Here is a 144,179-nt window from a genome sequence, read left to right on the forward strand (position 1 = left end):
CAAACGTGAATCAGTCTTAGCCATCTTTTGCTCTTCTTTTCTCTGTTTTTGTATTTCATTGCCTCGCCTCCAGGTCTTTTTATTACTTATAAACACCTTCTGAAGGGAAGTGAAATGCACATTTGACCTCCTTGGTTTGCAACTGCAGGTGGCCTATGGGAATAGTACAGTCAGCTGACGGACCATGCTGGCAGGATGCGAGCTGTCTCTTTCTTGAAACTAATATTTGTTCTATCAGAGATGTTAATCTTAAGGACAGCTAAATCACTGTGTTCCTTCCATGAATAAGTCTAGATAAAATACACAAATTCAAAATGATATATACTTATAATAATTGCTGTAGCGAAAGCCTTTTATAATAACAGCTTCAAGTGTAGTGGCTCCTAGAAAACTTCCTTTAAAAACAGAGACTTCATAAGAGCTTATTTTTAAAATACAGACTTTATTTATTGCATAAATAAGACTGTAGCAATAACATTTTTACAATAAAAAAAACAAACAAGCTCCCAACAAACCAAATGTTTTGACCTGTTGATGAATTCAAGACAAATACATGTATGTATATGCGTGGAGAGATACATAGATACATATACATATATAAAAACTTTTAAAAAGTTTTTATGGAGGTATAATATACATATACATATTTAGAAAAGTATACAAAATTTATAATAGTACAGCTTAATGAATTTTCACAAGACATATATCCCATGTAATTACCACATCAATCAAAAAATGTATTATTAACAGTGTCCAGGAAGCATCAGCCGTATCTCCCTGCGGTCATTCTATTCTCTCCTTCCCCCCAAAACCCAGTACGTGTTATCTAAAATAGCAGCTGAGTTTGGCCAGTTTGGGAATGTATTTCAGTAGAAGCATAAGGCTTTTCTTTTTAAAAAAACTATGTGTGTGATTTTTATCCATCACTCTTCATGTAGCAGACGGTACACTTTCATTCCTGGGTGGTATTTCACGGTGTAGCTATACCAAAAATGTACCTTTTCTTTGGGCAGGCAGTTAGTCTCAAAGTAGATCACCTTAATATAATCAGGGACTGAGCTGATCAGAAACTAGTTTTTAATTTGTAAAGGCTTGAGTATTTATTGTTTGCTTTTACTAATAGAGTGCAGTCTTTCATAGATCCCAACTCACCCCTGGGAGTTCATTAGTCTCCTTCCTTCTTGGGGGACCCTTAATTCCAAGTTTGTGTTTGTAGCAGTGTGAGGCTACTGAGGACTCTGCTCAGCTTCTTAACCTCTCAGCTGGAACCTAAGCATTGCTAAATGCCTGAAGGGAAGTGTTGGGGGGGAATGTGAAGCTCACCTCTGCGTACGTCCTTCCTTTTTGAAATCTTGGACATTCCTGTCCTTATTGCCTTAGCTATTCTAAATGCCTTCTAATAGATGGTATATACATACTTCTTTCCCCTCTAGCTCCTTAAAACATCACTAGTGCAGGACTGCTCTGAGATAAGCTAGTCCACCATTGCTGGAGGTATTCCGCTGTTGATACCCGAAATATCTCCCTCTTACCCAACTCTATGTTCCCTTTTACCTTATGCATTGCTCCACTTACTGTTCAGTGTGATTTTCTTCACAATTCTAGTATTTAATCTCACATCCCAAAACCCTTACACAAAGCCTAGAAAATAAGAACACAAACAATTCTAAATATTTACTGAATAAATTGGCTCATCCTTCTGAACCCTCTTCTCACTCCTTTTACTGAAATACTTAGCGACCTTTATTCACCTGCAAACAAATTTATCTTTCACCTCCTCAACAAATATCAATCATCATGTTTGCCATTTGTATAAATTATATCTGTTTGTAGATTTATCTCAGTCTCTTCAACATCTATACCATTTATCGTATGTGAAATCTCACTCTCCATGCATGACCTTGTTACCTTGCACCCATTTCAAGGGTATTTCTTGGAAGTTATTGTAATTTTTGTCCATGTTGCTGTTTGATTTTCATTTTTAGTTAGATAATAAATATCTGCCATGAATCATGAAATATACTTTATTAGGAAACATTCCAGAATGTTAAGTTGCAAGTTTTATGGGAATAGAATTCTCTGTGGTCAGGATGTTGGCCATGATTTCTTAGTTTCATGATCATAAATTAAGTCATATGTTTATTCAGCCCTTGGATATTATACTTATAAGGGTGCACCTATACATCATTCCTCAACCCCTCCAGATGCATCAAGTAAATAATCTTCTCACTGTTATTTTCACAGTTTTTATTTATACACTGATATTCAACTGTCTAATAAACAGCATCAGTATTCCAGGAAGAAAGTGTAGTTTGCAAATGCTTTTCAAGTACAAATGCTTGATGAACATTTTAGAACATATATTATCTTCAAGGTACTGTGCTCCTGAAGGGTAAACCAGGAGCTATATCTCCTGCCTTTAAGAGTTATAACTAAAGTGCACCTCTTATCAACTGACCAAGTTGGAAGGTGTCATATAGTTGCTCAAGCTGTACCTTAGAATTGATTCCAGATTTCTCTTCCTCCCTCAGGTGTCATGCAATCATTAGCAAGTCAAACAATTTCATGAGCTAAATGTTTCTCAGATGTGTGCCCCCTTCTTTAAGGCCTTTAGCATTTTCCTCTCCATCACTTGGCTCCTGTATATCTCACAAGCTTTATGTCAGATACCTACTACTTTTTATGTTATATTCAAGTTATGTAAGATACACTGCAGTTCTTCAAACATACCCAGGGCTTTGCTCATAGAGTTTTCTCTCTCTTGTTTCTTTTCCAGCTAATATTGCCTGACTCTTTCTACCTACCAAATGTTATGCTTCTAAAATCTACCTGAATACAATGTACAAGTATCAATCATAATGTTTGCCATTTGTATAAACTAAATCTGTTTGTAGATTTATCTCCATTACTGTACTTTATTGCAGGAACATCTCAATGGTAAGGATAGTATAAGGGTCATCTTGGCATGCTTAGAAATGATATTAATTTAATATAAACCACTATTAATTTAACATTAACTCAAATTTAAAATGATCTCAATAAATATTTAACTTATACTGCAATACTGGTTGTATATTTAATAAGCAAAATTAATATCCATTTAATAGACTAAAAATAGAATTTCTGACAGCAGCAGCAATAGTTGTCCAAGATAGTAAAATAGCTCCCAAATCCTGAGAGACATTAGTTGTAACCCTAAAACTGTATTCCCAGCCAAACTACCATTAAAGAATAGGGTGAGGTAATTATACTCTCTGAAAAATTTTTTTTAAAAGCACAGAAGTCTTACTCCAACAGAACTTTAATAAATGATTTATCAAAGAATTTGTTTCACAAAGAAAAAAATTATAAAAGGACTGATATTAAAAGGACCTGTGAACAAAGAAGGTGGTATGCATGAGAGTAATTTCAAATAAGCCATATGCATAAAACACAAAAATAATGATCATGACTAACTTGTGGGTGAAAATTATGGTAGAACTAAAATACTTGACAACAATATGTAAGGTGGCAAAGGTAGGATGCTGATAAGTTAAACCATTTCAGGGTCTTGTATTATTTGATGGTAGAGTTGTTCATCAAGATCACATTTTGTTAAAATTTAATGGTAACTACCATAGAATATATGTAGAATGTTGATCTTCTGGATTAGCAAAAGTAATATAAAATAATAGTGAAAACTTAACTGACTCAAAAGAAACATAGACATAGAGGTAACTGTAAAACTTGCAATCAGATGCTAGCCAACTTCCAACTGTATCAGTAAAAATAAGCTCAGCAGTTAAAGACAGATTTTTAGACTGGGAAAACTCTATAAATGGAAATGTAATTTGGTGCTAATTCTCGAAGTACTGGGTTAATGTACACCAAGAACCTCAAACTGATTTACCTTTTTAATCTAAATAATACTGCCCTAGCCGGTTTGGCTCAGTGGTTAGAGCTTTGGCCTGGGGACTGAAGGGTCTTGGGTTCAATTCTGGTCAAGGGCACATATCTCAGTTGTAGACTCGATCCCCAACACCGGTTGTGGCGCATGTGGGAGGCAACCGATCAATGTGTCTCTCTCACACCAATGTTTCTCTCTCTCTCTCTCCCCCTTCTACTCTCTCTGAAAAGCAATGGAAAAAATATATTCAAGTGAGAATTAAAAAATAAACTAAATGATACTATTTCTAGTAACTTATCCAAAAGAAATAATCAGAATGTAATCAAAGAAATATACACATACAAAGACATACATAACATACACACACAAGGCAATTTTCTAGTCATTAAAATAACATCTTAATATCCAACATCATGTCATAATGCTATGCAAAAAAATACAGGTTCTCAAAACTCTTTATACAATAAGCACTAAAGTCTAAAAATTTTAATTTAATTGTATGTTTTTCCTTTTATTACTGCATAGAAAAGAGATGTAAATAAATTATCAAAATATTAACAGAAGTCATTTCTTGTTGTTGGGCCATTGGGTGATCAACTTTTTCCCCTCAGTATACTCTTTTGATATTTATGACCATAGAAAATGTTTTTAAATTACAAAAATATTGTTATTTTCCTGCAGTAGAACTCATGCTGCACTTCAAACATACTTCATATGCAGTATAATATGTTTGAGGCTAACACTGTCAAGAGAACTACATGTGCACATATCTTTGCAGTTTTATGTGCATATGTGCATGCATGTGTATGTCTTACCTTGGGTGAAATTTTTTTAATCCTCACTTGAGGATATGTTTTTATTGATTTTTAGAGAGAGAGAAAGGGAGAAAGAGAGAGAGTGAAACATTGATGTGAGAGCGAAACATTGATTGGTTGACTCCTACATGTGCCCCAATGGCATATCAAACCGGAAACCCAGGTGTGTCCTGGGCTGGAATCTAAGCCTCAATTTTTGGGTGCTACCCAGCCAGGAAACCTTGCATGAATTTTATAAGAAGCTTGAGGTAAGTATTGTTATCATCATCCCATTTTCACAGAAAAGAAGACTGAGGGGCAGAGAGATTGCAATATGCTAGCTTGTTAAGACTTTGCCTGGTACTTGTTTTATCGATTTTGTGTTTTCTGTACCAGTTTCTCAAAATACGTAGAAGCTACTGATATATTTTCTAAATTTCTAACCCTACACTTTCTGTAGAGTTACTGAGGAGCAAGGGTGATGGTTCAGTTTGATGAGTATACAAATATGTATGTGGACATCAGCGTCTCAGTTGGTACTTTTCCACAGTTACAGGAGCACTAGGACCAGCAGCTGTTGGGAAGTGATTCTTAACAGGCTGTAACCACAGACATAAACACATCTCATCAATGAAGAACATTCTCATGACCTCGACACTGCAATTTCTCTGCAAACCTCAACACTATTAGGAAACATATCCCACTCTTACAAATAAAGTTTGAGATTTATATTATTTTTCAATTTGTAATAAGTAGGAGAAGATAAATAGCTGGGGAGACCACATCTTCATGCTGTGTGGGACTTCTGCAGTTGCCAACATGTCTTTGGTCCTGCTTTCTGTCCTCTGGCTCATTGTACAAACTGAAGGTAAGCCCTAATATATTGACATTTTATACCAAAGTCAAATTATTTAATGCATTTTTAAAATACCCTTAAGAAAATGACATGCTCAGATGACGCAAATGTCACTACTGTTTGTATTTTGGTATACTTACTCAGTTTACGTAAACTGTGTTCATTGTCACGGTGTTGTGATTGGCATAATAATTTAATCAGGATGTCTCTAAACTTTTCTAGTTCAATAATCCTACAAGTTCTATATTTTGTTTTCTAAAACACACAGCCCCAAATTACAGCAGAGAATTAACTTCCAGACCAAAATTCTAGAATTTTCTAACTATCTTCAATGTTATCTTGAGTAACATTAATATTTCTACTACATAAAAAGACAATCATTTATCTAAAGACACAATTTGTCCAAATGCTGCATTAGGGTAGATGACAAGGAAAGCTCTTAAGTAAAATTAGAATTGCATTATTAGGCAAAACTAAAAATTAATTGACCAGTTGACCAATTAGCACTAGAGTTGGGACTACATATTACTTAAATTCACTCTAATTTCAATCTCACAACTCTTTCCACTAATGGGATTAATATTCTCTTTTGATAAAGACTTTTAGTAATATATTTATAAACTTCCTTTTCTTCATATGTAATGAATTATTCTTAGGAGAGCATCACAGCAGAACTTTGGGGTTTGACTAGAAGAGACTTTATGATTTACTCCTTCCCTTCAGGTTGTCCACATTAGCCAGGTATAGAATTGCTTGGTGTCCCTAAGTTCACACTGAATGTCACACTGAGTGAGAAGCTGTCTCTAAGCATAGACACTTGTCTGTGAAAATGGGGACATTTAAAACTAAAAGAGACCTTATATTGATGATTGAACAAGTAAAGAAAAAAATGGATAAAAGTGTGCCTGCCAACTTCCTAGACTGGCATTAAATAATTTTATATACTTTATGCTATTTAATTCTTATACCAACCTCTACTTTAGGTAAGTAAACTGATAGAAATTGAAGTGACTTTTACAGGGGTCACTTGCAATGTCATTTAGCTAGGACTTAGGACCACATGTTTTAGCTCCAATATGAGTTATTTTCCTACTATAGGCAAGCAAAACAAGAAATAGTCTATATAATGTAATTCCAGGTGAATCTGGAACATTTTTAGGCTATGTAATATTTTTCTTCTGGCTCTCTGATCCTTTAAAATTGTTCCAGTAGAGAGTAACAAAAACATTATTTCCTGTGAAATCTAAAGTCCTGAAAGTAATCATAGTTTATTGTTGCACTGAGAAGTAAAATAACTGTTAGTAGAACCTTTCCTAAAAATGAAGAATTGTCTGTCTATGAAATACTTGATTTTTTTTAGGGGAGGTTAGTCAGGGGTTGCACCATAGAGAGCAAAGTACATAAAAAGGAATACAGTGATCTCTGAGAACATTAAAAGAAAAATTCACAATTTTATAGAGGACAATAGAGGAAGAAGAAACTGGACTACCCACAGGCAGAATTGCTGGCTCCCCTAAGCTGTGTTCTAATCCAAAACCTGCCCTTTCTGGGCTTGGTGGCCCAGAGTTTACCTGTATTGAGAGATATCCAAAGCATTGTTCCATCCTCATTATGTTTTTCCAGAATCAAGGGTCAGGGGAGTGGAGAGCAAAAAGAAAAACCCTTGTTATCAAAGTTCATAGAAGGAGGAACTTGTTTTTCATGTTTATTTTCTCAATAAGAATCCAGTCTTCCAGGCCATTTTAACAAACCAATCAAAACTAAATGCTTTCAATATTTTGTATCACTATTATCTCTCTTTCTCTAGCAATAGCCATAAGACAAACACCTGAATTAGAACTCTACAAAGTAGTTCGTCCTAAAAAACTACAGATCAACCAGACAGAGACGCTTGGTAAAGAGGTAAGTAATGCGAGTGACTGTGGGATTTTACAATCAGCTGAAGAGACAATAAAGAGCCTTTTTACTAATAGAAGTGATGTCACAGTCAACATCTAATGGTTTAATCTTTATCCAGCAAAGAACATAGGATTTCTCAGAATGCTTTTACAATTAAGCAGCAGAAAGGGAGTTAACTGCTTTACTTGATTAGAAAGAATAAAGCTGCTTAGGCATTTCTCCAAGGTTCTGGGGGGAGAAAAGAAAGGAGCTCAGAAAAGCAGGCATCATTTAAGATTCTTCTTGCCAAGCTCCCCAAACCCTTTTTCCTACCCCTATCCCCTTCCCCAACTGAATTGCATTTTCCTTGACTATTTTGTCTATAACAGAGAAGTCAACATTACCTCATTAATTAACAAGATTTTTAAAATTTATTAAGGACATTAACTTTTTGACTATTATATTATTGCAAATATTTCCCTCATTTTATAGTTTTTACTTAATTTAATTATTCATAGATTTGGGGTTGATTTTCTTTAGTGTATTTGGTTTAGTTTTATCATAATATATGCCTTATTATTATTAACTCATTAGTGATCCGTTAGGATATAGAGGGCTGTATACTGTGCCCAGGGCCAATGATTAGCTCCTATCTCACATATTAGAGTTAGTTTAATCTGTAAGTATTATTACCGTGTTATTGTACTTTATGGAAATCCATCTGAATACACAATTTATGTTTAATTTTACACATTATGAAGACATAGGAGAGCTGCTTTTGTCTTACATGGACTTGCAATTACCCTTCTACATAATATATGCCATTATATTATGTTTATGTTAGCTGGACTCAGAAATATAAATTGATATCCTTATATCATTACATTTTTAAGGAAAGATATGAACCTGAACTTCAGTATCAGATTATATTAAATGGAGAAGTCATTCTCTACCTACAAAAACGCAAGTAAGTTGTGTTTTCTGAAAGTTTAATCACTGGATTATATTAAGAGAATGTGGAAAAATAAGTCTCGAGACTTTATTTAGTGTGATTTGAGATAAAGGTCAAGTATATTGGGTTTTAGGTGTTTGAGATACATTCATGCTAATGATATCTCAGAAATATTGAAGCTTTTCTAGGAAGTAACATGCAAGGTGTAAAACGAAGAGAGCTGCTCCTACAAGTGTCTCTCTTCCTTGATGCTTCTTGGAATTTACTGAAATTCTTTTCTACCCAGATAAACTTAAACCTTTGACGTGACTTTCCATTACTTTTATAAGAATGTATGTCCAAGGTTCATTCAGGGCACACAGCCTTGAGATAGATCCCAGGAATGGGGCTCCACTGAGTTCCAAAAACTCAGTAAAATTCTCTCGGAATGCAATGGTCCTTTATGCATATTTGTGACCCTGCATCCTTCAGAGACCCTATGAAGGATGTGTCCCTTGTGCAAAGAATCCCCAAATAACCCATTCTGAAGGTAAAAAATCTTCAGTTAAAAGGCAGCTGAGGGCATGCCTTCCCTCGGATCCAGCAGGACTAGCTAGCTAATGCTTTGATTTGCATCAGCAGCAGAGTTCCAATGTTGGAAAAAGATCAGTGAGTGAGAATGCCGGCTCCTGCTCAGTGTAGACATTATTACTCCTTTAGTCCTGGAGAGCATTACAGGAATTTTAGCCTCGATTACCACGGCGAGTGTATTATGCAGCTCTCTGCTCTCTGCAGGCATCTCCTGGGGCCAGACTACACTGAAACTTACTACTCACCCGGAGGAAAGGAAATCACCACACGCCCTCAGAACGTGGTAGGTTCTGGATGCTTTCTAGGACTCTTTCTGGATCTGCCACTTATAAGATTCATAAATCCAAGAACAACTTTAAAATTTTGAAGAACTTGAAAGCAAGGTGCTTACCTATCCAACGAGATGACAGATTTAAAAAATCATAGTCAGCATTTTTAAAAGGCAGGAGTCCTAGGAGGCGTCGCAGTGTTGCATTTTTTGAAGCAATCTTAAGTCTGCTTTACTCCTAGGCCACCTTATCGATAGGTGAGACATATTCTCGCCTGTAGGTCTTGAAATGTCCTGACACTATTTAGTATTTTCTGATGATACATGCACTTCTCCTGAGGTCAGCAATGGAATACCAATTATTATTGAATTAATATAATTTTCTATCTGGTTAAGCCACCACCCTACAAATAGTGCCAAGGCCTAGATGTCAGTCATAGACAATCAAGGCCAAAGGAGGAACAGGAAAAATTACTAAAAGGCTTAATCATGGCGTTCTACCAAGCTAAGCAAGTTTCTCAGAGCCATCCTGTAGCACCCCGAGCATGTATACCTCTTAAAAAAACACACAGTTAAGACTTCTGCCACAAAATGGTTCTTTCATTGCTACTCACATGAAAGCTCTCACCTCATGGATATCTGTCTGGATTTTTGCTAACATGGACCTCCAAAGAAAGTATCAGGTAAATTAATTCATGCTCAAGTGCTGTGGCTGATACTTTAATGTGATGCCTTTTTTAAGTTAGGATAACAGGGTTTCTTCCAAAGGAAAGAAAAACACAGATGGATTGTCAGACCCTGAGACAAGTCAATGTATTTTTTTTTAATATACCTTTATTGATTTCAGAGAGAGGAAAAGAGAGGAAGAGAGAGAGACAGAAACATCAATGATGAGAGAGTCATTGATCGGCTGCCTCCTGCACGCCCCCGACTGGGGATCGAGCCCACAACCCAGGCATGTGCCCTGACCAGGAATCGAACCCCGATCTCCTGGATCCTAGGTCGACGCTCAACTGTTGAGCCACGCCCGGCTGGGCAAGCCAGTGTATTTTGAACAAGAGATTATTCATCAGCTTTCTTAGATTATGCTACACAAGTGACCCCTATTTTGTTTAGATGGATCACCAACCATGTCTGAATCTTTAGTTTTAGACAAATTCTCAGGGGTTTTGATGACGGTAAAGAAGTTCCACTAACGCACCAATTAATGTAGTAAGTGGGATCAATACTAAGAGGGCTCAGGAGTGATAGTGTGGCATCTTGAGGACAGAATCTAGAAAAATGTGTACCCGGTTTTATTGACATGGTGCGCACATTGTCAGGGACTCAGCAAAGGGGAGTCAAATTCTCCCAAGCTGTCCCGCACCTTGAGTGTTCTCTGGGAGCACTGTAGATCCCAGGCAAGCTGGCTGCCTCTCAGATGTAGCGTCCGCTTTCACCATGAGCCCACTTAGTTCCACTTCCCTGGACTTTTCTTTAGTGACAATTAATACCAGAAAGACAGCTCAGTCATTCAATAGGAGTTTCCAAGGTCGGCAGGGGAGCAGTTCATAAACCTCTAAGGTTTCTACTGTTTTTGTTTCTGGGAACTGGTCTGGCCACAGTCACTATTCGAAGACCTTTCCTACATATTCAAGATAATAGCTTCCACCAAAATGGTGATACCTTTATTCTTGTAGTTAATTTTTTTCTTTTGTTTCCAACCTTAGGAGCACTGCTACTACAAAGGCTACATCCTGAATGAAAAGAATTCCGTTGCCAGCATTAGTACTTGTAATGGGCTGAGGTGAGAACTACTCCCTAAGATATTCAACATCAAGCAGCATTTCACTACACAGAATGGGCCTTCCTGGACCTCGTGTCCTTCACCACCTTGGAGAAAGGTTCTCCATCCACAACACGCTGAGCATGTGGTTAAAGTGAAGAATAAAACAACGCCCTTTCAGTCACTTCGTAACCTGCTGGTCTAGCAAAAGTTAGTCCTGGCAGCAATTCAACAAGGTGTTGCGAGCTGGGCCTTCGTGGCATCTGATCCACTTTGATGTGTACCCATCCCACTGCCTGGAAGCATTCGGTTTGATTCTCTCAAAGGGTCCACCCTGCAATTGTGGTGAAACACTCTTTTTAACAAAGTGTGTGTGTGTGTGTGTTATTTCCCCTTACTCAAAAGGTAATTCTTAGCAGTTATGGACATTTTGGAAAGTAAGAAAAAACAGAGAAGAAAATAACCACCGTGAAATTGTACCTCTGTGCGATCACTGCTATTAATGTTTCGTCTTGTTTGCAGCCTTTTATGCATATAGACAAATACGCCTTCTATGTGGTTGGAATATGAAATAAAATACACATAATTGTTCTTCCAACATAGTTCATGCCACATGGTGCCAAGAGGCTTTTCCCTTAGCATAAGATGCCTCCATAGACGGCATTTTGAGTGGTCATGTAAGATGTGTAATGTTCCACCGAATGGATTCAACTTTCTATTTCTGAGTGAATTTCATCACTGTAAAGTGGAACTCTTTAACCACTGTTCCTCCGGCTGATCTGTTCATCATTCTTTCTCTTCTCCAGGGCTCCTGGTATCTACACGTTCCTTTACTCCATTCTCCATTATTTTCCTAAGACCTGTCGAGAAATATTTGCTAAATGTATCAATAAACTATGGGCACATTTTCCTGAGCTCGTGATATAAATTCTTCATCTTAGTAATTCTTGTTCACAATTCTCTGGGTAAATAGTACAGGCTCTATTTTAGCATTGACAAATACTGATTATCCCTTAAATTAGCCAAAAGCTGATGAATAAGAACTGTATGTATGAGCTTGGGGTGGAGGGAGAGGTGTTAATCCATTCTGGCCAGGGCATGTGACTCTGTGGCAGAGAGTCCTCAAATATGAGTCTCCGTGTCTCACAGGGGATACTTTACACATCGCGACCAAAGATATATGATAAAGCCTCTGAAAAGCACAGACCAAGAGGAACACGCTGTCCTCATGTATAAGCAGGAGGAGCCAGACTCGGCCAACCACACCTGTGGTGGAAGAGCTGTTGGCAGGAAACGCCGCCCCATTCGAACCTCTAGGTCACTCGATGCCCGAGAGGTAAGTGTAGCTTTCCTATGTCATCATTTACTTCAGGTGTCTCAGCAATGACTGGTATAGGGAAAGCCTATAATTTATTTATCTATTCAGCAATTTAATTTTCCTCTGAAGAAAAAATAAATCCCTTTGTAAGCTCTTTAAACTTTCAGGATGAACATACTGATTAACAATGTTCTTTTATTCTTTGTAAAGCAAGAACGCTTTCTTCGGGCGGAGAAATACATTGACCTCTTCCTGGTGCTGGATAATGCCTTTGTGAGTATGAATATGTGCTTCTTGTCAAGTTAAGTCAACTTTTAAGTTTTCTTATCAGCAGACACAGCAATAGACTATTCTGGGTGAAGATACAGAGCTTGTCCTCCTGATTGTCTTATCTGTTCTGCCTGCTGCCAACAACAGTTTTTGCTCCCCCTCCCCCTTTAATACCCATCTGCTGCCAAAACAGTCAGATATTAGAAATATGCTTAATACCAGGTAGCTATGGGAGATCAACCACAATAATGAAAAAGAAAATGAATGGGCTATTAAAATATTTTTAAATGCTTACTATATTATGTAAATATAAAGTAGACACAAAACTACATCTACTTTACAAGTTCTATTTCTATATTTAAAATTACTAGAATCAGTGCTTCTAACAAATTTGCTTTATAATCAAATTTTTTTTAAAAAAATATATCTTTATTGATTTCAGAGAGAGGAGAGGAGAAGGAGAGAGAGAGACAGAAACATCAATGATGAGAGAATCATTGATCAAGCCCACAACCCGGGCATGTGCCCTGACTGGGAATCGAACCCCGATCGCCTGGATCCTAGGTCGATGCTCAACCGCTGAGCCACGCCCGGCCGGGCTCAAATTTTAATAATATTGAATTGGTTTAAAGCATTTAAATCATTAATTTGATTTATTTAATGTAAAAATGAAAAAACTAAAATTTTATATCAATGCCTAATTTGTATCTTACCAACGAAATCTTACATTTGAAATACAATTTGTTGAAACTCAGAATCTTATATAAGGTAGACATGGAATAAAGGGACATTTGTTACATTAAAATATGTATTTTTTCTTAAAATGTTAACTGCTATACTCCATTAACTTTTTCACTATAGTTTGAGATTTTAATTATACTTTGCATTTTTATTTTACAGTATAACTCCTCTAAGGGAAATCTAACTTTAATAAGAAGCTTTCTGTTTGATGTGATGAACCTACTCAATGTGGTAAGATATTTGTCCTGTAAACATGTGTGTTTCCACATTGGACCTGGGGCTTCCCTACAGTTTCACCAGATAAGGAGTTGGGAGGGCCACAGTGGTTTAAGTTCAGCAGTTTTGAGAAACTTGGCAGACAAGGAAAACATCAAGGTAAAATCATATATACTATAGCAAAGGCAACTTCTAGAATTTCTATTTTCAAAATGGGATACATTTATCCATTATTTGTGGTTGGCAAAGGATCTAAAACACTAAAGAAATCTCAAAAATTTTAATGAAGGAAAATGGTCTTCCCACAGATTTATAACACCATAGATGTTCAAGTGGCCTTGGTAGGTATGGAAATCTGGTCTGATGGTGATAAGATAAAGGTGGAACCCAACACAGGCATCACCTTTAACAACTTTCTGAATTGGCATCGTTCTAACCTGGGGAAAATGAAGCCCCATGACCATGCTCAGCTACTCAGGTGAGCGAACACTGGCCAGGGCCAGGCATATGTAGGCAGAGTGGATAATTATCCCAAAGGTCCCTTGGCAGATATTACTGTTCAGTTATATATTCCCAATCACTTACCAGAGAGCTTGGAGTTCTACCCTTAGCAATTCACTTGTGAGATTACTGGAAATTTGTGTCAGATCACTAAAATGGATTCTTGGATGTGGGACAAGCATCTACAGTCATTATAATTCTATGGAATAGCATAAGTTTTTCTGGGGCCTAGTGAATATAAAAAGGGTAGGGCAACAAGGGAAATCTAAAACATAATTGAATGGTTCCAAAGACTCAGATTGTGACAATGTACCTGTATCTTTCACACAGTGGAATTACCTTCAACAGTCACCGTATAGGACTGGCAGCTTTGAATTCCTTGTGTTCCCCAACTTCGGTGGCTGTTATTGAGGTTTGTAAACCTATAGTAAAGCTCCCTGTGGTTTTATATCTTCTGTGAGGACCAGCATAATGCCTTACGTAGAATAGAGTTAGTACAATGGGCATTTGCTGAGCCAATAAAGAAAAGTAGAAATAAAACTACTGGTAGACCATTACACTGGCAGTTCCTTGGATTACAGCACAGAATATTTCCTTTCATTGACTCTCCCAGAAGTCTTAACTCTTCAGTTGGTATTGGGGAGTAAAAGCAAGAAGATTGGGAGAGAAAGGAAATTCAGGTGTTCTCTGTGACCTGAGCCAACTTCAAATTAACATCCCCAGGACTGATGGCCAGAGAGGTCAGACAAGGTGCACGTTGGTGTGATGTGGCCAAGCACTACCAACGTCAATAGTCTTCGGAGGCCTTTGAGTACATAGTATGGCATCTTTTAATACTTCCTTTGAAGAATGTAGTTACCTTAATATAACTGGTTTGCTAAGAAATTATCATTAGTTCAGCAAATTTTTATTAAGAACTGACTCAATGATTGATTTACAGGAGCCACTCATTTCAAATGTTTACTCAACTCTTTACAATAACCAATGGCAGGAAAAGGAACCTAATGACTAATTAATTTTTATTTGTCAAACTATCAACTATCGTTTTACTACTGAACATTGGTAACAATTAAGAATAAACTGAATCAAAAATGAAGTAACAGATGTTTTTATTTTTCCCAAGGCTAGGAAAAAGAATAGTGTGGCTCTTGTAGGAATGATGTCACATGAGTTGGGCCATGTCCTTGGTATGCCTGATGTCCCATATAACACCAAGTGTCCCTCTGGGAGTTGTGTGATGAATCAGTATCTGAGGTGAGACCTTGTCACCCTACAGGAACAAATATGTATTTCTTAAATCATAAAGAATTCAGATGTAGTCTCTATAATTGGATGTGCATTTTGTGTGTGTGTGTATGTGTGTGTGTGTGTTTACCAAGGGCTGTTTATCCCATTAATTCACCCTCCATCATCTTGATGCACAGGTTTTACCAGCTATTAGGCTCATTATTTAAGATTTCCAAAATTATACCAAGATAGAGCATAAGTATGGTGACCGTGTTATTTTAAGTTAAAATAATATTAACTTCAAATAATATATTTTCAAAAATATGCATCTAATGAAGATGATGACAACTATCCTTACCATCAATCAATCAATCCACCCACTTTTCTGTTATTAATTACCTTCTGATGCCAGACACTTTGCAAGGACTTGGGATAAAATAAATGAATAAAACTAGCTCTTGAAGTGCTCATAGGACCAGAAATACACCCATAGAACCCCTAAGTCTGCAATTACTTCCTTTTACTAAGTTATTGTTATCACTTACTTCTCAACACTCGATGGCTAAATAAGCCAATGATAACAGCTGAGGGAGCTCCTGCCAATTAGGACAGCACTGAGTCCAGGCTGGAGTTTCAGTTCCTCCAGCCCTACCACTGGGTGGCTAGGAAAACAGTTTTCCAACCAGCAGAGTGTGCACGCTCTGTCGCCTTCCACATATAACACAGTGCAGGCCTAAACAGGCACTAAATTGGGAATTTCCATTGAGCCAGGTAATATTTTTAAACAGGTCAGATTTTCAAGTTAATTTATCACAGTGTATAGTGATATTGCTGATCTTCTTTTCTGGTTACAGTTCAAAATTCCCCAAGGATTTCAGTAAATCCTGCCGCTCACATTTTGAAAGATACATGCTATCTCAAAAACCAAAGTGCCTGCTGCAAGCACCAGATCCCAAAAGTATAATCACAAAGCCAGTGTGTGGGAACCGACTTCTGGAAGTAGGGGAAGAATGCGACTGTGGCCTTCCTGAGGTATGACAATACCCACCGTTTAAAAAACTTATTATTAAGTGATTGTGGCATACCTGTGTTCTTCCCTTTTCCTTTTCTAAAAAAAAAGTTTTTTGGGGGGAAATTTTCTTCTAAAGACAAGCTTGGAATCATAGTGAAAAGAAGACTTGCACTTATGTTCTTAGTGCTGATTTTAGGCATCTTTCGAAAGGCATTTCAAAAGCCAGGATACTACTATGACCTGATTGTATGAAGTTCAATATAAAGAGGTAAGTCATGAACTAGAGTGTGTCACTTAGGAGCTTTCCTAGATACATTAGTGAGCAATCCTATGCCACAGGAAGTCACAGTTGGTCATCTATGGAGCAATCACCATTACAGATCTAGATGGAAGTCCTCTCCATAGAGAGAGCTGTCTTTCTCTCATCCAGCCAATCTGTATACCAGGCAGTAAATAAAACAGAGAAAGCGAAAATAGAATAAGGGCATAAACTTGTAAAAAGTGGGTTATTAGCAGTGAATATCTAAGATAATTACTGTCAGTCTGCTGGTGTCTGAAACCTGACGCCTTCGAGGCATCAGTGCGCTCTACAGACTGTCTCCGATGGAATGTTCCATAGCGATCCCGCACGAAGTTTCTACAAGAGAGCATTCTGCTGTTGTTTGTTTGTTTTAGCAATCTTTCACTTTTAAGACTAAAAATTGAGTTAATATTTGAAGCAATTTTCTGTGTCAGTCTACAAAATGCTTTTATATATATCAACTCCTTTATGACTCACAACAAACCTATGAAATAGGTTTTGCTATGATCCCAAATTAGAGGAGAAGCAGTGAGGCTCAGAAAAGCTGAGTAACTCCTTTCCAGGATACAAAACTAGTAATTAGTGAGCCCATTGCAGCCCAAGATTTATCCATTACTTTAAGAGGTTCTGTTAAAAAGGGGAAGGCATGAACTATCTCTGTGCTTCACTTTATTTATTCAGAACTTTTAACCTGTTGAATTGTATTAGAAGATTACATGGTGCAACTTAATGATTCATAAAGCATTTTGCAAATGTTTTATTAATGGTAATGAGATATGGAATTTTAATATGATTTACTATTTTATAAATTAGTTAGACTTGAGTTTCACATTCTTATTTGCTTACACTCCCATACGTTTCTCAGGTGAAAGGCAACTGAAGTTGTTCATGATCCTAGGTACTTCTACTTTCAGCAGGCAAATGGCATACATCGTACATACACTTTATATAGTATCCTTTAGTGACTAATCCAGTTTCCCATGATCTGATGTGCCATTTGGGTATGTGTGTTTTTATGTACATATTTAAGTTTTTTCTAGGTCTTAAAACTAATCATTCTATCTGCCTAAATATCATAATACAAGCATCATGTTATTTTAATGATTGTAATATACAATGCATTTTAATATCTTTAATGGTCTCTTCATATCTATCTATCATCTATCTATCTATCTATCCAGAATTTGCATAGCAATTCTTTAATGTTTATTTTTCCATATAACTCTTGCTTTTTTTTTTTGTCAGTTTGTCTACAAATACAATTGAGATTCAGATTGAAATGCATTAAATCCACATTTCACTCTGAAGGCCACTAGCATTTTCACATTGTATTTCTTAAAAGACAATTAGCCTTGAAAGTGCCCCAGAAAAGTTATATATAAAGTTCTTCCTGTAATTCTGGAACATTTTGAATTCTAAAGTATGTTCTTTTTTTTGTTATTAGTATGTGTAATGTTATTTTTATTTTAGGTTCTAATTTATTATCACTTTTTATGTTATTTGATTATCTTAAACAGCTGTCTTAGTGACTTGCCCAATATTTTTAGAGTTGATCCTATGTTTTTTTCTAGGTTGAGAACCTTATCACATACAGATAATGAAAATGTGATTTATACTACCCAATTATTACACTTTCCTATCTTTTTCTCGTCTCATAGCATTTATCAGGCTTCCCATATAAATATAAACTATAAATAATCCTTGTCTTATTCTTTATTTTATTGGATATGTTTTTGTTATTTATCAGACAGATTTTCTTCATCATGGTGATACATAGTTCTGTTCACAGTTTACTTACATATGTCTAAGTAATGCAATAATGGCTACTGAATTTTTACCAACTAATTTTTGGCATCTATCACAATGAAAGTTGTTTTCTTTCTGAGTCTCTTCATGTGATGAATTATGTTACTCTGTTCTGTGCAGGTGAGACACCCTCACGCTTGGTGAGAAAAACACTGCATAGTTGTAATAGAGAGTTATTATATTAATAAAATGATGCTTTACTAATAGTTTATTCAAGCTTTTGCATTTAAATTCATAAACAAGAAGTGTGTGTGTGTGTGTGTGTGTGTGTGTTCATTAGCAGTTCTCATTATCAGAATTATGCAATCTTGGTAAAATAAATTGAAGATTTAAAATATTTTTTTCCTCTCTCTTCAGTTTGTATAGTATAGAAATAGTCTCTTGAAGTTTTAAATTACATGATATCCTAAGACAAATTTATTTGGAGTGATTCTTGGATAATTCTGGTTTTTGTCCTTTTAAGAGGTAGTTTTTATTACTCTTAATTTTTATTATTATTAATATTCCTTGGTCATTTCCACTATAACTTGTATAGCAGAGTAATTTAGTTTAAAAAGGGAAGGTTTATTGCCTCCTCGCACCAGAATTCTCTGGGGAAAACTGCTGAACCCACTTTCCCGTTGTGTGTGTGCTTTAAAGGACTGTCCCAATCCTTGCTGTGAGGCCACGACCTGCAGGATAAAACCTGGCGCTGGCTGTGGAGAAGAGACTCTGAACCATACGAAGTAAGACCTTTATTTTCTTTCTTTGTTCTCAAATATTTTCTCACTTCTATTTCATATTTGAGAAAGATGTGACACTGAGTTCTATAATACATTAAGCCACAATTTATTTCACATTTAAAAAATGACTCAGTTTCAGAAAGGAACAATAAGCTATCATTATGAACATAAATAACATACGAATGAGCAAATGGCTACTTTGTCATCTGTGAGATTAGGACTGCTGAAATATGTGCTAAAAATTGGATACATTTCTGTTAGGTAGTGATGAGTTTAATGACAGCTCAGATAAGCGAAGAAAAGTTCATTTTATTTTATGTTAATTAAATGTATTGGGGTGACATTGGTTAATAAGATCATATAGGTTTCAAGTGTACATGCCTATGATACATGATCCATATATTGCATTGTGCACCCACCACCCAAAGTCAAATCATCTTCCATCACCATATATTTGGCTCCCTTTTAAACCCCATCACCCACCACCTACCACTCCCTTCCCTCTGGCAACCACCAGACTGTTGTCTGTGTCTTTGAGCTTCGGTTTTATATCCCACATGAATGAAATCATATGGTTCTTAGCTTTTTCTGACTGACTTATTTCGCTTAGCATAATATCCTCAAGGTCCACCCATGTTGTCGCAAATGGCAGCATTTCCTCCTTTCTTATGGCTGAGTAATATTCGGTAGTATATATGCATCACATCTTCTCTATCGAGTCCTCAATCACAGGACACTTTGGTTATCTCCATGTCTTGGCCACCGTGAATGGTGTTGCAATGAACATAGGGGTGCAGATATCTCTGCGAATAAATGTTTTTGAGTTTTTTGGGTAGATACCCAGGAGAGGGATAGCTGGCTCATGTTGTAACTCTATTGATAAGTTCATTTCAAAAAAAGCCCTGATTGATGAACAAATTTTACGCTTGGTTAAGAGCTGGTAGTTGTAATTCGTGAGGTAGTCAGGAAATCAGTAAGATTTGATGATTTTCTTTCTTAAAAATGTATTTTATTTTTTTATTTTTCATTAAACTATAGTTGACCTACATATTTTATGAGTTTCAGGTGCATAACTTAGTGATTCAGCATATATATCTCACAGTGTGATCACCACGATAAGTCGTGTGCTGTCCTGCAAAGTTATTATGATATTATTGACTCTAGTCCCTGTGCTGTACATTACATCCTGTGGCTTATTTATTTTATAACTGGAAGTTTGTACCTTTTATTCTCCTTCCACCAAACAAAACAAAACAGAAACAGACTCATAGATACAGATACACACTGGTGGTTGCCAGAGAGGTAGGCAAATGGGTGGAAAAGACTATTCCTTTTAAAGTGTCTCATGAAAGGACAATCCACATAGTATTTTTGTGTTTTATATAATCTTACATGAGCTAGACGAGGGAATCCAAGTGCTCTGAATATGGTACTTTTTTCAGTGAAAAAATAGTCTCTGAATCTAAAAATAATAACAACAAAAAATCATACCTAGGGGAAAGACTTGGGAAAAATCGTGGGGGGAGACGTCATTCCTTCCCCTCTCTCATGAATCTCTTCTGGGCTGAAATGGGAGAGAGATTATGGAAATAATCAACTCAGTCGCTGCAGGCTGTGGCTTCCTCAGGAAAGAACCGGCAAGGTCAAGGACAAGGAGCTCCACTCCCTTATTTACAAGGTGCCCGTTGCTCGCTGGAACTCTTTTGTGGGCCACTCTGCAGGGAATTCTGGAAACTGTGCCTGTCTTCGAATTCTGTCACAGAGGCTGGAGGGTAGCATTTCAAAAAATATCCATCTAATGCTTTCAGGGCTTGGAATGATAGGTGGGCATGTCCCACGGCTGGGCCAGATCGACAGTTTAGTAACAGGCGAAGAGAACTGAACTTGGACTCAGGAGAAAGCTTCAGTTCTTTTCTTAGTTCCACCCAAAATGAGCTGTGGCACTTTAAGCCAAGTCTTGTAATTAATTTTCTCAACTATAAAATGGATCGAATGATATTGTCTCTCAGTAGGGTTGCTAGTATTATTTAAATTCTATAAATGTTCATTATAATGATTACATAATATTTTATAATTTATGCTAACCATGGCTTCCAAACTTTTTCTCTTTTAATCAGTGATTGAATCAAAAAATCTCCTTCATTGAGACGCTTCTTGCCAGGACAAGCATCAAGATTTCAGAACATACCAGGATTCTTGTGCATGTTCGCCTTCACACTTAGATATATTTTGCTTTTTATTTGTCATTACCCTTCCTATAGTTTCGCCAATCCAGGTCACAGGTAAATAGATGTACTTAAAGAAGTTGCCTGTTTTCTAAGACCTGATCTTGAACACATTTTTAAGGATCATGAGGCTGTTGTTTGGCTCTGCTCTTTGGAAAAACCAAAGAAATTAGCCCTTGACCAAAACACCTTAAAATGCACTGTAGGATTATTCAGAGTGAGTCCAGAATTGTAAAAGTACAGGGGACTTGTATTTCAACTCCACTTTCATTTGATTAGTTATAATCCATGAAAAACAAACACTGTGATTTGATGAGTGAAGCCTGTGATTCATGGGGCATTTACAACTCCTCTGTCTTCCACTTGCCTTGCTCTTAGAACTGTGGTATTTTTCTATATCATGTCAAGATTAATTAAATATAAACATTTTTAATTGTATCATGCATAATCTTTTCACTAACACTGACAAAGTTAATTTTGAGAGGTCTGCATTACTTACATTTTAATTCAGCCATCAAGGAATACTTTATTCATCTATGGATTTAATGAACCACAATGCCAATGAATAAAACCACCTTTTGAAGCTTTCTCTGTGGTCATTTTCTAAAATGAATATTTCCAAGCTTTGTTGTAGGTTTGTGTTAGGTGTTAAAGCCTACATAATTAGACAGTGTTCCCTCTGGGCATTCTCTCTGTGTCCCATTGTCTTTTTTTTTTTTACTTTACTATATCTTTATTGATTTCAGAGAGAGGAAGAGAGAGGGAGAGAGAGAGATAGAAACATCAATGATGGGAGAGTCATTGATGGGCTGCCTCCTGCACACCCCCGACTGGAGATGGAGCCCGCAACCCCGGCATGTGCCCTGACTGGGAATCGAACCGTGACCTCCCGGATCCTAGATCTATGCTCAACCGCTGAGCGACACCCGGCTGGGGCCCCATTGTCTTTTAATGCTCAAAATGAAATGACTTGAGGCCAGTCACACGAGAGGACTAGCCTTCTCTCTGAGGTTTCTCTCTCTAAATACTTTTAGACAATTATTATTTTTTTTAAATTACTAAAATGTCCATTGATGCCTGTGCTAGAAGAACAGGGATTTAGACATGCTTCTGAAGATTGGGCTCTGAAAGGAACAGCTTTTCAGGAGGCCCTGACTGCTGTCTCCCCCCTTCAGGGCCTCACTGTTATTGGTGGGTTTGGCACTACCAGGGTCACAGTGGAGTGGGCACTGGGGTCAGAGTCGCCAATAGCCAAGCTCCAGCCCCTGGGCCTGGCTTATCTCCTCTGTCCACTGGTCTGATATAAACTTCCAGCCAATTCCTCCAGGGAAAAGGTTTCTTTAGGCATATGTGCTGTCCCCCCCCCCCCCCCCCCCGGGTTAGCTAGAGGCTTCCTATAGTAAAACTGCCTGAGTGGCAAGGATTGCAGCCAGTGGTGCACTGGAGACAGCTTGTACTGGCTGATTAGTGCCAACTGTTAACTTCTCAGGAATATCATGAGCTGGAAGCACAGACATTCCTGAAAACCAACCTGCATAAATTTATAATTAAATACATTATAGTAAAACCTTTATCAGTCAGATGTAGACGGAGAAACAGAAAATACGTATTTCTGGATTTAGATGATATACATGAGAGATACATTGATTATGACAAATTAGCTCACGTGTTTATAAAGATCGAGGAGTTCCACAATCTGACATTTGCAAACTGGAGACTCAGAAAGCTGATGGTGTAATTCAGTCGAAAGGCAGAAGATGAGATGAGATATTTTAATTCAAGCAGGCAGGAAAAACAAAAGGGTGAATGCCTCTTTCCTCTGTCTTTTGTTCTCTTTAGGCTTCAACCTTCACCTGGCCTAGAGTGGGAGTGCCTCAGGGCAGAGTGGGGGCTTATGTGAGTGATAGGGTGTATTTAGGATCCATTAAATGAGGAAGGACGTTTAGTCTAATAGCTATTAGACACCGTCCTAGGTCCTTGCCATATATCATCTTATTTAATTTTCATACACTCACGTTAGTCATTTTTCCATTTCGAAGATGATAATATTAACATTCAGAAAGAGCTAACCAGTGTCACACAGCATATAAATGAATGCTTGGAGTTTACCTCAGATATGACATTCTTTTTCCAGGGCAGTATACTGGAGTTTTAGCACTTGAAAATTATATTCATTCTTTGTATATTTTAGAAACTAATAAGAAAAACTAACAGCTAAAAATCATAATAAGAAAATTGTCCACATATTTAAATAGTTATAACACCAAATCATCTTTTCAGTGTTTTGTATAAATTTAAAAAGATAAAATAACAGCATGTAAAAACATTTCAGTGCAGAGGATGGTGACTAATTATACTTTCTTTCCGGTGAAGAGGTAAACAAGGAAGCATATGAAAGGGAGCTAGATATACCTGGACACTTGGTGTTTTCTAGAATCTCATCACTTCGCATCCCCATCAGTCATATGTGAGAACTTGAGTTGTCCTAAATCTTCACCAACAGTTAGGATTGTCACTTCCTTTTACATTTTAGCCATTCTCTTGTGTATTGGAAAATAAAACTAGAGTTCTCTTCCCTTGCCTTTCTCCTCTACGTTCACACAGAACACTTCACTTCTGACACTGCTGGTCACCAAATGTGTGGGAGGTTTTCCCACATCAGCAATTCTGTGACACCAGCAGTATGTCCTACAGTTCAACTCAATTCTGACATATCTACCTGGAGGTAGCATCAGATCTCACAGGTTAAGGGCTCAGTCCCACAAGATTGTCCCACTTCAAATGCCAATTTCAAAGAGTAGGTTCCCCAGGTTACCCACAACTTCTGTCCAGCTTGGCTAAGAATCAGAAGTTCCCATGGCCTCCTTCCCCTTGGATCTGATTATCTTCTGGAACAGCTCACAGAACCAGAGAAACACATTTACTATTTTGGTAAAGAATGTGGTACAGGATGCAGACAAACAGTCAGATGGAGAGAGACATCGGACGAGGTCTGGGAGGGTCCAGAGTTCAGGAGCTTCTGTCACTGTGGAGTTGGGGTGCTGATGTGCCCTAGTGGTACATAGATGTGCTCTCCAATCTGGAAGCTCTCTGAAACCCTTATCATTGGGGTTTTATGGAGGCTTCTTCATGTAGACATGATCAATTATCCACTCCACTTGCACCCCTCCTCCACTCTCTGTGGTTGCGAGTCCACAGATGTGGAGGGCTAGCTGTATACATTGATCTTTGCCATTTTATATAGGAGACTTGAGCATCCTCAAATTTTTGTATCCCTAGAACCAATGCCCCTACCGATACCTAGGGACAACTGATGTAGTTAAGTTTTGGAAGAGTCAAAAGTATAACTACCATATATTATTAAAAATTAATGAGCAATCACCTGATAGTGTGATTGCTCAGGGTATATGTCTTATTTCATCATGAGGTAGTAGGGTTAATTTCAAGTCTGATTTAAAATTGTGCATTCTGAGTTCAGGAATATATGAAGGCCAATATCCCATCCTTAACTTTGTCTTTGTGAGGAGACAGCCTTGGCTGTGGGGATTTTCTGGCACAAGTTTGAGAGCCATGCCCAGCCTTTGCCCATGATTAATGGAGTGCCGCTAGTACAGGCACACAGAGACCCAGCTGTGCCGGAAGGTACGACTGTAGGAGAAAGCAATGGGCAGACTGTAGAGATGCTATCACAGTCATTCTTATTTTCAGAAGGAAGGCATGATGAACATCCAAACTATTAGAAATAATTATACGATCTTGGCTCTTAGTATTTGATGGTCTTGCCTAGCTCCCGATCATAGGTGACTCAGGCTTTTAAGCAGCCTTGTGTTAGCTATACAAAGACCCAGAAAACTTGAGTTTTCAGAAAAATTAGAGTGGTAGAGGAATTTTTTTCAGTCACAATAAATTTATAAGGTTTATCATCTATTCTGTAAACTGAGTGCAGCAATTTTTATGATAAATTAATCTCCTTAATCTACTTATTGAGTCCCAACAGTGTACAAGGCTTGGAGTTGTTAGACCCTGCAGGAGGCATGTGAATATTAGCCAGGGCCTCTGTCTTCAAAGGGCTTGCACATATTTCAGAAGATAAGATGAAAATTTTACTAATACTTCCTGCCATTGCAAGTGTTTGAGAGAAGTAATAGACGGAGGGCATGGGACTTCAGATATATCACTTAACTGAGATCTAAACAAACTTAGCAAGTATCTTAGACTTCACTACATCTGGTCTAAAAACAACACGCAGATAAAAGAGAGAAAACTTGTTCAAAGTTTCTCACACACCAACATACACATTGTAGGGCAGAGGTAGGCAGAGTGTTAAGAGTCAGGGAAAGGAAAGAACAGCTGTTCAATGGTGGGTAACAGAAGTATGGTGAAAAACTTGGCATGAGGTGTGTGGTTTCAGGAAAGGTTGGCAGGAGATGGCCCCTCGCCCCAGAGAGTGATTTATTGTATTTGTCAAATTGGAGGAGAAGGGTGGCATGAAATGAAGAATATGATTAAGCCACAAAAGACTGACTAGTATACTCTAAGTTCTGTTCAATCAACCCTGAAAAAGGTGTTCAGCTGAATCTGGAGGAAGATGAAAGGCGAGCCAGCTACGTGGGAGAACTCACACAGGGTGCTGATAAAAGGGCAAGAACACCAAGAACTGAGCAGCCAACCAAGCAAATGATCAGGCCCTACTTTTTTTTTTTTGCTAACCTTTAAATATTTTACAAAAAATGTCTGGACATAATAAGTTATTTCTCCTTACATTTGGCCACCCATGCTTCTAGGATATCCTCTTCAGGAAGAAAAGAGGGAAGAGTCTCAGACATTCATTGATAATACTCAGTTTCTTAAATAAAAAATATTAACTGTAAAGACAATATCCTTAAAAAAATGTTTAATTTCCACTAAAAGCATTTATCAAGAGTCTATTTTGTGTGAGGTACTATTCTAGACATTGCGGACATAATGATGGCGTGTGATAGCCTGAATATTATGATTTATAGTTTGATTGTATAACTAGTTGTGCTTATTTCATAGTATGATGTATGATATACTGTTACAAGTTTGTCCTTTCCAGACCTTTTGTGTTCCCTTTGAATTCAGCAGACTGGTCTATGTTTGGGCGCAAACCCACAGGGCAATAAGAACAAAATCATAAACCTAGAGGCACAGAACATGTGCTGACCATAAGACTCAGCACCATTTTGTTCGTGCATCGCCAGATTAGTCAAGAACAATTGCTGACATCTGCGGGCCTCTGGGGCTGTACGTAGCTGCTTTCTGTTCCCAGCCTCAGCTTACCCCATTCCCCTTTATAATCTTGTCCCTTGCACCATGCTCTAAGACAGGTTTTGGATGGTTGTAAGCCCCCTGTCTTCTTGGTTGGCTGGCCTTCTCAATAAATGCCTTATATGATTCAACCCTACCTTCATTGAATTGGACACAGTGATGGGCAGCCTGAACTCAACTGGAGTTTCCCAGTAACAATAACACTGAACAACAGGCAACATTATCTACATTGCATTCTAGTGCAGGTAGATAGATGAAAAACAAGCGCAAAAATAAAAGCCTTCACTGACCAGGTGCTTAGTCTTCATTGGCCAAGTGGGAAGAGGGATATGGAGAGCTTAGATGTATTTGTATGAAGGGTTGTGCAATCTAAAACAAAGTGTGCAGAGATCTTAATGAAAGCATGATATTTGAGGAAAGAACATAAAAAAGGTGAGGATGGAGACCGGAAGCGGAAGACAGCATGCTGGTATATTTGCTCTGGACTGAGTAGCTGGAGAGAGCTGAAGGAAAGAGTGAGGGATGGTGTTCAATAGGAACAGGGCACCAGAGAGCGTGGGACTTATAAATCATTACAAGGAATTTAGCTTCTATTCAGTTACATGGTAAGCCATTGGGATATTTTAAAGAGAGGGATGACATGGCGTTGCTTCCATTTTAAAAGCATGACTTATTACTTTTGGGGAACAGACTATGGAGGAGAAGCAAAGATGGAAAGAGTAAAACCACTAATCAGGAAGTTGTAGTAATCCAGGCGAGAGATGAGTGTGGATTGTTCTCAGAATGGAAGCAGTGGGGGAGATGAAAGGAGGTTAGATTCCTAGTTTGTTCTAAAGGAAGAGCCAACAATATTTCCTCACAACGCAACTTGTGTATGGAGTGTGAGAGAAAGAGCGAGCCCAGGATAGCACCACGGTTTCTGTCTTGAGTAGCCCCATTGATTGACAGCATTGTCATTTCCTGAGGTGAGCAAGATATTTGTAGGGACAGTTTTGAGGGTGCAGATCAGGAGTTTTGCTTTTGTATATATTAAAGTGGTGATGCCCACCAGACATCAAAATGGAAACGCCAAATAGACAACCGAAGAGGAAAACCCATATTTCCGGGACCTATGCATTTGGCAGTCAACAGCATAACAGGAATTCTTAAGTCATATGATTTGGTAAGATCTCCAAGGGAATACGTATAGACAGAAAGGAGGATAAGTTCAGAAGGTGAGACGGGGGCCCTTGATGTTTAGAGGTCAGTGGTACTAGGAGAAATGAGGGAAGAACTTCAAGTGAGATGGAGCAGCTAGCGAGGGAGAAGCAGCTGGGCTGGAAGCCAAGTAAGAAAAACGTATCCAAAAAGAGAGGGTCAAATAACAAGTCAAACTGACCGAGAAATAAAATCAGGACTGAGAACTGACCGTTGAATTGAAAATCTGGAGATCACTGGTGACCGTGATGAGTGATTTCAGTCAAGTATTGGGGACAAAAGAGAGTGTCTCTTGTCCCTGACTGGAGTGGATTAAAGAGAGAAGGAAATACTAGAGACAGTGACTACAGATAATTCTGTGAGAGGGCCTTGGTATAAAGGAATCAGAAATACTGTGGTGGCTGAAAGGGCATGTGAGGTCGAGAGAGTTACTATAATTTGTTAATAGATGAAGAAAATGACAGCTTGTTGAGGAGGAGGCGTGACATAGTTTTATAGGAATAAGGGATTTAGGAATAGAATAGCCAGTGCTGTCACTTTGGGCCTGCTTATCCAACATAAGAAAATCTTATTATATTGCATTTCATTTTATATTCTGACACCATTTGCCTCTAAGTCTATCTTGTTTAAACCATTTTGACCTTACTAAATTTAGTGTATTTCATGAGGCTCTTATGAAACAGAGTTAAATCGAAGGTGGAAAATAATGTCAATCCTTCAACAAAACTGAGAGTTATTTATGTGTTATGCATTTTTCATTATCATACTTAACCTATACAGTGACCCTATGTAGGAAGTACTATGAGCCCTAGTTTTCCATGAGGAAATGAAAACTCTAGGAATATTAAGTAATTTGCTCAAGGTCATTAGCTAGGTAATGGGTTAATCAGAATTCAGAGGTGAGATTACTATACATTCTATCTACTTTGGGTCTGCCACTCCCCAGGAATAACTTTGTCCCTTTGGGTGGCAGAGTGAGTTGATCCTTTATGACTCTTGTTGTAGTTATTCCATGACATTTACTATGCTCATTGATAAATCTATGGTTAGACATAAAAAAGTATGATAGTGATAAAAGCCCCAAATCAATGAAGAGGTCTTAGAAAAAGGGAAGGAAATCAGCAAAAGCATGGAAACATAGCATCCTGCTGTTAAAAAAAATGTCTTAAGACATCAGACAGGTTAACAGTCCCAATTTATAAATAAAGACTCTGGGACCCAGAAAATAAGTAATTGGCCCGAGGGAGCAGAATTAGTCACAGGAGAACAGAGAGCTCCTGACTCTGAATCTAATGTTCTTTTCAATGCACTTAAACACAATTCACAGGTAGAAATTGGCTTCTGCAGGGAGAATTACGAGTTCCAGTCAATTAATGTGTTTTCAGAATACTTTATAATGACATTTCTTTTAAGATCGGACAGACAATGCTGATTTTTTGTTCCTTTGTGAAGCTTGGCCATTACTATTGCAGTTTGAATACAATATTTTAATCTTCTTCATTTACTTGGATTTACTTCCCCTTTTCTTCATGTTTCTCTTACAAAGGTGGGACAAGAATAAGCATTTTGGGTCTGCAGAGTGGGCTGCTTCTTATTTCTGACTTAAAACATAAACTCTATCATCTGTCACCTTCCTATGCTTTCACCACCATGGGGCTGTTGGCCACGCTGCTGGCTAGAGGAAGAGAGAGAGCAGAGGCGAGGAAAAGAGGGAGAGAGGGAGAGAGGGAGGCCGAGCCTCAAGGGTATCTGGGTGGTGAGGGAGCCAAAAGGAGCTGGCAGCAAGCTCTGCTTAGAGCTGGGAGGCCTCCAAGAAAAATACTCCTGGTTAACTATTCTGGAAAGGACTGATCCTGCTGGCACTAAGCAATGAGCAGAATCTACAACCTCAAACCCTTGGTCATGGAAACCAAGGTGGGAGCAGATTAGAGAACCTTTTACGAGAGGTCACTTCACTGATTTGCAGCAGAGAAATAAGAAGGGAACAGAACATCCCCATACTTGTCTAATCTTTAAAATCTGAGGTAGTGAACACACAAAGCAGTGTGTAGATGGTGTATTATAGAATTGCACACCTGGAACCTATATAAATTTATTAACCAATACCACCCAAATAAATTCAATAAAAATATAAAATTTAAAATTTTTTGTAAAAACCTACTTTTGTCTGGCATTTGGACTCACAGTGCCCCTTTGATATTGAAATCTGTTTCAGGGTTCACTGATTTTTTTTTTTTTAACCCTGAAACAGATTTCAGTATCAAAGGGGCACTGTGAGTCCAAACATTAGTTTAGACACAGAAAGCTGTGACCTGAGAGTGAGAATAAATTATAGGCTATTTATATTCTAATATTACACTGACCTACACTAGTCACTTGGTAGAGTTTGAAATTGAGGTGTAGTATTTGCCACTTGAAAGACTAATTATAGAGCAATGATGAGAAAAAATAATGTTTGCTTCCCTTCAAAAAAGAGGCACCAGTGTATGATTTGTTTAACAACGCATGCAGAGGTGGGCAGAAATTTTCTTTTAATCTCTGCTTTCCACTTACTGATTGTGTGGTTTGAGTAAATTATAAATGTTTTTCTTCTTTGAAAGCTCTTGGTTGTTTCACTCGGGTTAACCACAGATAATGCTGAATCTTTATATTTTAGATATGCTAGAAATTAAGCTTAGCCATAACTTGCTCAAAGACATCAGACAAATGCCTTAAAGCCTTGTCATTTTACCTGACACCATAAATAATAGTGATTCCAGAGAATCTGAAACTGAGAGAAAGAAAGAAAAATGAAAAGCGAATGAAACTGGTAAATAAAAAGTAATAAAAACCAAATCAACATTAATATACTTCTTAAAATTTTACACTTATCAGCCCTGGCCAGGTAGTGTAGTTGGTTAGAGCATTGTTCTGCTGTGCCAAGGTTGTGGGTTCGATCCCCAGTCAGGGCACATACAAGAATCGACCAATGAGTGCACAAATAAGTGGAACGACAAGTCAGTGTTTTTCCCTTTCTCTCCCCCCCCCTCAATTCAATAAATAAAAACTTTAAAAAATTAACACTTACCTAGCTTTTAATATGCATCAGGCACTGCTTTCAATGATTTAGATAAATTACCTCATTTAATCTTCACTATGAGTTAGCTTTTATTATTATGCTCATTTTTGGAGGCTGAGAAAACTGAGGCAGAGAGAGATCAGATATTGTGCCAGGTCCACAGGTGGGAACTGTCAGTGCTGGGAACTGAACCCAGGAGGTCTGCCTCTGAATGTGTACTCCTATTTACTGTGCTGGCTGACCTCCTCATAATTAAAAGTTACATTAATTATAGTTTACTTTTATTGGATGCTATTACTGGTTATCTCTCCAAGTTCTTAAATGCACTGTATTAATATATTAATCTACTAAAAATCACTTAACCTATCGTTCCAGACATTGAAGACATAGCAGTGGACAAGACTGACAAAAATCCCTGCCTTTATGGAGCTACATTTTTAAGAGGAGAGGCAGGCAATTAAAAATATCAATAAATAAGTAAACAAGTAAATATATAGAATTCCAGATGGCATCTAGTGCAAGGCAACAAAGGGCTCAGAGATACCAGGATGGAAGTGAGAATGCCCACTTTGAGCGGAGTTTTTGGAGAAGACCTCGCTGACATGATGACATTTGAGTAGAGATCTGAAGGCAGGGAGACAAGCAAGACATGTGGCTGGAAGGAGAATGTTGCAGGCAGAAGAAACAACGAGCAAAGACACTAGAAACAGGATGTGCTTGACCTGTTCAATAAATAGCAAGGATGCGCGGTGACAGGATCAGAGTGAGCGAGGAGAGTCATAAGACACAAAGCCAGAGAACACGGGGCTGTTTCATGTAGATCCTATGCACTATTTCAGGTCTTCAGCTGCTCCTCTGAGATGGGAAGCCACTGAAGATGTTTAAGAAGCAGAATCACATAATGTGGTGCATATTAATGAGATCAGTCTAGATGATATGTAAATAATACACTGAAGGACTAAGAGAAAAACAGTAAGGTCAATCAAAAGGCTGTTTTAATAAAATAGGCCAGAGATGATGATGTCTTGGGTCAGCACAGCAGCAGTAAATGCAGTGAGAGATGGTCAGATTCTCAATGTCTTTTGAGGATAGAGACAACTGGATTTGCTGATGGACGAGATGCAGATGGTGCAGGCAAGAGGAATCGAAGATGACTCCTGAGTAGCTGAAAGGATGGAGTTTCAATGCCCGAAGATGGAAAAGGCTGTGGAAATATCAGGAAATTCCAGGCTATCAGGAATCCAGCATTGCACTTGTGTTTGAGATGTCTATTAGATATTCAGGTAAAGATGTTGACAAGATAGTTGCATCTGTGAATTTGAAATTCAGAGAAGTTTGGGTTAAATACGTAAATTTGGCAGCCATCATGTATAATGATATTTAAAGCCATGAGATTAGATGAAAACCACATCATTCATGACTGTATTTAAAGAAGAGAGGAGTTTCAAGGACTGAGCCCTGGGAATCTGAAATATTTAGGCACTGGGGCGAGAAGGAAGATCCAATAAAATAGACTCAGAAGAAGTGACAGTAAGCATGGAGGAGATCCATGGTAAACCATGAGCTAAACTCTTTAAAGGCTGGAAGTGGCAAACCATGTCTCATGCTGCTAAAAGGTTGAGTTAGGTGGCATTGAGAATCGACCACTGGATGTAACAAGGTGCAGGTCATCGGTAATACTGACGAGTGTTTTGTTGAGTTAAAAATGAAAGTCTAATTGGAGTAATGTCAAGAGAAATGGGGATAGAAGAACTGGAGACAAATGTACACTTACCTTTCAAGAAGTGGCATTATTAAAGAATTTAAGACTAGGATAGCAGGGCAGAAAAAGGAGTAATGTAAAAGAAATACATGTTTAGAAAGAAGAAGAAATGGTAGAAGGTTCTCAATATTTCTATCTAGCTTGTTATATCGAGCCTTCCTTTACAGTTTCTACACGTGGCATTTTGAATAGAAAGACCTTCTTTTACCAAAGTGTATATAACATTCTTCAATCGTTTTTTTCTAAGGCATACGTGATTTTTTTGTTTTGTTTTTGAATTTTCAGTACACCAGGAATCATTTTTAGTAGGCGTGAAGTAGGGATCTCTGCCCAGCCTACGTGCACCAGCACCACAGTGGTTGCCTTTAATTAGTACATGATGTTCGCCCTTCAGGTCTTCGCCTCCAGCACCTCACAAATTGTATAGTGTGGTCAAGGAACACTTCCTTGAACTGGATCAAAACTGCCTCTGCCTGTTTGACCCTTCATCCTTGCTACCGAAGCAAAGACCAAGAACTGTGCACATTTTTTCTCAAGCACATGCACCTGTCTTCAACCAGAATCATTCAGAATGCTTTCCAGGAGGTTATTTTTCATGATTTTACTCACTTCTCAGGTTAAAGGTATGTCTTAATCCTTTCGCCAGAGTTTTCTTATACAATGAGGTAATGTCTTTTTAATCACAAAGCTTAAATTGTAAATGATAAAAACATTAACATCCGTTGATGATTTTGCTGGGAACACAGCATTAGGATTTGGACTAGGTTAGAGCTGGTCTTGAGATTCTATGATTCTATGGCATGCTGTGTCCTTCTTAAAATACCCAGAGTTACAATGGCAAGGAGGCAGGGGTGAATTGAATATTTGTAATGTGGCAGACACTGTGCTAACCATGGGCCACTTTGTATATGAGCATGCTTAAAATTTTATATTATGATCTCCACTTACAGATAAGGAAATCAGAGAGATTAGGTGTGCTACTCACGGTCATAGTGCTAATAAGCTGGTAAAACTTTGATTCAAATAAGAACAGACACCAAACTCCCATGCTCTTTTCTCTACATGGCTCTTTAGTTGAGCAGGGAAGCCTTCTATTAAGCTACTTGAGTTAAAACTTCAAATCAACTGTCCCTGGGAGATAGAAACAGCAATTTGCTTGGAAACAGTCCATTCTAGGGCAGGTTTCGACATATAGCAGAATCGAGAGACAGGCATGAGGAGAATAAGATGACAAAGGTGACAACTACGAACAAGGTTAAAAGATAGAAGGAGCTGAATGACCCTGATTTCTTTGCCTCCTCAATTTTACTTATATTTTCCTAATTTGGAAATACCTGTCTCCATGTCCTTCCCAGTAAAGGAGGGGTGCTATTTCACAGTGATGTACATGGCTGCTAATTGGGAGCAAGTGAACTCTGTAAGAGTAATTCTGTTATCCAGTCACTGTGGGTGAGTATTAATGCCATCTGTATTTTCCCCTATGCTTCTTTTCAGAAAAGGCAGTTCATGGAGGAGAGGGTCCAGAGCTGGTTTATCCTAAAAGGCTTCCTGTGGTACAGAAGCGAGAAGTTTGGCACACTCATCATGATGACATACAGGTATCGATTTTGAAATGATAAATAGAATGTATTGCTTTTACAGGCATGTAGAAAGCAACCTCTGTTTCCAATTAAGAGCAAACAAGAGAGAGGTCCCCATTTTTCTCAGGACTCCCAATCAGCCTGTGCTTGGGTGGGTGGGAGGTGGAGGGTAAGAGGAAAGCAGCCCCTTGACAAGTTAGGAAACTAAAAGGAATAAAGTTCAGATTTTAGGGGGTGCCATTCAACATTTCCCAGTTTATGTGAGGAGTGCCACTAACAGCTTTCCAGACTGATGTAAGGCAACCTCATTTGTTCTGAGTTGGCTCCCTGTGGACTGAAATCTCGGGGCACGTTGCTTTCACAGTGATCTGATCCACAGGCTTATTTGCCTTACAGATTTTGCAGCAAAGTTGGACAACTTACACAGCCACAAAAAGGCCTACTTGGCCTGTTGGTTAAAAGAATATTTATTCAGGTGTTAAAAGTAAAAACAGTTACAATTGTATTTTTTAAAGTATTAAATGTTTACTTATGTAGAAAATATATAATACACATCATGGGCACAAGCTTTAAAATGGGGTTATTTTCAATCCCCACTAAGATAAAAGACATTCAATGACAGCCCTTAGATACTTGTTATGCAGCACTTGCATTTTGAGCCTTAGGTTTTTAATTTGACCCATAGAGAATACTGACTGTCACTCTGCCCCAACACTTCTTGAGAGGGCAAACCTATCCCAGTGCAATGACTTGCCTTCCCTCCACCGTTAGAAGAGCCAGCCTCCCAAGCTCTCACTTGTTGGGTTTCTCAGTCATAAATATGACACATGTCAACATTCCAAATGTGCTATTGAGGCCTCTTCCCTATGGCTTAAGATGACAAAAAAGCAACCCTATCTGCTGCCATTTAAAAATAATGTCTAAATATTTTTGTCTAATAATATCCTTACAGATACCTTTGTCTTGAACTCCAAGTCTTTTTTCACCTTCTCAAACCTTTTACTGGTTGAATGTTGGTACTCAGCTAAGAGGGCAAAACCAGCTTTCTGTCACCCATTGTGTCAAAGCTGGTGGGCTCTTCTGGCATCTATTATCTCAAGACTTAATCAAGACTGATAGTAAAGTTCCATAATGAATATACAAGATGACCATGAACTGAGGCAGGAAATACAGAAGATGAGTTTGGAGCACCTTGTAGTACCAGGAAGCAGGGAAGTTCTCAAACAAACAAGCTGAACCCACAATGAGGGGAGTGTGTTAGAAGAACATAGGAGTCAACTGAAATAGCTCCCAGTGGCCAAAGAAAAACCAATTTGAACAAAACACAATAAATAACATAGCTTGGGACCATAATATAAAGTATAAATTAATGCCTATGACACTGTACTGATATAAATAGATGATTTAATAAGTAAATAAGTGGGAGAATGGACAAATAGCCAATAAAGAATATTTAAAAAAAAACAAAAACTGATGTAGCTATTCCCTTCCCTAGGAGGTGGAGCATAGGTCCTCACCTTTTAAGCATGGGCTGTGCCTAGCGACTTCCTTTCAAAAAGTAGGATGTGGAAGGGGGAAAGTATCACTTTACAGTGGAAAGCTGTCAGATGCCACCTCAACCAGGTCATCAGGGTTAACATCACCAGTGAGAAGTCATGTGGTGACTTCTTAGCAAGTATGTACTCTTGCTATGATGTGATGGAAATGGTGCTCTATTTTGTTTTCTCCCAAATCTCCATAATCCCAGTCTAAGCATGGAAAAAAGTCATAAAAACCTAAATTGAGGGAGAGCCTACAAAATACCTGACCAGTATTCTGCAAAACTGTCAAAGTCATCAAAAATAAGGAAAGTCTGAAAAACTGTCATCGTCTCGAGAAGCCTAAAGAGACATGACAATAAACTAAAGTGGTGTCCTGGATGAAATCTGAAAGCAGTAAAAGGACATTAGACAAAAACTAAGGAAATCTGGCTAAGTGTGGACTTCAATTGTACTATCAATCTTGGTTCATCAGTAATGACAAATACACCATAGTAATGTTAAGATGTTAACAATAGGAGCACATATTTAAGTCATGTGATGAATATTGTTTTTCAGGAAACTTATGATGACGAATTGTTGTATGAAATAAGTCTAAGTAGAAAAACCTTAATAGTTCACCTTTTAAGATCAAGGTAAGACCTATTATGATTCAGTAACATTGATTTATTAGTCTATAGTATTATAGTTTTTGTAAAAACTGCAAGTGAAGTGAATTCAAGTAATTGTTGTATGTCCATAGTCTCAATTCTTGCCCTTCTAATGTGAGTGCACCTCATTTCAACAGCCTGACCATTATAGCTACTGGTCTCCTGATCCGAATTTCCTCCCTTTTTGGGGTACTGGAGTGCTTTGAGCTCCACATACTCTAAAAATACTTTCACAACTATTTTGTGAATCTGTGGAACAAAAGAAAATTGAAAATCATAGTTCTTAAAGTAACTTCAATAGATATCAAACCAAGTTCTGTTTACGCATAGAGCAAAGTTGAAAGAATTTGATAGTGAACATTTATATACTCATTAATATACACATGTACCCATAATTCCATCAAGATATACATATATACATATATATACCCATTAATATTTTATTATGCTTGTTTTACATCATAATTCTTTCTCTATCCATCCATCCATTCTCCATTATTTTTATGCATTTCTAATGATACTCCGAACATCAATATACTTCCCCCTAAAAAACAAGCATATCATTGGAGTTGACAGGTTTTTCTTTTGATGTAAAAATTTTTATAATGCTATGCACAAACCTGAAGTGTACATTCATTGAATTTTGACAAATGCACAAAGTTGTGTTACCTAAACTTCTATATAAATGAACTATGACGTTCTGTTTTATTTGAAAGGGTCTTTATTTTTTCTTCATTCTCGGAGGCCATTTTTTGTAGATATGAAATTATGGGCTGACAGAATTTTTATTTCTTTTGGCAAAAATTGCTGGCATTTTCTCCTTTCCTGTGACTTCTATAGTCTATAATGAGATTTTTAAATTTTTTTTGCATTAATTTTGACTCCTAAGACAAGCGATTTTTACTAAAATATTTTCTCTAGGCTCTTCTCAAGATGCTTCCTTGCTAAAACTGCCAGAATATTTTCCTGTCTCTTCTACAGTCTTTACCAAACCATGAAATCTAGGTAGAAAGGTTTTCCCTGTGAGTGGGATTGATTTTGCTTATCTGTTGTTAGCACAAGAGGACTTCCTGAGATTTGAAAGCAGTCTGGAGGCTTCTCTCTCACCTAATTGGTTTTATCTATTAACTGTTAAAAATGAATAAGTCTCAGTACCTCTCTCCTCTTTTCCAGGGAGTTCCTAGCCTCAAATTACAGTGAAACCTACTACTCCAGAAAAGGAGAGGAACTCACCAGGCATCCTCCTATCTCGGTATCTTATCGAACCTTCCTATGTCTCTTCTCCAAAACTCTTATTTCCTCGTGTGATTTTGAACCCGATCCTAGCTTTACGAGCAGCGGCAGAAAGAGTTACATCAGAAGTGAATCCTGCATTGACTATGGCCACTGAATGATCCTAGAATACAAAACGGGACCCTTTGAGCTCAAAAAGAGACCAATCACTGCCTAACATGCAAATACATGACTACTAATGTATCTTTCTCTACCAAACTGGCTTTTATGAACCCCAGAATTCTGGAGGAAGGGTAAAGCAGGACGCCAAAGGAGTATAAGGCACCCTGATGAGATTGTAATCAAACTAAATGAATAAAACCTAAATAAATGAGGTGATTTTAAATCCCTCATCTAATTGAACCTTAAGTGAGTCACATACCCTCGCCCCATCCTTCTGACACACCAAAAATGAGGGTTCACCTTCGTTCTCCAAAAAAATCTTTGTTTATTTATCATTAATTTTATTTCAGTGGATCCGGGTTCTGTTTTTTATTAACTTTATTCACCTTTCCAGAGCATGCCCTCTGGAGCCTTCTCACCAAAGAAAACAGTATTCTCTTACCAAAGGCATACTTTTTAAAACCAGTTTCCTCTATTTAAGGCAACTATCAACTATGAAATCTAAGTCATTACGCAATCTTTGTAAAATAGAACAGGAAGGAAACTGGGAACATTCTTTCATGCAGGAAGTGGTTGTTGGCCTGTGAGAGTCTGAGGTCCCTGGAGGTTTCACGGAAAGCATCACATATAGGGGGGAGTTGCACATATAGGAATGATGGAGTTACTACCTGATGGGATCACCATGGGCAGAGCACCAAGTAGGGAATGATAAAGACACCAACTTGGCAGAGGCAGAGAGCTAGGAGAGGAAGGCATCTGGGAACCTGGCTGGAGCGTGAGACCTAAGTTCGGCAAACATCAAAAACGTTGGCTTGATTTCATAGGCAACTCAACTAGACGAAAATTATAATAACACAGGAGGGGTAGTTTGGTAGAAATTTTAGGATGGATGAAAGTAGTAATATTACAGAAAGTAATCATGCAATTAAAATAAAAAGATTCTAAGGTTGTTTCAAAATTTTACAAATGAACTAACTCAGTAAGCGAATGTGTGAGTATAAATGTAATTTGTGAGCATGAAATACTGATATAATGCGAACATATAATATGTAGCTATTTTATTTATATATGTCAATATGTGGCCTTATATCAGTAGCCTCTTCATCTGTTTTAGGATCACTGTTTTTACCAAGGATCCATCATACATGAATTCGATTCTGCTGCCAGTATCAGCACGTGCAATGGTCTCAGGTAACGCACAGGATCTTTCCATTTTGTTTATGAGTTTTTCTATGGAGTTTTAAACATTTATCTTTATTGTTGAAAGTATTACAGATCTCCCCTTTTCTTCCCTCTTTGACCCACTCCACCCCCTTCCTCCTGCCTGCCCCTGCCCCCTGCGCCTCCCCTCCCCAGGCCTACCGCACAGTCTGTGCCCATGGGTTATGCATATGTGCAGGATTTTTTTTAAAGAAATTGACTTCTCATCTTTCTTTTTAACAACCCTGGTAAATAGAAAAACTAATGGGAAAAACCTACTGTGTATTTTCAGCATGAGTATCCACTTTAGTCCATTGCTTTTGTTCGCTTTCGATAAAAAAGATGTCTAGTGTCAACCCTAAGCAAGACAGGTTTTTCAGTATGTGATTCAGTGTTTGAAGAGTCCTGGAAATCTCGTGTTATATGTCAGGGTACTGAAATCAGAGATGTGCTCCTCGGCATTCTATTTGCTAGCTGTAGACTTAAGTCCAAACTAGGTCTCCTGACTTCCAGTCCTATGAATTCCTACCACACTTCACAGTGTTTACGGTCTCTAGAAAGCAAAACACCGTGAAGCCTATAGAAGGTGAAGCCTCTGTAGACCGTTAGTTCAAGTACAAAGGAGAAAGATGTGGGAAGGCAAAGACAGAAGAAGAAATTCCTGTCTCCTTTGGTGAGGAGTTGACTTGAGTAGTTCCCAGTATTTTTAAGTATGAGAACCACTTTAATAACAAAATTATCACATAATTGTATTTGTACTTTAATGTATATTCTACAATTAATGCATGTTGGACATAAATATTCACAGCATTTTTGCAAGAAATCTGAGACTTGCCAGGGATCTACAATCCCAGGTGGGAATTGCTACACTACCTAATATTTCAAAGTAGAGACTGGGCTGTCAAGCTTCTGAAAAATCCCGATGAGCTGACTCTTATAAAAAGTTATTAATTCAATCAAAGACGACATGTTATCTCATATATTTATCACTCAAAACACCTGGATGCATGCTCATGAGGCTTTGCCTTTATAGCTCCCTTTTCTTAAAAGGCAACATCAGAAAAAAAATCAACAAATGGGACTACATCAAACTAAAAAGATTTTGCGCAGCAAAGGAAACCATCAACAAAATGAAAAGAGAACCCACTGAATGGGAGAACATGCTCACAGATACATCTGGTAAAGAATAATTTCCAAAATTTATAAAGAACTTATAAAACTCAACACCAAAAAAACCCAAACAATCCCATTAAAAAATGGGCAAAGGACCTCAATAGACACTTTTCCAAAGAGAACATACAGATGGCCAAGAGACATATGAAAGATGCTCAACGTCACTAATCATCAGAAAGATGCAAATTAAAGCCACAATGAGATATTATCTCACACTTGTCAGAATGGCTGTGATCAATAAGTCAACAAACAAATGTTGGCGAGGGTGTGGAGAAAAGAGAACCCTTGTGCACTGCTGGTGGGAATGCAGACTGGTGCAGCCACTGTGGAAAGTAGTATGGAGTTACCTCAAAAAATGTAAAATGTTGCTGCCTTATGATCCAGTGATCCCACTTCTGGGAATTTTTCCGAAGAAACACGGAACACTAATTCCAAAGAATATATGCACCCCTGTGTTCATTGTAGTGGTACAATAACCAAGATTTGGAAGCAGCTCACATGTCCATCAGTAGATGAGTGGATAAAAAAGCTGTGGGACATCTACACAATGGAATACGACTTGGCTGTAAAAAGGAAGAAAATTTTACCCTTCGTGACTGCAAGGATGGACCTGGAGAGCATTATGCTGAGTGAAATAAGCCAGTCAGAGGAAGACAAGTAGCATATGATTTCACTCATATGTGGAATCTAATGAACAAACTGAACTAACAAGCAAATAGAGACAGGCTCATAGACAGAGAGCAAGCAGACAGCTCTGGTGGTGGTGGTGGGGGGGGGGGTGTTGGGAGAGGTAAAGGGATTGAGAGGGAAAAAAAGAGGGAGAGAGAGAAAGAACTCATGGATACGGACAACGGTGTGGTGACTGCATGGGAGGGGAGGAGGGGAGGAGGTGAGAGAGGGTCTATAGGGGATAAACGGTGATGGGGAACAACAATAAAAGGAGGGGAAAGTACATATGTTAAAACTGAAAATAAAACCAAATTTGGAAGGAATTATAAAATATATAATAAAAAATGAAAAAAGACAACATCGATAAAAATGGAATAGAGTAGTTTTGCATAGTAATGTAATAGTAAAAAGTCTTAACTATACATTATATTCTCAATCTCCACAGGGGATTCTTCAGGGTATCTGACCAAAGGTACCTCATTGAGCCAGTGAAATACTCAGATGAGGGAGAACATTTGATATTCAAATATAACCCAAAGATGCAGTATGCGTTCAATTATTCCTGTATAGAACCCAATTTTACCAGGACAGCTGTTCCAATAAATACTACTCAATCCATGAAAGGCTCTGAAACGGAAGTGAGTTCTTTATTTTTAAATTACTTTTTTCTCTATTCTTTTATGATCTCAAGAAAGAAATTACGAGCCCAATGAGTGAAGTAGACATACTACCTGAATCTAACTTTTTATTGTTTGAAATCTGAAATGTCAAACATTTGTATTTGTTAACTATATGAAAAGTGATCATTCTATACAGTAAATCTCAGTTTGTCCCATCGATTTCAAGAAGGAGAATATCTACAATATATGTATAGGTTTACAGCATTAGAGCTACATATGCTGGAAAGAATGAAATTTACGTTGTCTTGAAACCTATCCCAGATATTGTCTGCCCATGTCTTCTCTGCCATTTTCCAGGAATTGATAAGCCAGGTTCTCTACCTTTAATCAGGCCAAATGTTCTCACTGTTAAGGACAATTAAGAGTAATAATAAGTTCATTTTCTCTACAACCAATTTATATCTCCTTAAATCATCACTGGGTGATAGCCTTTAAGCTCCAAGCATGTTCATTTTCATATATTCATGGTCCAATTGAATCAATCAATCAATCAATAATTAATTAGTCCACATACAAATAACTTAGTCTTTGAACAATATGTCCCTGATTTATACTCAGAAAATATGCATGTACCTTAATGTATGCCACCCAAAACTTAGAATTTCTTAGTATTGGTGTTTTATAAAAGATCTGTAATTAGCGACTTTTATACATGTTTGCTTGGAATTAGACCACTGCACCAAAGGAGGTTTGGAGAGAGGAGTGTGAGTAAATGAAAAACAACCAGTCCTATTAGCCTGCCTATAGGCTAACTCTGTGTTAGTTCTGAGCTATACAGATGGATCCTTCCTTCCTTCCTTCCTTCCTTCCTTCCTTCCTTCCTTCCTTCCTTCCTTCCTTCCTTCCTTCCTTCCTTCCTTCCTTCCTTCCTTCCTTCCTTCTTCCTTTCCTTCCCTCTTTTTTTAACAAGAGCTTACTTAGTATTTACTTTGTAAATAAAAAAGAACTAATGTTAAAAACTAGATTTATAATTTTTAAATTTGTAACTCATTTTATCTGAAAGACTAAACAAAGAAAAATGGATAATCAAATATAGAATGTTGTTTCAGGTCTATTACAATCTGATGTACAGGGTCACATGTTTTAATAATATAATGGGTTTTATTTAGATAACTTTCTAGAATTATTAAATACACTTCTCTACCTCACCTCCTTGTATTGATAAAAAGTATCATGTCTTACCTTACAAATGTTAGCTGAAAATGTTAAAATAAGAAATAGTAATAATACTTCATTAATTTTTTTTATAAATTTCCAGATCACCCATGCAGAAAAGTATGTTGAACTGTTTGTTGTTGCTGATAGTAGCGTGGTAAGTTTTCACATGAACATTTTCTCTTCATTCGTCCTTATAAAACTAGATCTGTGATTTTAACAAAGAAAAAAATTTAATCAGAATTTCATTCTGGGCTCAATCTCTCTTTAGCTTCCCAAAACAGATTTATATAAGAGATGATTGGATCCTTTGGCAGTACAGCAGACTGAGCCAAAATAGAACTACTCTCCCCATTACAAACATATGAAAATGCTGAACAACATATAAAAAATTAAAACTATATTCATACTCTATAGTTGAGCTAAAAAACAAACAACAACAACAACAACAAAAAACACGGAAATTTCCAAGTGCTAAAAATAGAAAAGAAAATTTCTGTTAGAGTAGTAAGCAAAATTCAAAGGCTTTGTGACCCACAATATGGAGAATATAGTGTATGATGCCCAGAGCCATAAACGGCTGACCCAACCCTGAAAAGGGAACTAGAAAATTTCTGTGCACTAAAAACACAAAGAGAAAGAAAGTGTTCTGCCTGCCTGTGGCAAAGGGCAGGGAAAACAGAATGCATGGGAAAAGCAAAATTTTTAAAAAATGAATTACCAAGTTCTAAGCACTAATCAATAGATAGGCTCATCAGCATGTTGATAAGAACAAGTTAACTAACTTTTTTAAAGGACGCTAAGATAAACTTTGTTCTTAATAATAACTTATTAATAAAGGCTAAGAGTTAGGGTATTTTGGTAAGAATGAAAAGGAAAACAAAGGCAGCTTTGGAAAACACACTGAGGGCCTGACACACCTAGAAAGCAAGGGGATGAGCTTTAAGCAGCTACATAGATGGAGGATATTTTGCTTACTACTCTAACAGCAATTTTCTTCTCTATTTTTAGCACTTGGAAATTTCCATTTTTGTTGTTGTTGTGGTTGTTTTTGTTTGTTTTTCGCCCAGAGGGAGCAAGATGATGTGTTGTTGAAAGAGAAAGTAGGGCACAGATGTCTGATCTTGGGGAACACTAAACCTTTAGTAAAGATTTGGAAACAAAAGTGCAAAGACCCCCATAGTTATCCCTGTTCCTCACCCCTATGGGCAGAAATCAATCTGATAAAGTAAGTACCCTATTCCGATGGCCTCAGAATCCCTCTCAACTGTGGATTTTTTCGAGTTGAGAAGCTAGCCCTGCCCGTTCATCAACAGGAATCCTGGAGTGAAAACATATCTGTCATCTAGAATCTAAGGGGATGATGGAAAAGAGAAAAGAGAAATCTGTGCACAGAAAAACACGAGAAGTGTATAGAATAATGAAATCCAAGGTGATTAGAAATTTATTGAAAGAGAAAACGGTCAATATTAAACGTGAACCATATGACCAGGAAGACGAGGGAAGCGTGTCCCATGGATTGATGACTGAGAGGACATTTATCAAGAATAGTTTCAATGAAACAGTGACAGCCAAGCCAATGCGTCGTAAGCTGAGGAGTGGGTGAAGATGATAATTGAAGAGATTCTAATGTTATGTCTTTGAGGTATGTAGATAGTTAAGATAAAAGGACAGCAATGAAATGGTAATTAGGGGACACCTGCAGGATTCAGAAAATATTTCCTATTTTTATTAGGTAAGAAGCTTGACTATTTGCCTTTTCCCTACACGATACCTTATGTTATTATTAAATATATTTTATCAGGTCTAAACTGATAATGCTGAGAACAAGGTCCTGATGGCAGAAATAGGGAATCTATCTGCAAGAAGACAACTGAAGTCAGAATAGGCCGGTGATGGAAGGAGACTTGACCTGGGGTGGCGAACACACAATACAGTGTCCAGAGGGTGTGTTGTGGAATCGTGCACCTGAAACCTGCATAATTTTGTTAACCAGTGTCACCTCAATAAATTCAATAAAAAGGAAAAAATTAAGTAAATTGCCTTAAAAGGAGAAAAAAAAAAAGAGTAGTCCAGAGCAGGAAAGTCGGTGTTTCCTTCCTAGTCTTTTCCTGGAAAGAAGGGCAAGCAACGATTCTGTGCCCCTTTCCTCACATCTGTGGCTCCAGCTGCCCCTTGATCGCATGTTTCTCAGTTTGTGACCATCATGGACAGGGACAGCTGATAAAGTTGCTGTTTTCTTGCAATATAATGGTTGCTGTGGAGCTTTAATAAGTTTCATTTCATCAGCATGATAAATATGAACTCTAAAGAACACTTATTAGTTGATTTGATAAATCATCTAATATAATATAATTAAATGTGAAAGGGGACACAGTTATAAAAACATTTAAAGTAGTTGCTAAGTCAAAGCATGTCTTTTGACAGTGCTGTATCTATTTTATATAAAAATATATATATTTTTTGCCTAAGTTGCCCAGATTTTTAGCTGAGTGGAAGGAATACCAATGATACTTTTTCTCTGAATATCTGATAACGGGTGAAGTTTGTTGAGTGTGTATCCTATTATTAACACATCTTGATCTGATGTTTATATTTCCAGTTTCACAGGAATAATTATCCTCACAGTAAACTGAGGAACCGAATTTGGGGAATGGTCAACTTTGTCAACATGGTAAGATTTTATACAATTTAAATCGAGGTAAAATGCAAATAGAAAGAAACTTCTGGAATAGATAATGCTGATTTTTTTGTGGTATTTCTGAGATAGGCCAAAGACAAAAATTCACCCAGTAGATAAAATAGCAGAAATTCATTGAAAAATTCACAGTAACAAATGAACTACAGGTCTGAGTTTTTTGGCTTTCTAACTAAATGGCACTTAATAATTAAACATTTAAATGAGTTTCAAATATTGGTCACTAATCACAAAAACTTATAAAGCAGTCTACAAAGATTTCAATACCCATCATGCAAAAATCAAATCCACTATTTTAAATTACTGCCCCACTACCTTGCACAGCAAAAAGGTTTTCAAGCTGTAATTTATTTTCCATATTTTGAAACAGAAATTAGGGAAAATATTTTAGTAAAATATAGGATTAATGATAACTTTTCTTAAAAAGCAATACTGTGAATTGTACGTATTTTTCTTAAGTCATCGACTCTTCTAAGTCATCGAGCTCCATCACTGGGATAAAGAGAGCCCAAAGGAAGATGCTGTGCTGAGCAGCCCCATCTCGGTCAGTGGTGGTTCATTCACCAGTTGAAGGACACTTGAGCAGTTTCTAGCTTTGCTATAATGAGTAAGATTTCTTTACGCATTCACATATAGATGTATATACAAACATAAATTTTTATTTTCTTTTTGTAAATGACTAAGAAGTAAGAATGCTGGGTCGAACAGTAAGTAGGAGAGATTAACCAAAGAACTTATTTGCATATATGCATAATCCATGGACGCAGACAATAGTGCGCTGAAGGCCTGGGGTTGGGGGACGGGGTCAATGGGGAATGGGGGGGACATCTATAGTACTTCCCACAATGAAGATAAATTTTTAAAAAGTAAGTATATGCTCTTTAGCTTGTTCTCACAAGTTTTGATATGTTTTATTTTTAATTTTCATTCAATTCAAAATATTTCTAATATCCCTTATTACTTCTTCTTGGATTCAGTGGTTATATATGTGTATGTCACCTAATTTCCAAATACTGGAAAATTTTTAATATATCTTTATGTTAGAATTCTGCCTATCACATCCATATTTTTCACTAGAGCTTTCACATATTAATAACTATTATTTTACATTTCCTGTCAGAGAATTTCAACATTCGGCTTATCTCGGAGTCTAGTTTTGTTGATTCATCTCTCAAACAGTGGGTTGTCTTTCCTGGCTTTATCGTGTGTTCTTTAATATTTAATAGGATCCTGGACATTATGTATAGGAGAGTAGGGATGGAGGAAATAGTGCTTATGCCTGGAAATGTACACTTCTTCTTTGGCCAGGCCATTCACAAATGGGATTAAATCAGTCTCATCAGCAAGGACACTGCTTTAGGGTTTTGCTATTGCTATTGTTACCGATAGTGCACCAGAGCTTCAGATCCCTGTAGAGTTACCTTGTGCTTAGAGTGGGTCCTGGATTGCTGGAGAGGCAGTTCCTGCCTCAGCCTCAGCCTCAGGCCTTTGTCAAGGGCTAGTGCTCAAAGGTTTTTCTTTCACATACTTATCAGGAGTATTCTGTTCTTGTCTGTGGCTCAGTAGTTGCTGACCTAGGTATGGGAACCAGCGTGTTTTCTCTTACCCTGATCTATGCTTGGTCTTAGGAAAGTCCTGCCCGTGGGTCACTGGGGAGCTATTCTCAGTGTTCACGCTCTCCCTGCTTTGCTGGAGGCCTTGAATGGTCTGGCCTCAAGACCATGTCCTCCCTCGTCTCTGGGGGTAGGTGTTATTCTTTCCCCTTCTTTCGGCCACAGTAGGTCTTCACTTGAGTTCTGGGCCTGCAAAAGAAAACGTTTGCTGAAGTTCCCGCAACAGCTTAAGGCTTTGCTTCTCAAGAGGGGATGGAGAGGTTTTAAGATGTTCCCAAGGCAGCAGTTGCTCCCATTCTTCAGGCCCATACCCCCGAGGGAGGATATCTCCAGTCTCCCACGCTGCCCTCCGTTGTATTTATGCAAAAGAGTCTGCACTTGGGCATAATTCCTTGTGTCTGTGTCTCCCAGAGGGTCCTATACTCTCATTCTATCCCACACTTGCTTTTTAGCAATTCCTTAAAAATAGTTGGTGGATTCTTCTTATCTGCCTGTTTGGCACAGAGAATCTCTTTTTCTCATTTTCTGCCACTGGGAGATGCTCTTGCACCATTTCTCCTAGAAGGAGTCTGTATTTCCTTAGATTTCAGGCTATGCATTTGCCTGATTCCATCAGCTCTCATGGTTTCAATAAAAGGTAGAATTTCATAGATTCTCTAGCTTTTTCTTTTGGTCAGGGTAGAAGCAGCACTCTTTACGACTGTGTACATCTTAGACAGAAGCAGAATTCCTCTTAAATTTAAATTTATGTCTACAGAAATTAAAAATTCTCCCTGTGACTTTTTCTAAAATATAGGAGCAATGTAGAATGAAATGAGTGTATCTCAAAGTCATTTCCATTTTTTCCTACTTCTTAATCTTGTAATTGTCTTTATCATTCCCCTAACATTGATCCAAATATAAGACTCAATCTCTTTCTTTGGCTTTTCATCTCCAAAGTAAATAGAAACACAAAATTGTGGCACATAGCTGAACATTTTCAGTTTAGATTGGGAGGTCATACCACAAACAGTTTAAAGTAGCATGGTCTACAAGTCCTTGACCCCTTCCATCATATCCCCTTGACTGGCCTTTTATCACCCATATTGCCCACAGGGGAGGGGGACAGACAGACTGAGGGGATTTATGGGAAGCAATCTCTGTTCTAGCCCAGATCTAGCTGGATCTAGCTGGAGGGTCTGTCCTTGTATTATTATTTATTAATCATTGTATTATTTTCCATACAAACAACTGTAAACCTACTTTTGCCCACTGCTGTATTTGCTTAAACTCTGTCTTCTTTTGTCCTGGCATCAAGTATATATTAACTAGGTATTTACAAAAGCAGGCAGGAATAGAGGTGAGAAGGCTTATGGGCTGCAACTGTTGCTTCCTGTTTTGGGCAATCCACAGTAAGATTTCTTAGACAACAAAGTAGTTCCAAGAATAAGCATGGCAGCTAACGATTGGTTTTTGAAAACCAATGTCAACTTTCTGATCTGCCGCAGAACCAACTCTCTGAAAGGAGAGAAATGAAGAAAGAGCATTCATTCCGTTGTGTGCTACTATTAGTATATTCATATTTCAGGTCAGTTGTAATCTTGGCGTTTTACTAAATTATTTCTTCTAGAACATTCTGAGCTCAGTGCCTATAAGGCTTATGATAGGTCGAGGGGATTCAAGCATTTTTAGTTTAATTTCTTTGTTGACCATGGCCATTCACCCAGGATTCTGAGTGATTCACCCCACATTAGGTTTCATTCAATACGACTATTCTGGTTGAGGCCTGCACTTTTTGCTTACGTACCTCACACATTAAAATTACTTTTTTTAATGTAAAAGTATACGCTTGTGTTGAGGATCCTTCTGCAACTTGACTTTGTAAAAAATTATTTCTTTTTTGAACAGATCTATAAAACCTTCGACATCCATGTTACATTGGTTGGCCTTGAAATATGGACAAATGGAGATAAAATAAAAGTAGATTCCGATATAGAAATGACTTTATTGCATTTTTCAGAGTGGCAACAAACCACCCTTAAAAAAAGGAAGAGCTATGATCATGTTTTGTTACTCAGGTATGTAACTGCTCTACTTCCCTGCATAGCTTAGGAAGATTATTAAAAAAGAAAACAAAGCAAGTGAACAGCCAAAATATTTGCTGAGGCAATTGACATGTTTGGATAGTACACAGGGACAAAAGGTTACATCTAACTGCACAGAAAATTTCCATATGAACTTTTTAATAAGCTTTCTTTCTAATAAAAATCGAATGCATTCATGTTCCTGGGCAGGATTGGGAATGCTGTTAGGCAAGTAAAGCACTTTTAGAATCCATTTACCTTCCTTTTCCTCTTTCAACACTGCCCCCTTCAGCCTTCCACACCACACTACTCCAATGCTCTCCCAAAGTCAATTTTTCTGGGAAAATGCCTTATTCTCTGAACATTTCCCAATAGCACCGTGTGCCCATCCAGTGACCGGTGGTTCAAGAGCATCTTCTTTACTACTCCAAATAACAGAAAACTGATGTGATAAATTAAAACTGCCATAGCTCTAATATTCTTAAGAGAAAGTCCGAATTCATCTGGAATATGTAGGTGATTCATTCTTAAAAACAGGAGCCATTTTTAAATCATTTTTGTTATTCAAAATACCCAAGCATATTACTCAGCCTATAGGGAGATGATAAAATAATTGTGGATCTGAGCTGACGTCAGCCCTGTGTTTTGAGTCGTCCTGTGATTGCAAGGAATGCTAAGTTATGGAAGAGCAACTCTGGAGCAATGGAGTCTTTTGGCATCTCTCCTGATGCCCTTAAAGCTGCTATAAAAGATGGGTACCCACTTTACCTACTTCATCTACCTACAATGCCGGTGTTTCTCCTAAGGAAGGTCTGCAAACACAGCCTGCAAAGGTGCTTGTGACCATTGGAAGCTCCCAAAGCCTCTGGTCAGAGGTCAGGTCCAGCCCTTGGTCAGAATGAGAGTGAGCCAGACCTCCAAAGTGATATCATTTCTGACTTTCATATCTGGGATGTCCCACAGGGAAAACATGTACCAGGCTTGGGCTTGGGTTTTCCTGAACTAGCATGACCTAAAATTATGAGGGGTACAGTAAAATATCGCCATAACCTTCATAGTGGGCAAATTCCTTGGACATGTGTTTTAAAATACTTAATAAGTTAACCTAAAAATATTTCAACGGGTATAAGTGGAAAACTTTTAATTCCAGGAATGTCTCTTACTCTGAGAAGTAACTTCTCTCACCAATAGGATGTCTACAAATAGAGAAACGACGAGGTGAGGAGAGCTCCTAAACGCCTAATGGGCACTATGTTTGGGATTTCTTAGGTGTTGAGCTTCTTCTGTATCTTCCCTTCTATATTCACACAGATCTAGAAGCAACAAGGCACTGTATATGGCATTGTCAAGGTGTGACTTTTGGTTTTAAGTGTTTATGAGCAAAGTCAGAATCTGGACCGTGCTTTCTCCGGTGCTTCATCTCCATAGGTGATGCTCTCCCAAGATCCTCAGAGTCTAGGAAGACCAGAATTCTAAGTTTCTCCAAGATGTATAGTCAAATACTGAGACTTTGAAATGTAGGCACAGGGCCATTTCAATTATAAAGAAAGAAATAAAACACATCTTCTTGGTTGAAAAAGTTAAAGACTGAAAAGGGTCATCTAGCCTGACACCTTTCTTGTATTTAAATCCTTTCTACTCCACTCCAAGAGTGGCCCTCCAGCCCATGATATCTCTCTCTAAGGTGTTCCAACTCTAAATGTTCTTCTTGAAGGCATGCCAAATTTAGATTCCTTTAATATACACATCTGCAGCTGTCTTATTAGGTAATCCAGGAATAGTCATGTTTTCATGTGACAACTCTTTTAAATGATCATAACCATCAAATTCTCTAGGAGTTTTTGTGGTTGATTAAACATTTTTAAAATTTTTCAACCATAGCCAATTAAGCACGGTGTTGAGTCCATTCACTCTGAACATTTTTAATTTAATTTTTTTTGTTCTTTCAAGTTTATTTTATCTGAAGCTGAATGTAGGGTCAAGTCTAGTAAAATGGGACTCTACCCTTGTTGGGGTTATTTTTTGTTAGTTTTTGTTGTGTGTGTTTTCTAGAAAGTACTTTTTTAATGATTTCAACTTAATATTGCATTGACTTTTTCAATGCCTCTAATCTACCACAGTTTTGAAATGGGCTTAATGTCAACTGAGATTATCCTTAACTCCAGAACAAAGAAAAGACACTCTCAACCTGCAAAGGTGTTAGCATTGTGGGAGTTCCCTGCAGTTCGGCCTATGTGTTAATTAAACTACTACCTCAGATTGAAGAGTGTATTTTCATCTTGTTTATAGTGGGAAGTGGCTCTATACCCATGCACAAGGGACTTCTTATCCAGGCGGTATGTGCCAGCCCTTTCATTCCTCCAGTGTCGTGAAGGTGGGCTGTGTTTTATTTATGTTATATTACTTAATAAAAAGTTTGAATTAAATTTCTGTAAGTTTTATGTGTCCTAGTGAAAGGGACTATGCATGCATTCCTTCATATATTCCCACCAAAATATGTCATCATAGAACTTACATGTTTCCTTTATTAAATGAGAAAATGTTTTATGAGAAACTATAGATGAATAATAAAGGTAAACCACTGTTTAGAGTTTAAGAGAACATCATATACAGATTAATGTGCAAAGATTTAAAAAGCTCTTTTGCATATTAAATATAGTTGTGTACAAGGACATGTAAAGTTCATTAAGCTTGGCTGATTTAGCAAGTGAGAATAGTTGCTTTTGTGCTGAAAAGAAATTGCATGGATCATTTAAAATATCATGTCAAGGCAGACTTGTTATTCATTTTCCAAAAGCACAAGACCTTCAAACTGCTGACTCGCCTTGTTTATTTGATCCTTTCCCAAGTCACTAAGCTTTTAGTAAATACTGTCGAAGTAAACATATCTAAGAATTTTTTGAAAATATCAAGACTTAGGTTTTTTGGGTGTTTTTTTTTAGTGTCTCTGCCTAGTTGTTGCTATGCTCAGCCCAATCTTGTTAAGAAGTTGAAATTAAATCCTAGTACTTATTAAAATGACTTTATGAACTATTTATTTTATGATTCTTTGTATGACTTTGTCTATGGAATTTTAATAACACAAATTTTGCATCAAGAATCAATTTAATCTAACATAGGAGGTCACCACTCAAATTATTATATTATAACCCATCTAGGACACATTTTAAACCAAAAATGAGCAAGATAAAATTACCAAATTAGGGGTATTTTATTTTTACAGTAACCTGATATCCCATCCCCTTTGGAAATTAATATTTTTTCACCAATATAAAGATTAAAATGTTAAAAAGAACTAAAAACAGGTAACAATCAACACTGCCTTTGGATTTTGCAGCACTGACCTGGTTTTCTTCACAGTAGAAACTCTATTCTCATGATTGTATAACAATTTTGTGTAGTGTGAGACTATACATTAAAAACATGAACCATGCATATTTTCAGCTTTACCCCCTTTGAATATCTGGTATATGGAAGACAACCAATAATGTTTATTTTGTTGGGTAAAGCATTAGTTAATAATGTTTAGCTATTTGTAAGAATGTGTCTACATAACTCCAACAATGACCATTATTGTTGCACAAAAAAAGAATTTCAAAATGATAGATTTAGAGACACTCAAAACATCATTGTCCAACCTCATTATGTAATTAAAGAAACTGGGGGGCAGGAGACAGGGGTAACTAAGTCCATGGCCTCTCAAATAAGTGCTAGTTAACCAGAAGCTATAAAACAGATTTCAACCGTTCGTTCAAAGCACCGTGTGCTACAGTGTGCTAGCTCGTAGACATTTCTAACGCGTATCTTTTTTTGGCATCAGGATCTTTTACCTGACATGAATATAATTGCAAACAGGATGGCACACCAGCTGGGGCACAGCCTTGGGATGCAGCACGACAGCCAGTGTGCCTGCACTTTGGGCAAGTGTGTGATGGACACAACCGGAAGGTAACCAATGGCACAGAAGAGACAGTTAAATATTTGGGGAGTGGGTTTTGATTCCAATGCCATACCGTAGGAACATAGTGTGACTATATGGAATTTTTCTTAATATACTCCAGGAAGTCTATTACAAAAGCAGGCGTGGTAAGGTGTTCCCGTGGGGAGCTAAATCTTACCCTCTGGTAGTGTATCTCCTAATGATATCATGAGAGAAATTCTAAAACTCCATCTGAGCATATTGGAAAAGTACACAGCAATTAATTAGTAATTGTACCAAGGTGTGTAGGAGAGGAATACACTGCTCATGCCTTGGTTTATCATCTCCACTACAAACTATAATTTCTTCCTTCAACTCTTTACTCAGACATCTTTCTCAGCAAAGCCTTCCCAGCCGCCTGATCCAATTTTTCAATCCTGTCATTTCACACATATCCCCTGGCATTATCCACACCCATTCCCTTTGTTTAATCCCTCCCTTTTAAATAAATAAATATATATATATATGTATATCTTTATTGATTTCAGAGAGGAAGGGAAAGGGAGAGAGAGAAACATCAATGAAGAGAGTCATTGATCGGCTGCCTCCCGCACACCCCCCACTGGGGATCGAGCCCGCAACCTGGGCATGTGCCCTGACCAGGAATCAAACTGCGATCTCCTGGATCCTAGGTCGATGCTCAATGGCTAAGCCACACCCGGCCGGGTTAATCCCCCTTTTAATACCAACCACTATCTAATATAGTCTACGTTTCACATATTTATTTATTATTTTGCTCCTCCATTAGAATACACGCTTCATGAGATCAGAGGTTTGTTTGTTAGTTTGTTTTTGTTTTGCTTTGTCCACTGTTACAGAACCACTGTCTAGAAAAGCCTCAGACACATACTAGGTGCTCCATAGATACAGAATGAGGGGGTTTCCAGCTCCCCCCAGCACTGAATGACCTGCAGTCAGGTCCTAAAAGCCTTGCGCGTCTCTGAGCTCTGACACAGTAGGTACACATAGCGCATTCTATGCAGTAAGAAAAATGTTCTTGATGGTAGTCAGTGCTTCTGTATATTGATTAAATGAGGTAAAGTAGCTAAAGCACCGGAGCATAGTGACTGGCATAGAGGAAGAAATCCATAACTGATATCTAATTTTATATAACCACATAATCAGTCATTTCTTTTCAGGGCCCCACTGTCCCAATCTAATCGTCTAATGTATTCAGGACTCTAAACATCCATCTGTATTTAATCATTGTGTCAGTAAGAAAGGGAAAGGAGTCAAAGCCAAAGGAAAACTATACAGCTTTCCTAGGACATGCAAGAGATTATTAAATGAGGAGTTTGTTTCGACAAATTTTATAGAGAACTACTCTGTCCCAGCCACTGTGTTAACTAGTGTTTGTTTGTTTTTTAAAGTGAACATAATACTGTCTTTTCATTGAGAAGCTTGTAATCTTACATGGATGGCAAATACATAGATTATTTCAAGAAAAACAAATAAAAAGTGACATGGGAGCAGCAAGCACAGTCAGTCTAAACTGGGCTTCAGTCAGAGCATTTTCACTGCAGTCGCATGTGTCGGCTGTGTTTCAACACAGGCATTTTCTATAGCAAAGAGCCCAGTTACCTGCTAGAACAGAGAGGCAAGAGTAAGGAAAGTAAATGGACTTCCAGAGTTGGTTATTTACATTTGCTCTGTCTAAATGATTTATAAACTGTTCACAGTTATTCTACCAGTGTGCAATGATGTGATTAATCTTGCCTTTGCACTTATCTCTAGCATTCCTGCACTGAAGTTCAGTAAATGCAACAGAATCCAGTACAAGCAATTCCTGAAAGATTACAGGCCAACATGCCTGCTTAACGTTCCATTTTCTGAACCGTCAAGCGATTCTCCGTTCTGTGGAAACAAGAACTTGGATGAGGGGGAGGAATGCGACTGTGGCCCTGTTCAGGTATTTGCAGATGATGTTGTCCTTAAGGGACAAAGTCTGTGCTCAGCCAGAGCCCAGGCAGGCACGGAGCCATTGGTCAACCATGATCTTCCCTGTGCTTTTTTTTTCTTTCTCGTTTGGAAACAGGGCGTTGGTGCAGCCTTATGGAAGCGCTATTACTGAGTAATAGATTGTGTGTAACGATCTTGCTGGAGGTCCATTCCATCCCATTTGCCTGCTTTACCTATGAATTGGCTCTTCTTGGGGGAAGGGCCCATCTGTGTCATTGTCTGGTCTCTCGTGCAACAGCAGGAATCCGTTACACACAATTCTTCACAGTAGATCCAGTTTTACTCTGGAAATTACGAGTCTAGCCTATAGCCTGGTGAGACAGTTCATGTTATAAGAAAACTGTCTTAATAGAGCAGGAAACTTCTAACCTGTCACACATTTATTGCACCTTGCAAGATTCTGCTCATGCTGTGGGTCCAAGGACAGTATGTTGCACATCTGCACTGGAGACACGGCACAACTCCAAAGAGTCTAACAGGACGGCAATGAAGAGACTCCATGATCAGAGTGGGAACAGTGACATATCCAGAGATTACAACACATCAAGCCTTCAAATGTCTTTCACTAAATGTAAAGAAACTATAACTTTGGAAATAGATGTCCCTGCCCGTGCACCTTCTTTGAAATGGTTCTACAGCTTCACTCTCTCACACAAAGTACCGAACTGACAGGATGCCACAGTTTTGCTTGCAGTTTAAATTTTGTTTGAGCAAATAGGTCCTAAGTGTTCATCTTGCTGTTATTATTGAATTATGCAAAGGTCAGCCTGAAATACTTGGCATCTTGAGAATATAAAATCAGATCTTCAGAAGCTGTATTATCTCACATCAAACCTTTAGGATAGAGAAGCAGTGAGACCCTCCCAGAGAGCAGAGTCATCAGGAGAATGGGAGGTTACAAACTTTGGGCTCAGTATGCTGAGCAGCCACCAGGGAAGGAAACAGTGTAAAAGTCCCTGACACCAATGGCAGGTGGTAGTCTTTATTCAGGGTTTGGCAAACGTAGGGTTACAGTTGTGAGTATGCAAAACACAGAGTTTATTCATATTATTTCCCATACAAATAACTGTAAACCTACTTCTGCCCCACTCTGTATAGCTCTCATAGCCTAGGACTATGCATTGGTATTTAACTCTGAATGACAAGTGATGCTAAATTACACAGAAGGGCAACTAATTAATTCTTCAAACAGGAACCAAACCGCAATCCAACTTCTGATCTTTAATGTTTGGTCATTGCCAGGAGTGCACGAATCCTTGCTGCGACGCGGACAGATGTATGTTGAAGCCAGGAAGTACTTGTGCAGAAGGAGAATGCTGTGAATCTTGTCAGGTAAGAGCCTTTGCTAGCACCGGATTTCTCTGTCTTTAGTTTATTAAGGGAACAGAGGACCAAAGAGTTGTCTGACCACTGCAGGGCCCTACACCGCTAATCCCAGTCCAGGGCTAGGCTTGCTGGCACACGGTAGAGCCTCTTCTGAGATCTCTGACCTCTAAGCACTGGGCAGGGTTATGGTCTGGGAAGTGGAGAAGCGGGTGAGGGGCTTGGTCTTTGAGGAACGGAGTTGCATGGCTAACATTACTCTTGCTCCTTTGTAAATCACTGCCAACCTAGTCAACCTCAGCTGGAGGTGGGCGTGAGGCGTGGCATCCCAACAACGGTGACCTAACAGGGCAAAGGATTATGCTGGAATTGGAGCTATGTTTCTAGGAAAGACAAGCAGAGATCCACATGGCTTTGTTCAAGCACTTATTGTCATTTCTTTCCCTGGACTGTGAAAGCATAAGGGAAAGGAAGCATGCCTCATTCACCTGGAAATCTTTCCAGAACTCAGCACGATTAAATGCACATTGAAGAGCTGAATGAGAGACTACTTCCATGCAGTTCCCTCCACTGGGAGCCAGGGAATTGTTCTTTTTCACAGGGGGAAATCTGACCTATTGGGAATGGAGATTCCTCCACAGAGGCAGGGGCTCCCAGCTCTGTGTGTGTGTGTGTGTGTGTGTGTGTGTGTGTGTGTGTGTGTGTGTGTGTGTGGTAGCTGGGGGAGGGGAGCAGTGCTGGAGCAAGGGTTGAAGAAGATGAACAGAACATTTATTTGTTTCTCCAGCTTATGTCCACCCCAACTCTACCCAATGCTGTTCTAAAGCCAAATTTCAAAAGCACCATCTCAGCACTGTTCAAGTTAACAAAAGCCAAGGCGTTCACGAATGATGACAATTCCCAGTGCAATGGAAAAGGCCATTGGTTTCAGCCCTAAAACCACTTGTAGATAAATTAAACGGGCCAACCTTCCTCCTACTCGCTGAACTTTCCCTCCCTGCCCGTGTCCAAGATTTAATGTCTCTGTTTTTCTTCAACAGATGAAAAAAGCAGGGTCCGTGTGCAGAGCAGCGAGAAGTGAGTGCGATTTCCCTGAAGCGTGTACCGGCCACTCCTCTGGGTGTCCAAAGGACGAATTCCAAGTAAACGGGTTTCCCTGCCAGAGCGGGAAAGGCTACTGCTTCCTGGGGAGATGTCCCACCCGGGATGACCAGTGCTCCGAGCTGTTCGATCACGGTGAGGGCCAAGTACGGTGGATGGCAGATGGCGATCACAGCCATTAGTCCTGTTACTGTCCCATACGGGGGCAAAACTGGAACGAATGCCATATTACCCGCATCTCTTCACAGAGTCCCTTTAATGTTAATTGACGTTACCTCTAACGTTAATCGACTAGCTCAGCATGTGGGTTAAGGAATGTTTATTGCTTGTTTAGTATATCTATACTAAGATACCTTCCTGGGGGAAGAGGGTCATTGTTTAATTACTTTTGTCCCAGTCTGCCTCATCGTTACATAATACCGAAACTTCAATTACATCAGAAAAGGAAAGTATCTTGTAATGAACAGTATTCATGCTTTCACTGTTTTACTTTTATTATACCATTTTGCACCCCAGGGGCAAAAGACAGTTCTGATATCTGCTACCTGATCAATGAAAAGGGAAATAAATTCGGATACTGCAAAAACAAGAAAAGCAAACTAATCCCCTGCGAAGAGAAGTGAGTGCCTGGTAAAGAGCTGTACGCGCCGTCTAAGGGGGTCCTGCGGGTGAGAGCAGCTCCTGCTGACAGCGTCTAACTCCCCCTCGCTGAGGCCGCCAGCGCCGGGCAGCAGGGAGGGAGGTGGCATCCTGGGCAGTGCCCTCTGGCAGTTAGGTGCTGCGCTTGTTAGCCGCAGGTCGGGCACTATCGGGAGAAGCATGGGAAAGATTTCAGACACTTAATAGACAAAGGGGGGAGTAAAAGCTACCGAAAGAGAAAGGAGCCAACCGGAGGAGGGGGGAAATGAGCAGGCCAGGGCAAAGAGGAAGAGAGAAGGGAAGGGTGACGTCATAAAAAGAATGGTGGGAATTGAAATTGGGAGAGAAATGGAAGAACTAGAAGTCGAATCGGATTTTTAGAAGCATGAGCTGAGCCATACTTGTATATTTGTTGCCGATAGCTTGATATGGGCCAAAAACCAGGATTTGGCCTGAAAACCACAGTAAAAACCTATTGTGGAGTTCAACTCTGCTCCTAAGTACACTAGATAAAAATGGGCAGTCACTTAACTTCCCTTACTCCGTAACCTCCAAAACAGAGGTTATAATACTAGCACCTCCCAGGGTTATTGCGAGAATCAATTGATATGTTCTATGCTAAAGAGGTTAAGAAAGAAATCTTAGCATCCTGATCAAAGTTATGCTAATCAAATGACTCACAAAAATATTGTTTCTGTAGACTGAAGCTAATGTAGATTTGTGAGAACCACAGAGATATCCAGAAAAATAGCATCATTTTCTATCTTTGCCTATTCATCTCCGTTCCCTGGGTAAGGACTGGCCTGCACGACACTTAACTGCTTTTCCTGGCCCTTCTGAAGCTTGCCAGCAAACCTGGGCTAGAAAAAAGGGGCCAGGCCACTTCAGGGCAAGCCTAGTCTCTAAAATTCTATTCTGGTCCCAAGTCTGAGTCTACTGTTCCTTTTCTTCAGAAATGTCAAATGTGGAAAGATATTCTGCACCGGAGGGCAGCACTCATCTTTCCTTGGGGAAGAAAAGATCTATCACCTTAAGGTTCCAAAGCAGAATGCCACCATTGACTGCAAAACCTTCTATTTATATCAGAATTCTAAAGATTTGGGTCTGGTTGCTCCTGGAACAAAATGTGGAGATGAAATGGTAAGATGAAAATTCTTTGTTTTATTAAAACTTCTTGGTTCAGCCCCTCGAAAACATCTTTGGAACCTAGAATTGGTTCCAGAGGGCCTACATATGAGGAAGCAGAAAAAAATTTGGTAATTTTTTTTTTTTATTGATCAGAGTAGCAATAACATTTTCACAAATATTAATTTGTTTAAGCCTTATTATACAAAATGATATGTAAATATTACACATGTGCTCAGTGTCTTACAGTAGACATCTAACAAAATTACAGACAAAATTTTTGAATTAAATTGACTATGAAGTGGCCATATATTTTTTAGTTATTTTACTCACTCAGCCATGTTCACTGGGCACGTACTCTGGTGCCAGTGACTGTGCTGGACACAGGTGATGAAAGGGTGAGTGCACTTGAGAATTTCACAGTAAATGAAATACATCATTACAATCCAACACAAGTGCTTTCATAGTGATGTGACCAACGTACATTTGTAAGTCCAAAGGGCTGACTTCACATGTAGAACACGGAATGACACCTTAGAATGAGTGACATTTCAGCTTTGACTTGATGTGCCCTGACTGGGAATCGAGCCCTGATAAGGAGCATGTCTCGATCTCATAAGCACATTGGACCATGTACCGCTACCTAGAGTGCCTATTCTTTGAAGAGAAATCTTAGTCCATCAACGCACCAGTAACAACGGGGCCAGTTCTTGAACCAATTCTAATGAGGGAATCTGTGTATCATAAATGCCAGTCCACAGAGGTATCACAGAGACACTAGATACAGGATTTTTCATTTCCTTTTTACAATAAGGTACTGTATTTTAGACATAAGGAACTTAAAAATAAATAAAAAACATTCTAGTTTCTCTTAGTAGTTATTTTTTTCTGGGTAAATTTTAATTTGACGTAGGACAAGAGAGCAAACGTATCCCACTGCCCCTGGGCACCCTTTTCCTTAGTTACACTACAGAACTTAGGACATAGATAATTTAAAAAAAGAAAGAAAAAAGAAAGGAAAAAGAAGCGAAGAGAAGGGTAGAGTGGAAAGAGGAGCAGACTAGAGGAGGGAAGAAAGGGAGGAAATTAGTCTGTTCTTTGACTCAGAAAAATTGCTGTAAAACTATCTGTAGTTATTTATCAAACATACAAAAATGGAAAAACTAAAATAAGAAATATCTTACTATTTCTCTCTAGTTGAGATCTCCGTGGGTTTTAAAACAATGTTTCCCAGTGTTCAATTGTGCATAGCCATGTACTGTGTAAGAACAGCGGTCCCATGAGATTATAGTGGAGCTGGATTTCCTGCAAGAAATGGAAGGATATGTGGTTCAGATGAATTTTTTTTCTTTGATGGGGGCAATATCTGCAGGGCTTGGCAGTAGATTCCCTCTCACTGACAGCACCTCAATTTTGAGTGCACAGATTACCTCCCAGTCTGTCACCACTGACTCGTTTTGGCACAGATGAGCGTGTCCCCCAGCGCTACACATTTAGGGGGCACGTACAGCCCTCGATCTAGCTTGATTGTGTTCAGAACACATCGCTGTAAATTCCTCGCTGAGGATCTAAGATCCTGTACAAGGACACAGGTCCACAGGAGGTAGTTTAATAAGTATTGTTTTCTTTAAATGCGATTTTTTCCCAAGTTTATTCTTTTTTATTTTTTATATGATTTTTGTATTAGTTTCTGGTGTTCAGCACAGTGGTTAGACAATCATATATGCTTTACAGCGTTCCCCTGGTATTTCCAGTACTCACCTGGCACCACTCATGGTTATTACAACATATTCCCTGTCCTGTACTTTACAGCCCTGTGACTACACTGTAACTACCAATCTGTACTTCTCAATGCCTTCACCTTTTAATAACTATTAAGTGCCATTGCCACTTCAGTAAGAAGCTTTCTGTGGTAGCCTGTCACCTTTCACTCCCTCCTGCCAGTCACTACTATGGTGATCTATGCCTTTTCCAGTCAGCTTCCCCTCAATATTCCTAACCAGTCCAGCCCACATCCCTGTTCGTGGAACAGCACTGACAGCTTCAGTGTTCTCAAAATTTCTAACACTGCTGGAAGGAGCAGGAGACGGGCTTGTGGGACGGTGTTTATAAGTCTACAGTAGCGTACAGCAATGTCCCAGGCCTTCCCCTCACTCCCCACCCACTCACCGGCCGGAACAACTTCTAGCCCTGCAACTCCATTCAAGGTAAGTGCACTATACAGGTGTATCATAGTTTATCTTTTATATACTATTTTTACTGTACCTTTTCTATGTTTTGGTACACAAGTACCTACTGTTGTATTATAACTTTCTACAGTATTCTGTACAGGTCTGTAGCCTAAGAGCAAAGGCTATGACATGTAGCCTAGCTGTGTAGTGGGCTATACCGCCTAGGTTTGTGTAAGGACTCTGTGATGTTTGCACAATGGCAGAATCATCTGATGACATATTTGTCAGAACATATCCCCATCATTAAGGGACATATGACTGTATATAGAAAATCTGTTCTATAATAAGCAAGGAAGACAAACAACAGCAGACGTGAAATAATTGAACAGTGGAGACCAATCTGAAGAATCAGAGATGACAGTCCCTTATGGAACAGATATGCATTAAAAAAGAGGAAAGTCCTTTTGGAAAAAAGTTAAATTTACATTTCATACTTCATACAATTAAATCTATAAAAAAAGTTATAATTTGCAATTAAGAAGCACTGCCTTCAAAGTACAAAATAAATTGTGATTACTGGTTTATTTGTAATTTGGGCAGTAAGCCATCAAATAGATACTACATAAAAAAATGATAGATTAGAAGCTAAACATCTTAACACAGAAAAATAAGATAAATTTTAAAACAGAAAAGAAATGAAAACAGAAAAAATAGTCCTAGGAAATCTAATTCAGATTCTAATATAGATATCTAGGAATTCTAGATAAATAAAACATAATAGAGTTAAAGTAAAATTAAAGAAATACTAATAATAAATGTCCTTGAGTTGAGAAATGTATAAAATGAAAACTCAGTACTAGGAAGAATTCATAGAAAGAGATGAACAGTAAAAGCCTCACACAGGGAAGTCAACAGTAATGAAAATAATCTAAAAAAGAAATTAAGAAAACTATCCCACTTCCAATATCATCAAAAACAGTAAAATACTTTAAAATAATTTTAACTAAGGAGATGAAAACTGTACACTGAAAAATATGACTTTGATGAAAGAAACTGAAGACACCAATAAATTGAAAGACACCCTGTGTTCATGAATTGAAAGAATTAATACTGTTATAATGTCCATACTACCCAAAATGATCTGCAGGTTCAATGCAATTCCTATCAAAGCCCAAATGGTATTCTTTACAGACACAGGAAAAACAATTCTAAAATTTGCATGAATCACAAAGATTCCAAGCAAGCAAAGCAATTTTGAGTAAAGAACAAAGCTACAAGCATCTTATTCCAAACTATGTTACAAAACTATAGTGATTTACACAGCGTGGTGCTGGCATAAAAATGGACATCATAGGCCAGTGGGACAGAGCAGAGCTGAGAAATAAACCTATGTATGCGCAGTCAACTAACCTTTGACAAAGGCACCAAGAATATACAATGGGGAAAGTACAGTCTCTAATAAATGATGTTGTGAATACTGGATGTCCACATACAAAAGAATGAAATTGGGACACTTACCTTATGCCATGAACAAAAATTAACTCAAAATGGATTAAAGTAAAATGTAAGGGATGAAACAGTGAAACACTTAGAAGAAGACATCAGGGAAAAGCTCATTGGCATTGTCTTGGCAATAATTTTTTGGCTATCACACCAAAAACACAAGTGGATTAATGTTTGAAGAATTAATAAGACATAGACATTTTAATAATTAAGGAGTTTGTGCATAACAATATTTGAACATACATTACATTATTTTCAAATGGCCATCAAACATTTAAAGAGTATTTCTTATTCCACAGAAGATTCTACATGTGATTATTCACAATAGAAAAAAATACGTAAATTATAAGAGTAAGTCATTCCAATTTATCTTGGTTATTTCATTTGTAGGTGTGCAAAAATGGTGAATGCGTGAAGATTGAAAAGGCTTACACTTCAACTAATTGCTCCTCTCAGTGCAATGAAAATGCTGTAAGATTTGACTCCTTTTTATATTAATATCTTACCAGACATTTATTTACTTAGGACTTATTATCCCTGGGCCTATGCGTGTGCGTGTGTGTGTGTGTGTGTGTGTGTGTGTGCGCGTGCTTGCACGCAAATGCACACATGTAAGTACGTATAGTGATTTTGAAATTAGATGTTCATTTGGGAACCATTTTTTTTCACATATAATAAATAAAATTGATCCAAAGAGCTAAACCAGGTATTAGATACTACCAGCATTTGCAAGTATATGATTTGTTATTAGACTGGTAATCTAGAAACCCAGTAACTTATGTACATATGAAGTTTAAATGTAAAGTTTAAAGTTGGATCTATCATAATATCACTTATACTTCAGTTATATCAATGTCAACATTTGCCTGAAGCTTTTGAAAAAAAAACAAAAAAAAAAACATATTTTTTTACTCAACAATATTCAATGATAGTGGTATCTAGCAGTCGTGTCTGTGGGTAACGTCTTCCCTAAGCCCAATCAATCAGTAGTACTTATCTAGAGAGTGTATATGTACCAGGTACTCTTCCAAGTACTTTGCATATATATTAAATTTTAAAAGCTTCATAACAACTGAAAAGGTGAGTCCTCTGCCTACTTTTACAGACAGAGAACAAGCCACACTTAGTTTATGTGAAAGGAAAAGCTGAGATTTAAACCCAGAAAGAGGGCATGTTCTTAATTATCACACAATACTCTGATGAACTAAACACTGTTCTATCACTTTATCCCACACTTATATTACCTCATCATTATCAAGCCTAGTTAGAGTCTGTTCTTTGGCTGCGATATATTCAACACTAGCAGGGGTTGTTCCTTTAAAAAAAAATTGGTGCCTTCTGGAAAGATAACTCACGCTGTGTTGTTTATCTGGTTTTGAATCTGACACCATCGTTTTCTTGTTGGAAAGCAGTCTCCAAAGGCGGTTGATTCTTGTATTTTGTTTGCTTATTTCTTTCAAAAATTGATTGTAGTTTGCGGTTTAGTTAATCAATCAATAAAAAGTTTGTGTGTGTGTGTGTGTGTGTGTGTGTGCAAAGTGAAGTGCAAAACACATCTCATGCCAGTCATTTGATAAAACTGATTGAATGCCCTTCCAGGTGGATGGCAGTGAACTTGAGTGCCAGTGTGAGGAAGAAGAGGTACTTGTGAACTGGGAAGAGGCCTTAAACATTACCAGTGAGCATCCTAGAATATACTGTCCTGCATATATCAAAGCCTAGCCAGTGAAAATGCTTTTTTTTTTTTTTCTTATTTTCTGAGTCTACTACATATGTTGTGTTTCTGTATGGATTTGTATGGTCCTTTTTTTGAATATTTAAATACCCACATTTGAATTTACTCCTTGCTTTTAAGAATTAATGGATCTTCTCCTAGTTTAATTTGGATTAGGTCTTCTAAGAGCCCACAACCCAACAAAGCTTTTTCTATAGTCTGTTAATAACTGAGAATCAAAACTTTTCTGCTGACCGTCGCTCCCTTAAACGTAAGGAGTGTTCATTGCTAACACAGATGATAATTTGTATAATATTTTGGCCTTTTACTTTATATTTAAGAAATTGTGGGGAGGGGGAATCAAAATCTTTTAAGGAAGAGAGAACCAGTGTCACAGCTCAGTTAAATGTTAATATTCTACTGTCCTAAAGTTGAAATCTTGGTTGAAGCTTTTTTCTTTTTTTTTTTTTTTTTTTTTACCATTCCAGATATCTCCATCCTGGTTGTTGTGCTTGTCCTGGGCATTATTGGTGCTGGGGGTATCATATTATTAATTCACTACCAAAAATGTATTAAACTGAAGAAAGTTCAGAGGTATGTCTGTCTTTTCTATGTGTTCGAGAAGGCCATTACTGAGAACATATTGGCTTTGTGGCCACAGAGCATACTTGATGGAGGCAAAGGATAACCCCTTATTGAAGACGAAGGAAGAATACCAGTAAATCAAGTGCTAATCCTAATGTTTATCCCAATGGTTCCCAAACTTGTTGGCACATTGAAATTACAGTTTAAGAAAATACTAATTTTGGTTTCTCCCTCAAATATAATCGTTACAAGGTATAACCTGAGTATCCGTCTTTTAAAAATCTCCTAGTTGATTTAATATTAACCACAGGCTCGCCCCCTATCTTGTATCAATATTCCACTTCCTTCTTGACAGCCCACCTCGAGACAGACTGGGAGTGGAAAATAAAGGATACTTTGGGGATGAGCTGCAGACTAGGACTGAGCCAATCTTACCTGATATTCATCCCCTACACGTAAGACAATTTCATTTGCAATAGTTGATTACCGTAAATAGTTGATTAACTTGAAATGGCACTAGCCCTAAAGCTAAACAAGGTAGAAGATGCAGAACAGTTTAACACAGTTTCATACCATTAAGCCTTCAATCTACATATGGGGAGGGAGAGGATGGCAGGACTCAAGCAAACCAGGACACTATTTCAGAGAAAACTATATTGGTTAAATAAAATATTGATTTGTGCACTATTAGAAAAAATATAAACATAAACCATATTCTGGGGGGAAATGTCTTAATACACTTAAAAGAACTGAAATCATACAAAATATGCTCTCAAAGTAAAATCATTAAAAATCAGTAATAGAAAGATACTAGGATATGGGTTATAGCAGAGGAGGGGGGTCTTCAATGAAGGAGAGAAAGTTTTGTTTTTGGATCTGGATGGGGGTTGGTTACACAGAGGTACTCATTTGTGAAAATTCATCCATCTCTACACTTAGGGCTTGTGCATTTCTTTGCATATATTTAACACATGCCACCAGCGCAGTCCGTTTCCCTAAGTTGGCCTTACTGGAATTTCAATAGACACACTTTGTGAATGAAAGCTCTAGCACTTGAAAAATGTTTGGAAATCTCTTACTAAATATATTGTTGGAGAGGTTCACAGGGTTTACAAGGAAAAATGGTTTCTGATAAAACTTCCCCATAGGAATTTAAAAACTGTTTTAGATTTGTCCTGAATCAAGAAGAGGGGGTCTGTGTGTGCATGTGCTCACGTGCATTTGTGTCTGTGTGATATCTGATGCAGTTCCTGACACAACATGTATTTATTATAGAAACCTGCAAGTAGAGACCCAAGAGGACTCGCAGATTCCAATCAACGTGCCAAAATGGTAGGCTCCCATGACAGAAGGTACCTCCCCCACTTGTGACATTTTTCAAAGGCTGGCACCCTTTTGTGTTCTTTGCGTACTCATCGACTGACTAGGAACATCCTCAGCTCTTATCAAAAGAAGAGGATGGTTGGGATTGTTTCCTCTGATGTGCTAACATTTCTAACAGATAATCCAGCAGAGCCTGTGTTAATCCAAGAGTTTCAACCTGACCAAGGGAGCGAGCTAGACTTACACAGTGCCAGAGTTTTCACTTACCACATCAATAACTGACTGTATCTAAGGGGCTGTTTCACTTTTCTTTTTCTTTTCTAATGTTTCTTTTTTAATTGATTTCAGAGAGAGGAAGGGAGAGGGGGAGAGAGAGAGATGGAAACAACGATGAGAGAGAGGCATCGATCGGCTGCCTCCTGCACGTCCCCTACCAAGGATTGAGCCCGAAGCCTGGGCATGTGCCCTCACTGGGAATTGAAGAATGACCTCCTAGTTCATAGGTCAACCCTCAACCACTGAGCCACACCAGCTGGGCCCACTTTTCAATTATTATGTCTATGTTAGAAAATGTATCAAAAATGTGGAGGGAGACACAATTATTAAAGGGAGACAAAATTAGGACTGTTTGGCTACATTTCAGAGTTCCTGTTTTCTTTCCTTCTTTTATCCATTCGTTGATTTCTGTCGAGTGCCTACAATGTACTGGGTTAATACGAAGCTTTCCCCCACAAAGCATTCTTACAAGAAATCCCACCCAATACACTTTTGTTGTTGGGACAGAGAAGAAGGGATGTTTCTCATGGCCCTGCCTCTTAACAGTGATGAACCTGTCTCACACCGGAGAGTGAAGAGAGGCGCTCCTGGTGCAAGCAAACTGGCTTCCTCTAATGAAATACTAAATGATTTTCTTTCTTTTGTGATAAGCTCATTCATGTTACAATAGCTGCTCCATGAGCCTTGGCTAAGGAGAGCTGGGAAAGTGTGAAAAAAATGTAGCACAGCAAAAATCCAGAAAGATTATTGCAATTAGTAGGTATAAATATGTAACTGAAATAGAACATGCTTATAGATTTTACCAAAAACAACTTATTTTTACCCATGTGTTTCTATTTAGAGCTTGAAATTGGATATCGAAGATGGCTGCGAAAGGCTAGGCTGAGGCTTCTGGATGCAAGATCTTCATGACCTTTCCTCATTGTTTGCTGCACAGATTTTGATAGTTTCTCAAATGTTCTATATCCAGACAGAGAACGTTGAAGAGAAACAACTTGTTTCTGTAATATTTGCCTGTAGAATTCATGACCTGTAGTGTAGACATATGCTACAAAATTATTATATGTTTTCAAACCCTCTTCAGCTTAATACAAGCATAAACAGTCTCCTTGCTTTAGAATATCCCTATAAAATGTTAGTCTAGTTACTTAAAAAAGAGTCAAAACCTCAAGGAGAATAAATTACAACCCTGAGTCTAAGAAGCAAAAAACACTGTTTATATAAGGTTATTTCCTTGGGAGCATAAAAGTACCTACCTTAATGTGAACTTGACATGATTACCACTAATTCTGGATTAAATGAACTCCTCTCCTGCAGAAAAGCCCAGGAATTCAGTGCAGGAAGGCATCGACTCCACTAGCAGGCTGTTTCACTTATTTCTGTTCAGTGAAGGAGGCAGAAGTCACCCTAACTGCAGGGTAGTTCTTACAATTGTGCTGATAGCAGTGGAGGTCTTGAAATGTTTTTGGTTAATTCTAAATTCCTAGAATTTAATTTTAAATCCCCAAATCTTTAGAATTCCTTAGAACCTGACAGAGAAGTCAGAGGGTTACAAAAATTTCAGAAAATGAACCCCAGCAGAGAATATGATTCCCATGAAGGGCTTGTGAGATCCTTATAATTCATGGATTTAATCACTTACTGTGTGATTTCTGTGCTGCGTCCACTCCTCCTTGTCACTTGATTGCAGTGTGTGGGGTCATCCTGGGAATGATTTCTGCTCTTTCTGATACCGACACTTCTCAGTGTGCTCTTTTGCTTTCTACTTTCCTTTGGTTAACTGTTTAAGCTGCATCCAATTATTTTTTCATTCATTGAAATAAAGTTTTCAAGTGCTAAATGCAAATTTTATGATTCAATTAAATAAATGCTGCTAATCAGGGAAGAAGGCCGGTTGTGGTTGATGAGATTTTTGTTGCTATGCCGAGGGGTTGAGGAGAGAAAACAGTGGAGATCGGACAGCAGTGACTCAGCACTTTATATCCCGGCAGCTGATTAAAGGTTTGCTGTTCTAATGAAAACCATCCCTTTAAGAAAGAACATTGATAAATGTGTACTTAAAGCAGAAGATGCTGATTTAAATATTTTATGTAAATTTATGACAGAGAAATTCCATATAAAATATAAAACCTCATCTATATTAGCAAACAATAATCCTCTGGTGTTCACAGTAATCACACGTCTGTCTTCGCTTGAGCAGTACATATGCTGATGAACAGGGTGCATTTTGGTGACACCTAACCCCCCTGTGAAAGAACAGTCTCCTGGATTTGTTCTTGTTACCATGCCTCTTCCAGAAAGCTCGCATCACCACCCGCTTCCTCTGCATTGGGCTCTACACTCCCCTAACTATTCATTTCCAGTGATTTTCCCCCCCAAATTTCTTCTCTCCCTCCAATTATGTCTGGTACTCCCCCAAATCTTCCTGCCTCATTGCTTCCTTCCTCATCACTCTAGACTTCTAACCTGCTTCCCTCTCTTCAGATAACCTCAGTCACCTTCTGATAGCTAAGAACCTTTTTTAAAAATATACATTTATATATCTTTATTGATTTCAGAGAGAAGAAGGGAAAGGGAGAGAGAGAGAGAGAGAGAGAGCAATATCAATGACGAGGGAGTCATTGACCGGCTGCCTCCTGCATGCCCCCCACTGGGGATCAAGCCCAAAACCTGGGCATGTGCCCTGACTGGGAATCGAACCGCGATCTCCTGGGTCATAGGTTGGTGCTCAACCCCTGAGCTGCAGCGGCCAGGAAGACCTTCTGAATTTCAGGCAGTGTTCTTCATGCCTACCCAGAGTGTCTCCCAGCCTACAGAGATGTTACCTGCGCTCCTTTCAAATGCTGCCAGGACCTGCTCTGTCTCTTAGGGACCCTCGTCTTCCAATACTGTCTACAGGTTAGGAAGCAGCTGCAACCTTCTCCATATAGTGGTCCCCTTGGAGGCCCAGTTCTGCCCCTGGTTATGGAGCCAGTTGTGACTTCATAGTCTTAGTATTTCTGAGCCTTGCCACCCCCAGGGGTTTGAATCCTTTCCCTTGAACTCATGATTGCTAACAGGACTCCTGCTGTGAAGGGACAGACCTGCCTCAGTCCCAGGAACTCCCTGCTGCCCTGCCCCAAACACAGAGAGCCCTTCCCGACGCTGGCATTTGCCTAAACTAAGGCTGAACTTCCGACGGCCCTGGGATGCTGTGTCTGGGGTCCTGGGCTATCCTCTGCAGCTGGGTCACGAGGGGGATTCATCTGGAACTTAATGAAGCTTGAGCGTCAGGGCCCATAACATATACTGCCCCTTCCAAGACTTTTTATCTAATTTTGTGTTTACATTTTTTAATGACATTCAGTGAAGTGGATTTAGGTTGGGAGGAGGAAGTGAAATGATTAATCAGCAGAAGTGCCTGAAAGAAACAAATAAGACACAGACGCATCTTTGTTAGGCTGAGGTTGCAGTCTCGGGGCGGGTGGGGAGTAGGTCAGCTCAAAACAGAATGGGGGCGGGAGAGGGGGGAGTGAGAGGCCGGCTTGGGCAGCTCGCCGCCCCCCACCCCCACCCCGCCCCCCGCTGAGTGGAGAAAGGCTCCCTGGGAGTGAGTACCCAGCAGCATCACAGGGAGTAAAACCCCAGGAGGGGTGAAAGCTGAGCGACCCGTGTCTGTGTTCTCCAGCACGTATGTAGTTCAATGGCCCAGGGCAGCGCTTTACCAGCTCGGGGAGTCTGAACAAAACCTCTGCTCCAGTCACCGGCCACTGAGCCATGCAGGTCCAGGGCAACCCATAGGAAAACAGTACGAAATATAAAAATATGAATTAAAACCCGAGCAGAGACATCAGCTATATAGTTCAGGGGGCAGAGGGTGGACGAGGTTTTGCAGTTGAAGTTCAGGCAAATCATTTTAGAAAAGCACTCAGAAGAAAGGGAACAAAAGTCTCTCCCTGTGCTCCTGACCAATTCCTGTTTGGCACTGCCTGATTCGAATAGATTTTTGTTCAAATAAACTCTAAACAATTAAAAAATAAACACTCAGAAAAATAAATCAGAATCCATATTTATTACTATATATTATCTAAATGCTACTGTGCCAAGGAATACCAAGTGTCCTTACATCGGTCCTTTCAGGAGTTCAGTGATGGCGATCTGCAACGAAACATAAAACAAAATGAACATTCCCAATAGAGCACCGATTATTCTCAAATATCAACCAGCTCCACAGGGCCACTTTGCCTTTTTCTCAAGGCCTCTGTCCTGATAGATGGTTGTGGAGTTTTAAAAATTGCATTGGATGCACTGAAATTGGGTAGGCATGTTCTAAAGAAAGGTATCCCCTTTTTAGCATGCAAATGCCTGGCAGGACTGTTCGTGCCCAATCTATCGATGCAGTTCCTCCACTGTCCACCAGATGGCGACCTAGCAAACCAAATCTGTGCGCGAGAAAATCCCATTATTTCATCCCTTTGTCAGACAACCAGCGTCCGCCTTCAGAATCGTGACTTTAAATAAACTTACTAAGAAATTTGTTAAACTCCTGTCCCTTGTCATTAAAGATGTAACTTTGGGGGAATTTTGCCACACACCACCTCCTTCTCTGCCAGGGTTGTGACTTGAAGTAGGTAAGCAGGGACCACGCTCCTTCCTAAACAGAAGGGGAGCTGGGCTGCAGCCTGAAAGCTCTGAATAGAGATTTTAACTTGGAAAGAGAAATGCTATTTACTCTCATTTCTGAAGTCCAGTCTCCTTAAAATTGATTTGTCAATAGCCCCAAAATGATCCAGTCTCCTGAAAACTACAATGGGTGTCTAGTTTTTGGTGGGTTTTAAAAATTTTCTATTGTTTATGTACTTTTTTTTTTTTTTTTTAACTAGAAAATTAGCCCCTGCTGCCACTGAAACCCAAAGAGCTCCTCCTTTCCCCAGGGACACATGATGGATAGTCAGTGCCAGGAAAAGCCACAGCCTATGTGACTTATAATGACTTTGGGGTGGACCGATGATGTCTCCCTACTAATCAGCATCGAGGAGTGAGAAATATTGATTAGACTCCTGAGCTTATTGGAAGCTTCCTGATCACTTTCTAACTGAAGGACAGGCTTTTAGAAAACTCTAGAGCGGTGAGATTGGGAGGGAAGTGGCTGTCTTGTGGCCTCCACTGAATCCATTAACATCTTTCTCCAGGAAAACTGCAATCGTGAGCTATTTGTAATGGATATTGATTGCTAAGAAAAGATACAGATAACTTTAAACCTCGGGAGTCTCTAGGGATAAAAGACATAGAAGGGGGGCCTTTGGGATCACAGGCATGCTAGTTGGGAAGCAATTGTATTGGATGTAACTTACAGAATCAGATAAGTGCATTTGAAAGTCAGGGCTTCTTGCTCAAGGATACCAGTGATCTGCTGCAAGGAGAGCAAATATACCATTTACCAAGTACACACTACCTGTCAGGCACTATTCTAAACACTTCACATGTATTATTTTATTTAGCTTAAAACAACTCTACGAATTAACCACTATTATTATCCTCATTTTATAGTGTGAGAAAATCAAAGTCAAAATAAAAATTTGCCAAAAGAGATAGCCAATTAAGTTGTATAGTCAGACTATCAGCCCGGGAAGTCTAACTCCAAAGACTATACTTTCAATCCCTACCATGCGCCTGGTGTAAATATAATTTTGTTCGGGAAAAGGCACAGATCTTCGGACCTGTGTAAGAGAAATTAATATGTCTCACTCCCACTATCACTGTCACTCACCAAACGGCCCAAACTTCTTAGTCACAGTAACAAGATTCGAGGTTTACACAGCAAGGAAGGGAAAGGGAAGCCAGGAAGCAGCCACCTCCCGATCTAGCCAGACCTGTTTGAGATGCTACTGGCCACATGGAGCTGTATTGGAGATGCACCTGAGACTTTCAACTCTTTACTGTTCTCCCGACCAGTCCCTAGGGGGTGCTAGTGACCCTGAAATCTTTTCTGGGTTTTACAGTTAACTTCAGGTTCTGGAAAACGCTTTCTCAACAGAACAGGGCTCTGCCTGGGTGATGCTTGAGCTCAGGGTGGCATGCCTGGGAAAGCTCTCTGTTGCCGCCTCCACCATCTGTGTGCAGAGAAGGAAAACCAACAGAGTTATTGACACTTGACAGCAGCCAGCGGGCGAGGGGATAGCAGGGGGTCCATAGAGGGGCAGAGCCTTAGCTCAAACCTGCTTCCTTGCTTTAATAAAATAAAGAATGTGCCGGGTAAGTGGTCACTTTTAACATGTAGGGAAAGAGAGAGAGTCTGCATTGCACTTTTCAGACTCCAGGCACCTGCTAGACCTTCGCACGTGTTTCCCAAGCTGCCCACTGCAAAGCTCTATGACAAGTATTTTACAGGCCGGGAAACAGGATGAGAGGTCCCCAGACGTGCAGCCGTAAACAGCAAAACAGAAATATGAGCATAGGCCTCAGACTAAAGCTACATCCTGAACTGTTACCCACTCCACTTTTGAGGCTGACCTATCAGGCACCAATGTGACAATGACATCACCGGTGACCACTGAATGACCCGAGTTCATGTCTGGGAAAGGTGACTTTGACCTAGACAGGGGTTTGCCAGCAAAGGGCAATGAGTGAGCCTACGTTTTTGTCGTAAAGCTCTGGCATATTAATTTTACTTCACATTTCTCCAGGTTCCTCAAAGTAGTGATTAGGGGAAGAAAATGTCCAAAGGCCTATCGTCATTTCAACAGGAATCAAACGCGTAATCACTAGATATAAAAATGTAAATTATTTTGAACCAATCTTCCAGCATTTAAAATCATTCTCATCCTACATTTAAACTACTCTTTTCTCTCATATTATCAGCATCAGCCTCGATATAAAAGTTTATGTCAATGACCCAGGAACAGTGACTTGAAAAACAAGCAAACAACTGAAAGTCCTGACTCAGGGACATGCCTCTTCAGGTCCACCAGGAGAAGGAGCTGGAGGTTAATCTGATCTCTGAAAGGCGTCTGCTGCTCTCTGAAGGACAGAGGTTGAAACAGCGTCAGCTACAGCCGTCTTTAGACTGGCAGAGGGAAAAGGGGAATAACCTAAGGAGCGCACTGAGCAAATTTTTGCCTGAATATTAAGGCACTGCCAAGCAATTCAGGAGAAAAATAAACCAACTCATCCCATCTCCTTAATGCCGCCCTGGCAGTTTAACAGGTTTCTATGCTGAAAATACCACCAGCCGGACACGGCGTCACTCAATATGCCAACTTCCAAAATGAATTGCCAGCCACAAGGCAATTTCATGCCAAACCCCTCCCCGGGCTCGCCGGCGTCTTCAGCGCGCGAGTGCCCAGACGGGAGACAAGGTGAGGGACAGGCCACATGACACCGTTTCTGGGATCACAGCACAGCCCAAGCCACAGTCTCCTTCACGAGGACCCTCGCCCCCTCTGCAGGTGACCCTTCTAAAAGCAAACAAACAAAACCCGGAAACAGAGTGTCCTAACACTTGTAGATTTCAGAGGGAAATTGGCATGAAAGTAACAAAATAAACAGGGGTTCCTGCCACTTAGGTTCTACTTGTCTAATGACTCATTTACTTCTCTGTTCAATGTGTACTCGAGGTGTTGTTACAGGTGCCTGAAGATACACAGATTTATAAAGCTCTGCCCTAAGAAACCCAGGCCTCGTGGGAAAGCAGAACAGGTTCCCGGATGAATGATCATAAAATAATGTGATGACTGGCACAAAGGGAGAATGTTAACACATGTGCAAAGGTTTGCCAGGCACAGAATCAGTATTCCAGGGAGGATCGGGGGGTGTGCCTATCAGAGTCCGGTGGCTCTTTCCTGGGGAGTAGATGGTGTAGCTGAATTATGAGATGTATAGGAAAGTGTGGTGTGATGGCAGGGCAAAGGCAGGCTATAGGGTATCTGAAGCTGTTCATCTTAAAGGCAATGAGATCTTATTAAGTGGATTTAAATACCAGTGGATAATTCCTAAGAGTGACATACAAATGGAAGTATAAGTAACTTACTTAGAAATATTGAAGTAGCTGGTAGTGGGAATAACTTAACAGTTTGAATATTTAGTGTATAATGTGTGGGAACCAGGAATGAGAAAGTATGGGGCAGAGGCTCCAGTCTTTCATTATAAATCTTTGAATATTACTTTATATTAAACTATATGTATTTTTATAAAAAAATATATTTTTCAAGGAAGTAAGGCAGGTGTCCATCATGAGATTCAGTCATTTAATTAGGAAAATGGATTTCTGGCTCATATAAATGGGGAAGTAACTTAGACAATTTTGACGAAAATGTAATACTCTTATTTTATGATGGAAACACCCAGAGATGCAATTTTCTGACCTTCACTATAATTTTCCCCTATTATTTCAAATTGGTTTCCCCTAGTGGAGAATTCAGTAGAGCAGGCTGAGGGGAATATGGTGCTAGAAGGACAATGTAAAACTGTGACTGAGAGACAAAACAGAAGCTCATCCAAAGAGTCATGTGCAAAGTAGGCCCTAAACTGCGACAGAGGAGGCATCCAGAGCCCACATATTGAAATCAACTGGAATTGAAGAGCGAGGTAATTTGAGAAGCATTGGCTGGAATACGAGGTGGCCTGGACTAATTCTGGAGATGGGGACCCATGCCTGCCACCAGGCCTGCATGAATTCTCCCTACATGTCAGCATGAGAGAGTACTTGCGCTAAAGAGGATGGGACAGAAAAGAATGTCAAACTGCCATATAAAGGGTGGACTCAAAAATCAAACAAATATACTTGCATCTTCCGTGACAAACACCCAAAGGATAACCTGTTCTCTTATTTTGAAATTCAATGCATGATCTCTGTGAGCCGCCAAATAATGAAATAGAAGAGATCACCAGTCTGCAAGTACTCAGGACAAAAGCCTCCTTCGCTGCAATGCTGCAACAGCATCGCTGGGTGACAGCATCGGGAGACATCTGAGGGACTTGACGGAACATCCGCACCCTCTTTTAGACGAAGAAGTCTAGCGGGGAGAGCTTGTTTCTCCTGGGAAATGGGTTGACTTACCGCTTTGCTTCAAGGAGTGCAGCTAATATGAACGATTATAATCAAGGCTTCAATAAGAGCATGAAGATGTTTTCAAAGTGATTTACTATTCTGGTTAGATGCAGTGATTAGCGTATCTTGCATTACATTACAGTACCTAGAAGATGATGATGGTGCAGTTTTTCTTTTATCACAAGAATAATTTTTATTAGTGGATTCAAAGGATGTACACCCAGAGTAGTAGTTATCATGGTTTTTAGAAGAGTAACAGTGTCACGAGGAAATTTTAAAAATCCACTAAGCTAATGATGTTAATATTTGTATTCATGTGGTTAAAATCTTCCTTGTTTCCATGCCCCAATTTTTCAACTATGCATATGTTAAATATATAATTTTCCCCAAGTTACAAGAGGTACAAAGTTGTTTCTTTGGACGGTTGCATTTTGGTTTGCACTACCACATCCCTTCTCTAAATTACTCTAAACCATTACCAAAAGCAGGCTGCCTCTGCTGGGTACTCTCCATGTGGCCCCCAGATGCACTGTCTACCCTTTTCACCCTTTTTCTGCCTAAGGATGCTGACCATCATGGACTGCAGCATTGAAACTTTTCTTCTGGTTTCCTTCTGGGTTTGTTCAAAAGGAGACAACAGGAAAGAATTTATAGAGACAAGTGCAGCTGGGGTTTTTATTTCCCAATCCTTCCAGACAGGGCTGTGGGCTGGAAGTTGCTGTGGCTTCTATAGCAAATTGCACCCTCTCCAAAAGCAATGACTCATTTTCTCTCTTTCTCTCTCTCTCTCTCTCCCCCCTCCCCCTTTGAGTAGTGGTTCCCTCCATTGGCGACTTTCGACTAAGGGTGTTTAAGAGCTAGCTGCTGTTGATAGTCTCACGGTGTTTTACCATCTTTTTTGAATCTCCTGAAACCCTACCACAACTTTTCACAAAATAACAAATTCTCCTCCTGTTACTCATTTCATTAATACTCGTTAATGATCCATCCCCATTTGAGTGTGGCATTTGGCAGGACCTTGATGGCTACAAAGTCAAAATTCTGCTTGGCTTCATGCAGAGGTAGGGAAATACTCATCTCTTTCCCTCATTTGGTGCCACATACATTTACAAGGGCCCTAAAGCAGATCATCTTGTGTCTGGTTAAGCTGCATCAAATCTCATGAAATTCAGTTCCCTACCTTCTTAGAAAGCGGGCAAAAACATTTTTTAAAGAATGAAATCACTTCAAATCACTCTTTCCATCCTTGTCATTGTGCCTTGCTCCTATTCCAACACCCCTCCCGAGCATAAAATATAGATACAGAGAGACACGGTTGATGGGGGGCATGCGGAGAGAAGGCTTGGCTTACAGGACAAAAATGTATCCAAGCAAAACATTCTCAGTCCATTCATAGAACTGGGGAGGAGGGCAGTTGGGGGAGGTAAGAAATTCATAATCACACAAGTTGGGCTAATCATAAAAGCTTTTATAGACGGGACGATTACAACTTGACCTGGATAAAGAGAAAGGATTTGGGATTTGTTAGGAGTTTGGAGAGCATTTCAGGAGAAGTTTACATTTTGGTAAAGACAAAGAGGTAGAGCATTAGCAGACTGTGTGCAGTAGGTGTTTGGGGGTAAGGGAAAATGGGACTAAATGGGTAGATGCAGCTCCTTGATGGAAGAGCTTGAAAGCAAGGTAGAAATATTAAAATTAGATGTATTCAGCAACAGGAAAACATTGAAGTTATGTGCTAAATATGACCAGAGCACTGGAAAGAATTCTGCTGTAGCAATTTTGGTTAATTTAACAGGATTTTGGAGCTGTGATAGCACTATCCTCAGAGAGACCGTATTAGACTTTCAGGAAGATGTGGAAGTCAAGAGAAGCCAAGTCAATTCTTCCATAACGGCCATGTGGACACCTTGACATCTTTAGTTAAGGGAGTGTTACAGGGAGTTATAGTGCTTTGCTGAATCTCTGTCCAATAATGGAGAGATGGCAGATAAATAGACTGTGGATACAATTCTCCAAGTGGAGACTGCAGAGCTGTCAAAGTATCTAGAAAGCCACCCAGAGGCGGATGCCCAGAGGAGAGTTTCCCTGATTTCCATTTCCAGAAAAACAAATCAGTAATAATTGTTTAGGCCGTGCTACATCTATTAGCACACAGTTTCATTTGCAGTCTGGAAGGACCAACAGTGCAAAAGAGGGCAAAGCGGTGAAAGTGATCAGTCGGATGCAAACAAAGCCCCTTTGGCATGAACTCCAATAAGACTAAAGGTCATGAAGTGCTCGGTGCTTTTTAATCACCTAAATGGTCTGGTATGACTTTTTCTTTTTATCCTATAGAACAGGATAAAAAATACGAAATTAGTGGAGGGGAAAAATTAGCATGTGTTTGAACATTTAAGAAAGGCTAAGATCTGTGCTATGTTCTTTGAATTTCCTCACTGAATAGTTTGTTCAAGATTACACAGCAACAGGTTTTAAATTAGGACAGTCCGTCGTCAAGAATGCTTTTCATGTGCTCCTCACCTGGTGTGCCTGAGCAGAAGCCGTTTGTTTAAATATGATACATGCTCAACTCGGTAGATAGGAGTTTTCTTCCAAGAATTTTCATCAGGTGTGCTGCAGGGCTAAGCTCTAGCCAGTCCCATATTTCTCTGATCAACATCAAGCCTCTAGTTAAAGGAGATCCACTCTCCATCCCTGACCCCCTCACTGGGTTTTTTCTTCTCATTTTTTTTTTTTGTTCCTTCTTGTGTGTGTTTGACAGAAAATATTTGATGTCACTTATTTACTTATATTTTCATATATTTTAGCACCTCCTATATGCAAGGTATTAATAAGTACTAAAAATAAAACTATAATTTCTTACTCAAGGAATTTTTATGTACATTAAGAGTAACCCTGAAAAATGCATCATGTTGAAGTGACAATTTGTATGCTATAAAAAATTTGAATGCCAGCGTCAAGGAACTGGAAATTTAGCTAGGCACTGATTTTATATTTTAGAGAAGAAAAGTCATTCTAATATCCCTCAAACCTGTGCAGTTTCCAAATACAACTTTGAGATGATTATTTCGGTATATATGTAGAATAAAAACATAGAATTTAGAACCGAGAGATACCTTTAAAATCACCTTGTTCTAGCCTCTCATTTGTCAAGGTATATGTTTAAACTCAGGTGAAAATTCCTTAACTGGGCCTAATAGGGTCTGGATGGGGCTTCCTTCTAAATGTAAAGGTCTTAGTAGATTGTCATTGGACTGAATGTCCACTTATTTAACTCAGAAATCAGTATTTCCCAGGATCTCTGTGACCACTGACTCATCATACTGACAGAATCAACTGAGTATCCATGCTATATACTCTGGACATAATGAGAAAAACAGCCCCAGCCCCTGCCCTAGAAGAACTTCATTCACATGGGGAGGCGGAAATGCCAAGCAAGACAGTTGGTAACACATTTGGATTCCCAGGGTGTTAGGCAAGAACAAAATGCATTGTGGCCCCTTAATGCCCAATGAACTTATTACAATGCATGGATATTCTGTTTGAAAAAACATTCCAAATGGGATGCTTATTAAATGCAGATGACTTTATTGTAAAACCCTCAAGGTCTGGATTCACTCTGTTAAAGATACTGTTAGAAAAATGTTGCTGCATCTACAGGCAACACTCCCGCTTGGAATAAGGTCATGAGTGTTGTGCTCCTCAGTGCTGGAGGCCACTGCTTTGCCAACAGCCACTGCTCCAGAGACTGTTTAAGCTAAATTCCCATTCAGAAAACCACGAGACGGGCTTCTTCCCTCTTCTATAAAGCAGCCAACCCTTCTTTAGCAGCTGGCTGTTTGCTGAGCTGGGGGAAATCTCTTTCATGAGAAAATTTTATTTTTTCAGGTTCAGAGTGGTTCAAGGCTAGGGAAGGTCATTAAGCCATTTTCCTCATTTTTCCAGGTGAGGAAACTGACACCCCCAGAGCCCAGGTGACTTGCTAGCTCGCAACCAGAGGGAACCAGATCCCTAAACACCTGTCACTCACCCAGGATGACTTCCACAGCACCGTGTTTCTTTGGTACCTTCTCTAATGCAATTTCTTCGTTATCCGTGAACCTACAATCACTCATTATGGGGCCGTTTCAAGAAGGGTTCTATGTGCTCATTCAACACTAATCTGGGTCTGCAAGGATTTTATTCCAAGCAGAGTGGCTGGGATAAGAGGAATTAAACCAACAGGGTTTTCTCTTTCTTTGTGGCAACTTTCCTGGGATGCACCACTCATTAGCCTGTATCTTGTGTTGAGCCATGTCCAATCTAGTGATTGAGCATTTAAAACTTTAGGAAAACCCTAAGATAGACATCTCTCTGGACTGGACACTTTGCCTATGTCATCTCATTCAGCCCTCACAAATCTCTGAGGGACAGGAGAGTGTGTGCAATTAACTTTACTATGTAGATTAGAAAACTGAGGCTCTGAGAGGCAATCTATTCAGGTCACGTACCTCGTAGGTGACAAAGCTGAAAATAAACTCTGGTCTTCCCAAACCCAAATCCATGCTCTTCTCCCTGCACCAGTTTGCTCACCAAGTGCCTCCACTCCGCCCCTAATTAAGCAACGGCAGTATTTGCTTTCACGCAAGGCAGTCCTACTGTATAGCTCTGGGTTTAGAATGAACAGAACCGTGCTTAAATGCATATAGCATTTTGCATTTCCCAAATGTTTTGCAGCCTTTTTTATTGCTTGCTCAATGAGAAAAATCTTTATAAGCGATTTTTGCAAGTCATAGTGATATATTAAAAAAGCAACAAGCGAGGAGTAGGGGCCCTGTGCGGGGATGGCTCTGGCATTCTATAGCCTCGGGGGCGGAGAAAGATGACAACTTTTAAAGCTCCCTGGGTTGGGGGACTGGGTGAAAAAGGTGAAGGGATTAAGCAAAAAAATAAAAAACAGGAAAAAACACACCCTCACAGACACGGATAGCAGTAAGGTGATGACCAGAGGGAAAGGGGGTGGGGAGGTAGAAGGAGGTAAAGGGGGATAAATGGTGATGGAAGGAGACTAGACTTGGGGTGACAAACACACAACACAATATACAGATGATGTGCTATAGAACCGTACACCTGAAACCAGTATCATTTTACTAACCAATGTCATCCCAATACATTCGATAAAAATTAAAAAAATAAAGTTCCCTGGGTTTCATCAATGTCCTAGAGTGATAAGCCCACTGCTAGCAGGCCCAGAATGGGTAGAGAATTGCCACGTACGACTATTCTCTACAATACCAGGCCGCTCTGTTAAACAGCAAAATGAAGACTATTGCGGAGCGATGCCTGGGAGTCACAGAAACTCGTGTTTGTGATCCGTGGAAGTCTCATCGCCACCACTGAAATGTCAATGATGCCTGCCACCTAGGGAGCCAGCAGCCTTCAGCCACCTAACATTACATAATGTAGTAAGAATCCCCTGGGTGGGGGCAGGAGATGTGTCACCTTGTTACAACGTTTCTGTACGGTGGCCCATGCAGTGACGGCTTCCACGTCCAGGGCCTGTGGCTGCCTTGACGATGCTGCGTGAATCTGCATAAGCACAGCGTGGGTGCCAGTCTGGCTGACACCGCAGCGGCTCTGGTTAGCGACACCAGTTCGGAAGCTCCAGCCTCATCGTCCCCAGAACCAAAGGCTTGAGAATGGTATATTTTAGCCAAATCGAGGTGATGCAAGGTTGAACTAAGCTGTGGGAGTTAGTCTTCTCACCGACCTACAGCTGCAGAAGTAGACGAGGGAAGTCCATTTAGATCATGAGCAGAAAGAAAAACAAGAAGTGGAATGGTGGCGAGGGAATTATCCAGCAGGTATGAAAAAGCTGCAGGCGCAAATTCTCCTGTAAAGCCCTGTGACTAAAAATCTGCTGGGCTACAGCTGAAGTCTAAGTCAGGTGCTAGAAAAATCCGAACTCGTTCCTGGTTCAGCACTGACTTTTAAAAAAAATAAGCTTAGACACAAAATCTGTACTTGGGGACCTATTTCCACATCTGTGGTTCGAAGCATTTTTCTCTGTACCCTACCAAAAATATGCCTTACACATATTTACTACCTTGGAGCATGACAGTATCTAATTTAGAGATAATCCGAAACTTGGGTTTATTGAATAAATTAGGATTTTGTCTTCTTATTGCCTATAGTGCTCCCACATCAAGGGGCAGCATAGCTTGGTGGTTAAGAGTAGAGACTGAGCTCAAAAGGCGGTATTTGAATCTTAACTACACTGTCCACGCACTTAAACCTGGTTAAGTTCTGTAAGCTCTCTGTGCCTCACTTTCCTCAAATGTAAACTATAATAATAGTATCCACCTCATAAGGTTGTTATAATGATTCAATGAGTTCATACAGATAAAGGCATTAGGACAGAGCCTGCACATAAAAAACATTAGTCTGTGTCAGCAAGTGTTACCACGCTACAAACAGCTTCATGAACCCTTCGACGATATTCTGTTAAAGAGATTTATGACACTGAGGTGCCCAGTGAGGAGCAAGGGGAAGAGAAGGCAACAGTGACTCATGGAAGAGCCAGCACAGACATCTCGCACACCCCAGCGCCCCCACGTTGCTTTCCCGTCCTAGGGGACCAACAGCGGAGCATTTTAGCCAAGCTCTTGCATAAAGCCGTGCATTACTCATTAGCTCAGGACTAAAAATGAAAGGTCTCTCCGCACAGCTGCAAAAGAAAACTAGAGGGCAGGTTTGCCATCTAATTTCCTTGTTTGAATTTTTATTACAGTTTGCATTCTTTTTTGACTAGAACACCCTGGGCTTAAGATGTTTATTAGAAGCTTTGTCTTCGAGGCCATTAATCTGCTAGCATGTCCTCACCATGCATACCCATTACAGTTAATTTGCTGGCACTGACTCCTCATGTATACTCATTACAGTCCCACTGGGAAGCACTTCTGATTCTCTAACATACAACTCAGACGTTTACTTGTCTTAATTTCGCATTCCACTGAGAAATAGAAGTAGTTTCCAAAGGGATCAGGCAATACAACTGCTAATTTTGTTATTAGGTAATCTACTTAGAATTAGACCCCCTTGAAAACATAGGGATGGAAGACTTTTTACTATCATATGAGCCTGCTCTTGGCCTGTCACATGAAAACTCAGCTTTGTACCAATTTAGATGGCACCAAAGAAGTCTATGAGGAAACTGGATACCACCCTCAGACAGAGTCAAGAATTGGTCTTACTTCACCAAGCCCAGGGGCTGTTCTATCTGTAGTTATTTACATTCAGCTGTCAATTGAGCTGCAGTTTTGCACGTATGAACATCAATCATCAGTTTCTAGACCACGGGCCCGGGCTTCTGTCTCTGTTTCTTTGATGGACACTCCAGTTCCTGATGGCATTGGAAACTGGAGCTAAAGCCCAACTGAACTAGATAGGGCTTAGGCCTCGTTGGCATTTACCTGGGGGGCTGGACCTGTCTCTGGACTTCACTTGTAGAGTGCTATTTTATTTTCATCCAAATGCACCACCTGCAACCGTGACTAGGTTTCTCTCCACTCTTTATTTTGCAACATCCGCAAGGTCAGGCTTCCCTGTGAAGAAATGGCAGCCTGGATCAAGAAATAATGTTGCTTTTAAACTCATCCAGGGTTGCTTATGCTCTCAGAGAGTAGTACTACATTTGGGTCTGATACTTCTGGCCCAGCTTATATCTACTTATTCCACTTCTCACTGAGCAGCCATAGGGGTTTTATCATGCCCCAGAGCAGAGCCTTGTGTGTGTGTGGGGGGGGGGGGGGTAGGCATATATGGAAAATAGCAAGTTGATTTTATTTATTTATTTATTTATTTAAAAATATATCTTTATTGATTTCAGAGAGAGGAAAGGAGAGGGAGAGAGAGAGAAACATCAGTGATGAGAGAGTCATTGATCAGCTGCCTCCTGCACGCCCCCGACTAGGGATTGAGTCCGCAACCCGGGCATGTGCCCTGACCCGGAATCGAACCCCTATCGCCTGGATCTTAGGTCAACGCTTAACCGCTGAGCCATGCCCAGCTGGGTGCCAGTTGATTTTAAATATTATTTTGCAGCTGGAAATAGAAAGAACTAGAAATGGCTCAGATAAACTGGAAGATAAACAAAATTGGATAAGTTATACTTCCAGATATTAAGAATTTTATAAAGCCACAGTAATGAAGACAGCGTTAGCAGATGTCCAGATTTCTTATGAAGCTACAATAATTAAGACAGTCTGTAAATATAGAGGGATAGAAAAGAAGAGTGATATGAGGACATGGAGGGCTGAGAAGCAGACACATATATTGACACATGTCAGAGTCGTGGGGAAATGGTTGTCTTTCCTTAAATGCTGCTTAGGCCCTTTGATATCCTTCTGATTTTTTTTTTTAATGTGAATATTGACTCCTATCTTACTGCATATACAAAAATCAACTGCAGTTGGCTTGTTAGTTCTAATTTTGAAATAATAGAGAATATAATGTGTGCAAATCTCTTTCTAATATTGAGGTAGAAAAAGATGTCTTAGTCAAGACACATACACATAAAACCATCAATGATAAAAGAAAAGATAGATGCATGGAATAAAATTAGCAATTTCTGGTCATGAAAATATACCTTTAGATATATCAAAACACAAGCCACACAACGGGAGAAGACACTTGCAGAACCTAAAATTTAAAGGTCTTTGCATCATAAATATATAAAAGGCTCCTACTTAGCAAAAATTATACAACAGATAACTCAATAGAATCAGGCAAGAACGCTAACCAAGCGTTCACAACGGAGATAAGCAAAGGCCAACACATGCAAAGGGGCTCAATCTCACAGCCATCAGAGAAATACAAATTGAAACCACAATGAAACGCCATTAACACCCTCCAGAGTTACTAATCTAGAAAGGCTGTTAAAAGAAAATGTGGATGAAGCGGTAGAGCAGCAGGAACTCCCGTATACTCTGTGGGTAAGAGGGTAAGTCGGTTTAATCACTTTAGGAAACTCTTCCGTAGTAAGCCATGAAACGTTATAGATGAATTTGCAGGCACAATTTTGAATAAAAGAAGATAAACACAAGATAGTATATACCAGATGATTGTGTTTCTATAAAGTGTGACACCAAGCAAAACTGAGTGGGAATAATAGTTACCTCTGGGGAGATAGGACATGAGGTTTTCTTCAGAAATGCAGATACCATCCTACTGCGATTGCTCTGGGAAAAGAACTTTCATATTTCATATCTGTGCATTTTTCTGAAAGTATATTATGTTATAATTAAATGTCATTAAAACATAAAACATGGTCCCTGCTCTTTTATTTGGTGAACACAGATTTTTAGATAATACATGATCATTCCTTTGCCCATTTATCCACCTTCATCCTAGTAATATTTTTCTATGGGTACGTGAGGCCAAAATCTATCGTTGTAGCCCTGACATCACTGCCCGCCTGTCTCCGGACTTGAGACAATGTGGTCGCTTAAGCGCTCCCCCACCTACCCTCATAATACCATTCTTTCTTCCTCTGAAATCATGCGAGTCCATGCTTTTCTCCCTCCCTGACACCACTCATTCTGCTTGACACCTTCATGCCTTTTCCTGAACCGCTGCAGCAGCCACCAAACTGACCTTTACAAAGGCATTTTATACCTATTATAAATATAGCTCCTTCAAGAACAAAAATATGATAATGCCATTATTTTGCTCAAAAATGTCCATTTCTCTCAATTGCCTACTGAATATAATCAAGGCCTCTGAACCACATGGTCTTACTATCTGTGTTTTGTTTCTTTTGTTCATAATATTTCCTCTGGCAAGAATTTCTTTCCTGCCGCCTTCAGAGACCTAAGTCGGTGTGTCCTACAATGTCTAATTCAAATGCCACCTCTTCCATGATTTTCTTCCCCTAATTTCTTCCTGATGCAACTTCTCTCTCCTTTCAAAGACCATCCTTTGTTTTTATATCTCCTCTGTATATCTATCCATTTCCACCTTATATCAAGGGCTTATTCTGCATAAAAATACAAAATCTATTATCAGAAAGCATGAGTTTGAATTGCCCCTTTGCCACTTACTAGCTGTGTGATCTAACTCGAGCCTCAATTTTCTCTTTTGTAAAGATACAGCGGATGCGTAAGACTCTCCAGGACTCACCGCAGTATAAACTTTATCATGAAATAGCAGCTTTCCAGACCTCTATGGATCCAATGAAAAGACTCTGCTAGGTGACCTCTAAGGCCACTCCAAGTTTCATGAACCTCTCTGTGTTTTAAAGATATCTCTGTACATTTTCCTGCCCTTCACAGGGCTACGGGGTCCTGGAAGATGGAGTTCGTGATTCACTTATGTTTACTCCCTTGTGGCAAGTACAGTGCCTTCCACACTACACTTGCTCCAGAAATATTTGTTCCTTAAGTAAATTATGCAAAAGAACCACATATTAATTATTTATGGTATCTTACATAGACAGGTACATACGGAATTTGATTTGGAAATGGCCAAAGATACTGTCATCAATGATAAATTCAAGATCCAAGCCCAAGTGTCATGTCTCAGCAGCTAAGGCTATAATAACGTGATGGTCCATCCAATCATCCAGAAAAGAGTGGAAGGAACCCCAGTGACCATCCAGTTCAAGCAGGTCATCTTGTCATTGAGTTCCCCCACCACCCAAACGCTTCTCCCACATCACACAGTGAGAAAGCTGCAGCGAGGAGCACGGTTTCCTGTCCTCTCTGGAGATGTCTTCAGCATGTCACATCACTTAGCTCTGGAAGCTCTGTTGCTAGGCAACAATGAGCTCATTCAACCACTTAAGTTTTAAGTGCATTTTATAAATTTCTCTGCTTGACATACGAGAATGATGGTGGCGTTTACTAGCAAGAAAGAACAAGCCTGGAAATGGCCCGTTTGTGGGCTTAGGGCAGTTAACGCAATCTGTTTCTCCACCTGGGAAATGGGACCGTCCGGCCCGATGGGAGTAATGGGCTTGATAAGGGCATTACGGCATCGAGCATCGGCGGCCACGCGTGCCTTGGGAATGCTGATTGAAACGCTCACCTCTCCTTCAACAGCAGGGAATATTAATCTCAGCATGCCCTTTTACAATATAGATTTTGCACAAAATTACATTTTTTGATCACTTGCTTTCACAGGATTTTCACTTGGGGACTTATGCATTTAACCTGATTTTTATAACAACTTAAAGCAGTATAGAGACCTTTCTCTCTCCCCTGATTTATCACTTTTCTCCAGAAGATTGCCCGGGGGATCCCTCCTGGCCTGCTGCTGAGCTCTGGGTTCTTTGGCTGCTTGGCCAAGGAAGCGAGTGGGAATTGAAGCCGACTTCTATAACTGGATTTGGCATTGCCACTCAAATTTCTCTGCAGTGCACCACACAAGTCCCTTCTGAGCAGAGATAGCTCCAACCCGATGTTTTCATTCTGTATTTCTTAATGTATAATATATTTCAATTTTTGAACATGAACTACATATACAAGAGGGTGCAATTTTTCAGACTTGGATATGATGAGCAGATTGTATCCTATTAGTCTCCTGATGACTCTTTGTTTCATAAGCAAACTCTGGACACAATTTACTTCACCAAAAACTGTTCGTTTTGGTTTTTATTTTAAATCTTAACCCAGCCTTACCAGTGATAACTCACCTGTTAAGTTAAAGTATCTTTATACTTAAAAATAATTTGCCAAGTGCCATGCACATTTGATTAAGAGTGAACTATTAAATAATTTGTAAAATGTTAGAATTACAACTTATAAGCATTTAGTTTTATGTAGCTCTCTTCAGGATAAAAAATACTTTATTCTGATGGTTACAATGACCCTGTGAGGTGGACATCGCTCTGTGAAGGTAGGCATTAGCTTCAATTTATGCAGATAAGAAACAGACTCCAGGACCTTAACCCAAGGCTTATAACTTCAAATCCACTACTCTACTAATAACTATTCTCTTTGTCAAATGTCAGTAAATCATATATACTGAGCTATTTATCCCATTCTCTGTTTGACAGAAAGAAATGAAAATTCTAATTATCTAATACTAATCCTAAAAGTATCTAATACTTTTGGAAGCAATGTCCTAACAGGTAGGTACTATAACTATCTCCTTTTTACTGATGAGAAAACTCAGGCAAAGACAAGTGAAGTAACTTGAAAATGCCACGTGCATAGGGGAAGTGAAAATGCAAATCTAGGCCATTTGATGACTCCTGAACTCCCCTGTGTCTGATGTAACAAGTACAAGGCAGTCAGCAGAAATAAGGTGCAGTGGTGACTATGGAAGCTTACAGGTTCATTTGGGGACCCACCTGCAGCCCCGACGCTATTACCACTGTATTAACTCATTGAAAGCTTCAGGCAAATAACTGCTGGTTTATGAACGCAGCGGCGCTGTGAGCCATCGGCGCTGTGCAGCTGAGGACTGTTAGATGTTATTACTGAAGGTGCGAGAACACAGCTGAAGGCGGTAGAACAGAGACATGGCTCCTCCACCAAGTTATGGCCATGGACACTTGCCTTCAATCCTGCTCTGAATTATTCCTATATCTTTTTTTCCCCAGTGGTATCATTTGAATAAAACATAGTAGGTAGGAGGACCATACACCTTAGTTTACCCAAGTCATTTTTGTCTTGCATCTGTTGTTCCAGAGTAAGTGTTGACAGTAACCCTTTTCACTCGCAAAACCTTTCTCATCTCGGTTGCGGGTGATGTGCCAAGGAACTTGTAATTTCTGAAATACCAAAGTATTTCATTTAGTGGGAAAACCTATATTTTGTTATAAAACTGCTTTCTAGATACTGTTTCAGCTTGATAAATTTTGGACGTTGTTACAGCCTCATAGCTTTCATTTGCAAAATAAAAATACCAATATCAATCTTGCACAGGTATTAGAAGGATTAATGATGTAAAAGCATTGGTTCTTGGTAAGATTCATTGCAATCCTTTACTTTTAGTACAGTATCTTACTCCTATTTAACACTTAACTGCATGCTGACAGTTATTCCTTTCCATCTATGCTGCTTGTCTTCCAAATCAGAGAATCCTTCAGGACTCACGATCAGATGGGAAATCCTTGTATATCTCAAGCACTCAATACACTTCTTTGTACCAGCTTTTTGTATAATAAATGTTTGTGGATAGTGGATTTGTTTATTAATTGATCTTACTGAAATATTTAAGCATCAATAAGATGCAATAGTATTATGGAATCAATATTAAGGCTGGAAAGTCATCAAGCCCAAATCTTTCATTTAATAAAAGAAAGCTGACATCCAAAGAAGAACAAATTCTACTCTCTTGGGCAAGCCAGTCTTGATGGGTGTAATGTTTCTCATCTTACTAGGGCAGCCTGTATCAAGCAACCATAAAATAGTTCACGTGGGCTTGGTGCATTGCAGTTAAAAGTGCTTTTCCATGCACCATCTCTTTTTGATCCTCAAATCACACTTATTATCTTTATTTTGTGCCTAAGAAAACAGTGTGTACCTCATTAATGAAGTATCTAGTATAGCAGTGGCCTTAAAAAGAATCAGGCTCTCTGTTAGAGATGGAAGTTTCCTTAAAAAAACCCCACACTGCATTGTGTCTTAGGAAGGTGCTGACAAGCGTTAGCTACAGAGAAAGTCAGTGCCAAGTCAAAGACTGCATGAAGATACACTCGCAGAAATCTTTGCAGCCTGCTGGGCTGATGCATAGGATCCAGGGCCTTTTGCACCTAAAGTGGAGAGGGAGAGTAAGACAGAGTGGGTAGCCTGGGGCAAAAGGGCAGCGCTTCGCTGCAGGCAGCTGACCTGCCAAGAGGCCAGCTGAAGACACAACCAGGCAGCTCCGAGGATAGCGAAATAGGGAAACAGGCCTCGGTTAGGAGGTTGTAAGTGATCGGTGTTGAGAAATAGAACCAGGTAGAGAGGACATAGTGTGGTGAAAATGAAGCAGAGAGGGGCAGGGTCCTTGGCAACCAGGTAAACTGTCGTTATGATTCTAGGAAATCTCCTCATTGAGCAGAATTCACAATCGAGCCGCTAGAGGAGATAGGAATTATAATTATCCTACTAATACGCGTTACATTTTGTAGTAATGTCTTGTGAAATATTTGTCACCTCAAAAGACTGTAAACTCAGTGAGGGCAGGGGAGTCTCACTTGTTCCTGTTCTAATCCAGTACCTTCCTGGGACATTGTAATTGTTCAACAGATATTTGTTGTGAAAATAAATTAATTAACAAGCTACTTAGAACAGCAGAGTTGCAATCATGGAGACTAGATAGAATATAAGAAAAATAATTTGGAAGGGAGGTAAGGATTCAGGCAGAGAGAATGCTAACGTGGAAGTGAAGGTGTGGTTCCACTGGCCAGGCTGAAATTCTGGCTCTGATGTGTGCTCACCTCCACATAAAATATCCAAGGTCAGCCTGGCAGGAGAAGAGACTCCATGGGACCATTGAAATTCAGGCTGGAGAATATGGCTTACTCCCACCTCTAACCAGGGAGGAACAACCGCCACAGATAAGCCCTGTTCCTATCAGGGGTGGCTCAGAGGACAAAGTCCAGCTGCCAGTGGGTAGAGCACTGGAGAATCACAAAGGCATTAGGGTATTTGTCCTTGCATTAGGTCATTAAATAGGCACTCTGGCAGACTCTGTAGTCTACATATTGACTTCATTCTGTATAGTAATTTGATGGAAAGCTGGGTATTGATTTTTTCAATAAAAACAAGAAATACTTGGAAAGATTTTGATAATTTCCATTAACTTATTAGGACTATAACAAATCAGCCATCTATTAAGACTAGAGCATGTGTTGAGAGAAGACAGAGTCCTACCTTAAATTTGTTTTGTCGATGCTCTCTCATGAGGCAAGTACAGCGTATTACTTAACTACACTTTTAAAGATTTTTCTGTTTTTACCCTATTATTTTTGTTTACCTGTTTACTTTTTATTTTTTAAATATATCTTTATTGATTTCAGAGAGAGGAAAGGAGAGGGAGAGAGAGAGAGATAGAAGCATCAGTGATGAGAGTCACTGACCGGCTGCCTCCTGCACGCTTCCGACTGGGGATCGAGCCCACAACCCGGGCATGTGCCCTGACTGGGAATCGAACCCCGATCTCCTGGATTGTAGGTTGATGCTCAACCACTGAGCCACGCCCGGCCGGGCTATCTGTTTATTTTTAATGTAAATAATTCTACTTAGGAAAAGCCACTTGCTTATTTGCTTTGAGGTGAATTTAAAATTCCAGGACATATCCAAATTATTTAATACGTATTTGTCTCTGTTAACATTCTCTTCATTTCCCACTTGAACATCTTTTCCTATAAAAGATCTAAGGTAGCATCTAAGGATAATTCTGACTCAGCTATGAGTCATATTGGGATCAATGCAGTACAAGGTGAAGCTAAGACATGGTCCGATCAAGACAAATGGGACTAACTCTCTAGCATATTCAACTCGGCATCCTGGAGCTTAGGCAAGGGTTTCAAGCAGAGTTACATGCTCAGAAAATGGATGGAAGAATAGATTAAAAAAATGAAAGAGTGAATGAATTAACTGATCTTGAAGAAAATATGTGTGCTAACTGGGGGCTCAGCCATCTAAAGTAATTCCCAAAGAGATCAAGGCAAACAAGTCACTATGAGCAGTGACAATAGAGAATCAGGTCAAGTCTGTGGCTCATGACATGACTCCCCTTAGCTTGAGCGGATAGCACAGCTCCTTCTTGAGGAATAGCAGGTGCCAGCAACAGATCTAGGTCCTAGTAAAGGGAACTACAGTTGAGGTTAAGACTCTTAGCTCATCATGGAATTGAGCAATTGAGCAGGGTGACAATACCCTGCCACTTTGGAACAAAGAGGTCCACTGCAGAAGTAAAGCTGAAGACTATAGCCTGTGACATTCAGATGCTCAAGGTTCACCAGAGGTGAACATCAGTGACAACAAATTTAATTGAAGATCCATTGATTCAGAAGTTGGATTCTGTCAGTGTTCTTCTTTCTGTTTTGATGGGGACTGGCTAGAGACTTAGAAGTAAGTTAAGCCAGAAGTGCAGGGTTTTAGCATCTCATAGCTGAGTAAGAGGTAATACCAGAAAATTCTTGCTAATTACAAAATATCTTTTCTTACCATCCATGATAAATGAATCTTACCCAGAGGAAAGGCAAGACAGTAAAAAGATGGCAAGGTGGGTGGATCTACATGCCTTCCTACAATCCCTACAACCTATTTTGTGTACTAGGCTCCATTTATCCAAGTTTTACAGACAAGGAAACGGAAGCTCATGGAATTTAAATAGCTTATCCAAAATTACAACACAGAAAGTGACAGGGCTAGATCTGTTCCAAGCTCATTACACCTTCAGTAACCTTAAAACTCTGAGAAACTAGGTCTGTGAACTGAGAAAGAGACAAAACAGACACACACACACAAAACAGGTCTTCTTTTTCAGAGTGGACTTTCCTCGTCCTGTTAGCTATTAAGAAGTGTGGTCACTGCCCTGGCCAGTGTGGCTCGGTTGGTTGGAGGGTCGTCCCGTGCACCGAAGGGTCTCGGTTCAATTCCCGGTCAGGGCACGTACTCAGCTGCAGGCTTGAGACCCGCTGTCGGGGCGCATTTGGGAGGCAGCCGATTGGTGTCTCTCTCACATCCATCTCTCCCTCTCTTCCCCTATCTCCCCTCCTCTCTCTCTAAAATCTGTTAAGGAAAAGGAAGACATAAGGGCATTTTTGGCTCCTTATTTCTGAGTTCTGACCCAATCATCACCATATTGACCAGTCTTCAGGTTTTTATTGCTGGGTTCTAAGAAAGATGCAAAAAAATTGTAACTCCTAAATCTTAACCTCATAGAATTTACAACCTAATTGACAACACAAGATAGAAACTGTTGGGTAGCAATATACAAGGTCACAACACTAGCACATAACTATCATGAAACAGGACAAACGGGTCAAAATGTGAGGTGAGACTAGTTAAAATTGTTTTAAACAGAAGCAATGGGATTTCACTTTTGCTTTAAGGATCAGTGGGATTAGGAAGATAGGGAGTAAGTATCTGCTCTTGATAAACTATATGAGTCTTATATCTCTGGATTCCTTTAAATATGCTCCTATCCCTTAGCTGTATTTATTATTTTTTCCACATACATAGATTTCGACTCCCCTCTCCAGCACCTAAACCCAACTCTAACCCCCAACTTGCCCATGACAAGTGGGTGTCTGGAGGAATAGTCCATGGAAAATACTGGATATTTCAGAAGCCACGGGGTGTGGTACACATAGCAGACATCAGTTTATGATTCTCTCTGCTCTTTTTTTCCCCCCAAGGACTAATGTTTTTCTAGCAAGCAAATAGAGATATTATGACTCAGCAGAAAGAAAATTAAAGTTTTAAAAAATCAAATTGACTACTGGTATTGTTTTATATTTTGAATGGAAATAAGTGGCATTTGCTTCTCTAATCTAACCATATGTTATATCACCCAGAATGTCCTTAGTATCAAGAGTTAGCTCTACTACCGCATTATGGAAGATTTAGAAACACAAGGGTTAAAGTATTAGAAACTATCTCAAAGCTACTTGAAAAGTGAACAGCCAATGAAACACACTTTCGATGAGGTAATGCTATTCCCTTCAGCTTCATTGGTAGAGTCTAAAATTCCTGTTTCCAGGAGTTAGAGGACAAGTTTCTCTGCAACTAGAAAGAACTGGATAGTCTCCAATAGCTTATATAAGATATTTTATGATCACTCAATACAAGCAAGTCCCTTCTCAACCTGCCAATAGCCTCCTCTGAATTATGTCCCAACATCAAGCATACATAAAACCTCACTGCAGAGGTTTCTGCTGGTTCCAAACAAAAACCTACTTAAGAAATTTTAAAATGCTCAGTGATTATAATTGTGTGCTACGGTGTAAAAAAATACTGCACTACCAATTTTAAAATGCTCAGTGATTATAATTGTGTGCTACGGTGTAAAAAAATACTGCACTACCAGTTCAGACAGGTTGTTCTTCATTCCGGCTCTGATACAATAACCTTTGCAAACTTGTGCTGCTACTTACTGCTTCTAGAATGTTTTTGTTTGTTTTGTAATTCTCACCCGAGAACATGTCCACTGATTTTAGAGAGAGAGGAAGAGAGAGGAAGAGATTGATGTGAGAGAAGAACACTGATTGGTTGCCTCCCGTCTGCACCCCAACTGACCGTGGATCAAACCCACAACCTAGGTATGTGCCCTGAACGAAATTGTACCTGCAACCTTTTGGTGTATGGGATGATTCTCCAACCAACTGAGCCACACCGGCCAGGGCACTGCTTCTAGAATTTAGTTTTTTCTTTTTCGACTTTGGATTTCTTAGCTGACAATAATAATAGTTGTGGTAGTCCAACCTACTTCATAGAGTTTTTGCATGCAACAGCATTTAATTACAATATGTTCAAATGTTCTGAAAGATGTACATGTCGACTTCAACTTCCAGAGCAGCCTATCATTTTAAGAAAAGTAAACATCGATGACTTCTTATTTTTGAGGCAAACTTATCCCCCTTTATAAGCAAGGGCAGAGAGCCTCTTGGCCAGAACTGGTACTTCCAATACGCCGAAGGATCCCAGGCAACGAGAAAGCAGTGTGTGCGTTAACGCAGGCCTTCTTTGGGCACCGCTCTATCCAAACCAAACTGCCTTCCTTGAGGCTTAATTACCTAATTAGAATATTGCTCTTACCTTTGTGAAATACAGGCAAGCTGCCTGTGACACTGGGAGACTTACCCCCCATCTTCAAACCCACTAGGCTTTGAGGCAAGTAGCCCATTTCACGTTGCAAATCTAACCGCCTGGGTGTACGACGCACTGGGTAGGTACATCTACAGCTTTCAGTCTCTTGCTCTCGGCAAGAAAAAAAGCAACAAACTCCTTTTCGAGAGACGGTGCTAGTTCTCGGTCGTTAACCTACGTCAAAGCAAAACCCTCGGTACCCTGCTGCCCAGTCCACCTTCCAAACCCGTCCCCCTCTCATTCAGCAAGAGGAGTCTCGCTCTTCACGCTGTGCGGGCGAAGCACCGTGGGATTTCCCCTCTCCTTCCACCCCGTTAGGAATCTCTCAGCAAACCCTGCGGGGCTACCTTCAAAATGCATCCACGATCGGGGCCTTTCCCGCAACTCCTGTCCTGCCACGCCGGTTGAAGCTGCTGTCACCTTTCCCCCGCATTGTCGTCACAAACTCCTAACCGCTTCCCTGCCTATGCCCTTGTCCTCCTGCGGTCCCAAGGGAATGCAAGGAGATGAGGCTGGTACCCGGGCCAGGCCGTGGAGGACACTGCACGTTAATACAGTCGGTTCCCTTATCCACGGGGAGACGTTTCAAGAGCCCAAATAAATGCCTGAAATTGCAGCTAGCACCGAACCCTATAAATACTATGTTTATTCCTACACATACACGGTTTCACTCAAAGGAAGCATTCATAGCTTCTCTTCGGCATGTTCAAATGGCCGGCATCACTCCTCTTGCGTTTAGGGGCCTTTTTTTTAAGTAAAATAAGAATTATTGAACACAAGCACCACGATGCCACGACAGGTGATCGGATAACCAAGACGGCTGCTAAGTGACCATCTGCAGCGCACACACGGAGGCGACTCACGTTCCAGGTGGGACAGGGCAGGGCAGCTCGGGATTTCGTCACACGGCTCCGAGTGGCGCACAATGTAAAACTTACGGCTTATTTATTTCTGTCATTTTTATTTAATATTTTTAGACCACAACTGACAGCAGGTAACTGAAATGGTGGGAAGCAAAACTGCCAATAAGGGGGACTATTGTCCTTCATGTCCTTGAGCTTGACCTTGGAGGCAGGGGACGGGAGTAAAAGTCAGATTTGCAGGTTAGGAAGATTTCTCTGGCACTTGGAAGAAAATAGATGGAAATAGGAACAAACTAAGTACAAGTCGACTAATTTGGTAGTTTTCATAGCCTAGGAAGAAAAAAATAATGAAGCTGTCAAGGAGGGCTAATGAGCCTGCGGAGGAAACCATAGATTTTAGACGAGACAGATTTCCATTAGTAATCCAATGTTATTTATAAGGAAAAGGTAGAACTTAATAATGGCTCCCAGATTTTCTGGGTTGATAATGCCGCTATTATCAAATATAAGGAACACACAAAAAATAAGTTGCTTTTGGGATGTAGTGAGGTATGATTGGGATGTGTGGAATTTAAGGTGCCAGAGGGAATTCCAGATCTATGGGTCCAGGCGGGGATTTGCACGGCGCTGTAATAGAAATGGGAGCTGGAAACACTGGAGGAGGAAAGGGTATATGGGAAGTGCACCTATGAGGGGCAATTGAAAATGAAACCCTGGATGTACTAGTGCTTAAAAATAAGCATTTGTATCCAATTTTTAAAAACTTGTTTTATGTTATGTAATCCCAACAGTTCTTTAAAAGGCTGTATTATGTTAATGAGAAAAATCTTGTTTTGAGAGCATATTGACAGTTTTGGATAAACACATTTGGGATATGCAAATTTGCGGAATTACTCTGCAAATTAACTGAAGAACCGAAGTTCTTTGGAGAAAAATAGGGGAAAAGAGAACAAATAAGAAAGGCTAAGTGCTTAGTGAGGTCAGAGAGGGAGAGAGACCCTGGAAGGAACTTTAGGAAAAAACATACCTAAAAGAGATTTGAAGTTCTATGTTCAGCTTAAAATTCTTGTCCCCAAATGAACACTTCAGTAAGTGGGCAGTTCATTGATGTCTTTATGCCTGTGGATTCACTGGCGTGGGGAGGGAGGGTGGAGGGTGGTGGGAGGTTCTCAAAGATCCAGTAATTTCAGCTTTTGCCTACTTAGTGCAATTAAAGGATGGCGTATATTGCCCGGCCGGGCGTGGCTCAGCGGTTGAGCGTCGACCTAGGATCCAGGTGATCGGGGTTTGATTCCCGGTCAGGGCACATGCCCGGGTTGCGGGCTCGATCAATGAATCTCTCATCATTGATGTTTCTATCTCTCTCTCCCTCTCCTTTCCTCTCTCTGAAATCAATAAAGAGATATTTAAAAAAAAACAAAAACAAAAAAACCCGATGGCGTATAAGGTAGAGGTGGCCGTGAGCGTGCAGGCCACAAACATTGACAATAAACCATTATGTGGCGGGCTCCTTACTTCCCAGAGGATCAGGAAGTGTCCTGTTGACCTTTGTGACACACAGTAGAGACACACATGAATGATGCATATGAACAAAACATATACAATGGATTCAGCTAGCTAATGATGTGATTTTAAGCAAGTTGCCAATATTTATCCCTGTATCAACTCACTTATATATGCCCCTATATTCTTATATCAAATTCAAATTCAAAATTATAGCCTCATTGAGATGCTTCGCATGAACCTTCATATTTGTCTGTATATTTCACCATCCTTTATGCTCATTACCATGTATATATGCAAAATGTTGCCTCATTACATATACCATCCCAAAATAATACAGGGATAGTGTATGTAATCTTTTTAAAGCTGCATATCAATCTCTGATTTTTTAAAAATGAAAATTTTAATTGTATGAGGATTTTGTGATTAAGCATATCATGCAAAACAGAAGCTTAAAAACATTTCCATGATGCAAAAAAGTCAATCAGAAAGGCTTTGATATAAAAGTCAACACAGCAAAACAGCCCTTCTGTGCATTCTGCAGGCGGCCCGGGTCAAGTTTTCATTTGCCCAGTGAGTTCCAGAGAACACCCTTATTCATGCTGCAGATACTGCAGAGAGGCGGGTGTGGTTTCTAACTCAGAAGTTGAATATCTATGAATATTCATAGGCACACTCTAGCTAAAACCCTCTAATGGTTTTCTCAGACAGTTAAAATAGCAACAGTAAATTTCAAGCTAATCAGATACAATTAGTTAAGGAAGGGTGCTGAATTATTTGAAAACCAAAGTCTATAGTACCCAACTCCAAAGTCTTCTTTGTCACAGGCAAGTCTCTGCTGAACTCTCCAACTCTGAGCTACGGGGGCAAATGAATTGATATGAATTTATAAAAAAACAAGAAGCACAATTCAGACATCTCCAAAGCAACAGAACCACATTATTTTTAAGATAGTGTCTATAACTGGATATTTCTGGATCCCCAGGAAGTGTTGCAAAACTCAAGTAACCTCAAATTTACCTTACATAGTATTTATTTTGGAAAAATTGTGCACCTAAACATGTCATTATTTTCCTAATCATAAGCTGATCTTTGCACGAATTGGAAAAAATGCAAAGCTGTATAAAGAAAGCCAAAATACTTTAAATTCCCAATCAAAATGATAACCGTCATTAACATAATAGACCATTATTTATTTATCGCAGATAAATTTCTTCAGGCAAATTTATCAACCTATCCATTTATTTACTTATCTATCTAATTAATCCATATATACACACATGCAAATATACACAATATTTTTTAAAATGCTTTTTTTTTAATCCTCACAGGAAGACAATTTTTTCCCTTGCTTTTCAGAGACTGGGAGAGAGAGAGAAACATGGAAGAGAGACGCATTGATTGATTGCCCCCCCACCCCCGGGGCTGGGGATTGAGCCTGCAACTGAGGTAAGTGTCCTTGGTTGGAACTGAACCTGGGACCCTTCAGTCCTCCGGCTGACGCGCTAACCACTGAGCAAAAACAGCTAAGGTTAACCCTTTTTTTAATGTAGTTTTAGGTTCATAACAAAAATGAGGGAAAGGTACAGAGAGTTTCTATACACACCTGCATAGCTTCTCCTATTATCAACATCCCAACAGAGATTTCAAATCTTTAATATGGGCAAAGAAAATGAACAAGTAGCAGTAAAGAGGCAATAATAAACAATGAACCGATGCTGACACATCGTAATCACCATAGTTTACATTGGCTTTCTCTCTTGGTGTTGCACATTTAATGGGTTTCGACAACTGTATAAGGACATGTCTCCATCATTATAGAATCATACCCAAAAGCAGAAGTCCTGATTTGGCTTTTTATATAAATAAAATGAATGCCATTCTTTTTTCTTTTTTTTACTTCTACTTGGGAATTACTTTCAGATCTTCTGAATACATACATATCCAATGGCTTTTACTCAGGGCTTCTTGCCACATAATGAAGATTGACAAATAATTCAATTCAGAGGACAGGACAATCGATACACCATAATTTATTTCACCCTTTTCAAAAGTTGCTGGGTGTTTTTAATCTACAACCAAAAGTAAGGAAAACCATCAAAACCAGTTTTTTTTATAGATGTTAGTTTTTAGACAACATGGCACGTGTATTGATGATTTCTGAATAAGAATTGCTTTACTCATAAATTTTGTAGAAGTGTGTTTTCTAATTACTCATCTAAACATTGGTAAAATAAGCCATATATTTTTGTCTTTTCTGCCCCCTGCCCCCCCTTCAGGGGCATCAGGTGCAGATTAACTCCACTCTTGCCCACACCTCTCCTTCAAACATCACAACACACCCTCCTCCCTTAATGTTGATCACAAGAGTTTTGATACTTTTGCGTTTCATAATGTAATTTACTTAGGAGTTATGTTTGTAGAGGGATTTGAGACTTTAAAAATATACAGGCATTTGATATCAGCATTTGTCAGATCCAGTTCTAGCACCTCTTTCCTTGTGTAGGAAAACAATGGTAGTGTCAGTGTAGCGCTTTTTAGCTTACAAAGTAGTTTTACATCATCTCACCTTCACATCTCCATAAGCATGTAACAAAGTTATTACCACCATTTAAAAGCTGAGAAAACGAAAAACCTAAGAGATTAATTGATTTCCCCAAAGTAAAACAACCAGAAGGGAGCTGAGCTGGGGCTCAAATTAAGGCCTTCCAATGATATATTCCATGCTGTTCCCTTTTACTCTATTATTTTAGTAAGTTATTAATAACTAGCATAGCAAGTATTATGCTATAAACTGAAAAAACCACCATACAAGGTCCTGCCTTTTCTACACAGTCCTCAGGGAGACACAGACGTGACCCACAATCTTCAGATAGTGTAATAAATACCTTACTATGCCAACGATGCTGTGGAAACATAGACTTGCATTTAAAGGAAAAAGAACAGATGAGCAAAGACTTACCTGACCAATGGCACCTGCACTGAGCTTTCAAGGTGGAAAGATGGGGTGAAGAGCATTGTCCAGAGGCAGCGGTCAGTGGGAAGACACAGGGATAGATCACAAATGCTGACGGTTCGGGGGGTAATGATTAACGTACGTCTATTAAAGAGCCAATCTGCTTGTTAGCAACCACACAAGGTCTCAGTGATGCCAGCCCAGCGGGCATTAGTGCATAAAAGAAACCTTTACATCCTGTCCAATAATACTTCCCATTTGCTAACAACACTTTTACTTCTGAATTATTTCAAGAAATAACCTTCAGAGCTCATACTACTACTGTTTCTGCCTTAGGTAAGGTTATCCCTATATCATCACAGACAATTGAGAGCACAAAGAATAGCATACTAATGTTTCAATTTGGGAAACTCATTATATATATTTTAGCCACTCTTCTTGAAAAAGTCACTGCAACCTTTGAGGAAGGATATCAGTTTCTCTCCGTGAGGACCAGGTCATCATAAACTCTCTGCTAAATTTGTTACGTTTAATGGACCAAAATGCACAAGCTTCTATTTTATGGAATTCCAGATCCTTCACTTTCATTTACTGAGTTTCCTAATCAGAAAAAAAAAGAGAGATATAAAAATAATGTAATTGTCACTTCTACATTACTGATTTTACTGTAAATTGAAATAATTTGCCAGTCAAGCGAATTGTCCATTTTTCTATAAAAATGTACACTTCTCAAAGATGTCACATATCGTATTTTATTTTCACATTTTAGGACACATCTGGGCCACAAGCAGACACTGTGGCTGCCTGGCCCATGACCGCGGTGCTGAGCCAGAGTTAAACTCAGTTTCTAAGGCAGAGATTTTCCCTTTACCCCCTGCTGCCTGGCCACTGGCCCCCTTCGCTCCCTCTCCTTTTTATTCTCTTACTGACTGCACTCCAAAACTCTTATTATACTTTGTAAAATCAACAGTGAACAAACTGGAGTTACCTTCCCTAGAGTTTATGCTTTTGATTAGAGTTCCCAAATTCCATAACTGAATGAAAAATGACTTTGACTTTAGGGACTTCTCTCTTTGTGTCAATTACTGAATATTCCCTTTCTGAATCTTGGGTTCATTTTTTATCCCTGACACAGAAGGAGGGCCTGACCTACTTTCCAAATTTACATTATATGGCACTTTACCTTTCTAACAACCCAATTTATTCCCCTACTTTAAAGAAAAAAAAAAAAAAATGATGTGAACGTATTTCTTGGTGAATTTTTAACTTAAACTTTTAGGAAGCCCATCAGTTCAAGGTGAGACATGTGAAACTACTGAAGAGATAGAAAGTGAAAAAAATGAAAACTTACTGTAGTTTGTCACTTAACTGAAAGGTTAAATATGTCAATAGACCAGCGATTTTCAACCGGGGGGCCACGGTGCCCTGGTGTGCAGCAAGAGGCACAGTGATGCGCCCCAAGAATTTTTAAAACATGCCATACCTGACTATTTAGTCAGGGGCACTGACCTCTTTTCCCTAGACTGTCAAAAAAAAAATGACAACAGCCAACGCAACAACAGCTGTCCAGAGTTGACTGAATCAAAATTATACCTATTTTTTTGTCAGATCAGCAAAAAACATGTTTTTTGGCGTGCCACGGAATTTCAGTAATTAGTTAATATGTGCCATGAGATGAAAACGGTTGAAAATTATTGGAATAGGCCCGAGGGCCAAGTGAATTTAAAACCAACACAGCATGAATGCACCTGGAGATTATTACGCTAAGAGAAAGAATCCAGTCAGAAAAAGACAAATACCACATGATCTCATTAATATGTGGAATCTAGTGAACAAAATAAACTGAGGAACAAAACAGAAACAGAGGCATAAATACATGGAACAGATGGACAGAGCTCAGAGGGGAAGGTTGTTGGGGAACTGGATGAAAGAAGGCGAAGGGATTAAGCAGAAACACACACACACAACACACGGACAACACTGTGGTGAGAGCCAGGGGAAGGGGGCTGGGGGAGGTCGTAGGTGGATAAATGGTGGGAAAACGGATGGAAAGAGGCTTTGCGGGGGCGAGGGACACGCGATGCTGCGTGCAGATGATGTCTCTCTGAGTTGTACAATTGAAAACTGTATGGTTTTGCGAACCAATGGCACCCAATAAATTCAATAAGGACAAGTAAATGAATAAATATAAAACATAATGTAGGCATTTACTACATCTGTATTGAGTTAATAGTTTAAAAACTCAGAACTGGAGAAGTGAAAGTAAAAACTGCTATAGGATATATAAAGTATTCACAGCTGTGACAGGTCATGCCATAAATACCTTTACACATAACTTTTAGTCATTACCCTTCATTTCTTTATGGGATTTTGAGTAGAGTGTAAGTATATCTAAAGTGGGTTTTCCTGATTTATTTACTCTTTATTATAAAGTGGTTGTTCAGAAAGATAGTAACATCAGATTTAATGATTATATTTTTAGCTCTTTTCATTTTGATAGGCAAAAAGCTCTATTTTAATTCTTACTTATTTGATTACTAGTGAAACTGAATAATAGTTTACATTTATTATTGTCTCTTTACATCTAGTTGTTAATTTTCTTTGCCCATATTAAAGATCTGAAATCTCTCTCGGCCCTGTTTCTTCCTTTTCTTATTTGGTTTATATAATAGCATTTATTACAGATAATAAAAATTAGAAACCTGTGCATTTTATATCTAAAATGCACAAAATCATTACATAAAGGCTACTTACTTGCTTCATTTCTGAATCTTCATAGAAAAACTTGGACCTTTTGCCTCTTTTATTTCTGAACAATTTTAATTATTTTTGTTCTTTTTTCATGTCTTGGCTATTGCTTCTTGTGTTTTTATTGGCCCATTATGTTTTTATTGGATTCGATCATATCTTCGGAACATTAAAATGTATTAGCATAAGTATTTTCCTATTTTTTAAAATTTACAACACGTCTGGCTATAACCTCGTTCTTAAACTGTTATATTTTCTCATTGTTACGATTGTACATGTCATAGATTTAACCACTCAATGACTTTTTTTAATCCCAAAAAATCAGTATAAAATAGAGATCACTCTGGAGTGAGATTACTTTCATTAAGAATCTTAGTTTCATTACTTATTTACTGTGTGGTCTCAGGTAGTTACTTGACCTCCCTTGGCCTCAGTTTTCTATGTGTATAAAGAGATAATTAGATAATATAGTATTTATGAGCATTATAAGCATTACTGTGGCGAGGAGTTAACATATACTTATGCCAGGCACATAAGAAAGGCTCAACAAATTTTGACAATTATTAAAACTATAAAGCATATTTTTCTATGGAGGTCGAGACGTATAAGGCATACTACTACGGGGGGGGGGGAATCAAAATTGAAAGGCTAGGAAGCTTGGCAATTTTATAACTTTAGCAGTCATTCTGGGCTAAAATATTAACTATCAAAAATGTTTTGACCTTTCAGGATTGTCTTAGTGCAGGACTCAGGACTCTCCCATTTTAGCACTGTGGTGCCCACGGCAAACAGATGCATCTGTCATAGAGCAATATCAGTGTCAATATCAATGCCAGCACCAATGTATACTTGAGTACATGAATCATTTCTTGACCACTGGATCCAAGCATTAATGAAAGCTTTCAAGGGACCACTTATTGCTGATTACTTTAGTGGATCTAGCATTGCACCGAAGCATAAAAACAGTTTTTATAGTGATTCATATTCTATTCATTTCCCAAATTGTGGTTCTCCTCCTTGACATTCAACATGAGTTTACCTAATTATCTTACCAATTTGTGTCTCTTATGTATCAGCATATGCTTGCTCTTAAGGATAAAAGGGAAGATTGCAAAGGCAATTGATGATCTATCCAATTTCTTGGCACCAAGTGAGACACAGACCCAGAGCTGATTAATTGCACAACTCCAGAACAACTCACACTGTTCTCTATACATAGTGCATGGAGTGTAATGTAAGTACCTGAAACCCTCCCCAACAACAGCTTCACATTGATGACCTATCACAGCAATTCAATATCAGGAAAAAAAAAAAGTACTTCTTGTCCTATTTTGCAAAGGAAAACAGAAACAAAATATGTTTACAATCTATTGTGAATTCCTAGGTTTGAATGTTCCATAATGTCTCAATTTTGTAAAATTTAAATAGCAATCTGTAATTTTCAACTTAACATCCTAGGAAAAATATGTTTATTTCATTTAGGTAATTTCTTACTATGAAAACTTCAATAATTCTGGATTTGAATAATTTCCCTATTTCTCTGGCTACTCTAATTCCAAATCATTCTTCAGTCTCCAATTTCTCCATAAAGCATTCTCAGATTGTTCTAGGCCAACTCTTTGAAAACTTATGGAACTTCTTTTTGGTATCATTTATTGTCCTTTGCACCATAAAATGTAGTTTCTGTGGTATTATTATTTATTTTTCCATGTGCTACATTAAGCTTTCATTCCCTTTCAGAGACACTATAACAGGCCAGGATTCTTGGTGAATTCTTGGTCAAATAAGAATTTTTACAATGTAATTTCAGCCTGCCAGGAATTCATAGACTATTGAGGAACACACAGTATACTGGTGAATGGACAGAGAAATAAAAATATGCATAAACTATAACTGGGAGTGACAAAATATCACAGAAATCTAGAAAATACAGCTGTCAGCTCTGCTTAAAGAAGGACGGCAGAGAAAAGAATTCATAGAGTAAATGGCAGTTCTAGACTGGGCCTTAGTAGACAAAAGAGCATGTTACAAAGTGAAAAGGTGGGAAAGGCATGCCAAGTAAAAAGTAGTTTGGCTCCTTCCTGGAAATAAATGAAAATGAACACACAACAGCCCCAAATCTATGGAACACAGCAAAAGCAGTGCTGAGAGAGAAGTTTACAGCATTGCTGGCCCACCTCAAGAAACAAGAAACATCTCAAATGAACAATCTAACCCTACAACTAAGAGATCTAGAAAAAGACTAAAAAGAAAAGCCCAGAGTAATTAGAAAGAAGGAAATAATAAAGATCAAAGGAGAAACAAATGACATAGAGACTGAAAAAAACAGTACCAAAGATCAATGAAATCAAGAGCTGGTTCTTTGAAAAGATAAACACAATTGATAAACCTTTAGCCAGACTTATCAAAAAACGAAGAGAGAGGACCAAATAAATAAAATCAGAAATGAAAGAGACTAAGTAATAAGTGAAATCACAGAAATACAAAGGATTTTAAGAAAATACTATGAACAACTATATGCCAACAGATTGGACACCTGGGCAAAATGGAGAAATTACTAGAAACATACAATCTTCCAACTCTCAAGCAGGAAGAATAAGAAAACCTGAATACACTAATTACAGAGAGTGAAATTATAGCAGTAACAAAAAAACTCCCAGCAAACAAAAGTGCTGGACCAGATGGCTTCACAGGTGAATTTTACCAAACATTACAAGAAAAACTGCCCGGCCGGGCGTGGCTCAGCAGTTGAGCGTCAACCTAGCATCCAGGCGATCGCAGTTGGATTCCCAGTCAGGGCACATGCCTGGGTTTTGGCCTCGATCCCCAGTCCAGGGGCATGCAGGAGGCAGCCGATCAATGACTCTCTCATCATTGATGTTTCTGTCTCTCTCCCTCTCCCTTCTTCTCACTGAAATCAATAAAGATATATTAAAAAAAAAAAAATCGAAGATGAAGGGTGACTTCCAAGCTTTTTTTGAGGACAGCATTATCCTAATTCCCAAACCAGAAAAAGATACTATACAGAAAGAAAATTATAGTCCAATATTCTTGATAAATATAGATGCTAAAATCCTCAACAAAATATTAGCAAATCAGATCTAGCAATACATTAAGAAGATCATACATCATGACCAAGTGGGATTTATTCTGGGGATGCAAGGTTGGTACAGTATTGGCAAATCAATAAATGTGGTATATCACATAAACAAAATGAAGGGTAAAAATCACATGATCATATCAATAGAAGCAGAAAAAATCATTTGACAAAATCCAGCAGCCATTTATGATAAATAAAAACTCTAAGCAAAGTGGGAATAGAGTGATTATACATCAACATAATAAAGGTCATATATGAAAAACCTACAGCCAACATCATAGGCAATGGGCGAAAACTAAAAGCATTTCCCTTAACTTCGGGAACAACACAGGGATGTCCACTTTCATCATTCTTATTCGACATAGTACTGGAAGTCCTAGCCATAGCAATTAGACAAGTACAAGAAATAAAAGGCATTCAAATAGGAAATGAGGAAGTAAAACTGTCATTATGCACAGATGACATGATATTGTACATACAAAATCCTAAAGACTCCACAAAAAAAACTGCTAGATGGAATAAGTGAATTCTGTAATGTAGCAGGATACAAAACTAACCCCTAGAAATCAAGGGCATTTTTATATACCAGTAATAGACTCTCAGAAAGATAAACTAATGAAACATTCCCATTTACTATTGCAACAAAAAAATTAGGTACCTAGAAATAAATTTAACCAAGGAGGTAAAAGACCTATACTCAGAACATTATAGGAAATTGAAGAAAGGAATTGAGGTAGATACAAAAAGCAGAGGCATATACTGTGTTCATGGATTGGAAGAGTTAACATCATTAAAATACCCATACTACCCAAATCAATATATAAATTAAACTCAATCTTTATTAAAATATTAATGGCGCATTTCACAGATCTACAACAAATATTCCAAAAATTTATATGGAACCAAAAAAGCCCCCGAAAAGTCCCAGCAATGTTGAAAAAGAGAAACAAAGTTGGAGGGATCAATACCAGATATCAAACTATACCACAAAGCCACTGTAATCAAAAGAGCCTAGTACTAGCACAAGAACTGGCATATAGATCAATGGAACAAAACAGAGAACCGCAAAATCAATCCACACCTTTATAGTCAATTAATAATGGACAAAGGAGACAAGAGCATACAATGGAATAAAACCACTCTCTTCAAGATATGGTGTTGGTAAAATTGGACAGGCACATGCAAAAAAATGAAAATAGACCACCAACTTAAACCATATACAAGAAAAAACTCAAAATAGATAAAACACTTAAATGTAAGTCACAAAACCATAAAAATCTTAGATGAAAATATAGGCATTAAAATCTCAGACATCTCTGGGAGCAACTTTTTTTCTGATATGTCTCCAAGGGCAAAGGAAACAAAGGAAAAAATAAACAAATGGATTTACATCAAACTAAAAAGCTTCTGCATAGCAAAAGAAACCATCAACAAAACAAAAAGGGAACCCACTGTATGCCAGAAACATATTTTCCAATGATTCATCTGATAAGGAGTTAATCTCCAAAATATATAAAGAATGAATATAACTCAACACCAGGAAAACAAACAATCCAATTAAAAAATAAATAGGTAAAGGACCTGAATAGACACTTCTCCAAAGAGGATATACAAATGCCAAAGAGACATGAAAAAAATGCTCAACTCACTAATCATCAGAGAGATACAGGTTAAAACTACAATGAGGCATCACCTCATACCTGTCATAATGGCTACCGTCAACAAATCAACAAACAAGTGCTGGCAAGGGTGTAGAGAAAAGGAAACCCTAGTATACTGTTGGTGGAAATGTAGACTGGTGCAGCCACTGTGGAAAACAGCATAGAGCTACCTCAAAAAATTAAAAATGGAACCACCTTTTCACCAGTGATCCTACTTCTGAGAATATATCCCCAAAATCCTGAAACACCAATCAGAAAGAATATATGCATCCCTGTGTTCACAGCAACATTATTTACAATATCTAAGATCTGGAAATAGCCCAAGTGCCCATCAGTAGATGAGTGGATAAGAAAGCTGTGGTACATCTACACAACAGAATACTATGCAGCTGTTAAAAAAAGTAGGAACTCTTCAAGGATTCCAAGATAGCAGTGTATTGAGTGGAAGCTACACTGACACTTTCCCAGGACCAAACTGAAATTACAACTAAAATATAGAAAAAATATCCTGATAATCAACTGTAAATGAGCTGGAGAGCACCTTAACCAAGGATATAAATCAGATACGGCATATAGACTGGTGGGCAGTGTGAAGGCACAAGAGGGATGGCCTGGCTCTCAGAGGCAGCAGCTGAAGTTCCAGAGGGATATCTCAGTTGTGGGGGATTCCCACTGAGAACTCTGGAGTCTAAAACCCAAGCTGGGCTTCCCAGCCCAGAGCACCAGAACTGAGAAAGGTGCCCACATAACATCTGGCTGTGAAAAGCATCAGAGTTTCTGTCTGCCAGGGAGAGACAGCTGGAAATACAGGAACCCTCTTAAAGAGCCAATGAACAAAGTTTCATATGCAGCCACTCACCTTGGACCCCGGTGGAGGGAGGGCAGAGAGAACTGGAGCTGTGTGAGGAGAATCGAAGACAGTGCTCAGAGGGCAGCCATCTGCATTCCTGTGCTGAATCACTCTCCCATACCCCAGAGGACATCTTTCTCAGGCCGACAGTTACCATCCAAGCAGCTTTTGCATAAGGGTTAAGTAACTGCCCCACCCCGTTGGAAAACCTATCACCGCACCCTGTGGAGTTTCTATAGCCTGAAGCTCATTAAGAGGTTGAATAACAATTAGCAGCCTCAGCCTGTGGAGTTTCTACAGCCTGAGTCTCATTAAGAAGCTGAATAACAGCCTCTGGGTGCTTTGAATCTTTGCCTGATTTGCTTTTAGACCCAGGGCTTGGAAAAGCAGACCTTGGTGTGCATCTTGGTCCTTTCCAAACACACCCAGCCCTAGCAGAGGGAACCACAAGCAGTGGAGTTCAGAAAGATTCAAACAAGGTATTCAAGGCCAGTCACAAACAACATCTGACTTTGGCTTACACCAGAGACCATCCAAAGGACTGGGAGTCCTATGTGATCTACCTAATACATAGAAACAAATCCAAACAGGAAGCCAAAACAGGGAGACAAAAAACAGGCCCCAAATGAAAGAACAAAAGAATTCTCCAGAAGAGCTAAGTGAAATGGAGATAAGCAATCTATCAGATATAGAGTTCAAAATACTGATCATAAGGATGCTCAACAGCATGAAAAAAGATATGGAAACTAAGAAGGAAATTAAGAATGACATAGTAGAAATAAAAAATACATTGGAAGGAATAAACAGCAGATTAGGGGAAGCTGAGGAATGGATCAGTGAATTAGAAGACAGGGTAGAAAAAAATCGTTCAATCAGAGAACCAAAAAGAAAAAAACAATTAAAAAACAGGTGGACAATTTAAGAGAGCTGTGGGACAACATGAAACACACCAATATTCACATCATAGGAGTACGAGAAGATATAGAAAGTAAGCAAGGGTTAGAGAACCTGTTTGAAGAAATAATGGCAGAAAACTTCCCTAACCTGGTCAAGGAAAAAGTCACACAAGTTCAAGAGGCACAGAAAGTCCCAGGCAAGAAGAACCCAAAGGGTCCCACACCCAGACACATCATAATTAAAAGGCCAAAAATTCAAGGGAAAGAAAGACTATTAAAGGCAGCAAGAGAAAAGCAATCTTTTACCTACAAAGGAGCTCCCTAAGTCTGTCAGCTGATTTCTCATCAAATACTCTACAGGCCAGAAGGGAATGTCATGAAGTGTTCAAGGCAATGAAAAGCAAGGATCTGAAACCAAGACTACTCTATCCAGCAAGGCTATCATTCAAAATAGATGGTGAAATCAAGCTTCCCAGACAAAAAAAAGGCTAACAGAGTTTATCACCACCAAACCAGCATTGCAAGAAATGTTAAAGGGACTGCTATAATAAGAAGTTGAAATAGAGAAAGAGAGAAATATAGGCATAAAGAAATAAAATGGCAATAGATAAGCATCTATCAATAATAACCTTAAATATAAACGGATTAAATGCTCCAATCAAAAGACATAAGGTAGCTGAATGGATAAGAAAACATGACCCAAATGATATGCTGTCTACAAGAGACCCACCTCAGAACAAAAGACTTACACAAGCTGAAAAAACAACAACTTCTGGAGGACCTTAAGGGAGAGATCGACAGTAATACAGTCATAGTAGGGGAGTTTAACACCCCACTGATTTTACTGGATAGATAATCCAGACAAAAAATCAACAAGGAAAAAGTCACACTAAATGATACACTAGATCAGATGGATTTAATTGACACAGAATATTTCACCCCAAAGCTGCAGAATATACATTCTCCTCAAGTGCACATGGGACATTCTCAAAGATAGTCCACATCTTAGGACACAAAACAAGTCTCTAGAAGTTCAAGAAGATTGATATCATATCAAGCATCTTCTTGGACATTTACACCATGGAATACTATGTAGCTGTAAAAAAAGAAGGGTTCCTTACCCTTTGAGACAGCATGGTGAGACCTGGAGAGTATTATGCTAAGTGAAATAAGTCAGTCAGAGAAAGACAAGTGTCACATGGTCTTACTCATATGTGGAATCTAAAGAACAAAATAAACCGATGAACAAAATAGATCCAGAGACATGGAAGCATGGAACAGACTGAGGGATCTCAGAGGGAAGGCAAGGGTGGGTGGGTGGGGAGAGATTAACCTAAGAATTTATATGCATATATGCATCACCCATGGACACAGATAATAGAAGGTGAAGGCCTGGAAGGGGAGTACAGGGTAGAGGGATCAATGGGGAGAAAAGGGAGACATTTGTAATACTTTCAACAATAAAGATAAATTAAAACATTAAAAATATATAAATTGAAATATAAATTGAAATCCAATTACATCAATATTCATCTAGGAGAGCTAGGGGAGGAATGGTGTTTATTAAAATACTAAGAGCCTTTTGGTGCACTCTCCCACCTCACCTAGAAAAAAACATAATCAGGTCTTGTCCTATCATTAGCTAGTGCCTGTTAATACTTAGCTCTGACACTACACTAGTTAGTTTAAAAAAGAAAACAAAAAAGAGGGAACTCTTACCCTTTGTAAGAGTCCATCAATCTCCAGTATTGATGGACCTGGAGATTATTATGCTAAGTGAAATAAGCCTGTCAGAGAAAGACAAATATCACATGATCTCATTTATACCTGGACTCTAATGAACAAAATAAACTGACAAAAAAATAGAAACAGAGGCATGGATACATGGAACAGACTGATATATCCTAGAGGGAAAGGGGTTTGGGGGACTGGAAGAGATTAATCAAAGAGCATATTTGCATATATGTATAGTCCATGAAGGCCTGTTGGGGGGAGAGGCTGGGTGGAAGGGGGCCTAGTGAGGGGAAATGGGGGACATCTAAAATACTATCAACAATAAAAAAAGGTAATTTGGCTCAGTTTGTATTTTGAATCACTAATAATTTCTACTTTTACTTACGTTTTCATATAAATATTTGCTTCCTAGTAATTTCAAATTTATTTAGAGAACTAATGATACTTTGGTAGTAATTTTACATAAGAAAATTCCTAAGAAACTTTTGGCCTTCCAATATTATTCTGAAGTACCTTGACTGTAGACAAACACGGGATGAACTAGCTATGACACGTTAGTTAAATCTAAAAATTCTCTAGCCTCTGAATATAATGCTGAAATAAATAAATATATTGTCATCCACACTGGTGAATAGGAAAACTGAGGCAGAAAATGACCTGGCTAGATTTGATTACTTCCTAATAACATTTAAGTCAAATATCTCTATCTATAATCATCCAACCATGAAAAACACTTCTATTATAGGACTTTTCTCTGTCTGAGAAACGGTACTGGTTACAACGGGTTGAATGCATCACCTACTTTCTTGTCTGTTTTGTTGGTAACTTGAATAATTAGGCAAAAGAGCCAGCAGAACACAACCACTTTGTTTTTCAGTCATTGCATAACAACACTCAACCTCACTATTTGCCAAAAAAATTCTAGTTTCACAAATTTAGCACTAGGAAATAAAGAAGTTTAAAAAATAAAATTCACATAACATTTGGAGCTGTCCTATGCTATGCATAGCATGACAAGATTGAAATTGACCACATCCACTGGAAATATTGGTTTACAGAAGAGTCAGTGTCAAGTGAACCATGGATTTATTCTCTGGACTTCCCTCTCGAAAATATGCTAAAGAGAATGGTAAGATGCCCAAAGTGATGATTTACACATTTTACATAAGCAATTATATATTTGGCATGAACTCTATCAGGAAAAAAATACATTTATGTTTGGTCTAATGCCTTTGCTATTGATGACCTATAAAATTACATTGAAAAATCAATGAAAGTATGTAGGTGACAGGAAAATGGAGAAGCCATTACCATTTATAAATGCTTTTACATTCTAAATTCTAAATCCATTAGTGCAATATGTCTATGGTTATAAAAAGACTTTTTGCTATCAATCTTTGAATAAGAACCCTTTCTACACACACTCAGATATCTTTTTTTTATTTTTTTATGGAGGACTAACATTGACAGAGAAAAGGTGTTAGATATGAATCCATAAGAAAATTATTTTCTTAAATTTTGGAAGTGCACAGTCATTGGAGAAAATAGTAATGTTCAAGATATGTAAATATCTTGGCTAAAAATTATACAAATACTCCCTTGCCTTGAGTGGACAGTTATTTATGCGAGCTTTTTATTATTCCTCCTTAGAAGAGAGCTTGATTCAGAAACGTCCTGGGCTCAGATTATTCTGGTTTCCTGACCTGGACTATAAGCTAACTGAATCTTGTCTCTGCAACATTGCTTTTCTGAGTGACCCATCCATGCACAATAGTGAAGCATTTTCTTAAAGAGAAATTAAGAATAGGTTGCAGAATTATTTTGTACGATTTTCTAATGAGTCCTGAAATGTGGGCGAATTTGGTCTGAGGTGTACTTGCCTTGTAACTTAGTAAGGAGGGTGTGATAGAGAAGACCTTAAGTCTCCACCCTGCTCAACTGTCCCTATTATCTCCCCAAAATACTGTATGTGACCATATTGGCTTAGGTCAATTAGCAATCTACCCTTACTGCAAATATGGCCACTTGTACTAGTCAGCTTAGGCTGCCAAAACAAATACCACAAATTGAGTGGCTTAAAGAACAGAAATTAATTTTCTCACAATTCTAAAAGCTAGAAGTCTGAGATCAAGGTGTCATCAGGGCCGGTTCCTTCTGAAGCCTCTCTCCTTGGCTTGGATGGCCGTCTTCTCCCTGTGTGTTCACATGGTCTTCCCCTGAGGATGAGGGGGAGAGTTTGTGGGGATAAACGGTTATGGGTGGAGACTTGACCTGGGGTGGTAAACACACAATACAGTGTACAGGTGATGTGTTGTGGAATCGTACATCTAAAACATATAATTTTATTTACCAATGTTACCCCAACAAATTCACTAAAAAAGACTGGATTGACTTAAGCAGACGGGTGATCCAGAATAAAAGGAGGTAATTGAAAATACATAAGACAGAAAGAAATTATTGAATTGATGTCCCTGGAGAGGCAGAAGGAGAAGGAATCTGGAATTCAGGGGTGCTGCAAACAAGAAAGAACAAAAAGTTAAGTAAGTATAAAGATAGGTGTGATTAATGCTAAGAAACTTCCCACCAAATGGCTTTTATATTTTATCCTAAAAATGAAGGGAAGCGACACAAAAGCAGAAGCCTCGAGGAGAGTGAAGAGTGCTGGAAACAGCTTCTGAGAAAACTGGGGAAAAAAGGCCAATTAGGGAAACGTGAGTGATCGCTAAGCAATGGGAAAGCAATGAAAAGCGTACCCCGTGGTTTCCTACAGGCACCAGTTAGCTTAGCGTGTTTCAGCACTGAACAAGCCCAAACACATGGGCCCACAGAGTAATGCTCAGTTTGGATTCTGTTCATTGGATACAACAGAAGAAAAGTGTGACAAATGAATCGGTGACACTTGTACTAACACATTTTAAATGATGGCCCATGAGTTCTAAACTGAATAAAGTATGAGACAATGATGGGAAAGGATTCATGGGGAAATGATGGAAGATCTAAAAACTACAGATATAAACATTACAGAAAATACATTTAGAAAACATTACTAAGTAAGGAAAGTTAACTAGACACCATAACATTTAAACTGAACTTTGTATTTAAGTTTGCAAGTTGAATTGGGGTTGTAAGTCAAGGGTATAATCAGGGTACTGAATGCCTAAGTAAAGTGGCCAATACGGAAGGACTTAAGGATCTATAATAATTAAAATGTGTGTTTGTATAGAAGAACAACAGGAGGACATAGGGAAGAGAGCAGGAGTTTGGCCCCTTAACGAAGCTGTGAATAAGGGGTGTTCAGAAAGTCAGGGGTAGTGATGAGTGAGGGTGGAAATCGAAGAGCCCGTTTCAATAAGGCCCGCAGGTCAGATGTGCAAGGAGTAGCTGAGCCTCTAATAAAGTTTAATTACGATGGAGTTCAATTAAATTATAGAAGGCATAATGAACACTTGGGGATAAAGGAGAGAAATATGCCTTGGGCTAGGAAAGAGAACAGATGTGCGATCAAAGTAAAAGATAGGACAGACAAAGGGAGCACTTCTGTCTGCCCAGGGAGCAAGGGGGCATTCCCAGGAACCTTGCTTGGAGAGTCTGCGCTCCTGAAAGCAAGTTCTCCGAGTGTTAAGACACCGTTCACTGCACTTGCCATCCCACCGTCTTCTACGTTCATGACTGTTTCACGGAGCTGGAATTCCGAAACACACTTTCTCCAAGTCTCTTTGAACTTGGGTTCTAAACGAGATCTAGGTTTCGGTAATGAGATGCGCCTGAGGGAGAGTGGAAGCCAGAAGGAAGCAGAGACCACGGCCCTGCATGTGCGGCAGGGAGCAAGAAGGTTTCCATAGACGGCAAGGCTTGGAAACCGCCCTGTGCCATCTCCTGCCCTGTCACGTTCTCCAGGCCCGGCCGCAGCAGGAGTGGCAGTGTCATCGGTCTTCTGCTATGTGGATCTAAACATTCAGCAATATCCCCTGACTTCTGCTTCTCTAGCCCTTATGATGGGTTTGTATGTATCCAATTCCATGTATTAAAACCAATCTGTTTGGGGGGGAAAAAACAAACTAGAGTGATTCTTGTTTCTTCTACCCACAGCTAATACAGAAGGTCAGGAAGAGCAGTCACCCCGCAGGCTCCTCACTAAGTGCTGAAAACTGAGCCGGTCTTCTTGAAGGGGAGGGTTGCAGGCTGAAGGCCACTTCAACCTTAACTGTGTTCTAAATGGTCTCTGGGTCCAGTTAAAGAAACAGGATCATTCCAAAGACACACAAGTTGGAAATCACAGCAGCTCCTGGTGGATGGGAACATGGGGACAGCAGAGAGCGCCCAAGATGTAGTAAGGAATCAGATCCTTGTCTCCGTGGAACCCTAGACCAAGGGGAGGGGATCCATTAGATTCCAGGACTTTCACGGTTGTTGTTTTCTTTTCATTGGTTTGATATTTTTTCGTTTTATTTTAAAATAATTACAGATTCATAGGAGGTTGCAAAGAAATGCACAAGCAAACTTCGTGTACATGGTCCCCCAGTCAAAATTAACTTCTAATACAACTATAGTATAACATCAGGGTCAGGACATTGGTATAATCCATAGAGTTTATTTGTATTTCCCCAGTTAAATATGTATTCATTTCTGTGTTTGTGTGTATCTTTGCAAAGTTATTACATATGTACCTTCCTAACCACCACCAAAATCAAGATATTCAACTACACTATCACTCCAAGGTTCCTGTATGTGACTCCTTTATGGTCAGACCTATCTCCTTCCCCATCGCTTGCTAACGTCTGGCAACCACTAACCTGTTCTCCGTCTTTATAATTATGTTATCTCACACATGTTACATACATGGAATTATGTAGGATGTAGCCTTTTGAAACAGTCTTTTCTTAATTTAAAAAAAAAAAAAAAAGCAGTCTTCCTGAAGAAAAGAAAACCACAATGTTTTGCACATTTCATAGTGAAATATTATGTAAAGATGATGACATTTAAATAGCACCTCCAGTTTCTGGATATAAAAACATCTTGAATAGAAAGTTTTTGTCATTTTTATATATGGTTTTGCTTCAAGTTCAGGAACTACTTTCAAATAACTCAATAGTCTCTAAAAACAAAATGATGATCGAAATAATTTTCAAAAAGAAGGTAATTCCTATGGGATGCTGCCTCATTTCCTACAGTAAATAACTTCACAGATCTAATTATTCAGATTTAGAAATATGCTTTCTCATGTTTCAGTGGTCACATTTTGAGGCAAATGAGCTTCTCCTAGTTATTACTACATCTTTATGAAAGGTGATAGTGCTTATTTTGGAAGACAATACATTCCACCCACCTTGCTTTAAGAATAAAAAAGGTGCCCAGCCGGCATGGCTCAGTGGTTTAGCATCGACCTAGGATCCAGGAGATCTTGGTTTGATTCCCGGTCAGGGCACATGCCTGGGTTGAGGGCTTGACCCCCAGCAGGGGACGTGCAGGAGGCAGCAGATCAATGACTCTCTCTCATCACTGATGTTTCTGTCTCTCTCCCTTTTCCTTCCTCTCTCTGAAATCAATAAAGATATGTATATTTTAAAAAGAATAAAAAAGGTAAACCCAATAGAATTGAGTGAACTTTAATCCATGTGGGTAAAGCTGAAATTAAAATAGAAACCCTGTGAGGGCACCTATAACACTGTCTAATTTGATTAAGAAGAAGAGCTCAGAGGAGTAAATTACATTATCAGTAGGGCTACACAATGGTCAGAGACTCAATTTTAAAATTTTATCTATTTTTTAATTGGATTGTTAGGTTATTTATTTATTTGGTGTTAAGTTGTATGAGTTTCTTATATATTTTGGATATTAACCCCTTATGAGATATATCATTGACTTTTGTTGATGGTTTCCTTCACTGTGTAAAAACTTTTTAGTTGGATGTAGTCCCATTTGTTTATTGTTTTCTTTTGTTTCCCTTGCCCTAGGAAACATCCAAAAGTATTGCTAAAATCGATGTCAAAGAATTTAATGCCTGTGTTTTGTTCTAGGACTTTTATGGTTTCAGGTCTTGCATTTAAGTGTTTGAGTTTATTTTTATATGGTGTAAGAAAGTGGTCCAGTTTCTTTTCTTTTCTTTTTTGGTTTTGTTTTTTGTTTGTTTGTTTGGCATGCCAAAGAAACAAACAATTGGATTAATAAATGGGCAGACAACCTGAATAGACATTTCTCCAAAGAGGACTAATGGATGAAAGTATGCTAACATCACTAATTATCAGGGAATGCAAATTAAAACCACAATAAGATATTACCTCACACCTGTCAGAATGACTATCATCAATAAATCAACAAATAACAAGCCTTGGCAAGGATGTGGAGAAAAGGGGATTTTTGTGCACTATTGATGGCATTTTAAATTGGTGCAGCCACTATGGAAAACACTAGAGAGGTTTCTCAAAAATTAAAAATAGACCCAGCAATTCTTCTTCTGTGTATCTATTTGAAGAAACCTAAAAGACCAATTTGAAAAGATATATACATTCCTCTGTTCGCTGCAGCATTATATACAATAATCGAGATATGGAAGCAACCTAAGTGCCCATCAATAGATTCACAGATAAAGATGTGGTGCGTATACAGAATGGACTATTACTCAGCCATAAAGAATGAAATCTTGCCATTGTGACAACATGGATGGACCTAAATGGTATTATGCTAAGTGAAATAAGTCAGACAAAGACTAGTACCATATGGTTTCACTTATATGTGGTATCTAAAAATCAAAATAAATAAACAAAACTGAAGCAAACTCATACAGAGAACCAATTGATGGTTGCCCAATGGGAGGGGTTGGGGGAGATAGGTGAAACAGGCGAAGGGATTAATAAGTACTATAGGAATATTAGCTCTTATGATTTGCATTCTCATTTATTAATAATAAAGTTAATTAGGGTTAGGTGAGCTTTTTAGTAAAATACATAAAGCAAACAGTTATCTCCTCTGCCTGTGTAGAGAGCTGGCATGGGATCAAATCTTCTTGAAGGATGTTGCTGAAAGAAATAGCTCTGAGCTAAGACCTTGTATTTGTAAATCAAGTGATAAATTACAGTGGGCTCAGCAAGTAATTGCAGGCTCAGAGCTGTTTTTTCATCTCAGCAATCAAGAGGCCACTGGGATGAGGTGCGTGGGGACTGGAGCCAACAAAGGACAAAAAAGAATGTCCTGGTGTCTTAGAAAATTTTTTAAAGAAATCCATCTTTCCTACCTAGTGGTGTATTCCCTCTTAAGGAGGAATCTATTTGTATCAGAATCAAGAATTTCATACTCTCTCGTGAACATGGTAGTAGAATCATCTCTCTAGATTTAAACAACAACAACATATAACTAGAGACCCTATTTGGAAAAGGTGTGACACTCCTAAGAACTGGCAAACATTTAAGTTCAATAAATTCAGTAATTTCCTACTGCTAGCTTAAAAAATATTCATTCTTTTGTAATATAGAAAATTCACAGCAGGAGGGATCTTCCGGCTGAATCTTGCTGACATAGATGAACCAACGTTAGAATCATATCTCATAACAGAACGGGAAGACCAAACAGGGTCTGATTTGTGTCAATAGCAAAGACACCATTTCTACTCCCAGCACCAACTGTATCAAAAGTTTGCATTGCATACAAATGTTTCGGTTTTGGTTGTTTTCAAAATTATTTTCAACTGCTATATTTAGCAAAATGTTATCTATCATCTTCCCTAGATTATGACAGGGCACCCCCCAAAACTAAACCATCCTCTCCGGTGAACCACAGGCACAGAACAGCAAGGTCTCCATTTCTTCTTTCAATAGGCAGGGCAACCATATCGAAACAATAAAAAGTATCACAAAACTAATTTAGTTTGTGTCTTTCTTACTTTCAGAGAGCAAAGGGCAGAATGGATTTACTTATAATTATCATCTCTGAAGTTTTACATTTTTTTAAAGCACGTGGGGGGTGACAAAATCAGTCAAGGCATAAATAAATATGTTGTAAAGAAATATCATTGAGTAAATATTTTAAATAATAATCAATGTTATGTTTTACTGTTGGAATTATACAACTTGAAAAGCAGAGCTCTTAGAAATAAAATTAAACATCTTGGCTTACAAATTACATTTAAACTTGAATAGATGGTAGGATAAAGCTTTTACATTTTACTGAAGCTAGAATAGGTTGGTAAATATTTTCAGTGCAGCTTTACGGACGCAGGTACGTAGCGGTGTACATTTAGTCACTGGATCTTGAGTGCTTCTGCACAGACCTGCCACTGCCGAACTTAAGAAGATGCCATCGCTGTGCATCCTTCCACCGCGTGCCCTGCAAAAGAAGATGCCATCGCTGTGCATCCTTCCACCGCGTGCTCTGCAAAAGAAGATGCCATCGCTGTGCATCCTTCCACCGCGTGCTCTGCAAAAGAAGATGCCATCGCTGTGCATCCTTCCACCGCGTGCTCTGCAAAAGCACTGCCTCAGCTGCCCCCACGGAGCAGGCAGCTCCTGAGGCCTCGTCTGATCGCCGGGCTTTACAGCGGCCCTGAGCTTTCGCAGGGATTCACAGAGCGCCAAACAACTCAAGAGCTTGTCTTCAATTCTGAACAAGTGGCCAAAACAACAAAGAAAAATCCCTCAGTGTTTTTCCTCCTGTGTCACACTACAAATTATGCCCTCTTCGCCCTGCCCCTAACAAGGTGGTAGCCTGGCATTGCTTACTAGTTGGTGATCCGTGGGGCCTAGAATCCGAAACATATGAAAGACTAAAGTATATGTTATGTTCAGGAAAGGGCAAGACATTCATGAACTGTGTGATTAGAGTGAGGGATGTTCTTAGGAAAGGTGTTGAGAAATGATACAAGGCAACAAAGACAAGTAAGAGTGTGAAGAATAGTGTTGTGAGGGGGAAGAGTTTGGACTTTATAATATATGCATTTGAAGGATTTTAGGCAGAGGAGTAACTTGACCTGATTTATATTTTATATATTTGTAAAGATCACTCCACAGAGTAATCTGTGGAGATTATATATATACCTGTAGGAGACTTTTTTGCTCCAATCCAGGTGTGAGTTGACGAAGGTCTGTACTAAAGCAATGGCCATGAAAAACTGAGAAGCAAATAAACCAAGAAATATTAGGAAGGCAGAAGTCATGAGGTTTGATCATTAACTGGTACCTTGGAAGAAAATGTGCTACAGAGTCAGACAGACATGGATAGAAATACTGGTTTCACCACTTAACTACCTGTGACTGCTTGGTCCTATCACTTTAAATTTGTGGCTCAGTTTCCTTAATTGTAAAAATACAGAAAATAACATAAGGTTGTTCTGAAGACAAAATACAATAATGCATATGAAGCACATAGTGCAGTGCCAACTAGAAAGTTAAAAGTCCGTACATTTAGCCCCGCAGAGGATGGGTGAAAACTGAAGGATGACTCTGAAATTCCTAGCTGGGTGTTTTATCAGGGATGCCATGGAGGGAATTAACACTCTGAGCTTGATGAGAACCCATGATTCAACGGGTGGAAGAAAATACAGTTCCTATGACACAGATAAAAATATTTTACGGGGCATAGCTTTTTATGGCCTTTAGTATCAATGAACTGCAGTAGAATCTCTGGCTGCTGACCTCACTCCAGGCAGCCTGTCCTGCTTCCTTTGATTTATTATAGGTCTTTGCAGAATTCTAGGCGACAGCATTTGACTCTGCAGCTTTACAGGCAACCCCTTATCTCAGTACTGTCTGATCACTTTAGCCTCAGGTCATGGCCTTGTCTGGGCAACTCAGCTGCCCCACAGCAGGGGGCACTTGGCTCTCCACTAAACGCTGCAGGCGAAGCCTAGTAACCATGGTAACAATCCTCAGAAGACACAGCCCCATCACTCTCCTGACCTTTTGACCATCCATTGTGAAAACCACAATTCCTTCCTGTTTGAATGTTTTAAATTGTAGTCTACTCATGTGGTCTGCTTTCAGTCAAGGGAAAATCCCGCATGCCCATGCGGACAGCTGCCTAATTTCAATCAGAGGCAGATTCCATGATGAAATGCTGTGCTAACATAATGGGGCAAAATGCTCTCAGTCACCTATCTCTAAAGGGCGGCCACAGTTTTCAATGCTTGTATCACTCTCAGGTTTGGGGTGCCTTCTTAATATTATAAAAGACTCTCTGCACGATGAAAATATTCTCAGCATTTCTCTGAGAGGAATATTGTAAGTAAAGGAAACTTAAGCCCCGGCCAGGCGGCTCAGTCAGTTGGAGTGTCGTCCTGTACAAAAAAGGATGCAGGTTCCATAACCGGGGGGACGAACACTACAGGAGGCAGCTGTCATTGTTTCCCTCTCACACCCATGTTTCTCTCTCAAAAAATAAATACATCCTCAGGTGAGAATAAAAACGAAACACTTAAGAGTGTTATAAGTTAAATGAAACCTAGTGAATCTTCTAGGTCTTAATTGAATTTACTTGGGTGACGCTGGTCTGCAAAACCATACAGGTTTCAGCTGACAACTCAACAAAACATGGCCCATGCATCATGTGCCCATCACCCCAAGCAAAGTTTCTTTCTGTCCCCATCGCCCCTCCTTTGCCCACCCCCACGTAACCCCCAGCGCCCAACCCCCTTTCCCTCTGGCTCTCACCACTCTGTTCTGTGTCTGTGTTTTATGTACAGGGCTGGACAAAAGTAGGTTTACAGTTGTTCGTATGGAAAAAGACATGCAGGTTATTATTATTGCAATTGTTTTATTAACTCTGCGTTTTACGTACTCACAACTGTAAGTTACTTTTGCCCACCCCTTTATATGTTTTTTCGGCTAATCCCTTCACCTTCTTTCATCTGTCTAATTTTAAATAGAAGAAAACAAACACAAAAAGAAGACAAAATGACTTCTTTGAGGGGCCATGCTGAGACTCAAATCTCTCTCTTGACTTCTCAGGTTTCGCAATATTGCGTTCTGCTCCTTGCTGGGTACCAGAACAGTGGTAGAAATAATTATGCTGTCATTTTTACAACTAGGTGGGTTTTTGTTTTGTTTTGTTTTTTATGTTTTAAAGATCAACAACAACAAAATAGGCCTATTGCAGTGGGAGGATCAGTCTTTAAAGTCAGACAGACTCGAGCTCATATCCAGCTTCTGCCACTGTCTCTGAGACATTTTATAATCTTTTTAGTTTCCAGTTTCCTCATTTATGTAAGCCATCTGCTTACAGGGCCAGTGTGAGAATCGATTAAAGTCATCTATAGAAAATGTCTAACATTCATCTGTGACAACATGGATGGGCCTTCAGGATATAATGCTAAGTGAAATAAGTCAGAAAGAGAAAGACCAATACCACATAATTTTACTCAGAGGTTTCACTTCTATTATTAATCACCATAGAGACACTAATTTTAAATTTAATAAAGTAGTAGCATGGCATGGTGCCCTGGCTGGTGTGGCTCGGTTGGGCATTGTTCTGGATATCAGGGCGTTGCTGGTTCAACTCCTGGTTGGGGCACATGACCAGGTTGTGAGCTCAACCACCGGTGGGGGGCATGCTCGAGGCAGCTGGTCGATGTTTCGTTCTCACATTGATGTTTCTCTCTGTCCTTCCCTTCCTTTCTATCTAATAATCAATAGAGGATCTTTCAAAAAAAAAAAATAAATAAAGTAATAGCATGGCTATATTAAATAATAAAAAAATAGCATTAAATTATATGAGTTTTCTTGGGTTAACAGTCTTCCTGTGGAATAAATTATTTAACCTTCCTGAAATGGTTGAAGATTTGGGAATGAAAAAGTTTATTATACTGTTTTTTAACTGTATGGATATATTAAATTCTGCAACTGGAAGCTATATCTTACCCTATGTGGCAAATATCTGAGGAATAAAATTCTAGCCTCTCTGTACCCAAATAGATGCCAAATGTTCCACGGCTTCATGCATTATTAACTTTGCAAAGTCTTTTAACACGTGCTTTGCACCCCTTCTTTTGAGAAGCAACTTTAGTTTTCTTCACAGGCCATATTTACAAGTGTTAAACTAGAAAGTATATTTTAATAAATACCAATTACCATATCATCAGTCTCCACTGTGGGGCCTTTTGGAGCCTCTGGTTCTGAATCTTTGGTCCGGCAAGCTTGTGGATTGCTTAAATTCTGATGTGCTTTGCGTAATGCCTTGGGAGAAGAGTGATCGGTGGTGTCTAGTCCAGGAGGCTACCGGGGTTGAGCATGGGCTGTAATGCAGACTTGTGAAAGCAGAATGGCTTTTTCACGAAACCTCTTTTCACCAGCCTAAAAATTGGAAGTATTCTTTTAATGCTGTAGTCTCAAATAGAAAAGGTATATAAGCCATCCTTATAAAATGCCTTAAAGTACATTTTGGGCATAATTGAGATAAAACAATCTAAGGCTGAGGGATCAAGAGTCCTGGATCTTGAGCCCCCTTCTAGCACTTTACGTGATTTTGAAGAGTCATTTTGACCTTGAAACATCTCATTTTCATCATCAACAAAATGAGATTAATAACCCTGCTTTCTACTACCTCACAAGGCTGTTGGAAGACTCAACTGACTGGAAATATGCTTCCAAAAGAGTAAGAGAACAATGCAGATACCCAGTAACGTGATTTTTTAAAGCTTCAAAGGTCACTTATTTATAGACCACTTTTTTTCACGTTTGGGAAAAGAAAGTGCTTTTTAAAAAGTGTGATCCGAGGCATTATGCCTCTTAAAGAGACTCAAACAATAGAACAACTGTTTTATCTCATCAGTGGACATTAATATTTTTTGGCATTCAGACCCAGCTAAGTCAACTCTATGATAAACTTCAGAGTAGAAGTTACATATTTGCTCCAATTTTTTCCTAAATGAAAATAGGACTGGTCGGTGACCTATCTCGGTCTGTGTAGCCTCCTGTCCCCAGATCCCAGGGAGAATGACACCACTGACCACTCTGTGATTAGAATTCCACAACAAACAGACTGGTTTCCTTCTGGCACCTTGACGTTGGCGAATTTGATATTGAGACCTTACAGCATTTCTTCCTATGTCTGCTCCCCACAATAATACAGATTCCATGGGAGCAGCAAAAGTATCTTAGTCATTTTTCTGTCCCTCCCTGTTTATAATATAGAGCTGTGTGAGTTACAGTCACAAATGATAGCTGGTTAAATAAATAATTACCATGTCTATCCCTGTAGCTATAAAGACAACTAGCATTTATTGAGCATGTGCCATGTGCTTGGTGACCAGGCTTAATGCTTTACAGATAAGTCTCCCTTAATCTCTAGGGGGATGTGACAAACAAAGCTTGGGGCATAGTAAACCCTAATAAGAGTTCAGTGGGATTAAGATAAGGATCGTTCTTCTTCCTGCTGTTCCCCTTAACAGAGGAAGAAACTAAGTTTCAGAAAGGTGAAGCTGGCCAAGGTCACATGGCCAGCAGATGCTGAAGACTTGAACGCAGGCGTCTCTGACACCTGACCTTGCACGTAGCTATTTCACCCTATTGCTTCTCCACAGAAGTGGGTGCGATTACTGAAATGCTGCTTCAGAAGAAAGTGCCATCCCTGAATATTATTTCAAAATGGCCTATCCCTCTCTATGGTTTGACTGACATTTTCTCACATACTGGGTGCATAATAGGCGTGTCAGGGTTTCTCTGAAAGCAGGCTCAGTGTCTGTGTAAGTAGCTGTGATACCAATGTACGGGCTATGACATTCCTTTGTTCAGTTGAAGAGAGTCTCAGTCATTTTTGCTATCTTAGAAAGTGTTATTGTTTAATTTTGTTCTTTATATAACTAATACTGTTTATTATAGAAAAGTTAGTAATACAGAGAAGCAACAGAGAAAAAAACTCATCCATAATCACACTATTTACTTCTGTCCACAACTAAGCCAATGTTCTCTTCTACACATGATGTGTATGTGTTGTATAAATATTGTCTGGGTGATTCAATATATGCAGAGTCATACACAAAACGGCATCACACCACAGAAACCATACTTATTAGGTGAATTCTCTCATTTAAAAAATATATATATATCTTTATCGATTTCAGAGAGACGAAGGGAGAGGGAGAGAGATAGAAACATTGATGAGAGAGAGTCATTGATTGGCTGCCTCCTGCACGCCCCCGACTGGGGATCGAGCCCTCAACCCAGGCATGTGCCCTGACTGGGAATCGAATTGCAATCTCTTGGATCCTAGGTTGAGGTTCAACTGCTGAGCCACGCCCAGCCAGGCTGAATTCTCTTTTTTAACTAAATAATGTATATTGAGCCTCTTTGCATTAAATTACCATTTAAGTAGTTACAAAATAATGCCTGTAAAAACATGCCATGTTATTTAAACAATCCTCTATTATTAAATACTACATATTCAATTGCAAATACAATCCTGTAAGGCTTATCATTGTAGCTGAATATTTATTCACAGCATTATTTCTTTAACATTTAAATTACTTCTAGATTTTTGTCTTTTCAAATGTATAGTTTTACACAGAGGAGAAAGAGTTTGTTTTCACCTGTAGTTAAGTGACTATAAAAAGGTTGTATAGTGAATGCACAGATGCCTGGGAGTCTCACCTTCAGTATGTATCACTTAAATGTCCCCACACTTTCCACTGTGCCGCGTGGTCTCCTGTCACAGCAAACTAGTTAAAAAGCTACACAGTCCACAAGCCCAAAACGCATAAGGAAATTTTAAAAATGAGAAATAAGAATGCTCATCCCAGGGAGATTGTAATTTTGATGGTGCGGTCACATTCTGCAATCATCTTGCATTTAAATTTTTAATTTGCAAAGTGCTAGAGGGAGCTTGACACACAGTCTCCCAGTTCCAGAGGTCTAGCCATGAAGCATATCGGCCTTTCTAATGAGCTCAGCAATATTAAGGGGAAGAAAAATGCATTTATCGATTTGGCTCAGCTGTCTCGATGTGGGAGCTGCCCCAGTAATCTCACTGCTGTGGGACGCGTGCTTTCATTCCCCAGCATCGGAATTGGGCCCAGAGAGCCGCAGCTGCACTCTCAGCAGGACCTCCAGGCAGCAACTGCTCCTGGGCGCTCCCAACCACCCCTTTTCATTAACGTGGGGCACTGAAGACAAAGACCTTTTTCTTGACCTGCGCATTATGTCCAGTCCATAGATTTTTGTGTGTGTGTTTTTAATATATCTTTGTCTAATAAACTAATGCAGAACTTTTGTAATTTCTGGATTCTGGCCTTATACTCTTTGGGCAGAGATTTAAATATATTCTAGCAAATCTTTCTCTTCATCTGAGACTCGTAAAATCACTAGATTGGCCCTCAGAATATTTCATTAATGTAATACAAAGAAAACTGTAATAACTAAAGAAAGATAGTGTGTACCTTAATGTTCTTTGCATCACAAAAATTATTTGAAAAATAATCATAAATTTTTTCTCACCAAGACAACCTTCTTCAATGTTATTCCTTTACATGTTCCTCTCTTTTGCAAGGAAACATATGCTTGTAGAGAGAGCCCGGTTGCTAAAGTCTCCCTCACTCGCCAAATGTGATGCATAAATGTATAACGTGTTAAGTTTTAAGAACAGCTGATGACAAATTTCAGCTCTCCAACCTGGGTTTAATTCCACCTAGACCCTCTGTCCCATTATATCAGCTCTGTGAGTTGTGAAATGCTTTTATGACTAATCAAATATCTTCAGCTGCAAAGATTTGAAGGGCTCTTAGGGAAAATGAAAACCTGTATTAATAAGAACTCAAGACGTGCTAATGCATTGTGTTTGTCTGAATGCCACTCCCTGCTCCCCTGTCCCCCTTTAGCCTTTGAAGGTCACGGGCTTTCAGAACACAGGTTTCCCCTGTGGCCAAATTCTCTGACATTCAAGTGAAATGCTGGGTTATAAAGTTACCTTCTTAAATAGGAAGATTAATCCCTGCATTTGCTTTCTAGTATCCCAAAGCAAAAATTATGCCCAATCTATTTCCATTTGCTTGAGACAAAATCTAGTATATTTAATTTGCTACTAAAAATTAGGCAATTTTAAAGGAAGAAGTGATTCTCTGTTTCAGAAACTTCATTTTGTAGGAAATATAAAGGAAAGTCAATGCCACCCAAACCGGTAAGGGCAGAGCTGTGGCTAAACGTGGAGGCCTCCTAAGTACCATCTCCTCCCCCAATAGCACAAAGATGCATCTGATCTTCTTTAAATGATGAAATATGAGTATTTATGCCTATTTAAATTACCTTGGTATTTTTTAAAAAAAGCAGATTGGGAAATTTACAATCAATAGCCTAACAAAGAAAGTGTTTTACTTATTTTAAGATAAAAAATCTCTCACTAATCAAACAAAACTGGTTACCTACTAGTCCAAATAAAGATGAAATGAATCAGCCTGAGAACAGCAGGCTAAGAAAGTAAATGCTGACATAAAAGAAAAAAACAACAAAATTATCCTAAACAATATGTCATCATGACGATGAGAGTTTGACATAAATGATGGAGATGCTCGTGAGCGGTTCATTAAGTTATCTAAAATAAAATTTTAAGAAGAGAGAGATTAGGGCATTTCCTAGAGTGATGACATCTTGATTAAAAGCCTTCCCTCTTAAAACATACTGAAATGACCAGAGAAATATAAAATGGGGGGAAATATGTATCAGCACTGGAAACTAGAAAATAATGCTGCCCACATCCCGTAAAACATGACGTCACATTCTGCTAAATACAGAACAAATAGGAACCTGACTGGGTGTTTAAGTGTGTCTGGCAAGGGAGAGGAGGGCAGAGATGGGGAAGCGTTTTTATAAATAGTTTCAATACTCTTCCTCTTGCACAAATATTTTTCTTACCTTGATTCAGTTTGCTCCCAGATAATTCCTTATAGATTCTGGTAGGTAATCTGTCAGTCTCAAGTTTATATTCTTCTAGAGTTTTATATATTTCTTCATTCATGGGTATTTAGGAGGAAATTGGAGAGTATTCACCAGAGGCTTGTAGCCAGATTCCATTTTAAATTGTGAGTCTCTGAATGGGTGATTTTTAATCAGGGAACATGAGCAATCTGCAGTAGAGCTGATTAAAACTCATTAAAATGTAATTTCCTTAAAGATGGTGTTCCTGCTTTACTCTGTATCTCTTAGTGTATTCTCACAGGCCATCAGGTATGCTAGAAGATAATTCCTGTTTCCAGAACTAAGACTGGCACCACTTATCTACAATTCTCCAATACAGATGTTTACAAACTATTTTGGCACCTCCCTTTATATATCTCCTTTACCCCAAGAGAAAAATATTTCTCAACATAATTGATTAATTGCAAAAAAAAAAGTTCTAAAATTGCTTATATAAACAAAGGCCCTGGGAAATATAATACTTAGTAGTTTAACTATTGTTCCCAGATAGAGAACAGAAACATAGTTCATTCTATTTTTCTCTTTATTTGTCCATTTCTTCTGAGAATTTTCCTTCACCAACATGAGGGTTCTCAACATTGAATAGGCCTCATTTTAATCAGTTGGAATACACAGACTCAGGAATAGATTGACTCTGTTTGGTAAAACCTACACCAATTTAATATGAATGGAGACATTTTTGAAATTCTCTTTATCAATCAATTCCATCTAATGACTCCATCAATGTTCAGAATTACTTAAATCTGCTTATTCTGGGTTATAAAAGGTGAATCATAAACTGTTCTCTGCTATGGAGCACATTGTCAGACACGGGACATTTTCTGTTTTCTTGTGTGCTACAAAACATAAAATTTCATTTATATGTGAGAGGTTAGCTGATCGTTATTTTTTCTCCTTTAACCACCCACTGAATTATCTCAAAGTACCTTTGAAGATAACTCAGGTCATTTTAATAGGTCTTCAGAAGGGTACCTTGATCTGACAGAAAAAGGGAAAATACAAAAGAGCAATAAGAGGTTACATTTTGATTCTATTGCTCTTTCCCCAAAAACACTGTGGAAAAAGGTTTTTACTTGGACCCAGTTTTTATCAGATAAACAAATACATTTTGTAAGTGATATCACTGGAATTGTCACCAACCTAATAAATTTTTATTTCATGTGTGTTTGTCTAAAGTGGAGGGAAATTTTTGAAAGTGTTGTCTTTATGCACATTCTGTTGTTTGACACACATTTGTTGAGTACTTAATATGTATTAGCTATGTGTCCTGTAAATCCCCATATAAGTTGTCTCATTTCATCCTTACAATCTCTCTGTAAAGTAGAAATTTACTTCTCAATTTAACAGAAAATGGAATTGAGACTCAGAGCACCTTGATAACTTGCAAATGATCATTTAGCTGTTTAATGACAGAGCTAGAATCCATCCTGCCAATGGAGGCCTGATACTATTAATATCAGAAACCCAGGAATTCCCAGCAAGTTAAAAAGCAAAGATGTCTACAGTTAATATCATACTTAATTGTGAGAAACCAGGTTTTCCACTAAGATCATGAACATGGCAAGGAGTCTTACATGAAATAAACCAATTCCTTGAAAGACTCACACAAGAAGAAATAGACAACTTGAACAGACCTATACCCATTAAAGAAATTGATTAATAATTAATAATACCCCCATGCAGAAAGCACCAGGCCCAGATAGGTTCACTGGAGAATTCTGTCAAACAATTACAAAGAAATTATACTAAGTCTTCACAATCTCCTTCAGTGAACAGAAGCAAAGGAGCTACTTCCTAACTCATTCTATGAGGCCAGCATTACTCCAATACCAATATCGGGCAAAGATATTACAAGAAAAGAAATCTCAGGCCAATAACTCCTATGAATATAGATACAAAATTCCTCAACAAAATATTAGCAAATCAAAGCCAACATTGTATAAAAAGAAATACACCATGGCCAACTGGGATTTATCCCATGCATGCAAATCTGTTTCAACATTTGAAAATCAATTAGTATACTCCATTAGGTCAATAAGCTAAAATAAACCACATGATTACATTAATATATGCAGAAGAAGCTTTGACAAAATTCAACTCATTCATGATTTTTAAAAAAACTCACAGTAAACTACAAATAGAGGGGAACTACCTCAATTTGACAGAGAATGTTTACACAAAACCAGCAGCTAACATCATATTATGTGGAGAAACTCAAAGCTTTCCCTCTAAAATCAGGTACAAGGCAAAGATACTACTTCTCATCACACCTTTCCAACATCATACTGGAAGTTCTAGCTAATGAAATAAGACAAGAAAATGAAATTTTTAAAAAATTGGTTAAGAAAGAAGAAAACTGTCTTTGGTTGCAGATGACATAATCATCTATTTAGAAAATCCAAAAGAGTCAATGAAAAAATTCCTGGAACTAATTAGCAGTTATAACAAGGGGACAGGATAGAAGCTTAAAGTACAAAATTCAATCAACTTCCTCTTTTACAAGCAATGAACAAGTGAAGATTGAAATTAGGAACACAGTGCCATTTATTTCAGCAATAGAAAATTCAATACTTAGGTATAAATCTAACAAAATATATATAAGATCTACATGAGGAAAACTACAAAACTGAGGAATGAAGTCAAAAGAGAGCTAAATAAATGGAGAGATATTTCAGGTTCAGAGACAGACTCAAAATTATCAGGATGCCAGTTCTTCCCAACTCGATGTATAGATTTAGCGCAATCCCAATCAAAATCCCAGCAAATTATTTTGTGAATATGGACAAGCTGATTCTAAAGTTTATATGAAGAAGCAAAAGACCCAGCATAGCCAACACAATATTCAAGAAGAACAAAGCTGGAGGACTGATGCTGCCCAGCTTCAAGACTTATTAGTAAGCTAGAGCAGCAATTTTCAACCAGTGTGCTGCAAGGATTTTTAAAACGTGCAGTTCCTGACTATTTACTTAGGGGTACTGACTTCTTTTTCTTTTTTTTAATCCTTACCCACGGATATTTTTTTTCATTGCTTTTCAGAGAGAGTGGAGATGGGGGTGGGGGGAGAGCAACATTGACGTGAGAGAGAAACATCAATTGGTTGCCTCCCGCATGCGCCCTGACCGGGGCTAGGGATCGAGTCTGCAACTGAGGTACGTGCCCTTGGCTGAATCGAACCCATGACCCTTTGGTCTGCTGGCCGACACTCTAACCACTGAGCCAAACTGGCTAGGGCGGGGCACTGACTTTTTCTCCCTTAGATTGTCAAATAAAAAAATGACAGCAGTCACCACAATAATAGCCGTCTGATGTGAATGAATCAAAAGTATACCTGTATTTTTTGTCAGGTTGGCAAAGCATTTAATATATTTTTGATGTGCCACAGAATATTAGTAACTTGTTCATGTGTGCCACAATATGAAAAAGGTCGAAAATCGCTAGGCTAGAGTAATCAATAGAGAATGGGACTGGTGTAAGAACAGACAAATAGAACAGAATAGCGAGGCCGTGACTAGACCCATGTAAATATACTCAACTGATCTTTGACAGAGAAGCAAAGACAAATACAGTGGAGACATGACAAAGTTTTCAACACAACGTGCTGGAAACTGGCCATCCACGTGAAAAAGAAAATTAATGTGGACATGGCCCCTAACACCCCTTGCAAAATAGAATTTAAAATGGATCACAGAGCTAAATGTAAAATACAAAACTATAAAACTCCTAGAAGACAACACAAGAAAAAATCTAGATGACCCTGGGTATGGCGATGACTTATTAGATTCAACACAAAAGGTACAATCCATGAAAAAAATAATGAGAAGCTCAATTTCACAGAAATTAAAATTTTCTGCTCTGTAAAAGACAATGTCAAAGCAATGAGAAGATAAGCTACAGACTAGGGAAAAAATCTGCAAAAGACACATCTGATCTAGGACTGTTATCAAAAATATACAAAGAATGCTTAAAATGCAACCATAAGAAAACCAACAACCCAGTTACAAAATGGACCTTAACAGATACCTCTCCGAAGAAGATATGCAGACGGTAAATGAGCATACAAAGAGCTGCTTCACATCATATGTCATCAAGGAAATGCAAGTTAAAATAACAACAAGAAGCATAGATCAGACTGATGAATGTCAGAGGGATGGAGGAGGGTGGGTGGGTGGAGGGGGAAGAGTAACCAAAGAATTTATATGCACAACCCAAGGACACGGACAATGGTGGGGAGAGGGACTGGGGAGGGGGTGGGACGGGGTAGAATGGGCCATTGGGGAGAAAAAGGGACATCTGTAATATTTTAAACAAAAATAAAATTTTTAAAAGCACACAATAAGATACCACTACATACCTGTGAGAACGGCCAAAATCCAGAACACTGACAGCACCAAATGCTGACATGGGTGTGGAGAAATCAACATAGTCATTCATTGCTGATCAGAATGCAGAATGGTACGGCCACCTTGGAAGACAGGTTAGCAGTTATTTACAAGATTAAACAGGCTCCTGCCATACAGTCTAGCAACTGCACTCCTTGGTATCTAACCAAAGTTGAAAACTTATACCCCCCCAAAAACCTGCACACGGATATTTACAACAGATTTGTTTATAATTGCCCGAACTTGGAAGCAACCAAGATGTCCGTTAGTAGGCGAATGGATAAACTGTGGTACACACAGATAATGGAATATTATGAAGTGTGTAGTTAGCCCGGCCAGAATGGCTCAATGCTTGGGTGTTGACCTATGGACCAGAGGGGTCATAGTTCAATTCCTGGTCAGGGCACATGCCCAGGTTATGGGGTCCCTCGATGTCAGAACAAAACAAAAAAAAATAACTATAGGGCCCAGCAGCACTGCTGGCGTTCCTCTGTGCATCCCTGTGTACCTGCAACGCAATCAGCATTAGGATCCGTCAGTACACATCCCTCAAGGACCCACAGGGACAGAGGGAGCAGCTCTGCGCGGGGTTCCTTGCAGAAAGTTACTGTCTCCTGATCAATGAAGCACTCTTTCCACAGGCGGTCACAAGCACAGAGAATGTCACCTTGTTGTATCAAAGCCTTCCTCGAAATGATACCTAATGAGATGTCATATTTATGTTTTAGCTTCTAATAATGAGACAGAGATGATTTGGATGTTTACTCTCGATTTTTTTCTAAGACATTTAACGCACCGAGCTTTAAAAATACATATTCCATTTTCCCAACTGCACCTGCACTTATGAAACCCTCCATGTTATAAAGATTGAAATTTAGACCTCCCCTTAGAATACAGAAAAACGAAGACAAATAAGTGAACACGTAAGAGTTTCATGTGCCACTGTAATTTAAAAAGATTAATACTACACCTATTTCCTGAATGCCAACAGAATGGGAATTGCAGAGAAATTCTCCGTCTACAATTCCCCAACCATGAATTTGGAAACATATTGATAAAGTTCATCTTTATTATGACATCTTAATGTAACACCCATATTCAGGTGGCCCAGAAGCAACCAGAAAATTAATTCTGTATTTCCATGTTTCTCCACTCCCACCGCTTGAGAACTGTCTCTTCCCCCTGGCCTCTTAAGAACGTTTCTTTGTTTTTATGGAGAAAAGGGTATTGAGAATAGGACCCATCCTACCCAAGAAGTGAACGTAAGACTCAGTGTTTCTTCAAGCACTAATTAGTGATGGAATCTTATAAAATGTCAAAGGGCATCTATTCTATGAAAATAAGAGTAACAGCCCTGGCCGGGGGGCTCAGTTGGTTGGGCATTGTCCCAGGAACCAAAAGGTTGCGGTGTCATTCCCAATCAGGGCACATGCCCGGGTTGGGGGCTCCGTCCCCAGTGGGGGTGGGGGGAGGTAGGAGGCAGCCGATCAATGTTTCGCCCTCACATCATGTTTCTCTCTCTCCCTTTTTCTTCATCTCTCTCTAAAAATCAATTTTAAAAATCTAAAGAAAAGAAAAGAGGAATAACAGTAAAAACTAGTACAAGTTAGTGAAAGTATGTCACCCACACACTAAAAACATTTTAATGTTTCCTTGGATAGAAGGTCTGGCTGGAGGGGGCAGTATTCTGTGGACACCAGCATTGGAAGGTATTTGAAACGCTCTGGTGGCCACTGCATGCAGCAAGGTAGAGAGGAGGGATTTACCTGGAGAAACAAAGCGAGCAGAAAGAAGCCTAAGTTTTCCTTGCATATGCGAGGCCACTTGAGGGATTTAAACAAGAACAGAGTTGCAGCTCAAGAAAAAAGGTCAATATATTAATAAGGAATTAACTATGCACGTGTCACTGCTAGAAACCCAGGTGCAGAGTGACCTGGTCAATTTAACGCTATTATAATTAAATGCATAGATAGATATTAGATGAGAGATTGATAGATGGATAATGTTGATATGTAAATAAAGTAAAAATAGCACTCAATTATGACGCACCGTACTGTCCGTTCATTTCCTTTTAAGTCAAAGTGTATGACTGACTTCGCCCAGTGGGTAATAAAGTGTGTTCCTTGGTGGGATGAACTTTGAAAATTGCTGTGGTCCTGCTGGGGCGTGCCCCTCCTTTCACCTTGCAGATCCAAGGACAGTCAGCCTCATCCAGGAAGACTAGTAAAAACAGAACTTCACTTTATTATTTTCAACCAATATTTACTGAGCGCCTACTAGGACACGCCGTGGTGTTCCCTGTGTCATCGAATTGCCACAGCACCCTTGCGAGGCAGGGACTATCATCTCTTTCCTCTGCCTCATGAATGAGAAACAGCCCAGACATGGTAAGTAATTCACTTCAAAGAAAGTGTGAGAACTTCAGCTGGAACTAAAATCTAACTCCGAAGCCTTATGCATCTCTTCAGCAGTACATACTGGCCATCATGTATTCACTTCACTGGCATTTACTAGAGTAGGTGTTGCAGAGAAAGTGACATAGTTAATTGCATGAACTTTACAGTGAGACAGTCGAGGCTAAAATTCCAGCTTTGCCATTTAGAAGCTGCTTAGCCTTGGAGAAGAGACTTATTCTCTCCTGGCAATAATTGCCTCATTTATAAAATGAAGATTAAAAATACACGTATTTCAGAGGATTGTCTTGATAATTAAATAAGATACTGCATAAAAAATACTTAGCTCACTGCCTAGGTCACAGAAAATACTCAGGAAATGGTAGCTGTTCTTTGATAAATACGCCACAGCCTCTGCCCTCAAGGACCATAGATTTAAGGAGGGAAGACTAGAGATGTACCAAGTGGCTGTCATACATAATTGAAAATGACATTGTGAGAGTTCAGAGTGATAAATTCAGTCTAGAGATCATCAGCATCACGGTGGAGGAGGACACGTGCTATCAGGGCCCGAGGAACTGGCTTATGCAGATTCAAAGACAGGGCAGGGCGGCCAAGGAGAGGCACGAGCAACGCTGGAGGCAGGAAAACACAAAGCTCGGTTGGTAAGGAGAACTGAGGGTGAGGCTGATTCAAACCCATGCGCATATTGGATCGCAGTGGAGACAAGGCTCGAAAGCATATTGGAGATCTGAAGGGACAGCTAAGGAATCTGTTCTTTGTTCAGAGGATAATATAGGATCTTTGAAATGTTTAACAAAGGAGTTGCAGGAATGTGACTGAACTATGAAGTAAGATGTAAATACTGGAAAAAAGGAAAAATACAATAAAGAGGTAGGCCAGTTAAAAATAATCTAAGGCCTGGCCCGCGTGGCTCAGCTGTGAGCATCGACCTCTGATGCAGGAGATTGTGGTTTGATTCCCGGTCAGGGCACAGGCCCGGGTTTCGGGTTCGATCCCCAGCAGGGGTCGTGCAGGAGGCAGCCGATCAATCACTCTCATCATTGATGTTTCTCTCTCTCCCTCTCCCTTCCTCTCTCTGAAATCAATGAAGATGAAAGGAAGGAAGGAAGGAAGGAGGGAGGGAGGGAGGGAGGGAGGGAGGGAGGGAGGGAGGGAGGGAGGGAGGGAGGGAAACAAAAAGTAGAGGGGAAAAAAGAATGTAAGGAAGTCAAAATGAGCAACAATGGTGCTTGAACAGGTAGATAAGTGGGAGCATAATGCAGACAGAGGGACTATTTCTGAGGGTCATAGACACAGAAAGGGGACAGGAGTTGGCAAATTGGTTGCTTAAAGGGGATAAGGGACAAAGGAGAGAAAAGAAAATTTACTGAAATTTCAAGTCTGAGTTGGAGGAGACGAGAGGCATTAAAAAAGGAGCAATAAGAAAAAAGGCCAGTTTTGTAGGGGGTTGAGGAGCCCTCTTGTGGACAGACTGCTTGTGAAACCAGACAGCAATGCAGAAGAGCTGAGCGAATCAGAATCCCGTGACTGCAGCTCAGGAGAGACTTTAAATCACGGTTTTAACTAACCTGGATCTCCGTAAGGCTGGGCAGTGAACCATCCCTTGCTGAATGACTCTGCCGAGGTAGAGAGAAAAGGCAGAAACAAAAATGGCATGCAGAGAGGGGAAAGAGCCACAGAAAAGGCAAGGAAAAGCACAGAGCGTTAAAGCACCACAAAACCAAAGAGGAGGAAGTTTTAAGTTAAATGGATGATCATCGGCGCAAAATGGTACAATGCAGCCAATGATAAAAAACTAACAAAAGACCAATATTCGCATTGGAAGGTAAGAATCCATTGGTGCATTCACTTAGGAGAATACTTTGGCTGTATCTCATAATGTTGAACATAGACGTACCGTATGAATTAGTAATTCTACCCCTAGGTATCCTCGCAGAGAGAAACAAAAACACGTGTCCACACAAAGACTTGCACAAAAATGTCTATAATAGCATTGTCCATGACAGGCCAACCCAAACGCCCATCAACTGATAAACGGATGAATAAAATATGCTATATGCGTATAATGAAATATTATTTGGCAATAAAAGAATGCCGAGGATTGCACTGAGTGAAACTCTGAGGATATTTATAACAGTCCGCTGGACCACTCTGTTTTGTGGTATTTATCCATCCTGGGCTCCTAAGCGCCAAATTTCTCCATCCACACAGATATATTTTTATCTCCAAGTGCTACTGTTTTGTAGAAGAACAAAAATATTTTATTTCAGTAATCCCATTGACATTTTATACACTCATCTCAGATTTTGGATCTGTTAAGAATATTTTTCTCACTCATTTTCAGATCATTATTCATAATCCAATATTTTTTAACACATTCCAAACTAGGAGCTGTGCTAGGCCCTGGGGGCAACAAGCAAGAGAACAAAGGTTACACAGGCTGCCAGGGGATGTACACATGGAAACAGAGCGTGACACTGTGTGGCATTATGAGTGTGTAATTGAAGCACATAAAAATCACTGTGTATATCTATTAGGATTGTACCATAACCATTTCAAGTATTTATGACAGAAATTATTATTATTTCTTTAAAATATGGAACGCTTCACGGATTTGGTGTCATCCTTGCGCAGGGGCCGTGCTAATCTTCTCTGTATCATTCCAATTTTAGTATATGTGCTGCCGAAGTGAGCACGATGACAGAAAATTTAATGTAAATAGTTGGTTACACAGAACAGAGAAGATGTAAGAGGCTAAAGAGCGGACAGTGAGATGTTGTCCAGAGCAGACAACCTCTGCTAGCCAGAGACTGGAGCAACAAACAGAGACAGCGGTTTGTAGCGGGTTGAATGGTGATCCCCCAAAAATATGTCCACAGCCTCCTTCCTGGACCCAGTGACTGGTACCATATTTGGAAAAAGAGCCTTTGCAGATGTAATTAAATTAAGACTCTTGAAGTGAGATCATCCTCAGTTACTCTAGTGGACCCTACATCCAATACACGTAAGAGACAAAAAGTAGGAGATGCAGAGAGAGGAGAGGAGGGGCCCTGTGAAGACGGGGGCAGAGATGGGAGAGTGATGCCGCCACAAGCAAGGAGCTGCAGGAACCCCCAGAAGCTGGAAGAGGCAGGAAAGGATTCTCTCCAGGAGTTGTCAGGGGGAGCGTATCCCTGCCCATTCCTTAATTTCACACTTCTGGCTACAAGAACTGGGAGAAAGTACTTTTTTTTTTGGTTTGTTTTGGGTCACCAAATTTGTAGCAATTTGTTACAGCAGCCCTAGGACACTAAAACAGTGGTATTGCTAGAGCTGGGGTCCCCACCTTGGAGCTGGAAACAAAGCAAGCACATCTAAAGGGAGCTGGAATTCAGACATGAGCATGGGTACAGACGGAGGGAACATAGCCTCTGCTAGAAAAGCCACTCAGTGCAGGGGAAAATGAGAAGGTGACGAATTCTGCCCTCCCACCCCATCCCCTGCCAATCTCTCTCTCTGGCTGGCACCAGCCGTAAGTCAGCAACACTGGGGCTGGGGGATGCAGAGAAGGCCAGTCCCTCCCCACACAGAGCACAACCAGGACGGACAAACAATGTGTCTGAGGACCGACCACAGGCTCACGGCCAGCATACGACGGGAGCACAGCAGACAAATTAAGCTTGATGCATCATGATGTTGATGTTGTTGTTTTTTCACAGAGAAGGTGACATTTAGGCTTAATCTAGATGAATGAGTGGAAACTCATCAGGCAGTACAGGGAAGGCATTCGGCAGGAAGGGAAAACATGCAAAGTCAAGTTCAGAACCCTGTGCAGTCTTCCCGCCCTGCCCTCCACTTGTGCTTCTGGTCAACTGTGTGGAAAACAAATATGGACTGGGTCTAATGGCCAGGGGGCCGCACCGGGTAATTGGTCTGGGGTCTCATCTGAACCCTCAGCCATCTTAGGTTCATGACAGGGAGGGAACAGGAAATCCTACTGGGGATTCCAAGCTTAAGTCCCGTTGTCCAGATCAGTATTAATAAAGAGGGCCGGGGTAAGACCTGTGTCAAGTCTGTGTTGGGTGGTAGTGACCCAGAACAGAGCAGGAGTATGATTCCTACTTGTTTTTAATTCTCTATCCTGTTCCCCACAAGAGAGGCTAATTTTTAGTTCATTTCACCCATTCATGTGTGCTGACTACACGGTTGAAGTATGTTTCTAAAATTCGAAAGAAATATGTGGGCATGACACAGAGGTTTGGACATCACCAGGTAGTAAATTAAAACAGGGCACTGGATGAGATTACCCAGGCAGATGAGGCCTGGGAACCTCGCAGAGAGGGGCACATGGCCATTGTTCTTGAGATGCTCTGCCGGCAACCCTGTCGGCCCTGCCTCCTTCCCTCAGGACGGAGCCAAAGTCATCAATAGAAGCTTAATTTAAAAACAGTCAGGAACCCTTTTCTGCAATGCCCATCCTACCAGCTGCTGGAATGGATTAGTCAGAAAATGATACTGCAAAGCCATCATAGCCAAGTAACCTTTTTTTAATCCACCAATTCTACCTGGATTTCAACAAGAGAGATGGAGGGAGAAAGTGCTATTTTCTCGCTTGATTTACACCTCCTGCAATATACAACTCCATCTTAAAGCCTCTGATTTTTAACTTCCTGCTCTCTTTTACCATTTAAATTCTGGCTCAGTGAACAATCGAGTGATATTTTCTTACTTTAGCTCCCTTCTTAAGCGACCTTGAAAGGTTAAAGATCCTACAGTGAAGTTTCTTTTCTTGACATCTTGGTAAAAAGGGAAGAAAATGCTGGCTCGTCAACTAAGCAGCATTGGATGTTTACAGATGCAGCCCTTCCCGGGGACAAGGCTGTATCCAGGCAAGGCTGCAGCCTTGCACATAAATGAGTGATGCACTGCAGATAAAATGCAAATCAACCTATCTTCTGGGCAGCAAGCCCATTCAAGGAAGAAACCTTGCTCTTTACTGGAAGCACACCATTTTCCGTGTCCACATTCCCCAAACGCCTGTCATTTCTTCAAGAAAATGTCAAATAAAGGACTGGCCTCAGTGACTAAGAGTCACCATCCTAGAGAGAGGGACTTTGACCTTTCAAAGCAGCTATCAAATCCCGTTTTCTGAAGACAGAATCAGCTCCAAGATGTGATAGGAATCTTTATTCCTTTTCAGGCTTATTTCAAAGATGTTTGTAAGACATCCCAAGTACTTGGAACGTTGATTGTAGCTTTAAAATCTGTAATTCTGTAATAACTAAGATCTTAGAGAGACAAAGGATATTAGAGAGCATTTAGTCTAATGGTATAATCTATTTTTAGCAAGAAATTTCCTTTGCAATGTTTCTGGGAAATTCTGTTTTAACTGTCTGGGGACAGGAAGCCCACCATCAAGACAGCTCATTGCTTTGATTGAACGTTTTAACTGACAGAAAGTTCCTCCTGATAGAGAGATGAAATGTATATCACTTATCTTCCCCCATGTTGCCACTCTGGGGAATCCAATCTGCTCTTCTACGTGACAGCTTTTCATATATCCCAACAATGCTTCTGATTTACCATCCTCGCATGTGAGTTGTGAAGGATATGTCATGCTGTGAAATTGACCAATACAGTGCTTGCCCTACAACACCACACTTGTTCAATAAATCTTAGTGTCTCTTTAAAAATAAATATAATCTCTGAAATTTGAGTAGAACTTTACAATTTGAAGGGACTTTTACATACTCTCTTAAAGTATCTCCGCAAAGTAAAGATGAGGTGTTATGATCTACACTCTTTAGTACATTGTATTTGTTCATTCAATAAATAGCTATCACATGCCTAACATGTGCCATGTCCTGCTTTAGGTGTTCAAATTGACATAGAGAAAATACGACATCTTCTCAAGTTGATGAAGCTTCTAAGAGGGAGATTCAGGATCCCTCACATGCAGAAGTTCATATATCAAACCCCATGGTCTTCCTACCACATCATTTTCCCTGTCTCTCCTGAGACAGAGAAACATAGGGCTCCATGATCCAGGGCAGTGTGGGCTTTCATGAGAGACAACTCCAACTAGTTGTCCAAGGCATCCATACAGATGTTTAGGGGTCCACTCTTAATTACCACATATTTGAGAAAAAAAATTCACTATTAGAGACAGAAACCAAAAAAAACTAACACAAAAAAGCAACAATAAGGACACGGAGATAGTATAGGGAGAAGAAACATTTAAAATCTATGTTAATACTGTCAAAGAGAGAAAACATTCACATCCATGAAGCAAAAACAGGATGTTTCAAAAAAAGACTAGTAAGAGAATAGCCAAAAAGAGATGTAAGAATTAAAAATGGATAAAATAAAATAAAAAGTAACTTCAAGGAATCTCCCAGAAACTAGAACCAAAATATAAAGAATCAAAAACTGGAGAGAGAAAATTGGGCAACCTTTCCAGAATTTCCAACATACACAGATAGGAGTCATAGAAAAAGACGACAGAGAGAATGGAAGGTGGGTAACTTGATAAGGTTTCTCGGGATTGTAGGACAGGAGTTTCTGGGTTGGAAGAGCTCCCTCCATACTCAGCACAATGGATGCAAATATACCTACACTAGAACCATGTAAAACTTCAGAACACCTGAGGTGAAGAAAAATTCCAAAACCTCCAGAGACAAAACTGATTTCTTGAAAAAGATCAAGAATCAGATGATCTGAGATCATCTGATAGCAACACTGAAGTCAGAAGACCATGGAACAATTCTTTAAAAAGAAATTAGTCTCAAAATAGACTTTTATTCAGCCAACATTAATCAAGTATGGGGGTAGAAAAAAGACATTCTCAGATATTCATATTTTCAAACCAAATTTTTTAAAAAAATACAATATATAGAGAGCAGGGTGTAACAGCATGTAAACTGTGTACAGCTGCCAAAATGAGAAACTAGTCCACATTGGAGCATGTCAAAAATCTCTGTGATATTTATTTTTTAAAAAGATGATACTGAAAAATATCTAATGAGTCTGAATATATGGAGAGATTTACACCATTGAGAGAGAGAATTCAGGTGTAAATTAATGATAGTATATATAAAAACTAATCAAATGGTAAAAGGACAATTATTAACACTAAGGAGAACAAATAAAGTTGGTAAGAAAGGGAGAGTAACTCTGGTGTACATATAAAGTTCAGCTATAAAGTATATTTAATGTGAAAATACAATGTTTGTCTCACCCAGTAGTTCCCACAGTGTGGTGTTTAGTCCAAACAGCATCATCAACAACCGGTAAACCTGTTTGAAATGCAAATTGTTGGGGTCCCCCTTTACTGAATCAGAGGGGATAAGACCTAGGAATCTGTATTTAAACAGGCTATCAAGGTGATTCTGATGCACACTGACGCTTGAGAATCACTGATCTAACCAAAATTACAATACTCATACTAGAGAGTGTGACAGGCTGTTTGCATGTGTGCAGCTGAGGTTGGGCAGAGGAGAGATTCAGCATTAAGCCAAGCATTAATAAATCAAGTATACTAAATAAGTATGATATTCAGAGATATGGAAGCAGAGATGGGTGAGAGAGCAGGTGCAGGCTGCTATAAGTTTTAGACACGAGTCTTATAGGACAACAGGGCCTTAAACTATGGTCACATTTCAACTGATAAAAGTAAAAACTAAGTTATAGAAAGAGCACTGACCTGCTCAGCTCGACCACCAGTGAAATTAAGAATGTTTTCCTTTGCAAATTGTAAAAAGAGCACTTGATCCCCAAAAGAAACCTAGCTTAAAATTTTAAGGATCTATAAGTTATTTTCATACATTACTTTAAAATTCCACATACATCATAAACCATGACTCTTATGTTCCAAAATATTCTTTTAAAATTGGTATTACTTCTTTATCCTCTAGATGAGGTTTTTAACTGAACACTAACATTTAGGTAAAAGCATGACACCGAGCTTTCTGTCATTGAGCATGGTATGATGTAACATACTATATTTAATCCCATATATATATATATATATATATATATATGGGATTAAATAAAATGAGATTGTGTGTATAAAATTTTATTTGATATTCATAACAGTCTTAGAAAACTGGTTATCTCCAGCTTAGAGATGAGGAAGCACTGGCATCATGAAGTTATTGAAGCCTGGCTGGCAGGGCTCAGTGGTTGAGCATCAATCCATGAACCGAGAGGTCACGGTTCGATTTCTGGTCAGGGTTACAGGCTCTGATCCCCGGTAGGGGGTGTGCAGGAGGCAGCCGATCAATGACTCTCATCTTTGTTGTTTCCATCTCTCTCTCCCTTCTCCTTCCTCTCTCTGAAATCAATAAAATATATATATATTTAAAACGAGCCTCCCTTGGAGCCTGCTCACACTCAAGCCTCATTCTGGAACTCAATACAAATGCCACATTTCCCCCGAGACAAGCAGCCCAGGCCTGACTTCAGAGGCCTCTCACATCGCCGTCACCGCCACCTTCCTAGCCTCTGCTCCCGGGCCCCACAGGCCCGTGGCTGCTCCACTCGTTATTCCCCTCGGAGCGCTGTGCTTCCTTTTGTCCAGGAAACTCCACCCTCAGGCTGGCTTATTCCAACCACACATCCACCTCCTACCCTTACACTCAGGGAATCAGGGGCAGACACGACGAATTTCACAGATGACCAGGCCCCCGAAATAAGTTTAGTAACTGTGCAAAACGATTAGATGACTGACGATGTAACTAATTTTGGAGTGAGACTATCTTGACATTCAGGGCCGGCTGAAAATGAGGTTGTTTTCTCTTTGTGGCCTGGGTCTAGTTTGGTTCTTTCTATTGACACGAGAGACAAAGTGCAGAATCCCAGGGGACAACCTTGCTACAGTGATTCACTATCCCTTATTCTTTTGTAAAGATAGTGTCAAACATTATCCAAGTCATTTCCAGCTCCCCCCCATCCCTCAGCTGAAGGCTTTTCCCTAGTGGCCCAGGCCCGTAACAGGCGCCGAGCGCCAGGTGACAGGGCAGACAGCAGGCCATGCAGACCCGGCCTGGCGCCCGTCCCCGCGCGGGATGAGGCGCACAGCGGGGACGGGAGCCAGGTGTCCTGACAGCTTCTATTCCTGTCATCAAAGAAATATGTCTGCTCAATAGGATAAGTTTCTATTATTTTTAGACCTTTTTCATTGAGAAATGTATATAACAAGCATATAGAAAATCATAAAATTTAATGCACAATTTGATAAATTATTGTAAACATCTCTAAAACCACCTCCAAGAGCAACAACAACAAAAAACACAAACATTTTTGTCTCCCCCAAACACTTAACACACTGTTCTTAATAAATACTTCCTCCTACCTTTGGGAAGAACCTTCATCTGTCTCTTATGGTAATTATTTCCTTGCTTTTTGTCATAGTTTTAATATTTATTTATGAACCTCCAAATAATGTAGTTTTACCTATTTTTGACCTTTATATATATGGAATTATACGGTATTTTGTATGTATTTTTGTTCTGGCTTCTTTGGTCATTATATTCCTGAGATCCCTCCAGGTCTTGTCTAATGAACATACAGCAGCCATTCATTTTCACTAACGTACAGTGTTTCCTCACGGCCAAGTGAGGGAGGGGAAAGGGGGGCATCTGAAATACTGTCGAGAATTAAAAAGA

General features: G+C 39.2%; 2 protein-coding genes and 1 non-coding gene across 3 annotated transcripts; 2 read left to right on the forward strand and 1 right to left on the reverse strand.

Moving 5' to 3' along the window:
- The first annotated feature begins 5,469 nt into the window (after nucleotides 1-5,469).
- ADAMDEC1 (ADAM like decysin 1) lies at nucleotides 5,470-19,090 on the forward strand. Its single transcript, XM_016214181.2, has 13 exons — nucleotides 5,470-5,548; nucleotides 7,344-7,438; nucleotides 8,308-8,381; nucleotides 9,141-9,219; nucleotides 10,914-10,990; nucleotides 12,119-12,305; nucleotides 12,498-12,560; nucleotides 13,458-13,529; nucleotides 13,823-13,992; nucleotides 14,346-14,427; nucleotides 15,139-15,269; nucleotides 16,097-16,274; nucleotides 19,001-19,090. Exons 1-13 carry the CDS (start codon nucleotides 5,470-5,472, stop codon nucleotides 19,088-19,090), a joined length of 1,377 nt encoding a protein of 458 aa, XP_016069667.2.
- A 14,095-nt stretch (nucleotides 19,091-33,185) lies between these two features.
- Nucleotides 33,186-67,612, forward strand: ADAM7 (ADAM metallopeptidase domain 7). The gene is made up of 22 exons (XM_016214186.2): nucleotides 33,186-33,237; nucleotides 34,109-34,212; nucleotides 36,291-36,367; nucleotides 37,556-37,634; nucleotides 38,892-38,968; nucleotides 41,265-41,457; nucleotides 42,758-42,811; nucleotides 45,257-45,328; nucleotides 48,853-49,022; nucleotides 51,318-51,402; nucleotides 52,849-52,976; nucleotides 54,742-54,916; nucleotides 56,209-56,298; nucleotides 57,330-57,525; nucleotides 57,907-58,009; nucleotides 58,983-59,169; nucleotides 63,219-63,299; nucleotides 64,428-64,506; nucleotides 65,031-65,136; nucleotides 65,483-65,582; nucleotides 66,403-66,459; nucleotides 67,568-67,612. Exons 1-22 carry the CDS (start codon nucleotides 33,186-33,188, stop codon nucleotides 67,610-67,612), a joined length of 2,310 nt encoding a protein of 769 aa, XP_016069672.2.
- A 69,513-nt stretch (nucleotides 67,613-137,125) lies between these two features.
- On the reverse strand, nucleotides 137,126-137,231 carry LOC148093378 (U6 spliceosomal RNA). The gene has a single exon (XR_015714491.1). It is a non-coding gene; the product is annotated as a U6 spliceosomal RNA (small nuclear RNA).
- Nucleotides 137,232-144,179: the final 6,948 nt, after the last annotated feature.

Source organism: Miniopterus natalensis, chromosome 4, assembly GCF_054644295.1.
Source record: "Miniopterus natalensis isolate mMinNat1 chromosome 4, mMinNat1.hap1, whole genome shotgun sequence".
Classification (NCBI taxonomy): domain Eukaryota; kingdom Metazoa; phylum Chordata; class Mammalia; order Chiroptera; family Miniopteridae; genus Miniopterus; species Miniopterus natalensis.

Coding starts and splice junctions, on each gene's coding strand:
- ADAM7 (XM_016214186.2), top strand. CDS start 33,186: ATGCTTTCCAGGAGGTTATTTTTCATGATTTTACTCACTTCTCAGGTT. Junction 33,238..34,108: donor ACTCACTTCTCAGGTTAAAG/GTATGTCTTAAT, acceptor GCTTCTTTTCAG/AAAAGGCAGTTCATGGAGGA. Junction 65,583..66,402: donor CTGATATTCATCCCCTACAC/GTAAGACAATTT, acceptor TATTTATTATAG/AAACCTGCAAGTAGAGACCC.
- ADAMDEC1 (XM_016214181.2), top strand. CDS start 5,470: ATGCTGTGTGGGACTTCTGCAGTTGCCAACATGTCTTTGGTCCTGCTT. Junction 9,220..10,913: donor CCACACGCCCTCAGAACGTG/GTAGGTTCTGGA, acceptor TTCCAACCTTAG/GAGCACTGCTACTACAAAGG. Junction 14,428..15,138: donor CTTCGGTGGCTGTTATTGAG/GTTTGTAAACCT, acceptor ATTTTTCCCAAG/GCTAGGAAAAAGAATAGTGT.